General features: G+C 43.0%; 1 protein-coding gene across 2 annotated transcripts; it reads right to left on the bottom strand.

Moving 5' to 3' along the window:
* Positions 1-41,172: 41,172 nt before the first annotated feature.
* On the bottom strand, positions 41,173-131,644 carry TBX15 (T-box transcription factor 15). 2 transcript variants are annotated; one of them, XM_088052083.1, is made up of 9 exons: positions 131,328-131,644; positions 128,240-128,362; positions 77,687-77,900; positions 69,708-69,809; positions 67,804-67,975; positions 67,287-67,454; positions 63,812-63,876; positions 56,768-56,865; positions 41,173-43,358 (listed from the first exon to the last, which is right to left on the bottom strand). In XM_088052083.1, exons 1-9 carry the CDS (start codon positions 131,527-131,529, stop codon positions 42,574-42,576), a joined length of 1,929 nt encoding a protein of 642 aa, XP_087908209.1. In that variant the 5' UTR covers positions 131,530-131,644; the 3' UTR covers positions 41,173-42,573. The 2 variants fall into 2 exon arrangements, with proteins under 2 accessions (XP_087908209.1, XP_005523922.1); XM_005523865.3 differs by lacking the exon at positions 128,240-128,362 and having other exon boundaries at positions 131,328-131,641.
* Positions 131,645-144,179: the final 12,535 nt, after the last annotated feature.

Raw genomic sequence — 144,179 nt, 5'->3', positions numbered from 1 at the left:
TTTTATATGGAACTTTTACAAAGTTTTTAGCTAGTGAGTGAATTAAGGGCCTGGAACCATCAGCCAGAAGCTGTGAGTGGAAGCTGGGCTTTCATGTACCGAAAAGTTTGTGTGATAAGTTTGATGGTGCACTCCAGACTTCCTTGCACTTATAGTTTCTGATTTCTTCAGGTTTCAAGGAGTAAAGGAGAACCACAAAACGCTGAGAACTGTCTCTTCATGTGAAAGAAGAGGTTTGCTGGTTTTGGCAGGAGGCTTTGGATGGTATAAATTTTGAATGTGAGCAAGTATGATGCACTCTCTCCCTTTAGTCACAGCAGGCGGGATGCAGCTGACCACATGTGGACATCTTCCTTTGAGTTGGATGTCTGGATGTGCAGCCTCCCTTTACACAGTGCTAGTTACCTCATGGTCAGGTAAATGTCTAAAACAATGAAACAGATCAGGTCCTAAAAGTATTTATTTCCCTTTGTGACCTTTGAGAGGACCCAGAGCAACCCACTGAGTCATAAAATGCTTCCTTGCAGACACCTGAAATTAGACATGATGAGTAATACTCTAACAGTTTGGTCCAGCTGCCTTTGAGGTTAGCCTCAGGCAACGTCACTGGGTGTTTTATAGGTCTTTAAAGGGATTTGATGTGGAAGGCAGGGCAGAGGCTGTCAGTCAGATAAGTGCAGGTAAAGGAATGTTGCTGAGTTTGGCTGATGCCATGAAATGTTGAATGCCATGAAATGCTGCAGCGGGTTAGCAGTGCTCTGCACATCTGTGACAGCTGACACAATTAAATGATCTCCCCTAAGCAGGCAGATGGAGACTGAGACCCAAGTCATGACCATGCTGGGAATAACATGGGTGCTGCTGGAGATGGAGCAAAAACACAAACTGTTTTTATCACTCTATCACTCTGTCAGATTTATCCAATGAGCTTCTTTAAAACCACAGTCTCCTTTCAACAATTCAGCTTCCCAGCTGGGAGTTACAAATGCCTGAGCTTTCGTGTCTCTCAGGGGTTCTCTTGTGCTGTACTTGGCCTTTTCTCCACTCTCTTCCCCAAAAGCCATAGCAATGACAGTAGTGGCTACGCATATGACATGTTTTAATTCCATTTGCAACCACTTCATGGTATGGTTAGCAGTAATCATGGTCTGTGCTTGCCGCAACAGAGTGGGTGCTTACAAGTCCAAGTGGCAGCTGGACACCCATCTGCTGTGCATGAGCTTGGGCTGTGTCTCCAAACACTACTAATAGTAGTCTGATAGCAGAAGTCTTCAGCAGTTTGCTTCTGTTTTCCATAAGTGGGTCTCTCCACTGTCCTTCTGTAGGGTCCAAAGAAGCAGACGGATCCACCTCCTGTAGCCTGTCGTCTTCCCACCGCTATGTTGCAGGAAACCCCTAAATGCAGTGTACCTGGCAAAGATCTTCTGAGGGACCAGCTGTGCAAACAGAAATGCCACCTTAGCCACTGATATCAGATGACCTGCTGCATCCCTCCATTCTTCTTCACAAGGCAACCTGGCCCTTCTGTTTGGCAGGCTCGTTAGCAGGAGGAGAAATGGAGTGTCTGAGGTATGGCATTCTTGCATCTCTTTAAAAGTTTTTATGGCTGTGATGATGACCGCTGCTATTCTCTGCTGTTAACCCACCACTGAGCCCAAACTGGAAGTGAAAATGAAGAAGGAGGAGGTAGCAGCTGCAGCAGCAGTTCAATTTCACAAACAGAGACAGCCATGAAACTTGGGAGAGGCTGAGAGTCTCTAGGAGGCAGCATTTGCACAGTACTATAAGGAAATGAAGAGGAGAGGTGCACATATTTTCTTATGCCTGTTTCAATATGTCCTGATCTCTGATGACTTTCTTCTCCCTTCAGTGTTTAAAGCATGAAAGTACATGGCATCAAATTCTCACTGTTGGAAATCTCCAGGAGGAATGACTTTACAGGCTGTAAAATATTACTCTGATAAAAATTTCCAATAAAGCTGAATATTTTTAACAGCTAAAGTCAAATTTTTCTCTAGAATCCTCCCCATCTTAGATATAGGCTTGTATAAATGATTCCCATTGCACAAGAAAACTGTCTTGCTCATTGGGAATGTTGGGTTCTTCAGTACCTTCCTTGGACAGTGAATGCCTGACCATGAATGGCAGCTCTTGAAACACAACACGGTCTGCTGGCCTAGGGGGGACCTTAAAATACAGAAAGGGGACAGATGTACGTGGCTTAGAGCAGTGCTTCATGTGACAGCACAGGACACTGACATTTATATTTCACTTCTATTCAAAACTTCTTGTGGGCTCAGCTGGGTACTGCTGAGCTTTCCTTCATTTTTCTTTCAAGCTGTAGTGGAAACATGGGAGCTGTTATGATGAAAAGTGTTTGGAGCTACTGGAGCTCCAGAAATGGGACCCCCAATGAAGATGTGTCATGCAGGACAGCTTTTCATTGGATTCACTGAAGTGGTTTTGCTGCAGAGTTAGGATCCCAGCCCAGATCTGTGTGGATCAGTACAGGGTGGACATGAGATGGAGCCTCCTGAAGATGTCTTGCTTTTCTTGTCCATACAGCCGGGACACTGGCTGGCTGTACCTGGGACATTTGCTCAACTCTTCCTATGGCTGACAATGATCTGGACCACACCAACACTGGTGGCTCAGAAGTCTTACCCTGGGTAGGAAAAGGACATATCTTCAAATGCTTGGATGTCACAGGCTGGTTTTCCACGGTGTTTTAAGACTGCATCCCCTTGTGCAGGGAGGCAGAGCTAAAGCATCACTGAGGGAAGCCTGGACACATCCTCGGTATCTGTCAGGGCTGCAAACAATGCTGGAGAAGCCTTATGTCAGAAGCGATCACAAGCCTTGACTTGATGCATCTAAAGCTCTCTGAATCCTTCACACCTCCTCAAAGCCTTTTCTCTTTCTCAACTGACATTTTTATAAATTCCCTGCTATTTAATTTCAGATAACCATGTTGCAGTTTAAATCAGTCATCACCAATCTGTTGTGGCCCTTCAGATCAATTACTTCCCTCCCAGCTTAGACCATTCTTGAAACTTATTGCCACCTCCTATAAATATGGCTGTGAGGTTGCAAAGTGTCAGTTCTCCTTAGAAAGATGATTTATTTAAACAAGTAGAGAAAGAAGATTTGGGCTATTTTTAGGTGTCTTTCTTTGATGCCATACAAAGATTTTCTCACCATGTTTCTCTGTTCAGCTGTGCTGTCTCTGACTTTTCACCCAGTGGAACTGGCATCCACAACAGTGGTCCCATGTGGCTCTCAGCAAGTGTCTTTCACTGTTCAGTTTTGTTTTGACTGATTTATTCTTGTGTTGTGCATTAGAAACAAGGGGCATCCCACAAGACTTAGGTTGCCTGAGATAAGTGTAGTACTCAAATGACACTGACAGCAAACCTTTACAGTATGTTTCCCATGCACTTCAACTGAAGCATCATCAAAAAGCCCAGCGACCAGATGAGACTGGCCCAAAGTGAAAGCTTCAAAATGTTGTCTGGAATTGGAAAGACTATTTGAATTTAATATCTTCTTATCAGGAAACTAGTGTTTTTTGCAGGGCTAGAGTTACTTTTAACGAAAAACTCTTTATCTGAAAGAAGAAGAGTCTTTTCCACACTAGAATGAGGCTGGACTGACCTAGAATAGCCAAGAACTTGGCAGCTAAGGTATTAATGTTTATAGGAGAAGACTTGGGCTCACATGTCTGAGAATTTTGATTTTGTTTTGAACCACCCACATGCTGGGGTGAATGACTAGCATGTTGTTACCAGCAATTTCATCTACAATCTCTGTCTTTTTTTGGGCAATTTTAACAGGTTTTAGTGCAAAACCTACAGAATATGTTAAAAGCAAAAAACATGGACAAGGTGGAAAAGCCATCTGTGTCCCAAATGCTCCTATTACTGCCATTTTCCAGAACAGAGGTGAAGTACAAAATGGTTCAAAGGCTTTCTCTATATTACTCAAGGGGTCAGCAGCAAACTGATCTGGAACAACTCATTGTTTGGGTTCTTTTCCAGATGTCAGAATTATTTTAGTTCATTTTAGTTTAGATCCCAGAAATTACGAGCCTGAGTTTTGTCCTTCCTAGAAGTCAGCAAGCATTTTGTATGGACTGGGCGAAGCTAAGTCACAGGAAACTGTGGGTGGCCTTATTCCCTGTCAAGCCTCTCACCTTCTCATGGAGGCAAGTCATCATACTTCTGCACAAGAGGTTATGGACAAGAAGTTCCTGCAGGCTCATTTCATAACTCTAAAAATAAGACTTCTCATATTATATATCAGGACTAATCAAGTTTTTGCTATTCCTCCCACAGAGGGTTATCAACATAGTTTACAAAGTGTCATCTTTTAGCAACTGCTCAAGAGTTGGCTGTTTCCCATCTCATCCCCTCTGACACATTTACATGTTCTTTTTATAAAAACACACAGATAAAAAACCCCTCCCTGTTGTGTCTTGAATATTTTCAACCAAAGAAAAAAAAATCTCTTGCCAAGTTGTTCAGTAGCTGGAAATGATTTGTCACATCCACAGACCTGAAATTCTTTTTATTTTGATATGACTAACCATGCTATGATTAATGGCTCACATAAATAGGCTCAAAATAAGTCTGGCATAAATATAGGGAGGGAGAAGGGTAAATGGGATAAGGACTGGATGGGTCTGTTGCAGGACATCGGTGGCGTGAGTGGCATAGCGGGCACAGAGGAAGGAAAAAATGTTTCATGCTATTTATAGCTCAAAATTACAGCTACAGATGGTGAGGCTGTCATGTAGCAAGGGCTCGGGACATGGAGAAAAGGCAACCTGCATTGCACAGCCTTGTCTCTCCCTGGAAGCTGCTGTCTCTCTGAAAGGTACACAATAGTAGGGCAATACATAACAGCTTGACTGAAGCTTTATCCGTATCTCCTGGAGTGTTTTTGCCCAGTGTTTTACTATACAACATATTCTGCTATCCCTCTTCCACAGGCAAAGTTCTCCAGCTTCTTTTGTCAGCTGTTATTCTGTTTACATTCAGCTCATAATGTACAGTGATAATTTTGAGTGGAAGTTCCAGACACACAGTCATAGCAAATGGGGACAAGCGTGTTTCTCAGTGGGCTCTGAGAAGTACAAACTCACAGCTGGTGAAGCGTAGGGGAGACAAATCTGGAGGTGTGGTGAAGGATGGGGACAGGGGGACACTCATTCAGATTGCTGATTCAAGCTTGATCACCTGAACAGAGCCCTTTGAGCAAAACTCAGCTTGAATAAGTACAAATGCCAGAACATGCATCTAGTAGGACAGAACAGAAAGCTCCCTCCAGGGTGGAGAGGTGGGCACACATCCTGGAAAGCAGAGTCTCTGGAAAGGTCACAAGGATGGATAACTCCAGGCAAATGGCTGAGGCAGGGAAGCAAGTCAGACTCTACAGCTCAGTGAGGACTGGAAAATGAGGAATGGAAAATGAGCAGTACAGATTTTAATCACGAAGCAGGTCACAGTCACAAGCTGTTACAACACAGCCATGTGGCCTCACAGACAGGTGGGATCAGAGAGCAGAGGCGAGTGCTGGACATGGCTCTCCCCGTGTCAGTCTGCACAGCCTCGAAGCACCTTTGCTGCTGCAATCCCCGTGGCTCAGCTGCATCCCAGAAATATCCCCTCCTACAGGATTCCTGCTTACTTCAGGGAGCAGCTGGCTGAGCTGATGTGGCTGTGGGCTCTCCAGATTCATGGGCTAGGTTAGCACAGTGTTTCTTACAGGAACCCCATTGCAGCTGTGAGTGACAAACTGTGCCACTGTGAGAATGCTCACCAGCAATTCCTAAGGTTGCTTTGCCATTATTTTGTATATATATTGAAGCGGTCTAGAATGACTCATGTTTCTGAAATAAGAATAACAGGAGTGTAATTTCATACTTTTTGCCATGGTGAAATCTCATTAAAAACAATGAGGTGTTTGGATTTGATGCTGTTTGCACCTTTCCACCTCTGATGGCACATGTTCCTGGGGATAGGACTCTTTTTGAGGGACTAAACAGAACTTTGGTTTCTGGGAAACAAAAATCCTTTTGAGAAAAAGTATAAAATATTTTTTCTGAGGGTCCAAAGTAAGTGGAATATTTCCCTGTGAACAGTGATAATACAGAATGTGTACATAGGCCTCTGTCAGCAATACATAAATATTACATTTCTGCCACAATGCAGCACTGGAGTTCTGTCTCAGGGAAGCAGATTCCCTCTTTTAAAATGGGAAGACAGAAAACTGTGATATCCAGAAAACTGGATATAATGAGATGTTTCCCAGTTGCTCGAGTATTACAGGATTGTCATGAGGCAATAGAAGGCCTGCCTGAGATCAAGGCTGACATGAAATGTATCACCTTTTCTTCTCAGCTCTCTCTCAAGAAACTAAAAAAAAAGAGCTTCTAGTGAGCTGAGCTTGCAACTTACAGAATTATCCATACAGGCATTAGAAATAAATGCTCTGTGACTTCCTCTGTCCAACTTGTATTGGATATTATACAACTAACTGTAATTTAAATATCACCAAGTGTATATTAAGCATATTAAGCTATATTTAACCATCCTGCCTTATATATCTTTGCTTGTTGCAATATATTTGTCTATATATTTTTATAAACATGGATATGGAGTATGTATTATAGGGGGTCAGATATTTCCCATGAATATATTTTTCTGAATGGAAATTTAGTCTTCAAGAGCTCTGAATCTCCCTATGGCACTTTTGCTGGAGATTTTTACTCCCCACTGGGAAAAATAAAATGCTTTGTTTTGAATTAGCTCAATCTAAATTGAAATACTTTGGTTTGTCAAACCAAATTAAAACATTTCATGAAGGGGCAGTTCAGCTTTAATTTATGTCCACAAGAGTTACTATGTGCCTTGTGGACATCTTAATTTATAGCCATCATACTCCCATAATGCATCATAATCGTCTCTCTCATTAAATTTCTGCAATGTACTCTGAGAGTCAGATGGCCACAAAACATCACAGGACGCTGGCTGGGAACTTCATCGACCGAGCAACATGATGTATCACCCTCATGAGGCACCACAGCAGTTCCAAGGGACCCACTGTTATATCAAACCAGGCTGAAGCTAAACTTTTTCTGAGAAAGGACACATTTGCTTTTAGTGAAAACATTACTGTTTCAACATTTCTTCCAGATGTGCATCCAAAATAAATGTTGATATCAGAACTTTCTGTAGGACAAAACATATAAATTTTGACAACTCCTCTAGCAAATAAGTTCTCCCTTCAAGGCTTTAAGTGCTTTTCCCTCTCTGTTACTCAGGAGCATACACTGTAGTTTTTGATGTAGCAAAGCATCAGTGACCTGCCACCTAGGCAGAATTATTTCACTTGGGTCAGGAGTATGAGTTGAATCTGTTGAATTTCAAATAAAGCTTGAAACTTCCGCATCTCTGCATGTGCATGAGAAAAGGTAGATCAGAGGAACCAGAGGGCAGAAACAGATAAATTGTAAATGATGTTTCTAACACTAAAAAATAATTATGAACCATGAAAGGTAAGACATTAATTGCAAAATATTGGGAAATTCAGGGTCACAATTGCCTTGGTGAGTCTGTGCCTGCTAGTTGTGTTCTGGTAAGGTCTTTAATTACATGAGCACACAACACAGGACATAAAGCTTGGAAAATATTTACATTACAGCTCTGGATTGAATATACTCAGGCACAGAAATGTGACATATCTTGGAGTGATGCTGAAAGAAGGCAGAGATTGTTGTGGGACGGGTGCTCAGGTGATGATGGATCACACAGTTTGTTATGAGCCGAGTGTCAGGAGTGTGCAGCATAAAGCCTGGACACAGCACAAAGGATTTTGACTCTAGTTGACTTTGAATAAAATTACAGGAATCCAGTATGCAATTACATGGCCTTCAGACAGGACACCATAGCTAAGACCTTTTATTTTATTAGAAATGATACAGCAGAGTTAAGGTAAGATTTTCAGGATGGCTTCTGCCAAGGCTGGCACTCCAAGAGAGGAAAGGCAAGAGCAGTCATCACTGCAAGTGCCACTTAGGATATAAGAGGTATGGAGAGTGTTTGCAGGTATTGAATCACAGTGGAAAACCAGAACAGTGATTTTGTCTGGGTTTAGGATTAAGGGACTTTCCATTTACGTGGCCATTTTTCATTAGGCTGTGAAGGGATAGGATAGTTGTGTCACTGAAATATGGAGATCCAGGCTTCAGACAACACCAGGTGTAGGATTATGCACAACACCTGACTGCCCTTTCCAGAGCAAAGTGTTGACATCCCAGTCTGAGAATACCTTGTTCTCTCTGTCCTTGAGGGAACTATCCTAGTTGGATAAGTTACCTACATGTAACTGAGAATTGTGTCAGATCTAATGCCTCTTTAAGGTCTCCCTGAGGACTGCTGTGAGGGAGTAGGCCTATGTTTAGAAGACCTCATAGGAGACTTGTTTTGCCAGCAGAAGTGATGAGGTTTGCTGTATCAAAATTAGTGTGAGCTCTGGGTGCTGCCTTCTGCTGGCCCAGAGACAGAGTCCTAACACTTGTTGCCTCTGACCTTCAAAAAAAGTACCAGCTGTCTTCCCCTTCTTTTTGACTCTTCTAGGTCATGAGAACATGAGATTCAAGAATTTGGTTCCATTCCCTCTTTCTCTGGTGATGTATCCAGAGCACCTCAGATGTGCATGCCACACAGACCCTCTCACCCAATTCTTTGTCTTCCATCTCAAAGCCCTTGCTGGTTTGTGTCTGTGTTTACTTAAAAGGCTTTTCTGGCATTGACATTGATGTCCAAAGCATGGCAGTGGGAAATATTGGAAAACTACCCTGTACATATCCCAAAAATATTGTCACTAAAGAAGAGGATCACAGACCATGACAGCACAGAGACCCAGTAAATCAGGTGTGTATTCCTAGACTAAGGGGACACCAGTTCTTTCTGCTTTTTACCACATAATTACAAAACAAATAGGGAAGATCACCAGTTCTGGAATAAGAAATGAGTACGGGGAAAACTCCATTCTTGTTCTCAGCTTGCTAACAGCCTGTAGCGGTCCCGGAATGAAATAGGTCCAGATTTTGCATTTTAATAATAATCTTGTGTTTTATCTTTTGGGTATGTCAAAAGAAGGACAACTTCTAGAGAGATCCTTTTTTATGTGCCACAGTTTGTTTGTGAACTCGCACCAACTGGCTCCATGTGCTGCTCTGTTTGGCATCTCCTCCTCCTCCTCAGAATCCCCCTCCAGTCCTCTCCCAGGAGGTGACCTCCATTCTTGAGAAAGACAGGGATTAGCTGAGCCAGCAGAGCATGTACATAATGCAGCTGGGGAGCAGGGGAAGTGCTGCATGGCTTCAGCAGAGTCCTGTTACACGGCACTGACCACGGCAGGGAGAAGGGAAGAGGCCTGGAGAGCCCAAGAGGGGCTGGAGAGCACGAGTTAGGGCCGTGCCTGGTGAGCACCACCTTCCTGCTTAAAACAGGTGGTTTAACTTAAAGGAAGGTAATTATCATTATTTTTAGGTGTGCAGAATTGGTATCCTAGGCTTATGAAGAGTGTCTTAGTACTGGAAAAAAGTAAGGAAAAGGTGAAGGAAAATCAGAAAACTGAGTTTGCCATGATGATAATACAGGCATAATATATTGATGTCATATATAGTTTATGTAGATGCACACACACGTGCAGTAGCACATACAGAAGATACACATACACATCCTGGATTTCATGCAAAATAAGAAAGATTTCAGTTGTCCAAGTTGTTCTGATGGATCTAAGCTATCCAATGCAGATTGACTTGCTCAGTATTTGTGCTTGCTAATGCCAAAAGCCCACATGCTGTCACCTGACTGTAAGCAAAACATAAATAAAATTAAAGCACAGAAATTAAAATAAAATTACCTTTGGTTAGATGAGACATAGGTCACACCCTGATGTGCTGCTGAAGCTGTGCCTCTCAGGATGTGGAATTTTCTTGGAGAATGTTTGGGCTGTAGTTTGTGCACAAAACCGACCATCATGAGAAGAATCAAAGTGGTCATAACAATCATACCAGGCACCATAATGTGAAGACATCCAAAAACTAAAAACAATATCTTCCTCTGAAAGGAAGCCAAGAACCTGTGAAGTTCCTAGAGAATGAAACTTGGAAAGTAGCCCAAAAAAAGATCAATTGCATTGGTGTAGTGTACTGGTATATAGGGCGCAGTCTGATGGTAGCTTAGTCAAACATATTTAAACTATGAAAGCTTAAATATCTTAAAATTAAATTATCTGACTACTTTGCAGTCAAAGGTTTGTTTTTTTTTAAGTGAATCAGGAAGCTTTCTGAATACCGGATTTAATTTCTCAAGTTTTGAAGAATTGGAAGGATTCCAATGAAATATTAAGAAGCTAGTCTGCTGACATTTTAAAGAGATAAATGGTATAACAGGGGAAGTTATAGGTCAGTTAGGGTGATATTGATGCTGGGAAAAAATAGCAGTGGGACACAATCAAAAACCAGTTAAAGTACAGGAATTCAATGAGCGTTAGTCAGTGAGGTTGCATGGAAAAAGGGATTCTACTAAAATAAATTAACTTAGTTCATTGAAAAGATTGTGTTCCTGGCTGACAATGCTAATTCTGTTAAGGTAGAGTTCAATTCCTTCCAAATGTGACTTAAAAATATTTTGAATTCTGATTAAAAACTAGTAACCTGCCAATGCACTGTTCCACATATTAAAGAAATCATAAATGAGCAAAGAGAATGAAAACTTCACTATTTACTATTTACTATTTACTATTTATAATATTACTAGTATTTGCTAATGGGGAATCATCAGTAAAGGTGTGTGTCTTTCTAATGTGGTCCAGCAGAGGTTTGAGTTTGGTATATCACTGTTGAGTATTTTCCCTGATAGTCTCAAAGTAAGTATAAAGAGCATTTCTAATTAAGGTAGCAAATTGCACAAGATTTCTGGCCTAGCAAATAAAGATGAAATGTGATGGATGCAAAGAAAAATGGGTTACTTGATAGGCTGAAAACAGTTGAACATATATTGTACATATATTGAACATATATTGGAGTACATCCAACCATGAATAGAGCAACAAAAGAAAAGTGCATATGATGGCAGAGTTTGGGGTAGTGCCACTGTGAATCTCAAGAAGAAAATCCATGGTGGGGGCTGGGACGTGCTCTCAGAGCAGCTGTAGTGGGACTATTTCAGGGAGTGTTTTGGAATTACACCTCTGGGGAAACTGCTAAGCTGGGAAAGTTCCTGTGTTGTACAAGGTCACACAGAAATCTCATGTCTCTGAAATCAGCTGTTCTGTTTGCCTACTGAGAGCGTCCTGGCAGGCAGGCAAAGGCTCTGAACAGGTTAGTTGGAGAGGAAGCTGTGAGAATGCCTTCCTTGAGAGAGCAGCTGCAGTGCGATAACACTGCCAGACAATTTCTACCTTCTTTAGGAGAAAAGAGGCTTTTTGATGTAACTCATGTTTTTAGGAAAAAAGCCTGGAAATTCTGGAGGAAGGAAAGGCCAGTATGAGTTGAGAAGGGATAATGGTCAGGTTGAAAGACTGGAAAGAGTTAATTTGTTCCTCATAGAACATCAGCATGGAAAAATATCTTTGTTGGACCTATACTAAATATATACATATGTGTGTATATATATGTATATATATATATATATATGATGTTCTCTGGAAAACTGTAGAGTAGGGAGGTGAAAATTCATTGTGTCATCTGTAAGCCACCTTGCTCATCCTGGTGATAGCCACTAAAAGGCCAAAAAGAAACAGTCAGGTAGACTATAGGAAAAGAGAGGTGAGCAATTGTTTTTTTGTGTGTGAAGCTGTCTCCTCATCTAGAGCAAAACTGTTGAAGGCCCTTGGACCAGGTGTTTGGTAGATTCATGAAACAGAAAGGTCTTGTGCCAGCAAAGGCAAGGTGATTCCATTTCTGATGGGAGCCTGTGTTGTTACGAGCTCTTAGGAAGAAAAATATTATCTTTGGCTGATAGCCTTACATGAAGGGCCACATTTTGAAAGTGACCTTGACCTGTCCATGAAACTTGCACCTGTTGTTCTGCAAGCACAGGGTTGCTGGGCAGAGGTTTACTCTCTCTCATTTCTATAATTTGATTTTGCAGGCAGAGATACAGCCAGGCCCTTAATGAAAGCCAGTAAAAAGTTCACAAATACATAGTCTATGCTGCCTGTCTGCACATGAGCTTACTGTCTTTGAATTTTATGTCACTTTGGGTTTTGTTTTATTTATTTCAAAATAATTTGTATCCCACACTTGCACATGGCTCCCATGAGCATGTGAAAATTCACAAGCTATTTTTGAAATGTTTTCCAATGTTTGAATTTAATTCTGTCAAATGAACTATATGAGAATTTGCTGGTAAATACAAATCTGGTGGGATGCTTTGATTTGCATACTACTACACTGCTCTGTGACCACATGGGTGGAAATATCCAGGTAAAAACCAATTCCTGTTAACTTCTGGTGAAGGATTTGTGTCAGCTGACAAAAATATTTGAAAGCAAGACAGACTTCCAGATGTGTGAAGAAACTAAATCTGTTCAGTTCAGAAAGGAGAGATGGAATAGGTGAAATGATAACAAGAGCAAAGGGCACCCCTGAATTTGAATGTCAGCTGCCAACTTGAAGATTAGCCTAAGGAGATTTTATTGTCATGTAGTTCTTAATGAATCTGTAGTGGTCACAAAAACATCTGAGGCTGTGTGAGTAGTTAAATGAAATTCAAAAGTGGGTGTGCTGAAGGACAATACTCCGAGGCACGTGGTGTGATTCTTGAGGATGGTTTGATGCAAGGCCAGGAGCTGAACTAGAGGATCCTAGTGGGTCCCTTCCAAAGGAGCATATTCTGTGATTCTGTGAAGTTATAGTGGAAAATAATGTTTTTAAAAGCATTAGTATGAACTCCTTTTCTACTGGTAGAAGCTAGGAAGGAGCTTTTCCCATTATTGCATTTCACAGGCTTGTTTACAGAAAGGATAGCAGGGCACGTGTCATTCCCATTTGGTCAGGCATGAAAATTGTAGTGTGCGCCCAGAAACAACTAGAAAAGCAAGAATTTTAACATTCAATGGCCAAGCATAATTTTATGGGTCCTTGAGATACTTCTGTCTGAAATACCCATTTGCAAACAAGCAGAATTCTTGCTGTTTCTGCTTTAGTTGAATTGTCATATGGTGGTCTTACCCAGAACTTTCAAAAACCAAATGTGATCAAAATATTTTTTTTTTGTCTTTCCACATTAAACCCTACAACCTTCTTCCCTTTCAGAGCATTTTTGTGGTATAGCTGCAGATGTTAATATAGTTGCCTAAATTCTTCAGGCCTTCCCTTAGAATGGAGTTCTTGTTTTTCCAAAACAGACACAGTGCACACAACACCTCATCAAATAGTCAGCCACACCTATGATTTTATAGCAAATAACAAAGCTTTTACTGGAAAGCAATCTCGCCATGTAAACAGTAGCTAAAAACATATGTAACTACCCAAATACTTTGGAATTGCCTATTAAAGTAGACTTCTAGTTGCTGAAGGAGCAATACATAGAAATTCTGAGACCTCTAAACTTCTGGTGTGATTCAAACCCATTGTATGATACACACCAGTGCAATGTCTGCTTAATACTGTGGCCTTATCAAGTCTGTTGACCATTCACATTCTCTGGAGGCCAGGGATGATAGCAAAACATTTGTGGGCACCTTTTCTGAGTAGCCTGCCAGAAATGTTAAAATGTTGCCAGTAGTGATGCACACATGTGCTATACGGAAGTTCAGAAAAGTTCTTTGAGTAAACTATCAGAGACGTCACATCATGCCTGCAATAATGGGTGTCTCCAAAGCAGAAGATCTGATAAGTTATCAAACTCAGACTCACAGACCCTGCAGAGTGACAGGTTTGCAAAGGAAGGAACCTCACCAGGACTGCTAACAGAGAGGTGTAACAAAAAATACAAGAACAGCCCAGCCGTTCATGGGGTGACAGATCAGACTGTTGTACAATAGGTTGTGGCCAGCAAAGTTATTGTCAGAGAGTAGAGCATCTTCATATTTGGAAAGTTAAAATAAAATATGATAAACTGATCTTTATCATTATAAGCACATGAATAATGTTAATGCAAACATGTAACAGTGATACACAGCACAATGTATTTCATGTAGCAGTGTATGACTAGACTTACACTACCTTGATATAAAATGGGGTTTAGAAAATTTCTTGTATGTAGTGCTATTGGATATCAAAAAGAGGAAGAAAATATGGTAAAGAATCTTTTACTGTGAGATGGAGTAAGTCAGAAAGCCACCGGAAAATGCTTAGAATTGAAAGCAACAGGCTGTGGAACAGAGAGGAAAACTAGTGTAAAACTAGGAAGAAAACAGCTCACTGGAAGGTAGAAAAGAAACAATTTATTGTGGGCAACAGCCAAATTTGGAAACCATTTTGAAAGAGTTTCAAATGAGGGGTGAAAGACATTTATGACAAAGGGTTATCTAGAGTGCCTGCTGCTTGTCTCAAATCTGTTTAGATATCATAGATTGGAGGTGACATTCTGTAGATGTTAAAAAATGGAGCGGAAAATAAATGGGAAGAACTAGTACCTTCTGATGACCAAGGAAATAGTCATGTAGAATATGCCCACATGAACCAAAAGACAGGCATGGGCATCTGTTTCTGAGAAGATCTGTACTCTCTGACTGCACAGTTTGTCACACCACACACCACGAGGGACAGAGGAGCTCCTCATGTTCCCTTTCACTCCTGTAAACTTCTGCTCACGATTGTGCGTGTTGACACTTGGGTTTGTGTGCACACCAGTCTCTCTAGGTGTCTTGTGGACCTGGATAGCTTTTGTTGTTGTTGTTCCTAGTGCAGCATCTTGGTGTCACTTGTAGTGTTTGGCCACTTGTACCTGTAGGGTTAGTGAAACATATGACTTCTGGAAGAGATGGGAAGAGTGGTATTCCTTGTCATTAACCTAGAGCAGGAAAGAGATTTCTCCCAAGAACAGAGAAGGAGTTATACAGAACAGCTACAGCAAACCCTGAGCAATCTGATTTGTTCTTATAGATGACTGTTTAATAAGAGGCTTGGACTGAAACTTTCCAATTGTCAGGATTCTGTGATTGCAGGTCATGGTCCCATCTTTACCAATTTACACCTTTCTGGGCTCCAGCTCCTGAGCACACTCTGATTATGACCTGATTGCATGTCTAGATGACAGCTGGTGTTCACCAACCCCTATCCAAGCCTGATTTCTTTAGAACAAGAGAGATGTGATGTGCCTCAGGAGTTCTCCTAGTCTGCATAATGCAGGGGTTTTAGGGACACAGGAGCTTTTTGCAGGGAAAAGCACCCAGAAGCTGTTCAGAAAGGCCTCCCAAACACTGTTAACTTCAACACTGACTCAAGTGAGGATCAGTAACATTTGCTGAGGCTGAATTTGTCACTCTCACACTCACCAGGTCAGCTGGCCCCTATTGGTTCACCAGCAGGCAATTGCTACCTCTGAGTGCTGGTGAAGATTAGGAAGCCAAGTGGGAACAGACATTACCCTGTCTTTGGTTCCAAAGGACCATCTCAAGCATCTGAATCTTATATCTAGCCCGTTTTCTTCTGCCCCTGAGCCCCCCACCCTGACTACCTCCCATCCTCCAGCTGCTGAGCTCCATTGCTCCCGTACAAAGCTGCAGCCCATTTAAATCAATTCTGACACCTAACACCTCTCTGTTTTCTCAGCCTGCCTGCCCCAAATATTTCCCTCCAGCCTTGACAGAACGGGTATTCACTGGGCAGCTCCAGAATAACAAGTTTCCATTTTTTGAGACGGTTGTATGGGGAGCTTTGTGGTGTGGCATCTGGCCAACTGGTGATCATTTAGCTGGGGTAGCTCACTACTGGGTAGTTAATTTGACATGCTGAACAGAGTGGTTAGGTTCTCTCTGAAGCCCAGTCAGACACTTCTGGGTTCCCAGTATTAAATTATGCCTGATGTGCAATGCCAAAATATCGGCACTTGCGTGCAAACCTTGACTTCAGGGATGTTCATCATCCCGGCAGTGGCTCATATGCTCCGACACAATCAATTTTCTCTAAAGCAGTGGCTGGGACCACTACCTGCTTTAGAGAGAGATGTGAATTGTGTTAGGCTGTCCACAACCTCTGCATCAGTAAGCTGGGAAAAATAAAAAGGTGAAGACATAGTGGCGACAAATAGTGGTGATGAACCCATAAATATAAGGCTGGGAAGAGCAGGTCCTTTCTCAGTGGTAACAGCCCAGGGCTCTGGATTGACTCCTTTCCCAGGAAATATATCAAGTGTAGAAATGAGAGCGTGGTTGCAGAGATGGATTCGCACTTTACACACGCTCCATCTCGTTTAGGGCTTGGACCGAATGATCGTTATCACCACATGGTAGCTATCAGGGACTAGCTGACACATTATAAAAACCTAATGTAGCCAATGCACATTGGAGTCTTTGCCAGCACCTGAATTGTTTGCCAGAACACTTTTGAGATTGTCTGTTCTTGTGGTATTTGTATCACTGGCAAGAACCAGAAACAGAGGAAATCTGGAAAACATTTCTCAGGCAAAGAAAAAAAAAATCTGTGAAGTGCTGTGGAGTCCAAGGTAGTACTGAAATTCTGGTTCCTTATACAAATGGCTGTAGAGCTTGGGAGTCTTTTGGGCCCTCAGAACAGTATTTTTCTCTTTCTGATTGTATTAGAAATTACAGTTAATTGGTCTTGGTCATTTATTTTCCCTGCAATTTTTGGACCACTCCTCTCCCAAAGCCTGTGCCTCAGCGTTGCTGTCTTTCTAACTGAGGAAACAGGAGAATTGTGCCTACTGAACTCAGCTGCTTGAAATCCAGGGGAAAAAGACTATTAATAAAAAATGTATTCTTCTATGTCATGTGGCACTGGCCTATCCTGTCTCAGTGCTGTCCCCAAACTGTATGCAACATCCTCCAGGGAGCATTTGCTATCTGATTAGGCAGTTGCATATTAGGATGACAACTGGAACATAAACCAAAATAGCCATAAAGGAAACAGAACTGTCCCTCTGGAATAGATTTCCACTGCCATTCATATGCATCTCTCACACAGAGTTAGCTGTGCAAAGTGCTCTAACAGGACTACTAGAGCCCTGTGTTGGCAAATGGAGAAAAAACTTCCTCTTAATAAACACAGCTGGGATCTTTAGCACCCATTCACCAGAAAAGTCTGATATTTCGAAGTATTTTTCATGCTATTGAATGGATGACAAAATACAGTTTGCCACTGCACTAGAAGTATTGAGACATCCTGATTGACTTCTGCCTGACATTTCTTACTGAGATTAATGTTTTTCCAGAGATCAAAACTGTAGCTGTTTTATAAAAAAGAAGGGGAACTGGAATGTTTCCACAACAAGGGCCAGTTCATCTTCTTTTGCAAGGCCACAGGAGTTGTGGCAGACCTCTTGGGACCCTCTGTGTCCCCTGCATCTTTTGTGGGCAAGGATCTGAGTTGAATTTCCTCTTGCCATTGCTCCACTGTGATTCTCCCAGGCACTTTCATTTTGGTGAATAATTACTTGGTTGATTTGAATTGCTTCTCTTACTTTTGGGAATATTTATATTTTCTCCCCTGTCTGGGTGAAGAGAAACTTGCCAAACATCTCAAGCAAATTTTGTGGGAATACTAATGTAAAATCCCTTCAGTCAGTTGTGTAGAAATGACTGGATCTACCCTGTAAAACCCCGCAATCAGATAACTTTCAATGAGAATTTTGAGCCTGGCATTCCTTTGAGTTGTGCTTGATAGAGTTAAATACGTAATTTTTGTTTCTTTAGCTTTTACTCACTTCATTCAAAATTTACATAGAAAATGGCATCTTTCATAATAATCCAATGGACCACTGGAAAGTTAGTAAGACTCTGCCTTCAAAAACATGCAAAGAACTGGAAATGGAAGGAATGTCTAATTGGACTGCTAATAATGCCATGTGGCAGAATGTAAGGAGGAAAGAGGGAGGAAAACGTGCAGGACTCAAGAGCAGGAGGATTCCAAGCAAGAATGGTGGTGCATCCAAGTAGAAAATACATCTATTTTGCTAGAAGACTGTCAGATTCCACGCTGAGAATTCCTGCCTCTTGATCCCATGGAGCACATGCATTTTGGCTACAGGGTATCCAGTGCTTTAGAATGATTTGCTGTCATCTCCACAAAAAGCAATCCCTGAAGTTTCCATCCTCTGTCCCAGGGCTATGCAGCCACATTTATAGCAGAGTTCATGAGAATTACTGGAGCAGACTATCATTCATTTATGTGGGGATGTACCCTTGCCTCCTTGTACCCATTTTAGGACTTTAAAATAATTCTGTGATCACAGCTGCGTTAGCATGAGGCCAGTGTTTCTCACCCTTGCAGGGAGGCTGCTTCACAGCCAGTCCTTCCTTCTTGTTTCAGATATTTGAATGGTCTCTTTCAGCTTCCTCTGCTCACTTCCACAAAGAATATCCCACCCTTTTGGATCTTCCAGCTGCTAGGAAGCCTCAATGGAACTGGCTTTTCCAGCAGGAAGAAGTCAATGCCTCTGGCTGACACCGAGCTGTACCTGTAAGGTAAGCAGAGTGAGAAAGGGATGTTTGGAGGAAGCAGCCTCCCTTTGGGAGGGAGCTGAGAGAGTCATCAGAGTAGACCTGCCTTGTTCTCCTTTTTCACTAGCATCTTCCTTTAAGATGTGAATGAAATGGTGGTGGAGGTAGGAGTTGGCCTCTTGGCTTGCAGGAGAGCTGTTTGTGCTACTGGGTCTTACCAGGCCTGGGGAAAAAGAGAAAAAAAAAAATTAAAAATTTAGTGTTCAGAAAACCCATGAGGAAAACAGAAACTACCTGTGTCCTTAATGACTGACTTCAATTGCCACGTGGGTCCCCTGCTGGGTGCTAAGTGACCATGAAAATGCACACCATGGTCACAGCGAGTGGGAGCTGAGAAGCTGAGGAGTGCTGTGCTGACATGGCCCTTCCCCTGTGTGGCTGGAGGCATTTGACACCTAATCGTTTTTGATCCAAGCAGATCACCTTTCTGGGAAGCTGCTGTGTCACTGGCAAATACAAGGCAATATGGTACCAAGGTGTCTGGCAGGCTGTGGAATGTGGAGCTGAATGGAATGGAATGGAATGGTGCTCAGATGGAGGTGGAAGAGCTGCCTGTTTTCAGATGATGTGCTCTTAATGCCAGATTTTTGGAGCTGGCTTTTCAGTGTCTCCTGTCACTCATGACCTACCACTTCCTTTTTCCTCAGGATTAATTTAATTTGAACATCAGGGTTTGCACCTTAACCTCCCAGTCTGTGGGGAGTGGGGAGAGGACCTGCATCTCAGCAAAATGCTAGCAGTGGCTGATACCATAAATCACAGGGATTTTAGAATCTGATGACAAACTGAATTCTTGTCAGAAAAGAGCAGAGCTGACCCCTCCCAAACTGTCATCGAAGCCGGGTCATAAAAATCACAGCTGTCACCAAAGCATGCCGGGCCTCTGGGGGACATGCCATCCTGGGGACTCATCTGCTGCTTCCATGGCCAAATTCCAAGCCCTCAGGCACATTCCAGTTGACATTTTGTCACATCTCTTGCTGGTGCATCTGTTCGGGGGTATTAACTCTTCCTAAATCACTTTATCCTTTTTTTTTCTTCTCAGAAAAAAACAAGACTGTGGGAGATGAGGAGGTCTGAGCAGTGGTCTATGGCACTAAACAGAGTCCAAATGTTTAAAACTTGGCAGCATCTGGACTAACTAATCCTGTAGGTAATGTTACTACAGCAACAACATCAGAACTATAACTTGTATTCACAAAAACTTCAAAAAACAACTTTAGCTCACATTTTTACCTACAAAGATACAAGAAATCTTCCCTTTGAGCTTTGTCCACAGACAGATCTCTGTCTTCAAAAGAGATGGGTGAGCATCAAGTCAGACCATGGTGACTGTGGATGACCAGAGGTCACTGTACATTCTACTGTAGCAAAGTGCAAGAGCAGAGACATTGAGGCACCTTTCCCAAACCATTTGATGGGGTCCAAGCTCTGAGATGCCTCTGTGTGTATGAACCAAAGTTTCTCTATCCCACCTGCTCATGATAACCAAGAAGAGTCACTGAAATTCGCAGCCACAACTTATCCAGCAGGGATGGCAGCAGAGAGGGGCTGTGATGTGCTCTAGAGTCACTGTTCCAGAGTCACAAAATTTGAATGCGTGTGGGATAAAGGTCAGCTGGTTTCACTAAGGATGGGGAATGACAGCCATCTGGCCTAGGAGAACGTGGAGAGTATTTGCTGGACTTCTCATGTTACCAATGACAAAACTTCTAAGAGTGTCTAAAAATAATATGTGCTAATTTCTTTACATGCAGTGCCCTGCATCCGGGATGAGATAGTTCAGTACCAATTCTTGTGCTGGACAAGAGTTAATAAGTAACCTAAAGGACAATGTTAATAAATAAATACAGTAATAGTATTAACAGTAATAACAGTAATAACTATAATAACAATAATAACAACAGAAATGACAATAACAACAACAACTGAATAGTAAAAGCTAATTAAGAAACCAATACCTAATAGTCCCTCGACAAAGCCTTGCTTTAATGTGGGTCTCTTTAACAGAAAAACTGTAAAGTCTGAAGTGTTCAGTGCACATTTTATTCCTGCTATACAGACAAAATAAAGTATGATATTATGGATGGAGTAAAAAGTTTGCAGTCTGTAGCAAAGGAAGGTGTGAGACAGAAGCTACCTAAATTAAATAACAAAGTTTTTTGAACTTCCTGAATCATACTCTTCACAAATCTTGTGAATCTGGGAAAATCTGAAAGTTTTGGAGGATTCATTTGCTTGGGGGGTTAGGAAAGGATAGAGCCATGGGAAAATTTTGAAACTTGCAAAATGCTCATTTAGTTTCCAGGATGAGAGCCCACTGTTTGTAAATCAAGGTTTCAGAGAAAGTCACTTGCATTGAACTTCTCAGTAAAAAACTTACCTTCCTTTGCCCTCAGTAGCTGCAAATACCCTCAGTTCTGTATAACTCTGTAAATGAGCAAGAGCTGAAAGCAAATTCAGTTCATCTGGATTTTTCCTAGTTCCCTGCAGGTATCAGAATGGTGTTTCTCTCTGGTGTTCTGCTGACCAGACATGTTCTAGTGTGCTTTCAAGATTTTGGTGTAAGAAGTAACGTTTGCCTTCTTGCTCTGCTTTTTCCTGAGGGCTGTGAAACCACAGAAAATAAAAGGCAGCTCTTTGAGTAGGAGCTGGCCTGTACTCTGAAGCACTTCTGCTGCAGGTGCCTGGGGGTGAGCCCTGTGCCCCCTTTGTCCAGGGTCACAGTCCCTGGCTTACTCGAGGTGCAAATGGGGCTCCCCCAAGCTCACACTGGCACAGTCTGGGAGGTGGTTTCACCCTCTGCAGCACAGGGCACACTTTGTTTGCAGGGCTGTCGCTTGTGTTCAGAGACACAAGCTGTTGTCTCTGCTCCTGTTGGGGTGTGGGCACAGGGCTTGTCAGAAGGTTCTGCCATGCCCTGTCCTTGGCTTTGTTCAGGCTTTGGCCTTGGAACTGAATGTGAAATGATGTATACAACATGTGCACCACAGGTCAGTGATTCACAAGAGGTCTCAGCAGACAGCCTGGTGGGCCCTTCTTCCCTGTCAATCTGTGAAAATACTCCCAAGAGTAACTTGAGAAGGTTCTGAACAATTACTAAAATTAAACATTTTCAGGTCCACAGACCAGGTACATTTTATCAAAGAGCTTAAAAAATACTTGCTGAAGAATGTTCTGAGCTATTCCTCTTGTTATTTCATGGGTCCTGGAAGAGTGAGACAGCTCCAGATAACTGGGAAAAAAGCTTGTTCTTGTTCCTATGTTCAAGGGGATAAATGGGATTGCTCAAGCAAACACAGGCACATTAACCTGGCATCAATCCCAGGGAAAATTATACAAAGACACATAGGAGACATGGCTGGTAAGGAATTAAAGGATACTGATGCAATTAAATACCACTGGTATCATAATATGGAGAGCAAATCCCGCTGGAAAAAATTAACATCTCTTTTTAGAGAGTGATTATGAAGTGACTGATATAAGTATGTTTTCTGGCCTAAGCACTTGATTTTGTGTGATATTTTTCTGATGTAAGCTTTAACTTGTACAAATGTCTACAATCATTGGTAAGGAACTTTCCTCTGAAACTGTGGGGGTTTCTCTCTCTCTCTTTTTCTCTCTCTCTTTTTTGGGAGCTTGTTTTGTACAGGATTTTCCCCATTTGGAGAATTAAAACCATATGTTTCAGTTTTGGTGTATATTGAAATATTTCAGTTTGCTAAATGGTGGCAAAGCCTGACCATAGCTGTGTCTGAAATTCTATTCTTTGTGAGGAAATCATGAGGACTCTCAGTGCTTACTTGAACAATTCTGGGTTTATCATTCTGCAACCAAATCATTCAGACAGCGGATTTACTCAGCAGGCCTCTGGAGTTAGAACAGCAAACCTAAAGAAGGAATCAATAGCTTTGAAAGCTCCAGGCCTCTGAAGCTGGGGCCTAAACCAATCTGTACCAAATGGAAAGACAGAGTTTGCCAGGCACTTTCCCCAGTAGCACCTTATCTGCTAAGCCTTCTACTTCAAAACTCTCCCTTGAAGACAGCTGTTTCAGGCCACCAATGCAAACACAAGAATAGTTGCAGCAGTACTCTGGCTTCTGACAGCAGTGAGCAATGCTTTTGAGAATAAATAACACCCTCTTTGCTGGCACCACAGGCTGCCACAGGCAGCCTCCACCCTGCATTGTCAATGAGGTCTCACCCCTGGCAGCACATGCTGTGTGGTGGGTGGGTTGGAGTACTACAGCCCAACACAGCACCATGGAGGGACAACAGTGCTCTTACCCATCCACATTAGCTTCAAGTTTGGTCTTTAGGTTCCATAGGTTTTGTTGCTTTCAAAGGGGAAAATGAGAGTTTGAGGGTCCTTGTTCCTCTTCATCCCCGTTTACCTCTGTGGCTTTCTCAGTCTTCTCCCTATCCTCAGAATCCCTGAGCGGTTCTTCCCTCCCATTCCCTCCTTCCAGAACTGTCTTAACCCTTTTTTTCCTCTTCCTTTGGTCTCTTTCATTTTTCTTCCAGGCCACCCATTATCCCCATCCATTTTACCTCTGAGATTCCCAACTGAGGCAGGTTTCCACATTCCTCATCCTTGCTCCTGCTGAGTTTTAACCTCTTGAAAACAACCTCTCCCATATCCTTTAACCTGTTGCATCTGGAAGCTGGTGGTAACACAGCTGCAGTGGCAGAAGGGACCTCCAGCAAACTGCCCACTCCCAGGGCTGCCACTGCAGCCCCACAAGCTCTCACTCTGCTCCTCAGCTGCCAGGTCAAAGGGTGGGATTTCTTTTCTTTTTTTCCGGATAGCCGTGAGGGTATTTTGAATATTGCATCAATTGCCATTCATTGGTTGTTCCTGAACTTCTCTGATCCAAAAGGAAAGGAAATCAAATGCAACTGTGTTGATCCCACGTTTGCTGCTTTTATCCTTCAAAAGGCATTTAAGAAGTCACGCGCATATGGCAGTGAAGAACCATCACAGAACAGGATCGCATGTTGCACAGTAAATATTGACAGATATGCAGCAGATTTCTGTCCCACTCCTTTCTTTTGCTCTCTCTCTCTCTTCCTCTCCTCATTCTTCTATCTCAACAGCCAGCCCTGTTTCTGCTTTCTTCCATCTGGCAGCTCTCACAATAATCTCACCCACCTGTTAAATGAGAGAACGTCAAGTTAAATTTACAGCAGGGCCTGGAAACAGGATGCTACAGAAAAGTATTTTAATTAAAATCCTCTAATTGAATGCATGCTTCCTTGTGAAAAGGGAGCTGCCAAGAGGGGCTTGATGTCACCACCTCTACCCCCATTTGCCACAAAAGGAGAGCAATTGAAACCAGCTCTCAAGGTGGAAAGAGGAAAGGGCATTTCCAGGGAGTTTTCCAGGGTCACCCTTGCAAAACTGTTGGATGGTTCATGAGAGGCTTTTGCCCCTTTGCCAGAATCAGAGGTGAAGATGGTACAATAGCTGCACTGCTTCTGCCGGGCACTTTGCAGAGTAAGAAGCTGCCACGTGTGTGTAAGGATGGGGCAATATCTGTGTGAAACTTGAACTCTGGATAGAAATATGACAAATATAAATCATGTCTGATGTAGAGATCACCACTGCACAAACTCTCCTGGGAACACTGTGCTCTGCTTTGCTAGACAGTCAGGTGGGATTTTAAGACCTGGTTTGCTGCAGTTGCTGAGATAGATGCGAGAATGGAGAGCAAAGGGATATGGATATGGAAAGGAAAATGGAAAGATGTGTCAAAAGACGAATGTCTGGGGTTCCCACCCAGAGAATCTGGATGACCATACCTGATGCAGCTGTTTGGTAACTCCAGACACAGCCCAGAGAGAGAGACATAACAGGGTGGGTAGGTCCAAAGGGCCAAAGGTGGGAGGCAGGAGGAAGTATTTAGTGAGAAGAGGGAATTAGCAAGTGCTGTAGAACTGCGTCACTGCCATGTAACTCTAGCTCCTCTAAATACTATGCAAATCCATCAACACCATATACTTCCCGTAAGCATGAAACCTCTGACTTTTCTTTCCTTGTCTGACAGTGGTTAACTGTTACGAAAAGCAAGTTATGGAGGATAAAATGCACAGCACATGCCTCTACCTAAAGGCACAGTGATACTAGTAACACTTAGCGACATTCTGCAATATTTACAGGGTTTTCCATTAAGCTGCCCACAACACGTGGAGGGGAAGTTTGGCTCCACCTCATTCCTGTGCCTCCAGGCTGGTAAAGGTCATTTCCCGCAGGCCTCGGGTCACAGAGCAGAGAAGTTCCCGGCACCCTCAGGTGTTAGCCAGCCCTCCTTCCTTGACAACAGAGAATCCTTTCATAAAACACATTTATTTTACATTTTGATATTTTAATGCTTCATTGGCCTATTTAGAAATTGGAAAATCTTACATCCCCTCTTGAGAAATCTGGCAGGCACGTTTGGCTCATGCTGGGAAAGCAAAACCACTGGCAAACCCTCCAGCCTTTGCTAAAATTTGAAAAGGACAGTCCAAGTGTTAAAGCCATTTTGAAAAGGCATTCCCTTTGGGAGTGCTGGGGACTCAAAGAATGAAGACCTAGAGAAGAGTAAATTATTTTTTTTTACCCCAGAAACTCTGGGTTGCTAGGATGATTTCCAAGACAAAAAATACAGCTCCCAAAAATGATGCACAGGTGAGTGGTCTAGGGTAATGGAGACTAGCGAAGCCAAGGCTTTTGCCCTAAGTTTTTTGAGTCTCAGCTACACACTTAGCAGCAGCTCTGAGAAAGTGTTGTTGAGTGCAGTAGCAGTTTGCACACCAGGAGCAGCATTTGCCATTCTTCAGCAACTCACGTCACCAAATGTGCTCTGGAACGTGCCTGAGCATTGCTTTGGTGAAGAGGAGCAGAGCTGGTGGAGCAGGAGGGAAGGACCAGTACTGCTGATGCGGGTAGGGTAAGAGTAGGGACAGTGGCTGGGGAGAAGCTCTTCAGATGGATTGGAAAAGAACTACCGGCAAAAGAGAGAACTCTGCTAAGCAGAGCTCAAAATCTATATTTTTGTACACATAACATCTTCTGCAACTCAAGATAATGGCAATGTCTTAGATGCTTAGCATGTGTTTTAAAGGAACACCTAGTGAAAAATGTTCACTGGCTGAAGAACAATTCTAGCCTTAAACTAGCACATGAAAATGGAGAAATGCCTTTGAGAACTGAACAATGTTTTTGTAAAAACATTGCTTTATATCTGTATGGACCACAGTGTGCTACAAAAGATATTAAATGAATTTGGAAGTAGGGTTTGGAGCCTCAGCTGATGAAACATTTCTGTAGTTTGCAAAACTTGCGTTTTGTTTCCTAAGAAATCTCAGGAGTTTGCAGGGATACATTGTAATATTAAAATTCTGCCTAAAATCCTTTAAGTAACCCACAGCACCATGAGTGTTCGGCCATTCACCTAATTTGGACCATATGAACCTCGTAAGTAATTTTCAAGCAGTCAGAAGGCAACAGCTCAGGAGCCAGAGACAGCAAAATAGAGCTGGTGCCACACTACAAGCTTTGCACAGTATGCTCAGAGTGCCAGGAATATCCTCTCCTGCCCAGTGGTTATCAGGTTGTTAAGCTGATATATAAAAGAGTGAGAAGTGTTGTCACTTGCAGCTGGGATCAACAAGGCTGATTGAGCTCCAGAGCAGTGGCTATAAGTAGGAGAGTCAGTGTCATTTTCAAGGAAGTTTTAAAAGTGGAATAAAGATAGAAATTAAAGAAATTAACAGGGATTCAGAGGGAGCAAGACTGAAAGGAAATTCCCAGCAAACATTTAGACATTCCCTGATGCTTCTGATAGAGAAAGGGTAAATGTGAGTTGTTCCAGAGACTGTGTAAGACACTGTTGCTGTTCCAATGAAGGAAACACTCACCTGGGTTCAGGTAGTGCCCAGCTGAGGAACTGTCTGCAAGGGGAGGTGAGACAGATCAATGGGCGGCTATTTTGGTTCTCCTGGTAAAGCTCGGCCCTGTGCTGCAGCTGACCTAGAGAAGCAGGGGCTTCTCTAGGTGCTCATAGGAGACAGCCCTGCCAGCATGCAGGGAGGGCATCTGGCTGCCTTCTTGTGGCTTTTGGCAGCCTCAGTAATCACAGGCAGAATCCGAGGAAGAAATGGCAACTGAGCTCGCCGTTCACTTCTCGAAGCTGTCACTCCAAGTTGGATGTGACGCCAAGCTGTGTGGCCAGAGTCCTGTGTGGGTGTGAGAAGCTGGCCCTGTCCTTGTCAGCCTACATCTGCTCTCTGGGGACCCAGCTCCAGTTTCTAATGCTGCCAGGCTGCTGTTCCTCGCTGCCCCACTGACAGCTTCTAAGGAAAATGTTAATCACAGGGATTAGTTACAAAGAAAAGACTGTGAAGCCCAAACCACTCAGGTTTGTAGCGTTGCTACTGGCACGCTCCCGAGCTTGAAGCACGTCTGAGTCACTACCATCAGATAAATGAGTGTAATGTTTCTGTTGAGGCAGCACTGAATTTTGCAACAATTAAGGTTTTAATGGAAGAACTCATCTAGTATGAGTGCATCTCTGGGGATACCACATTGTAAAATACGGAGGGGAAGCCAGAGATAAGGGTGTTCTAGAAGACCCTGGAAGTCACCCACATTGTGACACCATCAAAGAGCTCATTTGAAGATACAAATCTCTGGGTTGTACACAGCTGCAGATGGATCTGTGCCCACTGCTAGAATCTATAAAAGTGCTTGAACACATCAGGATGCTTGAGATCTGGAGAGGGCACAAGTACTTCCCATTCCTTAGCTGTTGCTTATCCTTCTCCCAGGAAGTGGGTGCAAGCTCCAGAGGAGGGGGCTGGATCAGTTGTTCCTAACCTGCAGCTGTAACCACCCATCCCTCTGCCTGCCAAGGATCATACACTGCAGGGATTAGTTTTGGAAACCTGATAATGTTAGGAAGAACCCCAGGTGTTGTTCGGAGGATAGGTTTGACTCTTTCCCTAGCAAAAGAGAGGTAGAGGGTATTGGAATTTTTGTCACATAGTTAGTAAGTTCCCAGGTTATTTTGGTGACCAGCTGTCTAGAGCCAAGCTGTGTTGCTGGGTTCTGGGAACATCTTCAATTTTCCTTGTGCTTTTGAAAGGTGAGGAAGAACTGGATGCCCCCAACCCCATCAATGCCCTCAGTGACTCTTTTTCCGTGTTGATTGTGTGCTCTGTCAAGTTCCTTGCTCCTTGACAATGGTGATCACGAGCAGGGAAGCAGCCCCAACCCCTCCAAGTCTCTTCCCTCACCTTTCTCACAATTTTCCTCAATTATGTGCACACCTCATCTCCTCTGCAGCTCTTTGCCATTCACATCCTCATTCTGGACAAGTCTCTTCTTGCATCATGCTTCTCTATGCTCCATCAAACTCACCCATGTCACTGAGCTGGTTTTAGCCTCTTCCCTCCTGCACTCTGGACCCTGTTGTGTGCCTCCAAGCTGTGACCTTAGCTAAATACAGCTCCCCATGTTGCCCTCTCTCCCTGCTCCTACTCTTCAGGCTCCCCCTAATTCCCTGTCTGGATTTTTAAGAAGCTTCCCCTTCCCTCTGCCTTTCAAGGCTTATTCTCTTCTAGTTCCAAGTGACCTGCTGCCTCTTAGAGGCTTTCATTTCCATGAGCATCCAGGTAGAAGACTATTGGCATCTTGGCTGAGGATTGTCTCAATCCAAAGTTACTGGGAAAATCTGCTCTGTTGGTCAATAGTCTGATAGCAAATGCTGGAAGATGGAGCTGTTTTAGTTACTGTCAATTTATGTCAACCAATCCTGAGGGAAAAACATCAATATTGGGTAATTCAAGACTCATTAGACATGGTCTCTTGTTCTTTGCTTGGGCTCCCTGCTTTCTCCTGATGGTTGCTCAGCCTTTCCTCTCTCCTCAATGACTTTTGCTTTTCTTTTTCCTTACCTCTATTTTCTCCCTGGTGTTCAGATTATAATGAGGGGTAAATTATCTAAATTGAAAACAAAGAAAAATAACAAGTCTCAAAAAACACCTTCAAGAAAATGCCCATTTACAATTATAGAAAAAGCTGACCTTGAGCTGTACGAATCTTGGAGAATGACTCAAAAACAAACTGCATATGAAACTGCAAACAGGGTGGAGGGGGAAGAAAAAGGAAAATGCATGACAAATCCACATGAAGTGTCCCAGACAGCTTTTGTCTACACAGAAATGGTTTTATGGGATTCTCTGCAGAAAAAGGAACAAAAAAATTAAGGAGTTGGGTTCAAAAGATCAAGTTGCATTTTCATTGATCTCAGACTTGTAAGAGCTGCCTCATCAATCACAGTTGCTTAAAAATTCCTATTAATGGCCTCAAGTGCTGGGGCTGCCCATATGGTTCATCTTTGTAGCATTTGAGCAACTCCCAGGGAGCAGTATGAGATCTGTCAGTGTCAGAGCCAGACACTCTGCGCTCATCCCTGCATTCCCACAAGTGGTGTAAGGAGAATAACCATCACTACAAGCCTGAGGAGCTCCACCTGATCCAAGACACAAGTAGCAACAGAGGATGAGAAAAGAATAAAACCCAAATTATTTGGCTTTCAGAGAAACTGGAGAACTGCAGACCTGGATGGAAGTCCCAGTGTATGGTCCAGGGGGTGTACAGGACAGCTTCAAGCCAAGGTGCTGCATGGCATTGCACAGGAGTGAACACTCAAGGAGTCAGAAGAAAATGGTTGGTGGAGGCTTTCAGACTGGACAGGAAAATTCAGTTGAGTTTCCCCCAACATTATTCTGAATTATTATTCTGAATTATTCTTATTATTCTGAATGATATGGATTAACTCTAGGGTAGGCTGGAAGTCTTGTCAGGTACAGCTGGAGCTTGTCTTGTCCTGTGCAGCAAAGTGAGTGTGGTGTTCAGACAGAGTTCTGCAGGTGCCCAGGCAGGAGCTTTGCCCCTCTCTGCTGCCTCATGCCCTTGGGCACCTCGTGTGCTTTGACACTGGCTGCTGCCTTTGGCATTGGACATCCATAATAGTACGGGTAGAATACTAGGAATGTTCTTGATGAGCACATTTCCCCTATTCCAGAGGACTATCCCATCTTGCCAAACTGGCTTCATGCCCTTAACACTGTCAGTTTTCCTTGGAGACAATTCAGATCCAAAATTTAACAAATCTGTCTCTCTAATGGGCAGAATTTTTTCTTTGTATTAAGTTCTTCTCCTTTCTTGCATTGGAGAATTGTCATGAGGACACATTTTTGTACAGGGTTGTCAACTCAAGTCCACACTGGATTTAAGTAACAAGAGAATAACTCAGAAATTTACACTGAAAATTTCTGTGCCTGACTTTGGTAAGAGTTAAATTCACTTTGCCACTGTTGTCCCAGAAGCTGAGTTGTGTTTTCAGAGTCATGGAAAAAACTCTCCTGTGAGGAAAGGTTGAGAGAGTTGGAGCTGTTGATCGTAGAGAAGTGAAGGCACTAGGGAGACCTTATAGCAGCCTTCCAGTGCCTAAAGGGGTCCACAAGAAAGGTGGGGACAGACATTTTAGTAGGGTCTGTTGTGATATGAAAAGGGTAATGGTTTTAAAGGAAAAGAGGGTAGATACGGACTAGATATATGGCAGATCTGTTGTTCGGGTTTTTTTACAGTGAGGGTGATGAAACACTAGAAGAGGTTGCTGAGAGAAGTGGTGGATGCCTCATGCCTGGAAATACTCAAGGTCAGGTCTGACAGGTTTCTGAGCACCCTGGTCTAGCTGAAGATGTCCCTGCTTATTACAGGGGGTTGGACTAGATGAATTTTAAAGGTGCCTTCCAACTCAAACCACTCTATGATTCTATGATAGGTAAAGTTGGACAGTTTTTGGAATCTGAAATAAACACCAGGGACCAGCAGCATGATGTTTTCATGGAGAAGTTTTAATGTGAGCCATGACTCTTACTGGAATGGGATAAAGCTGCATGGGGAGAAATGCAGGTTGGACAGCAGTAAAAAGTTCTTCATGGAAGAGGTGGTCAGTCACTGTAAGAGGCTCCCCAGGGAAGTGATCACAGCATCAAGCCTCTAGAAAGAGCATTTGGATTATGCTCTCAGTAGTATCATTTAGTTTTAGGTGTTCCTGAGAGATGGCAGGTTTTGGAATTGATGATCTTTATGGGTCTCTTCCAAGCTGAGATATTCTAAAGTTCTGAGTTGTGGCAGAGCAAGTAGGAGCCATCAATACTGCCAGGAGGTCCATTGAGTTTGCAGGGTCTTGCTGCAGAGAAATCTGTAAGGGGAGAAGAACATTCACAATCCCAACTCCCCTCGTGCTCCAGGTTTACTCCCAAAGGCATCACATTTTATTAAAAAAGGTAAACACCTGTAGTTGAATGAGGCCAGTAGAGTGTCAGAGAGTGATCACTTCTTCATGAGGCTGAGGGTTACATGGGATGCAGAGCTCAGCTCCTGCTCATGCCATGCCAGGGCTGAGTGAAGGAGCACCTCCTCAGGTCTGAGCACAGACAGAACGAATCATGCCGTGAGAAAAGTCATTCACCCCGGAAGCAGCAGAGCTGGCATGTCAGCAGCATCAATCCCTGCCCTTCAGAGGCCCAGCCTGCCACAGGGAAGTGCTTCCAAGCAGGATTAAAGTTAAACTTTTTGGACTGAGGTCTGCCATGTCTCAGGGACATGCACCCTCATTCTTTAAATGCCCCCTGCACACATGGACACAACCAGTTCCTTTATAATCAAGCTGTTTTTGTTTGCAACACCAAATTTCAGTGCACATCCACTATTTCACACACTTTCAGCTAATCTCAAATGCTTAGGCAACAGATTTTTGGGGGACGAAAGAGGTTGCCTGCCTTTTCTGGATGTCTTTTTCTTTCTAGTTTTACAAAGTTTCTCTTTGTGACTTCAAATAAGCCATTCTGAGTATTTTCACTTGGCCAGCTTGATCCTGTGTTGTGCTCACAGGAGCAAGAATATTTTTTCTGGTAGCTGCCTCAGGATCCCGGCAAGATGCCATAGTCTGTGAGATGAGAAATAGTGACCTCATGGATAGGGGAAGGGAAAAGAAGAGGCAAGCTGAATTTTTGGTTTTCTACATTTAAATCCCATCAGGCTTTGTGTTTTCATTTCAAATTCTTTCCAAAATGCTGTATCTATTTTCTTCCAAGGTACTATGACTGAAATGACCTTATGCTTTGCCTCCAATGACTATTTTTTTAAACCAAAAAAATTTATTTGTTTTCTGAAGGATTTAAAACTTATCCAATAAAAAAGTACCCAGAAATAAAGAAAAAAAAAAAGGCTAATAATCAAGTGCTGTAGAAATCAGTAAGTCACAAAAGAGTTAAAGTTCCTTACATGTGGCCAAGTTAAATAAGACCTGGAGGGACACGTGGTTCTCCCCCCAGCAGCCCCTGAACTCCGGGGTGTGGGCTTGTGAAATGCCTGGGAGGCAAAGTTGGCCCCCATTGTGTCTTGTTTAATTTGGCTGCTTGAAGTACTCACTTTTTTTTTTGTAATTTGGCTCTTCCTGCAGCTCTCACACCTTCCTTTAACATAAATGTCCTTTACATTTTCAACATGCTTTTCCCCAGCCCTCCATTCCATACTGTTTGAGCAACTCCCTCTTTTTCTCTGTGCACCTACACGTGGCTGCTGGCACACAGAGGGAGAGCAAACCCAAACTGCAGAGCACAAGTGCTGGGTTTCCAGGCTACACTTCTCAGCTCCACAGTCTCGTAAGGAGCCAGGAGCTGTGTCCAGGGGATTTCTGCTGGCCAGCAGCAAGACTGCTCTGGTGAAGGTTTCCTGACTGTGCACTGCAGCCTCAGCTGGAAACTCTTCCACCACCACCACCTTGCATGGGTCAGTGATAAAACAGTAAGCTTGGTCCCAGTAAGCCTGCATGTTTGGGTTGTGTTGCAGCAGTGATGGGAGAAATGCAGCTCAGACTTGACACCTGTGCTGGGTGGTGTCAGCCATCACACAGCACGCTCTCCCCCTCATCTGACTTAAATATTAAAGTACAAATCCAGCTACATTACCTTTATACAGTGCCAAATTGGCAAAGATGGGGGGACTTTGTCATCGTTTCTGCCAGTGATAGCACTTTTGCAATAAAGCAGCAGAGGTTGGGACACATGGTCAAGGGCAAGTCCTTTTTTCAGTTTATTATCTGTAAAATGGGGATACAATGCCTTGACCAGCAAGTGAGCAACAGGGATTTCACGGTTATTCTCTAACTGCTTTGGCCATGGAAAGCTGAAGATAATTTTGAAATACTGTCACAAAGAGGAGGTTACAGGGATTTTTCTTCCTGACTATATAGAGAAAAAAAATAATGTGTTTAAAAATTAGTCAACATAAAATAGAATTTAATAAAAATTTTGAGGATTTGTTGCAATATGCAAGTCTATATTTAGACATAAATGCCCAACAAATTTGCTGAAAAGCAGCCAACTCATTCTCACACTGAAGGAGATGAGTTTCTACTTGCTGCATTAGAAATGTGTTCACACTAAGGTATGTACATATCTGAGAAGGTAAAGCCCCAAGTGAGTGAAGGAAATGCAGGAATAGAAGACATTCCAGCTGCTGAGACCTGACACCTTTGGGAGCACATCCACTCATGTCACTGCAGACTCTCTCTCAGGAGCTGCTGGGTCAAGGACACCTTGTCCATGTCTCAGGACAATGTCGAGGACAGAATTCCCATTTTACTTTGCACACTACCAAAATATTCTTGGGAAAAAGGCTCCATCTGCAATGACTCTTTAGGACTGAACACCAGCAGCCAATTACATTTTTCTTTCTCTTATTGCTGTGAAAATAAAAATAAAAATAAGTCCAGAAGGAAATCTGAAAAAGTCCAGTGAGAAACCAGTGAAACCAGGAAATGGAAATGGATAGCTGGACACTTTGGGATTGCTACAGGCAGCTCTGGTTCAGTGAGATTTGCTGGGTTGTTTCTTTGCTGGCCTGGGAGATACATTAGAAGATGATATTTAGAAATCATAAATAATCTCATTATATTCCAGCTGCCAGCATTCTGGGTAAAAGTAGATGAGAACTGAGTTAAGGAACCCCCCAGGGGCACAATTGTGGCAACAGATGAAGGGAGAAAAAAACATAGATATTATGGATGGATGAACACAGAGAATTTTTCAGGTTTGGATTCAAGCTCAATTGAAATTGAGCTTGCCTGCTTGCCTTGTAAGGGCAACTCATGGATGCTGTCACTCCTTCTGTTGTAGAACTGTTGGGCTTAGAAATGGAAAATAGCCTTAGCACTGGGCATCGAGTCCACCCAGGCCTACAGCACACCCAGGACTGACTGACCCCATAGACTTCCCCAAGGTTTACAGCTGCAATTCTGTTCCACAGCTAAATTCAGCCTGAAAAGCCACTTCATTTATTATTCCCCTTGCATTTCCCTTCTATTGTTCTATCTTCTCTTCACAACTTGTATAAGATGAAAAGTAAATCACTGCTGAAACAGAGTGTTGAGGGATGCCCTGAGCATGGGTCACATGGATTTGTATGAGGCTGTGACTGTGTTTCTTATTAATATCTCATTGGTGTCAATACAGTGAATGCAGAATAGTTCCAGCTTAGACCTGAAAGAGATGGACATCCAAGGATCCCTGCACATCAGATATCATGGCACACTCAGACACTCACAGGGTGAATATGGCTTGGATATTAGAAAGGAGAAGCCAAAGAACTAAGGCCACATGACAGCCACGCCTTGTACCACCTCTCTGCCTCTTTCACTTTTTACTATTTATAAGCCTGAGTTGACAGCTTGGACATGTTAGGCAGATATTTCCAGCCTTACATTTCTCTTATGGCATTACAGGACCTCCCCACCATGCCCAGTGTGTTGGAAAACACAGGACCCAGAATTATTTACTTCCCCAGTTTGGATTTTTGCATGAGTAGACATGCAACAGGAGTCAGGGTCTCAATTTTTTGACAGAAACCAAGCATGATAAATCAAGAATTACTATGAAATAGATTTTTTTCTTCACAAGTTCTTTGGATCAGATTGTTTCCTCCCCAGATCATGGCAGTGATGGAAAAATCTTTCCAAGTTACAGGGGCAGACAGCTGAGATAACTCCTAATATTTCATGGTGGTTTTGTCACCCTAAATAAAGAAAGAACAATTAGGTTTCACCTAAAACCATTTCTCTTGGTGTATAGGCAGAATAACCAGTTTTATGTGCTTTTAATTGTGTTTAATGATAAATAGTACCTGAAACAGTGTATACAGTGTAAACAACAAATTTAATACAGCACATTTCACATTGAAGAAGTGAATGTGTTTCTTTTCAAAAGTTCATTTTTCTGTTGATATGATTTTTTATCTGTGTGGTCAGAAGCTAGAGCATCTCAAGCACCTTTGGATAAGTTCAAATTGTCCATTCAAGAAGGAAAGCAGCTTATTATACATTATCTAAAAGTAGCTGACCTATTCACAGAATATCTCTTCAGACTATGGTGTTCCTTTGTTATCTGACCATAGCCAATTCTCTCTTGTTTTGGATGCATAAACTTTATATTTATCTTTTTTTTTAATACAGGTTTCTTCAGTTAGAGCAACCTTCTGTTACATAATCTTTAGCATTTTTTTATTTTACCATTTCCACAGTTCACCAAATTTTTGTGTTGGTTTCCTCTGGTCTTCTGTAAAACTCGACTTTGTAGTGTTTACAGAATTAGGAGTTTGGGTATTTTATGGATAATACTGCACTTGTAGGAACTCACATAAAAAAAAGTGTAATACTGTATAGAAGTGGAAGTGATTTTTATTTAGTTTTCAAAAAAAATATGACACTATCAACTCACACATGGAACTCACAAGCTCCAAAATTTATGTCTCTAAGTATTCTGGAGTGATTGCTATTGAAGCTTCATCTTCTGGCTTTCTTTTCACTGGTAATAATGTATTGGCATTTGGACAGTACAGGCCATTCTTTGCACCCTTGCACTCTTGTTCCTCTAGTGCTTTTAAACACCCCTCTGCATTCATGCTTTTTTCTAACTAATCTTCATATTCCTGTAAACAGATTTTTAGTTATAGAAACGATGGAGTACAGTGCAGGCCCTGGCTTGGATGGCTGGTAGGATAAATCCATTTTATGCAGGGTTAATTGTACTGCAATTTGCTCCAGCTTTACTGAGAGAGACAGATGCAGGTGATCACATCATGTCTCCAACCACTAAACCACATCACCTATTTAATATAGCTCAGCCACTGCAGTTTTCCTTTGTGCCTGTTCCTGGGTTGGTCACACCAACTAAATTCAACTGTATTCACATGCAATTACCTGACTGCACATTATGGGAAATGTTATAAACCAGCTCAATATGAAGAAGAACCCAAGGCCATGTCAACCTCCCTGCAAGTGTCTGAGTACCCCTAATTTTTACAAAGGGAACACTGGGAAGAATGTGGGTGCTGCAGAATGTCCCCAGGGCTGCCATCAGTGCAGTTGGGAGGGAAAAGTCCCAGCCACAGGCCCCTTCACTGAGAATAATTATGTGAGTAAAGCTCCAGGTTTTTTAACAGCTGAACCAACTTCTTGGCTAAAGCATCACCACCCTCTCCATCATCCTAACAAGGGCAATGGTCTCTGCTGGCAGTGCCACCTGGGCCAGCTCTGTGTCTCTGCAGTACAGCTTCACCCAGTCAGCTGGAAAACAGTGCCCTGAGCTGTGCACAGTGCTGGATGCTCAAGGGCAGACCCAGCTAAACAGAACCTGGAACTGCTCCTGGAAGCATCTGAGGTTAGCCCACAGAAGTCACTCTATCTCAGCAGAGGAGGGCATTATCCAGCTCAGTGTCAGAGCTTCCAAAATGCTCAACAAATTCAGAACATTACTGGAATAAGAACAGCATCTGTAGGAACTTCAAACAGTGTAAAATTACAGGCTGCTAATCCTTCTCCCCCCACAGCACGCAATGAGTTCCACATTGAGGCAGAAAAGGAGCGAGCTCAGTGCTCCAGAGATGGGCTATTGCACAACTATCCCCACTGTGGAGGTTTATCACTCCCCCCAAAATCAGCTGGTGCCCACCACTATCCAGCACGGAAGCCACGCTCACCAATGTGCTGTCAGAACACAACAGCGTGCAGGCATGGGAACTGCTCTTTTCCAGCCTCATCCTCTGTTCAGGCAAGCTAGAATTGCTGGAGGTCTTTATTTTAGTAGAAAGAAGCTGATATTTAAAGAGCTGTACACTGCTCCCGTAATTTGTGGCCATGTTACGCCTCTGGGGTGATAACCAACAGTGACCGACATGGAGAAGTAACCCTTGAAAGGAGTTAAAATTTAAAATCCTTGAAAGGATTTTAGCTGTATTCTATACAAATCTCTAGATAGCAATTACACACAAACTACAAGAAGCGGTCAGAAAACTGAGTGAGCCACTTCTCCAGCAGAAGTTTTGTGGGTCAGCATCAAGCAACAGAAGCCCCTCCCAGCTGATCCACAGAGAAGCTCTCAGAAATGATCCCATCTGTGGATTCAAAATGCTAGGCTACAGACTTGGCCAAAAAGCCTGCTCCTGCAGTGTGGCTCTCTATAGAAGAAAAATTGCTGAAGGAGTCAGATGTTCCCAGGACAGGAACTGACTTATTTATAGCAAACTGTCCCTTGGCCACACCAGCTCCCTCCTCGTGAAGTCCTGTCATTGCCTTTATAGCTGCATTTCAATTGCATCTGCAGCATGCAATGGGCATGCTCAGGCATTCCTCTGCCCAGCCCTTGGCTGCATTTTCATGTTGTTGTTTCATTTAGAATGATGCCCAACAAGCAACACCCAGCAAAACTGATCTGCTAGTGAGGATCTCACATGGAATGTGTGCTCTAGGTCAATGCAGCTATTCAAGTTGGGGGAAAAAATAATCTGAAGACTTTTTAACTTTTTAATGGCAGATGATATCTGTCAGCCCTCACCCACCTCAGTAAAATTCACCCAGTATGCAATAAATGAGGCACTCTAGCAGATCATCTGCATTTTTTGCTGTAGTGTATAGTAAAGCCCCAAAAATACAAAACACTTCCCAAAGCATTAACTTGGCCCATTCAACTCAGCAAACTCTAAGCCCATTCAATTTGAAGTTTATCAAAATTCCTATAAGAGGGAATTGGAAGAAGAAAGAGAGAAAGACAGAAAAGGCATAGAAAAAGACAAATATAGCCACCTCTCCTGATTCCTGCAGTGGTCAGCTAATAGAAATTACAAGAGGATGTAGGGTCAAGATACATCCTTGCTGCATGTCCTCTTTGGCTTTCCTGGGCCCTTCCCCCATGTGGGACTTCTGGTCATTTTAGGGGCTGGATTAGGGGCTCCAGAGATGAATTTATTGCTCTGGTGTGCCAGGGATTGGCAGCCACTGCCAGACTGGGATACAGGCTCTAGGAATAGGGTCTGCAGGGCAGGGCATCCCCACCCTGGGGCAAGGCCCGACCTGCCCTTACCCCTCACACACACACGGAATGTTTCAAGCCAGAAATGCTTCCAGCCTCTCATGTATTGCAGAGAATGTCACAGCCTGTGCAACTTAATTTGTATTTATGCTTGTGCCCTGAATATTTTGCTTTAGCACACAGTGATTACATTACTTCTGGGAGCACTATGTTGCGCTGGGTTGCAGTGTCACAGTATTGCTGAGCTGCACTAACTGTGGTAATATTTATGTCCTGTGCCTGTCAGTGTGCTAAGGAATGAAGCTAAATAAATTCTGTAGAGCTTGCAAATGTACCCTGATTATTTTTGTGCCATTCTTTTCATTTCTGTAACAAGTTGTCAGGTTTGCACTTGGAACAGTCTGTAGTGTAAGATGAGGGATCTCCTATCATTGAGATTTCCACTGCTCTTTCTGTGACTTGGATTAGGCTTTTAAAAAGGGATACTTCTTCAAAGAGATACCTGATACCTGACCTTTTAAGTCTGCAGCATGGAACTGGGAGTTACAGAGCCTTCTTTTCTCCTGGACTGGAAACCAGAAGCCTGCATGGGCTAAGGACAGATGGGCCAGCCCAGGAGAGGTGGAGCTGAGACCCCTGGCTTCTGCAGCTCTGAGTAGATCCTCTGGTGTTAAATAACATCCATATGCCAGATGAAACTTGTGGATGGGGACTTGTGTGCAGGACACCTGTTCCTAGCGTGGCTTCTTTGAATGAGATGTTACCCTCTGGCCTTCCCTGCACTGGGAAAATTAATAAGGTCCCTGCCCTCCTCCACTGTCTCTTCTAAAGAAATGTGTACAAACTTCCCGAAGCTGCTTAAAGCTGGCCAAAGCATTCAAATGTTGGTGGCAAAGCAGGGAAGGAAGGAAGGAAGGAAGGGAGGGGACAGGAACCACAGCACTGCTCCCTCTGCCACCCACACACACATGCTCTGCAAATGAGCAATCGGAGGGCTCCTGGATCAGAGCAGGACTGTGCCAGGAGGGCTCTCAAGCCCTGTTCTTGGGGCAGTCACCCAAGTAAGGGACTCTGCTGGGGGTGGCTGCTCTGGGTTCTGCAACCCAGGCTGCCCACCAGGTCAGCTGGACCCTGGTTGATCTCCTGCTGGTCCCAGCATGTCCTTGGCATTCTTCATTGCTATCACCTCTCTCTGGGGAGCCCCAGTAAAAAGTGGCAAATGGCAGGAGGAGAAGAGTCACTGCTGTACAGGAGATTCCTGTCATGCCTGGGTCCACTTCAAATGCAGTGCTCACCTTGTCTTTCTGGGGTGGTGTCAAGGCCTTAGGCAGGTTATCTGCTCAGGGGACTGCCAAGGAAAAAGTGTAATATTTTGTGCCCATTTCAGTATTAGCTTGTTTTTAATCCTCATAAACTGTCGGTGTAACTTTCACACCAAATACTATTTGTGTACTTACAACTTTACATCTTGGAACAGGGAAGCTTCTCTCAGATTTTTTTCCTTATTTTTTTTTTATGCTGACTATTCTAACCCTGCAGCAGCAAAACACTAAGGAATAACTACTATCTAGCTAAGTAGGCTCTTTCATTTTATATGTGTGCCCCGCATGAATTTAATAAATACATCTATAAATGTGATCCATGAATGCTCACCCTGGGGTCAATATGCTTCATACCAAAAGCAACTTCAATTCATACTGATGCAGTAAGATTTTCTGAAGAATATGGTTGGATCAAGGAAAAAGTACTTAATAACATGCAGGATCACACTGCTGAAGAGTCTGGGTGACCATTCCAAAGCTCTTACCCAAGGATTCCTACTAAAATGCATGGAAACAGATATCAGTTCTTCACACTAATATTGAAGTTGTACCCTGCATATGTGTTTTGCTTTTTTGAGCTATTGTTTCCAGTGATAATTTTTATTCTTTTTTTTTTTTGTTTAATCCAGGTTAAACACGTATTTTGATACAGACAATGATTTTGATTTTGTTGAGTCTCTTCTTCTAGCTGAAATACAGATAACTCACAAAGAATTAAATTGGTTAAATAAGAAGCAGCAATCTAATGCAAAAAGCCAGCAGAAGGGAATACTGGTTCACACAACATACTATTAACCTGTAGAAATTGTTGCCATAAAATGGAATTAAACCCAAAACCAAACATCAAAGCACAGGTTGAAGGGCATTTCTGAAAGATTCTGAAAGGGTTTTAGAAAGTCTCTAAAACTCCCTGGTCAAGATTAAACCAATAATTCATTATTAGGGGTAAACAAAAGACAACAAGGTGAAGGACAGATTGTCCCCATCCATAATCCCCCCTACCCTTCTCAGCAGCACCCAAGGCTAGACACAGTAAAAGCCAGAATACAGTCAGACAGACTAGGCACAGAACTGGGAATGGCACTGGTATATTTATCTTCCCTTGTAAAAGCAAAAATAAAGAAATGCTTGCAGAATTGCTCTTTAAAAGTCTTTCTATCTTTCTGGTGCTTTTTCAGTTCAGGGGAAAAAAAAAGTTTGTTGACACAAGGAAAGCTGTAAACTCTGCAGCCATAATTTACAGACAGTTTCGAGGGGGCTTCAGCTTCCCCACAGCTTTTGGTGTTAATGTCTCAATCTCATATTAGAAATATAGTGCAAATAAAAAACTGACACATACTCCCAAACTACATTTTAAAGTTATTTTTAAATGATAAATAAAATATATTGCTATTTTAACTGTACTTTTGATGATTTTATTGTAATTTTGACTGAAATGAAAGTGAAGTGAAAAATTGTTCTGAAGAGATTCTTCAATAACCAAAATAACAACTCCAGCTGTTTTCAAGATACACTTCCTGTGAGGAAGGCAACTAACAAATTCCAAGGACTCAACTTTTTAAATTTCTTGAGAAGACAGAATTTTTATTTTTATTGTAATATTGCCTGGACAATCTAGCACCATAACTTCACCCCCTCTGTTGTGCAAACACACGTGACAGTATTTTAAAAATGTCTGTCTCTAGAAAACCACTGAGGAAGCCTCACAAACAAAGAACACAGAGGGAACAATTGCAAAGATTTATTTAGCGCTTTCTGTGCTTGGCACTTAGAAACAGAGTTCCGTGCATAGGGCAAATCTTTATACAGCTTTTTCTTCATACATATTTTACATACCATTTTTATTGCCCTCTTTTATATTCATAATATTGAATACCCCACTAGGCATATAAATACATTTATCTACAACACCTCACAACAACTCTCAATAATATCTGTATTCTGTTACTTGGTATTTGCATTTTCACACAACTTAAATGCATAGCTTGCACCAAGCTACAATTGTTTTCTTATTTTTAAAGGATTTGAAGAGAAAAAAAAAAGAAAAAAAAAACAAGAAAAAAAACAGAAAAGAAAGATGTTAAAAGGCAATGATCTATTTGGTTAAACAGAGACCATGTGGCAGGTGGAAGCTGGCAAATACTCAACCTCACTGTTTCTGAAATGTTAATGGTTTTCTATTGCAACTCTTGCATGCAAAGGCCGCTGCACTCCTGTAGAGCTGTCTTTTCTCACTTGCTCTTCCCCATGAGCTCAGTCTGGACAGTTTCTTCCCACTGGGATGAGTGCTGTGGGAGACACATTCCCCACAAAGACTGTCATCCATTCGGTTTTGCTGCATTACTTCCAGTCAAGTCAACGGGAGCTGAGCCCACTCCCACCATTCATCTTTCCAAAGTTCCATCCCCACTTCTGTCTGAGGCTCATTTGTGAGCTGAAAATTTTCTTTCTCCTCTCTCTCCCATCTCCATCTGCAGGCTGGGTGCTGGTGAGCTCAGCCTTCGTAAAGAAACAGCCGGTTGGGCAGAGCCATGGTGAAAATTAGAAACTTCTTTCTCTTCAGAAGCTCCAGCCCAGCAGTGCCATTGCTGTGCTACAGTGGAATAAGGACCCACAGGCCTTGCTGGTTTCAGAAAAGGGCTGAGGCACTCTGGCAGTGAGAAACTGTCTGGGAAGGAGGAGGTCTTTAGAGCTATGGGCAGTGCAGCTTCAGAAGATGAAGCCCTGGGAGATTGCTCTTCTTCGACACTCGGAGAAGACAATACAGGGAATGGGTCCCTCCATGCTGAAAGCTCACACTGCTTAAAGTTAACACATGAACAGTAAAATCAGCTGCATCTCTCCAGCTTCTCGTTGAAATCATGCCCTCCTCTCTGCAATGTCCAGAAAAAGCAGATGTTCCATACCAATCTGGAGGCGGCCCTGGGCTACAAGCTGCGATGGCTGTCAGTCGAGGCTCTCCAGAAGGTTCTGGGGCACACACCTAGATGGCTTATGTTCTTGCTTATCATTAAAATACTAGTTCCGCTATAAGTTTGAAGGCAAAAGAGTACTGGGATGGGTTCACCCATCCACTGGGAACGATGAAGGTCCAGCTGCCTTCAATGCCAAGGAGAGGCATGGCTTGTTAGACCATGTGCACAGACATCTGTGAGGAGGAGCCCTGAACAGCTCCGTACTGCCTGTTGTCACAGGCGGCGGCCGTCTGCTGGTTGCTGGAGGGAGGGCTGATCATGTGCATCCCGTGATCCATCCCTGTGGAAAGGTATTGCCTCTCTCCAAAGGCCCCGCTGGACGGGGAAGAGCAGAGTAAAGTGCTTTGGGAGGTGGTGAGTTTCTCTGGGCTCGCCGCCAGCCTGGGGGAAGCAGGGAAATTGTATCCATAGAGGTTGTAGGGATTGTGCAGGGAGAAGGCATTGTAGGAGCTCTGCTGCATGTGGCCACCCCCAAACATGTGTGAAGAGGAGGAGGTGGAGGCAGGGCTGCCTGCTTGCATGACATACTGAAACTGGGAGCTGGGGAAAGATCCCAGCTGGCCACTGTACGCCTCCATCTTGCTGTTGCTGGGCAGGGAGGAAGGAGCCGGCATTCCTGAGATCAAGGAGGGAGTCCTCTGAGGCATGAAGGTTTCGGAGGGCTGCGAGGCAGAAGCGGTGCTGCTCTGCAGCCGGTTGTAGCCCCCGTCGCTGAGCCCTGGGTAGCTCTGCAGTGCTGCCATGTTGCTTCTGGCACAAGGAGGATAATCAGACAGGTTGAGGTTGCAAAGCTGACTCTCCCGGCAACCAACATTGAAAGTGTTGGGGGCCAGATGGAAGGCTGGAGGAGAGCAGGATGGAGAGAGAAGGTGAGAAGAAGCGGATGGTGATGGGGTCCCCGTGCTGGAGGTGGTCGGGGATGTTCCTGTGCTGCCTCCTGCAAAACAAAACACATGGGAGGATGTTCAGCACCCAGAATCACATCTGCAACATGAGATGACCTCACTGAAAGCCGGCTTAGTTCAATAAAGAAGCAAGGCTGGTAAAATGGCCATTGGAAAACTCAGCCTTTCTTGGCAAGAGTCCTCACTTTGTTAGTAGCATCCCTTGTTCTTTCCTTCTGCTTTTTTGTTAGGACTTTGTTTTTCAACAGTTTCATTCCCTTTTAAAATGGAAGAGGGAGGCAAGCCTGCCACAGAGTAACCAAAGGCATTGGGAAAAGCTGCGAGGAAGGATGGCTACATCAGTCAAGAGATCTGACATTTCCAGGCAAGTTTGTCTATGGGAAAAAAAAAAAAAAAAGAGAAAGTAATTTCTCCTCTCTCCTGGTCTGCAGGAAGACCACCAGTCAGTGAACTGTATGGTCCCACTGCAAACTTCATCACCTTTATCTCTTTATCATCTGCTCAGGAGCTTGCAGTGGGACGTGGCTGAAAAGTGTGTTCTGCACCACTCAGCATTTTTGTCAGCTGGCTCATGGTGCAGTGGTGCTGATTCAAGCCAGAAGCAATACTAAAATGAAGGGACAGTTTCAAGCTGTATCCTGCTCCATAGAGGGCAGAAAGGGAATGTGAATTTTCAGTTGTGTGCTTAAAATTTAAAAGGGATTCCATATGTTGTACCACTGACGTTAACAAAATATTGATATATGTGCATGTCAGTAGTATCAGCACATTATACAATATTTATGCTATGAATGATGGAACTGACCATTCTGCACAGCAGGGATGTTCACATGTTCTGACCTGGGAAAATAATACTGTGTAATACTATCAAGAATGGTAGCAAACCAAAAGTAAGTGTTATGAAAAAGATGATAGCACAGTTTTGAGTTTAAGAAGTGATTATTTATAGTCAACATTCTGAATTGGAGGACACGTCCTTGAACAACTGGGAAAATCAGTTCTGTGCTTAAAAGAATTCCATTTTCAGATGTGAAACCTTTTATTTTCATTTTATTATTCTCTTTATGTGAAATGCCCTTTCTGGATTAGGGCAACCAGCACTGGAGACTTGTAAAAGGACCAAAGAAGCTCTGGTGAAAATATTTGACCAGGGAATACACAGACCCAGAGGAACTGGGAGGCAGCATTTCCAGCAAGGTAGAAGATTACAGATGAGAGGCAAAGGGACTTGAAAAGAGGCAAAGGGACTTAGTGTTTGAATGAGCAGATGAAATTTCAACAAGGCAGAGATTGCACACTGAGGATCAAAAATAAGGGACAGTTTTTTCTTGTATCACCTTATGGAAAAAAATCCAGCAGGATTTTGAGACCAGTCTAGGTCTGCTGAAAAAATATAAAAAAGAATAAAAAAAAAAGGCAGTGTTGCTTGATGAAAAGAGAATAGGTGATGCTAGTGGTTAAAAGATGCACTAGAAAGATGTGTTCTGTGTCAGTACATGATGTGAGAATGAAAGTGAAATTATATCTGACTCTTTCTGGCACATCTAGTGTGAAACAGAATGGGGAGTAAAAATGTAATGTTAAGACAATAATAATTGTGATTTTCTTAATTTAACTTTCTTTTGGACACAGATTCAGAAAAATGAAGGAAAACTGCACTGGGTAAGCACAGCCTGGAGTGATTGCTGCTGACCCAGGAAACACTAACAAAAGGCAAATTTCTGTGTTGCTAAGTCAAAGCAGGCATTCCCATTACCAGCAATGGGGAGGAATGCTTACCAGTTACTGCTGAGCCACTGACTCCTTTTGTCATTCATCCAGAAGCATAAAAGAGAAGCATTGCATCAAATTTCCATTAAAGTAGCTGAGAGAAATTGAATTTTCAAATGCCACCATGGACTCTGCATTCACTTCTTGACAATACTGAAATGCTCAAACTTGCTCACATATTTTAGCTCCAGAGTTCAAAGGCTTGTTGTGTAAGTTTCTAATTTAGCATTTATTTTAAAGGCTACACTTCACTGGTTTGTTTAATGTCTCTGTCAGACAACCTTGAGCTATTTTGGCTGTGGTAGGTAAAGACGGTACCTCCTCCAGCCTTTCTCCCTGTCTCTCTGTTAAGGTTGTCAATACTGCAGCAGGGCCAGCAGAAGGGAAGGTTGGTTTCTGTACAAGTAGTTCCATTGCAGACTGTTTTAGTTCAAATTGCTGATGAAGGTGAGATTGAACACAACCACAGATATTATTTTTTGTTATCCCTGCTGTAAAGAGCACAACCTCTAACAGGGAGAACAGGCAGACAGCTGAACTCATGTATCATCTTGCAGTTATCCAAGCCTAAAATATGGAGGTCAAATAATCACAAAACAAATACAGCACAAAGTGAGATGTATTTAACCCACAGTAATCCTGCTTTTTACTCTTTGTACCATTTATTTCATGAACAAACTGCAGCGAGTCCGTTGCTGACAGTGCCTGGAGAATAAGTAAAAATGCTTATGCATATATGTATGAGTATTTAATTATCTGATTGAAATAGAATACATAGAATAAGTTATTAAATACAATGTCTTAATTTCAGTCTTCCTTTGCCCCAGAGTTAAACTCCATCAACTCAGTTGGAGAAAATTGTACACACCAGTTACCTCAGGAATTAGATTTTATTCCGCTGAGAAGCAACGATACAGTTGTACCCATAACTGATGCTTTGGCTACATAAAGAGTAAGTTTTGCTTGTTAGCAGTTTCAAGGATTGCTTAATGGTTCTAAAACTGAGAACTGCACATTTTAGGTCACCTACATAGAGGGATTGAGTGATTCAGCTTTGAATATTCCCCTTTTTCAGGCCAACAGGAAAACCCTGAAGTGACAACACAACAGTTAGGAAACAGAGTGAAAAAAACTTCTCTTTTTCTCTGTAACTTCAAAATGATGAGGGGGTAGAGCATCTATCAACGGGAGCAAATACCAAACCTGACAACTCTCTTTCAAGAATGCTTTGCTACCAATGCCAACCACAAGCACAGGACACACCAAGGACACACCACACTTCTACTGCAACGGAGCATAATGCAGAAGCAGAAAGTTCTTGGTAATTTGGAGAGTAATCTTCACACCTTTAAGTGGAGCAGGAAATAATTCAAATCAAGGCCTGTCTCAGCTCATTCTCTTTGGACCAGCTCCGCTCTGCTCTGAAGGACATTTCTTAGCTATCTTTGCTGGCAGTATGGGCCAAACACAACCTGGACTTTTGTGCAGTTATAACTTGGTCTGTAGTTGTTACAAAGTCAGCCAAATCTCCCTAGAGATGGCAGCAAGCCCAGGAAATATATCCACAGCATACTACAGTCTTGGATACACAGATGTGTGTGTCATTTTAATGGAAGGCATGGATACAAACCAATCTAGTTAAACTGATACACAAAACTACCTTAGGTCTGGCTTAAGTCAACTGAAACCACATTTAAGCAAGAATAAAATTAGTCCCTCAATAATTGTCCTCTGTTCCTTTTCTCTACCAACCATTTCCCCTGGAAATAGTTGCCAACACCACAATAATTTACCAGCAATGTCACAGTACCTCTCACCTCCACACTTACCATGATTACAGAGTGATTAATTACTATTTTGAGCAGCTCCCAGAAGATAATTTTTTGGCTCTGCAGACATTGGTCCCACATATGTGCAGTTATCGAGTCACATTTGTATAAAATAGAAGGTCCAGAATTTCAAAGGCCCCTCCTTTGTATCTGAACCCTGCCTCACATAGCAGGTGAAAGTGTCTGTCCTCACAGTGTCCTGCTGCTCTGTCCAGGGCTTAGCCAAAGAAATGCTGTCATCCTGAAAGGAGCTTGTTCTCTGGACATACAAGTAATAACCAAGTTCACCTTATCAAAAGGACAGAAGCATTTTTCAATGAGGGGAACTGGAGAACAATCAAGTGCAAGGGAAGTCAAAATTTGCAAACTGGGACAGAGAAGTAGGAAAAAAGAAGAATGAAATCATGGTGGAAGACGGGGAGACCATGAAAAAAGGGTGGGATGTAAAGGCAAACCTTCCTCTTCTTGTCAGTGTTTCCTCTTGTGACACCAAATAGAAATGCTGTCTGTGCACCAGTGTCAGATACATGCCCAAAAGGCTTAGAGAAGAAATTACAGCTTTTCCTCTGGGTATCAACAAGAAGCCCATTAAATTGTCATCTTAAGTAGCTTATGACTGGTATTTCCTTCCTGCCACATGTGTCCGTCTAAGCCTCAGTAATGGCACTGACTTCCTGTATGTTCCAAATAAACCCTTGCTTTTGCTTTTACCTAGAGCTTGTGCTAAGGACAATTTCAGGGCAAACTGCAGCCCAAACATACACAGTCCATAGGTATGATGTGCCTTAAAATGAGGGATTGGAATATTCTGGAATCATTCAGCATGCCAAGGCAACCAAAATGCTACAGGGACCTCTTCCACAGAAGGCAGGTCACGTAGAGTGTAGATGGAAAGCACATCTGCCAGCAGCCAGCATTAGCCAAAGGAGCGTTCTGGCAGCAGCAAAATAGTGGGGAGAGCATCAGTGCCAAGGGAGTCTGAGGCAATTGTGCATGGAAAATTTTCTGGGATCTCTCTTACAAATGACACCATACTATTCACTTGACCCACAACTTATCCAACCTCCTTTATCTGAAAGGTGCACATAAATCAAACTTTGGACTCCACTGCAGTATATTTTCCAGGCTAATGTTTCCAGGCATTGGATGCTACCATCACCTGCAGTGCCTCCGTACAAACCTCTTGGTCCTTGAAGTCCTTGCTCAGTGCAGAGCTGCCGTCAGCACAACATACCTGAGCGTGAATGCCATATCCTGTACAATGGCAGTCTCACCAGACAGACAAGGGCTTTAGAGAAGTTTGGGAAACTTGGTCACAGCCTGCAGTTCTCAGCATGGCTGGTGTCACACATGGGTGACCTGGTATTCACTGTCACATTGCAACAGATGTGGCTGCATGTTCTCGAGTTGGTGCCTTACTTTCTAACAAGGACAGGAAAGCAAGATGGTTTGTCTTAATATTTTACGTTTTGATGGGTCAGGCAGCACAAAGTTATTCTTTGAGTGCAAGTGCTTCTCAGAGGGCTTAGCCCACTCCCACTTACAAGCTAGTTTAGCTGTTGGCCAGACACAAACCACGGGGTCAGCATGGCCAGCCCTGGAAGCTGTGCGGAGCCCATAGGACAGAGTCCAGCCCACAGCCTCAGCCAGGCCATCTCCTTCCACCTCCACATGTGAACAGGACCTGATTGAGAGGTACACAACCTCACCTATGCATCTCCTGGTGGAGCAACAGCCCTTCTTCTGACACCTGCCCAAGATGTTGGCATCTTCATCATGCGATAGGCATGTGTCCTAGCACCTGGGGGTGCAGGAAAAAGGGGCCGTGGCCACTAGTCATTCTCCTGGCTCACAACTCTCCTCCTGGCACTTAACCTGAGGAAATAAGCCCTCCTGAGAGATAGTTTATATTCACATGGGCACAGAGCCATGATAATGTAACTCTCCAGCTTTCCAAATGGAGCTGGCCAGGAGCTGGCATGTGTCTGGCCAGCAAGGAGCACAGAGGAGCCTGTCCATGCAGATGTACTCCAGGTCATTTCTGAAAGGTCTGGGTTTTGTGAGGACTCTACAGTCTTGGACATATATGTACAGGGTCTTCTAAAGCACGGGAAAGAGCAGCTCTTACCAGTATTTTGCAGTGTTCTATCCTCGGACACAACAGTAAATAAATGTAATGGCATGTAAGCAGGAAAACAAAATTGAACAAAAAGGTAAATCCCATTTCCATTCAGTGCAAGTGTACACACATGCACACTAAGTATGGCATATGAAATGTACTCTCTGCCTTCCAAGTTACTTCACCTTTAGTCACAGAATAAAATTTAAATTTGTTAATTGCCCAAGGATGGGAATCCAAGGGAGTAATGAGGCCAGGAGGGAGGGTTTGTGCAGATTGCCAGGTGGTCTGACTGATAGATTATGAGGCCAGAGTGTGCCACTGTAACTATGCGATCTCATGTCCTTTTGGAGCCAGGCGTAGCACAAACCTGGATCCATTTCTGCTTCAAGCAGCACATGCCTCAGTCCTGCTTGATGTCTTCAGACATCTGAATGCCACAATATCAGGTGTCACTTCTGCTCTCACCTACCATGGCAACTTTTTCCTTGCAAGTACAACTGGCAGCCCAAGGTCTCTGCTCTCATTCCTAGCTTTCCAAAATTCAAACCTAAAACCTTCAGAAGGACTGAAAGATTCACCATTACTACCCCTCTGAGTTCCCTCTTCACCACCTTGGAAAACTAAATGGCTTTGACGCCTGTTCCTTGTCTTCTCACTAAGAAAGTGCAGGGCCACCTGGTCTGTGACATGCTGGACTCTCTCTTCCCTCCTTCCCTATTTTTAGGAATGAAAACTTCCCACTTCCATGGGAATGAGAGCCATTTCTCTCTTCACAGAGTGTAGCTGCCTTTTTTCTCTCTAGAGCCCTTGGCCAATTATCAAATTATGAATCCGCTGGTAAAATCTTTAAAAGGCCCAAATGAGACTCGAAACCTATTGCGTGCCAAGTTGCTGGGTTGTAAAGGAAACATAAAGAGTGCTTTGTAGTTCTTTGGGATACAGCTCACAGAGTACATTAAAAAAAAAGATAATTACAGCAATAGATTTAAGGGGGAAAGTATGTACTGTATGGCACAAAAGTGAGGAATAACAGGAAATTTTGTTTAAGGTTAGCAAATTATAGAGAAGGACTTTTTTAATAAATTTGCCTCAGACTACAAGAATCATTGGAATTAATGGTAGATCTAGAACAACTCAGAATAACACTTTACTTCCCTTTACATCTTACAAATTTCTGCAAGGCAAACTGAGCAGTCAGAAAGTTAGAGATAAAACTTGCTTCCGTCATCCTCCAAGAATGTTTTCAAGATCTAATGGTAAAAAACAACCTTTTTTTTCTAATGTGGACAAAAAATATGATTCAGGATATGTGATTTCCATTCCCATCCATATCCAGAGCACCAGCTGAGGAAAAACATCAAAGTACTGTGGCAAGTTCAAGGAAAAGGTAATTTTCTAGTAATAAGAAAATTATGTACTACTCTTAGGAGACTGCAGATCTCAAAAGTATCATTCCCCACCTCTAGTCATTCATGTGAAATCTGATCACCACTCATAAGGTAACAGAGACTTAGGCTTCAGTCACTGGAACTCAGGGTAAACACCTCTGGAGTAACAGAGCACTTCAGGCTTCTTTCAGGTCATCAGGAAGCAGCACAGACTTTGACTTCCACTTTTCTGTGTCACATCTGGGAGGGCTTTTTAATTTCCAGTGAAGAAACTTTTGTTGCCCTTTCTCTAAAGGAAAACTGCAGCTCAACCTAGAAGAAGCTGGAACAGTTTGTTCCCTGGTGCTTTGTTTAAATGAGGCAATCTATGAGCCATTTGAAGCATGTAGCAGAAACCAGCACTCGATCCCAATAGCTGTGGCAACAGCCTCTCTGTTTCCAATCTTCTCTTCAAGGTCAAAAGAATCAAGCAGATAATTGAGTCCACACCCAGCTATCTGACCTCTGCCAGTAGCCTAGACTGTTTACAATTGTTTTCGAAAGGGAAGCAGCATCCAGATTATCCTGGTGCCATTGCTGACAGAACTGATGGCTACCTTTGGGAGGCAAGGGGCCAGTCAGATGATGAATTTGTAGGTGGTTCAACCTCCCTGGGCAAAAGCAGCTCCACTCTTTTGGGAGACGCTGATTTTGGGATCTAGGATATCAGATAAAGCTGAAAGGATCTTAGCAGTTATTTACTTCTTCCTGCCTCCAGGCACCTGTGCTGCCTTCAGATGAAGTTCTGGAGGGCTCAGTCTTCCTTCCACTTGACACCACTACACATTTGTGTATTCAGGATTTTGTTCTCATATGGGTGCATCAGAGCAGCTCTTCCATGGGGGAAGAGTATTATACTGAATAAGTTACAGGCAGAACAGACAAACTTTGGCAAGACAGAAGTGATGCCTGCCCAGAAAGGGTAATGTTTACAGACAGAAAAGCTGGAAAAGCAGCAACACCTCAGCTCTGGGTATCTGTCTGGCATCTGCTGATAGCCCCTGCAGACTTAGGGTCTGTCTGGAAACATCGTTACTGCAAGAAAACATTGTTCCTTTCCAGCCATAAATGAGAAGTTGGAATCTCTTCCACACCGAGGAGAGGGAGCTTTTTGTGCCTGTCCTTTCGATACAAGACTGCAGGGTTAGGATAAACCCCTCTCAGAAGGAGAGAATAGGACCTGTACTCAATCAGTTCGTACATGCATGCTGCTCTAGAGATAGCACCAGCTGTCTTACGGAGAGGAACACACCCCTATTCCCTCCAGAACCCTTGCTAATCTCAAGAACCATTAATGCCAATTTTTCAGACCCTCTGAGAGGTGGACTCTCTAGTCTCTGCCTCCAGTCCAAGATCAATGCAGATGCTCAAGCTGATAAAGAAGGGGTTAAGTCTACTGTGTCTAACCTTTGGTGGAGTTCCTGGCAAAAGCTCTTATTCAAGGAAAGAGCCCATTTGAAAGGAAAGCTGCCTTGAGAGCTGACCAGACAAATTCAAGATGTTTGACTCTTGTGGATTTGGTATGCGTGTGTCAAAACAGCAATTTAATGATGAAGGGAATTTTTATGTGCTGCAAACCTAGTGATAGATCATAGCATGTGACTCAACTTGGTCCTGAAATTCTGCTTCAGAGGTGCTTCTTCCTACCAGCTGCAAGGGTACCTTTGATTTCACTCCTTGATAAGTCATCAGCTTTTGTAGGAGGGATTAGATACTGATCACTCTTCTAATATTGCCCCAGTGCCTTTTTAGTCTCTATGTTCTCGCAAAATTTACAGTCACTGATAGTGATCTGCTCATCACAAGATCCTGTGGGAAACTGGATATCACAAATGAGCCAGCAATAGCTCTTTTTACTCTTAGTGACATAATGCAGAGTTACTGGAACTCTGATTTTCTTTTTTCCTCTCCCTCTTTTTTCTTTTTATGTTCCCTTTTAAAATCAAGAAACTGAGCCACAAATTTTTAATAATGAGAATCTGGATGAGGTTCAATCTAAATTTTGAAAATATATTCCAATTAAAGACTTTTAATAGAGTCTTGGCTTTCCGCACGTCTCACTGCCATATGCATTCAATAACCCCAAGCCTCCTTTCTCACTAGCAGCATAGACTGCAGTGTGGGTAATACCGCTCCCCAGAAGGTCCCCTGCTCCTGGATTCCCATTTTTGGAGCATTTCGTGCAAAGGTTTTTCTCGGGGGAGAGTTCTTTCTTTCAAAACTGGCTGCAGATCTGCTGTGATTGCTGTCCAGCATGGTGTTCACTCTTGCAAAGCTGTGGATACTTTTGGATTATGCACTCCAAAAGAGAGGTTTTGTTCTCAAGCCAGGGGATTTCACTAACAGAAGCAGCATGTTCTTTCCCTTGATAGGACAACATGGTGACCACTCAGGTCACAGACCTGCAGGGACTTGTTGATGTGCTGCCCTTCAATGGGAACATGTGCAACTCAAGTTCATGGACCATGAGATTCAGCTGCACCAGGCATCTGCAGCTGGGTGCGACATCAAGCTCTCCAGTTTGCGTGCCAGCTGAAACCTATCATTGTGCAGATTAGAAAGTTATTCAATCCCTGCATGAAACAGCTGCATCCAGCACACCACGTATCGATTTTGGTGTGTCGGTGTAGCCCTTGCTCCACATAAAGCTTGGGCCAAACAAATGAGCAAATCACTAGGATGCAGGTCGAATGGCACAAAGGATAATGTGGAAAAAATTGTAATGTCTTTAGATAATTGTATCACATGGATTTGTCTGGAATACTCTGTGCAGACTTGTGTTTAAAGAAATTATTAAGAACCTGGAAAAGTTCCCACTAAAAGAGAAATTAAACAATTGGTGCTATTCACTTTGAGAGGCACAGAAGGGGAGATAAAAACCTGTAAAACAATTGAATGTATGAAGAAGGTAGGTGAGGAGAAATTTGTCCTTAGCTCTTAACACCCCACAAAATGGGATAAACATTTAGTTAGAGCAGAAAACTTAAAGTCTCTTGACTGAAGCCTGTTTGCATGCTTGCAGGTTGCCAAGCAATCTCTATTGCCCTTGCTACCTTTGTCCCCATCACTATTGACAGTATATATACTTTGCAATATTTTCAGGATTTGTACCACTTAGGAACTGCATTAATTCATTTAGCTCTGGATAAATTAGTGCTGGAACCAGACTCTGCAGAGTAATACTGGGATTGTCCTTACTGGTGCTATCAGCTTTGAGATCAGCCAGCTCCTCATTTTAGAATACACACTAACTTTTCCAAACTGGCACATATGGCAGTAAATTAAACACTCTCCAAAAAAATCATCACATCTATACTGTTATTTTTAGCAGTCGAATCTCTAATCTGGCCAAATAATTCAGTTGGATTTGATAGACAAAAGTATCTTGGAAAAGTCAGGTAGCACTTTTATTAAATTAAAAATATTACCAAGTGACAAAAGAAAAGCTAAAAATCTATAGAAATCCATAGCACAGAAAAATTTAGCTTGAAAGCAAGGAAGATACCATATTTATGCTGCTGATGCTGTTTCTGATAACAGAAAATGTTATTTTTCCTATTACAGTAGGATGGATCTGTCTCTAGCAAATCAAAACTGAATTCCACATTTCCTACAGGGAAACAGTTATAGCACATCCTTAAACTTCCTGTAACTAGAACCTACTGTATTTTTTCCTATCACCACAGAAAGAATCTTATTTTAGTACTATTTTCTCTCTCCTCACGGTCTGGACAACCATGGCCTGCTCCTCATCAGTCCTAGGCACGTGGCCGCTCTTGCTGCCCTCATCTTGTCTCTTTGCAGTAAGAATTCACTCCTCCTCTTTAGCTGCAGTGGACACATCTACTCCTAAAAGTCTCCTGTAGCACCCCATGCAATTTCCCAACAAACATTTCAGGAGATAAAAGGAAAGCTTGCATTTCCTCAAATGTTTATTCAGAAATGTCACATATTCACCCAGCTTTGATGAAACCAGCAGGATCTAGAATTAAAGTATCGGTTTATCAAAAAAAACCCAAAAAACAAAAAATCTGAAAGATTCTAATTCATAAATACGCAAGGATATGAGATGACACCATGCAGCTCAGAGCACTGAAGCTCCAGATGGGGGAGAAGAGGAAACTCTGGGGCAAGTCACATCCATGTAAAGTCTCAGAGGATCTGAGGTTCAATAGCTTATGCTGATTTCAGCTCTTAAACAGCAGTGATTTACTCACTTGTCACCCAGTTCATGTGCTTGAAAGCAAGGAGACAAAGAGGTGTGAGCATGATATATCCTCATAGTCTTACATTTGGAGGGAAGAATGACATGTGGCTTAAAGCTACCTCAGCACTTTTTGCTCTTTGTGCCAGCAGTTCCAAGGACCCCATACCAGCATGTTTGTCCTTGCCTTTGGGGGCTGTCCCAGCAGCCAGAAATTAAAATAGAGCATGTTTGTACCTTAGCTTTGCACCTATTTCTGAGTCCAGGGGTCAGCTTGTTACAGCAATTACTGGAGAGATGAACAGTATTATTATTATTTCACATGGCTCAATGCAGAGCTCAAAAACCCTTTTGTAATGAATTGTTAGGTTTTGAGATCAACCTGTGAGCACAGCTACAGTTAAGGGATGCCCTAGGCTTTATTGTCTCTGGTTCAGTGGTGGTGGTCTGCACAGGTCCTGTGGGTTACAGGGTATGCTTCCTGGCTTGCTTCCTGGTTTTTCAGCTGCCAAACTATACTATAACAAGCTAAAAATACATTAAATATTTTCCTTTCCTAATATTACCTTACCACGTAAGCAATAGTTGGACTTGCCACTAGGATGTTATCTGATAACTGAGGGGAGGGAGGCAGGCGAGCCTGAACAGGGGGTGAGACATTGGAGAGAGGCTGCTTCAGTGACTGTGACCAGGAGGAGAGGCTGTTATGTTTCTATTTAGGTGGGTGATGAAAACATTTCTAAATCCCTGCTTTAACCCATCTCTGACCACGTTCCCCAGCGCGAGTGCTCCTCAACACAAGACCCTGAGCTTGTGCAAAATCTCTCCTGCCCCATGCTGTGGTATTCAAGAAGAGTTGGGTGGTCAGGTGAAGACCATGCATGGGGAGTCTAACAGAGCTGGCTGGAGTGTGCTCTGTCCTACTCCTGTGCTGTGCCATCAGAAAAATTCTGTAGCAGGTGACCTGGGCCCTGGGGTGTTGCATGTGGAGCTGGCATGGGGGAGAGTCAACAAAGAAGAAGAGATTCCTCTGCTGGACACCCTTCTGATTCTGTTTTGATGATGGGCCCCAACGGCCAACCCAACCACTGTTTCCCTGCATCTGGAGGAGAACACACCATCCCCAGGCAAATTCAAGATCTGGAAGGAAGTTTTGGGGCTGATATCAAGCTTGAATGTGAGAGGTTTGAATGTGAGAATCTGCTACACAGGGCAGACATTTGGTTTTGATTGTTTAACTTTGCTGGTGTCACATCTGAACACCATTTTGAATTATTTATTTTCTTGCATGTACATTGGAATAAATAAAAAAAAAAAGTATCAGGCTGCTGCCTTGATATCTCTTTCTCAGTGATCACTGTTTTTAACTAGAAATAGCTGCACTAAAGTGAATGGGAAAGACCTACCACTGCAAAAAGCAAAATAGCAACATGGCCTGAAACTAGAGATGAAAGCCCTACTTAACAAACAAGATATGCAAAGGGCAGAAGCTATGAAAAGACACAGCATGAATACTTGGCCTATCCAATAATTCCTCCCAGATTCTTACCAGCAGAAAGTGTCTCCAGTGAGGCCACTGGGTTTTGAAATCAAGGTAGCATGACCCCAAAGGGAGACACATTCTTAGTCTCCTAAAGCTTCCAGAGGGCAAACCCCCCCCTTCCCCTTGTGTTTGCATACAAATGGCAAATGTAAACTGTAAATGGAGAACAGTGTGTCTGACATGGTTGAGCATTTCCTCAGCCTTTCTGTGCTCTCTTCACATTTAACTCATGCTGTGTACTTGGGCTGGTTTGCCCAACCCTACAATCCTTCCTTCTCCTCCTTCTAGCTCTTAGGACTCCAGTTCTAGGGAGACCAGGGAACCCAAGCAGTTCCATTGCACCTCATAAGGCATGGCCTGCCCACTGTTCCCATCCCCCTCTCTGCTCTGTGTCCTCTCACTTCAGCCAAGAGCTCAACAATGTGTGTGACATCCCCATTCCAGTCACTGGACACACAGCAAAGTGCATATGCATTTCTTTTGCTGCTTTTATGCCCTCTTCTCCTGCTCTTTCTACAGGTCTTTGCAATCTCTTTGTTTGCTCACCTTGCTGCTTCTGCATGGTGGTGAAATCTTCAAAGGTGAGAGTGCGCACGGGGGGCCTCCAGAAGGCGTAGGTCTCCATGATGGCCTCCAGCCCCGTCCTGTGGAAAGGAAAGGAAACAAGGAGTGAATAAGAACATCAGTCAGCTGGGGAATACAGGCACTGAGGAAAGAAGGCTCTGACCAGCTTGGCAGGCTGCCAGTGGCCACTGAAAGGTCACCTTGGCATCTGTGAATTCCTCAAGTGAGCCTTCCTGCACAGGTGCTGACCACAAGAGTAAAATGAAATTTCCCCAGCCCAGGATTTCAAAAGCTCCTAACTGTCTCTCAGTGCCTTTTTCCTTTCTAGCAAGAATCTCAAGCCTTCTGTCTGCTTTTCAGGGGACACACAACTGTCAGCTCCTCAAGGCATACTCAATTTGTCATTGAGTGGCCCTCCACACTTTTTGGATGTAAGCTGTCATGCAAATAAAGGAGGCCTGGGATTCAGTCTATGGAATCAGAGAGATTTTGAGAATAGCCTTTTCCTGTCACTTCACAGTTCTGGACACTGTTCCAAAGTGCTCCAAGAAGCCATCAAAAAGGGAATCTTCTTGGTTTTGGACTTTGACTAGAAATGCATAAGATGCTCTTTCTAAAAGATCAGTGTTATATCTGCTTTGGGTCCCTAACTCACCACAAAGACAAATCAAAGAGAAAAAGCCAGAAAGTGAGTGAGAATTTTTCTTTCTGAAGGGCTGGGGTCTCAGATTTGTTCTTGTCACCACAAACTCCTACCTCTGCTGGAAGTCTCTTAGCACCACGGGCTCAGTGAGGACATAGGAGTATTATCAAACCCACTGGAGTTCCTTTCCAGGAAAAGTTCTCCTCAGTGGAAGCTGCACACCACTCTGTTCCCCCATTCCTCACCTTCCCCTGCCTGTTTTCCCACAGTAGGTTACAGCCCTTGCACTGACTGAATACCAGTAGAGATTCTTCATCAAATGCGAGAACATATCCCCTTTCAATGCAAAAGGCACAACATCCCCAGAGCCTCTCATCAGATGTTGAGCTGACACTGGAGCTGCCTTTTGCTTCTGAAAATGTCTTTCTGCACGTGCCTCCACTCACTCAGTTAACTTTCCAAAGTCTCCCCGGAAGCTTGGATGCTTTAAATACATTGGAGTTGGCAAACCAAACTCTGTATTTTAAGAGGAGGTTTAGAAGAGAGGTTGTTGCATGGTGTTTATTAGCTGCTAAGCTGTTAGAAGTAGAAACAGAAGACATCTCTGCATAGCAGTCTCACACTAGTGCTGAGCACATTACAACAAAACTATTTGGTTAATACAGTGGCCTCTGCCAGCTCATGGAGCTCAGAGGCAACAAGGCAGAGCAGAATTTGAACCCATCAGCTAAGCTGGGCTCTGTCTGCAAAATCTGCCCTTTGAGTACCAGTACCACCCCTGGGATTTCCTCTGCTCCCTGTGTGTGAAAGTCACACATGTTCAGACTCCATCTGCTTCTCGACACACACAGCCAGGAAGAGAATGGTACCTTTTTTGCAGCCTCCTGAAACCATCCCCAGCCCCAAACACTGAGGGAAGACTTTCTGGTTCTGTATATCCAGGGGGCACAAAATGCCCTGAGCGAGTTGCAATGCAACCAGACCTGCTGTTGAAAGGACCTGCCTTGGTGATTAGGACCACGTCATATATCAGAAATGCAGACTGAAAGTTCCAGCTGTGCTACTCCAGCTGCTCTGTGTCTGCCACAGGATCGTATGGGGAAGCAGGGAGGCCAACTTACTGAAATCAGTGGGCACACAGGCTGACTCAGTCATCAGATCCCCAGGTACACAACCCCAATCTGCACCAGCACTGGGCTTCTAACTCTGGTCTCACTACTCCCTTCCAGTAAAATCCAGTCCCTAATGGGAGGTGGCTCATGGAGACACTAAAAGCAGACTAAAGCTATTACTCCAGCCCCTCCCTGGAGCCTACATCATTATCAGCTCAGCAATTGATTCACGATTCAAAGTTTCTGGTTCTCCATCCAACAGTTTCCCCTGTAACAATACAGTTCTCACAGGCACCATGTAATTTCTACTAATAAAAGAAAAGGAAAAAAAAAAAAAAAAGAGAATAGCCAGGCCATAATAAAAAGAATAAAAAATTAATCAGTTAATCAGGAATAATATACTGCTTTCAAGGACTGGACCTGACTGTGTCCCTGAGCTGATAGAGGGTAAATGGCAGCACTGAGAGTGCCAGAGCAGCTTGTAAAGCTGCTCTATTCCTGCCCTGTGTGTCAGGGAAAGGAAAGATGCCAACACCAACCGGGACCTACCTCCTCCTGCTCCAGGGGAGAAGTTCTACAACAGCCCCCTTGCTGTGGACACAGCTCCTGTCACCCTTCCCTTTCCACACTGTGAGTGCTGGCAGCAGCACTGTGGCCTTGCCCTGCCCTGCCGAGGACAGCGTGGTGTCACAGGCACCTGAAGAATAAATGTCAAACTCCACAGCTGGCTCTTCCTGCCCCAAATGTGAGTCCTTTACTCCCCACAACTTTGCATATGTTGAACATGTGTATAAAACATCCTTTCTGAGCATGTGGGTGACAGAGCTCAAACTTACGTCCACTTCTCCTACGCACAAATTTAAGCCTCTGGATACTAGACCAACCTTTTTTCCTATTCATTTGTGGGTTTCTTTTTTTTATTTCTTTTTTTATCTTTGGTTTCTGGTTTTGGGGGCCCTTTTTCTCTGTGCAGAGAAAATGTTGTAGGTGTTTTTGAAATAGCTTCTAAGCAGAACACATCCTTACTGAATTTTCACATCCTTCCAGGCATCAGAGAAGATCCATGAGACAGCAGCTTTGCGTGCTAACCTGTGAGACACCTACCACACTACATGTGGAGTCTTGCATTGGAAAAATATGCAGTCATGCTAAAAACAGCTCTTGGTGAGAAAGCACACCACCTTTGTGTACTGATTTTACAACCCTATCCCCAGCCTTTCTTCTGTCTGTGATGCATTCCTATTTTTGAAAGAAAATGTTTAGGTGATGAGGTGGGAATCAAGAAATTTAATCCCTCTCAATCAAATAATAATATGTCTCTCCCATAGCAGTTTATGACATTGCTGTGCTCTCCTAGTCAGCAGAAAAACTGAAGTGCCGTTGTGTATGTGTTCCACACACTAACAGGGAAAATAATCCCCACCTGGCCAATGAAGAGACATTTTGGGACAATAATAAATTCTGACAAAAAAAAAAAATTGTTTTCAGCATTTCTGAAATGTCAGGAAATTTGGAGAGCCTTTCCTGAGGGTTGCTGATACCAAGTGTGCTGAACAGTATCCATGTGGCATCTACTTTCTCTTCCAAAGAACTGCACTGAAAAATTAACTTCAAACTATCTATCAGGTCATAAACCCTTCCCTCTCACACCATCTTTATGAAGGAAGTAAAAAAAAAAAAGTATCAGAAGAGGTCTCACTGCCAGCATTTTTTTTAATAAGGTCAGTCCTTTAAAAGGTATCCAAAATTTGCCCTCTCTTTTTCATTCATTCTTTTATTTTTAGTGCTATAAAATTTTAATAATAGGCAATAAATGAAACAGTTCCATTGTCTGAAAAATGAAACGAGCTATCTGTGCACCTCCATAATCCATCCCATATGGCTGGTCTTGCCATTCCCACTGCATGTAGGATTCAGGACGTCATTTCATTGTTTGCTGGGGAAGCCTAACAATTGGCTCCAAGTGCTCTCCTGGCTCTCTTACCCTAGACAAAAGCTCAAAGAGCATTTCCAACACAAACAACTTTTATTCACCTCAGCTGCCCACATCTGAAAGGAAAGTGCTGTTTTTCCTTCAGCCTAGGGGTTTTTTCTTCCATCTCCCTGTTGAGTTTCCTGACTGTTGTCCCTTCTGGCTTCCTCCTGGATAAGGAGCTCCTGCAAGCATCCCACTGTCAGATGAACTTTACCCAGTCTCTAAAAATAATCTCTGTGGCATTAAACCTGCACCCTCACCACCCAAACATTTGGCTAGCTGAGTTCCGTATGTCAAAAACTGGTTTCTCAATCTCTTGAAGTTCAGGAAAGCAACCAAGTAATAACCTGCTTTATTCATACATTATGTGAGTATCCCCTCACCACCAGGAAACTTTCAACATCAGGAACTTCTCTTGTTGCATTTCTACAAATACTTTATGTGCTTTTGCAAAAAGTGAAGAAGGCCCAAAAATCAGGTAGTGGGAATCTCTAATAAGCAGGATCTAAGACTTGGCCTTCAAACACATGCTACCTCTGCAATCCAGCAAGGCTGATGGTGAGATTCCTGAACACCATTACTTAACATTGAGTGCTCCAAGACTGCAAAACATCAGCAAGCTTCTGGGCTGTTCCCATCTTTCCCCCTGAAACACCTCAGTGCTCCTCCTCCTAGCTCAAAGACTGAGGCAGTAAGGTCTGGAGAGAGACACTCATGAAAATAACTGAAGGAGATCCAAGAGAGGATCTGGGTAAAGATTTATCCCCCATATGGATACAGTCAGTCACATCATGATGGGTGTCCCCAGAGTAGCAGGGTTTTAGCAGTCTCTTGCAGATGAAGGGAGACCACAGTCATAAGGAAATAAACAGGGGGCTGCAAGCTGATGGAAGTGAAAGGGTTGAAATGGAAGCTAGTTTAAAAAACAACAGTCACCTCCATAATTTCTGCATCAGGAGACAAGAGTGAAACACTAACAATAAATAAATGGAGGAAAAATATCCATCTCCATTTAATGGAAGAGCCTCAACATAAAGCAGAAAGTAAATGTCCTAGGAAAGAAGCGGCTTAAGAATTCCTTTTTTTTCACCATGATCTGCTTTTTCCCTGGGAGTTCTTTCCTCCATCATTTGCTGGCAAACTCTAACCATGGCTCCGAGTCAGTATCCAATGTCACTGGAATAGGATGTCCTAGTGCTGCCTCAGAATTCTGTGTCTCTTGCTACTTCCACACCTTTGTTTTTAATTTTTTTCTTTTAAGAACTTTTACCTAAAACCTCTTGAACATATACTACGCACTTGCCTGATTCACAAATGGCCTTTCTTCAAATTACCCATTTCTGTTGCAAAGGAGACCTACATTTCCAGTGGGACCTTCTCCAGCCACAGTCTGATATGCTGCAGTTGACTGAAGCCGTGTGGGAAGGACGTGGGAAGTTGCAGAGTATCACAATTGTTTTTTGATCCTAATGAGATTACAAATTCACAAGGGAGAGAAAAGCCATCCAACACAGTTTAGAAAAGTCCCATTTGGAGAGTCCTTTCCACACACAGCTTGGACTTCCCTCCTATGTGCTTTCCTCCCTCCTGTGTGAATATCTGTGTATGTGTCCTGTGGGAAGGAGGCAGCTGAGCATTCGTGTCCTCCCCTAGCTGACAACAGCAGTGCAACTGCAGCCAGAGCCCTGCTTGTGAGGCAGGCGCCTGACTGCTATATATGCCTGCAAATACCTTTGCCTGTTTTTTTCTTCCTAAAGCCTCAGGCTGCTCCCTTTGAAGTGTAATACCTTAAAGATTTTAATTCCTCTTTACATCAGCAGAGAGCCTTACTGAGCCCTCCCCACAGCTGCAGCCGTGTAGCAATTTCCTGCCCTTTCTTAAATCAATGAGCTACAAAGATCAGTAATTCCCAACCTTTTCAGGAAACTGTCCAAATTCACTGAGCTAGGACCTTATTAATGCCTTCCACATTAATATAGCCCACCATGTACCTGGAACTGCATCAATCCCTCTCCCAAGCCCAGCCCCCAGTGCAGCTGTATCTGTGCACACAGGGAAGGTCTCGTACCCAGGACACACACTGCTTTCCCCACACAGCAGAGGGGGAGCAGGATAACAGTCACATATGCCTCAAGGAGAGCTGATGATCACAGCAGGGATTAAATGAGAGTGGCAACATCTTTACGCCGAACTTCAGTAAGATGAGAGCAGAGGGGCTGAGCTCGGAAGTCTCTAGGTCAGTTAAATGTATTCTTTGTGATCATAGAGAGTGAAGCACTAAAGAGAGTGGTGGAGAACACAGGGCAGTTGCCCATTCATGAGCACTGACCTTACCAAACCTCCTCACGAAGGAGACAGCAGTCCTGGTAAACACACACAACAGGAGCATGCAAGTAAAACTGAATTACAGTGCCCATGGGGACAGCAAATGAGGGCTATGCACACAACTTTTGCTCTGGTCTGCACACTCAGAGATTTGCTTTACAACCCCAGGCTTCTCGTAACGTAGTCATATATGTCGAATTGTATAATTAAGGTTTAAAGCCTTTGTTACACTGATTTAAAGGATACCTACATCATTTAGATCTGAAATATTTAGATCTGCACATCCTGATGCAGGATTCATGATGACAGAAAAAGCTGAAATGTTTTTTGAATTTTCTTACTCTTTTTTGATAACTCTAATGTCTTTTTCTAATACAATGGGAGGATTGATTAAAGTTCCATTTTAACTACTGTGCTGTTAAAATATAATTTCTTCTAAACAATATTTAAGGTGTTCTACTTAATTTTTCTATAAAAATCATGACAAAATTAAGCAACACAGTCAAAGTGAAACGGACATTGCTGGAGAGAAATTGAAATTATCTGAAACTAGAATATTTTTGCACTTTTATCCTGCACACCTATGGGAAACTAATTTTTTCTTCTAACATAAGCATTTGCACTCCAAGTTTTGGCACTTCCTGTGAAAATTAAAGTTTAAAAATGCCCTTCAGCCAACCTACCTGTAGTAAAGAATAATTATTCTTTATTTGCAAATTTTATAAATATAAATTATTTATAAATTTATATTTATAAAGAATACATAATAATTATTTATTACTTTACATAAAAGTGCTAGACTGTGACCTATTTGTCAGTTCTACAACCTGCAATCCCCCATTCTTCTATCTCTGTTCTTTGTTTTAATAAAAAAAGATACTGCCTTTCTCAACCTCAGACATATGCCCTGTGAACTCATCAGGGAAAGAAGGAAAGAGATCAGCGAGGAAACACAAACAAGCTTCTGTTACCTGTTTCTCCCAGAATCTCTGAAACCTTTGGCAAAGGGGTTTCTGTCAATTTTTAATCTGGTGATCTAAAAAGGAAGAAAAAGAGAATTAGTTGATATCTTCAACTTTTTTTCTTTCAACAAATGAAAAATATGGATTATTACCATTCTTCCCCAAACCACCTTTACAATGATCTTTCATACTTATTTCCCCAGACCTCTGTTAAATTTCCATTATCCATGAATAGATAACCTGCTTATAAAAAATGGCACTGGAGACAGAAATTGTGGCAGCATTAGGAAACCTGGCACAGTGCTGGGGCTGAGAATCTGCTCCTGAAGGAGAAGCACGCCAGGAGCTGAAAGTTTTCAGTGGCCATGTGATTTGGGAAGCAGGCGCACTGCTCAAGTTTGGCTGCTATCTGAGTTATCTCAGCCTCAACACAGCAGATACCCAGCAGCTGGATGCAACTCGTGAACCTTCAAACAATGCTGAAGAGAGAAGGCCAAGCAAAACACAGGCTACAGCCCCCAAAGATGTCAGGTGGCCACCCAGTCACACAGACAAGTTGTTCTAGTCAGCATCTGAGTAATCCTCAAGAGTTTTCTGGTCTGGAAATTATATTTGTTTTCATTTTTGTTTTTTTTTTTTTTTCCTCCTCTAAATAAAGGAGGTAGCAGCCAGACTGAGTGCTTTGGAGGAATCTCCCTCCCTGCTTTATTTTAAAGCAGGAATTCCATGTTGGTAAATACGGAGTATAACACTGGGATTTTGACCTTGCAGCCTGTGGTATTATACTCCCTGTTGGCTATTCCACAACCTGGTGTAGCACAACAGCTTCCCTCTGCCAGCCTCAGCTTGTCCTAGAGATTCTATGTTGGAATGAAAGGAGAGTGAGATCTCCAGATCCTACCAAATTTGAGGTGGTTTTGCTGAAACTGCTCAAAAGGGACTAGTTTAATACGGTCTGATCTGAAGGGGATTTGCAGGTGTTTTGCTTCTGTCAGAACCAAGCCCTTACTCTGGATATTAACCTCAGATCTGGAATGCAGCTCCTATTTTTGCAGAAGCTTAATTTGTGAACTTAATTTCCGCTAGCCTGACTTTGCAGCTGTCCTGGGACTTGTGTGTACAGAGACAGATATGTTCTGTGGAGGATGGAATTACAGCAGAGGGAATCCCTGTGGTGGATTTGCTAACATTTTACAATTGTTTCCAGAGACGCTTCCCCCAGTAAGGCAAAGCTCTGCAGCCACTGGAGGGCATGCAAGCAGATTCAGGGGATTTAAATTTGGTTTTAATGAAAAGGTTTCTCCAGCCCACCAGAATCTCCTTACTGGTATTATAAAAATGTGATTGTGTCCCCCATATTTTTTTTAACAAAATCCCCAAACATTTGGAATTCAGAGAAACAGAAATGTCAGCATTTCTTTACAGTGAGGTGGCTTATCGTGCTAAGGGATCCCTCCCTTAGCATCTCCCTCCCTGTGTAATTATAAGTTTGGTCATTAAGGAAGAATGACAGGCTTATTTCCTGACATTTCTTCTTTCCCTATCCTCTCTCCTTGTCTGATCCCCAGTCAAGGTTTGTGGAGTATCTGCATTCAGGCATGGGGGATAGGAAATTTCCCATACTGCAATGATAGCAAACCCACCAGTGTGTTGCAATATTTTTGATCCATTTTGGATAGTTATTTAAGTCAGCTTGAGGGGAGCAGACTGAGAAAAAAAGTTGGGAGTCATGGGAAGAAAAAGAAGCAGTCTTGGGAACACTGTTTGCACATGTGCTCTCTTACATGTTGCAAAATAAAAAACTCTATAACATTTCAGTAAATTGTTAGAACTCACAATTGTTGAAAATGGTTTAATATTGCAATCTGCCTTAAGTTGATTTAATATGGGTCTTTCCTTCAGTCCATAAATGCTAAATAAAGTCTAGCTTAAGAAAAGGGTAGATTGCAAACAAAGTCAAGGTTCCTAGAGAAAGAATCCTGCCTTATACACCTAATCAGGTTTATAACATCTTTCCCTTATGGTATCTAAAGTCAATACTAAGTCTCATCACTGGGAACTATGCAAGACACAAATCAAACACAAATTATCATAAAATCAGAGAATGGTTTGGTTTGGAAGGAACCACAACAAAGATCATCTTGTTCAAACCCACCTTCCATGAACAGGGACACCTTCCACTAGGCCAGGTTGCTCAAAGTCCCATCCAACCTGGCCTTGAACACTTCCAGGGATGGGACACCCACAGCTTCTCTAGGCAACATGTACCAGTGCCTCACCATCATCACAGTAAAGAATTTTTTCTTAATATCTAAACCTACTTTCTTCCAGTTTGAAACCATTCCTCCTTATCCTGTCACTACATGCCCTTGTAAAAGGTCTCTCCATCTTTCTTGTAGGCTCCCTTCTGGTACTGGAAAGCTTCAGTTTGGTCACCCCAAAGCCTTCTCTACTGATCCTTACTTACAGTGGGAAGCATTTGCTTACCCAGTCATCCTGCTGTCCATCCTCTGAAGAGGTATGAGAAGAGATGACTCTTTCACTTGAAGACTAAGGCAAAAAAGTTGTTAAGCACCTCGGCCTTCTCATCAGTTGTTACCAGTTTTCCAGCATTGTTTATCAGGGGGAGGTACATCTTCTCCAACCTTCCTTTTCTGTTTAACTTGCAGAAGCTCTCCTTGTTGTTCTTTGCAACTTTGCCATGGCCTTCCTCACCCAAACCCTACACAGGGTACCTGTCTTTGTTTCCACTGCCTGTCCATTTGTTCCTTTCCTTTTGGTTTGCCCAGCAGGCCCCTACTCTTTTGACTTCCTTGTCTGATTTCTGGCTCCTGGGGGTTGCTAGCTGTTGGCCTGTATGGTCGACTTCCTTAAAGATCTGCCATCTCTGTTCCTAAGGGCAGGCTCCCAGGAGATCCTATTGACCATCTCCTTGCAGAGCTGGAAGTTTACTTTCCTGAATTTCAGGTGTATAACTTGACTCCTTAACTGACCCCTATCCCTCAGGACATTCATGCACGAGAATTTTGCTTTATGGGCAATACATGTATTCAAAGGCTTATTTTGTCAACAAACTGATGAGATTTGGCTTCTTCAAAACTTTTTCCTTCACTGCTATAAAAAACCCAACTGCTTTGTCTCTAAGATAACTGATCCAGAATATCTGTACTGCCTTAAAATTGCAGTGAGGACAGGATGCTCTAGTTTTGTACCATGAGGTAGCAAGGAAATCTGAACACAATGCACCTCTTTACAGTTGATCCTAGTTACTTATTTTATAGTAAAAACTACAACTTTTACATCTTCAGGGTGGTTTCCTGGCTAGATACCTCATGTCTACACAATACCCCAGAGCATGCATTTTCTTTTCTAGCTTGTAAAGTGTAACTTTTCTATGTTTCTCAGAGAAGTTAGTGTCTCAGTCACAAAGAGCACACTGATATTTTTATGAATGCACAGCATAAAAGGAGCACAGAGGATTTACCTGTTGATTTTGGTAGGCTGTCACTGTGGTGAAAACTGTCTCAGGGAAATTGAAGGTTTTCACCCCATCTCCTGAAGGAACTGGCTTTGTAGGAGAAAGGTCACTGCTGAAATCCTTGCGGATGACATGAACACGAGGCTGATATTTATGCATTGAATGTAAGATTATCTGAAAAGAAAACAAAAGGAAAAGGAAATTTTTCCCAAAAAATATTCTATGCAACATCCAGGTGTACGAGAAAGCAGGGATGGAATAAGAGCTAATATGGAGAAAATGATCCTTTTCTTACAAGCATGTATGAGACAAAGTTTGTGCTGTGAGCAAAGAGAAAGGTGCTTTATAGGGTCAGGCAACATTTTGAGGAAAAGCACTGAAACAGCCAAAAAAACCTCCATAAATCTGGAAGCAGCCACAGACATGTGTGCCCAACAGGACACAGGAGCATCAAAGCAGTAGCAGCACCCTTTCAAGTCTGAGTGGAGCAAGGCTGGGACAGCAGGATTAACTTCTAACTTACATGGCCTTGATCATCGAGCTCGTTGTTGGTCAGCTTGAGCTTGTCAAAACTGACCACCTGCCTCATCCAGGTGTCTCCAGAAGCCAGGGAGTCAGGGTGGATGTAAACCCTTGGGGGCACTGGGGAGTCAGCGTTGCCAGCCACCATCCACTTGGAGCTGTGATACACGTACCTGAAAGAGGAAGGGTAGGTGGCTAAAGGAGATTGTTACTCACTCACTGCAGGAACACATCCAGGGCTCCCCCTCCCCTGCCACCCTCATGCACCCCAAGCTCTCATTTGCAGTCAGGGGAGAATGTGCTTTATTGCAACCTCCTACCTTCTAAATGAAAGCCAGATTACCCCTGAGCCACTTGTTCAGACTTGAATCCTTATTAAAACCACCTTGCAGTTATTTTCCCTGTAAAATTCTGCCACATGTGCCTTCTCAGTTCCTTAACCCTCTCTGAGCCACAGTAAGAGGCTGTAAAACATGGGTAAACAAAGTCGTCTCTGAAAATATTCATAAATATCCTGCAATTTCTGGAAATCTGCATTGTATCTCATATCAGACTTTGGAAAACACATTTGGCTTCACCCAGAAAGGGCAATATCCAAGGGATACTGCTAAAACAATCAATAAAAGAGAATTGCTGGTTTGAAATGTTGCAAAACAGGAAATTCCATATAGTGTTACATACATTGGGATTAGAGGGAAAAATCATTTTTTTGTTCCTGATCTAGCCATCCTATATATGCCATAAATTTCTCTACCACAGCTTTGCCTAGACACTTTTTTTTTCCTGCCCAGCAGCTCCTTCCCTCTAAAGCATATCACAAACAGTTCCACTGACACCTCTGAGTTCTGCCCTGTGCTACCCCTCTTTAGGTCTCTGCTAAGATGTCTCAGTCTTTACCTACAAACAGTGACTCATTTTTTGCATTTTCACAGGAAATGGGGGGAAAAAAAGAAAAAAAGAGGAGTCTTTTCCTTTCCTGCTAGTTTGTTCTATGTGGCTGTGCAACTTAACAAGGACAGAAATGAAGGGTAAGAAAATAAATGTATTTTCAATGTCAATGTTGTTAGAACCACACTCTTAGAAATAAGAGGAAAAACATCCATCTGAGTATCAAACACTATCTTGCTGCTTCCCAGGAAAAGCATTTTCCTGATTAAAATTCTGTACAATTTGGGTGCAAAAATGTAGTATTTAGCATTTGAAGCAGAGGTTCAAGTTTGAATCCTTGAAAAGTGGTTCAAACAAGACTATCTGGTGAAAAGACTTGCTCTCAGGGGTCTTTAAATATGAATACATAAATCATGTCAGTCTGGAGAGTTTTCTGAGATGCAGAGGTTCATGAGTTTTCCAGAGTATTCTTTAAGATCAGAAGCCCATTAATATCAGAGAAATCTCTTCAGCAGTGGAAAGTTTCTCAGTGACTCTATACTGTAGGTCAGGGATCAATATTCACTGAGGCCGCTGTGCTGGACAGTGAGCACTTTTAAAACAGAAATCACCAGTCCAGTTCAGGCCAGACCTGAGGGACCTGGCTTAGTTCAGCTGCTCCTTGTCCACTCCTTTCTCGCTGAGGTAATTTTAGGGGCTGCAGACCCCCATTGGTAACTCCAGTTATTGGTTCCCTCAGAGAGTCGTTGCTGATCGTGTCAATCAGGAAATGCATGATAGAGATCTCCTCAATTGAAAACTGCTACTTGAAAAGAGAAAGATTTCATTCAAAAAGTACAAGAGACTGTATTAAAACTCTGGTTTTGTGTCTAAAGATTCTGGTCAAGTCAACTATGTTGGTGTAAATCATCAGGGTCTCCTCCAGCACACCTTTGCAATGGTGGGTGTCATTAAATGGCAGGTGTCATTGACAATAAGCTGCTACAAGATTCCCACCTCTGCCCCTGAAAAGCTTACCTGTATCTCTTGTTATCCACAGGGACAATGTCCATGGCAATATAATACTGCTGGTGGGGATCCAAGCCTGTAATTTTCACCCTCATGGCTGGAAACATTCTCCTAGGAAATTAAGAGTAGAAACAAGGAAGAAAATGGTGAATAAGGAAGCTGAAGAGGTTTCTTGCCCCTCTCTCTCTGGCACCATAAGCATGCTACTTTACACAGCCCAGTCCTTGGCATGATTCCTCTGGGCATGGTGTGGGTAGAAAAGACTGTGCTGGCAGTGGTTTGAATATTCAATATTTTTCTCATTTAGAAAAAGTGGTAACACACTAACAACCTGTAAGTAATGATAGAATACTGACAGTCAAGCACTCTGTTCCCAGTTCCTAGCAGACAGTTCTGCTACGCTTCACACAAATCATCCTCTCTAAGGCTTTTCTAGGATGGGCAGTGTGCCTTTTACTTTGTGTTTTTCCCACTTGTAACCCTTCTCTCATATCCCATTAAATGCTGGATCATTTTAGTTCTCTTTTTTTTGAGAATACCACATTTCAGTATAGAGTTTGAAAGCATTCAGGTAACATTTAAAGCAAATCCTGAAAGATCCTCTCACTCTCATTTTTATAGTTACTTAAGAAAAAACATTCCCCAAATTAATCTGCTTATTAGGAATGTATTTCATATTCAATACAAACACTGGCATTATTGTCATGGTTTCCTCAAAGTCATGGTAGTGTTTTGTGCAATCTTTTTAATAGATGTTGTCTTTTGTAAGCCATATGATCCAGATCTATCTTAAGCATTTTCTCCTGATAGACAAGGTATGGAACTCTACACTAACGAGAAGTAATTCCCAGCCTTTTTCTTCTTGTCTGAGCACAAGTTAAGCTCTGCTAAGCACAGTCACTGTTGTGGAAGTGTTTGTAGCTAGGCAATTATTTCAGAAGAGAATAGACCAGAACAATTTCAACCTTAAAGTATGTTAGTGTTAGTATGCCTATGGCCTAATTTCTCTTTCTTAAAAATTTTATGGTGGCCAGTAGACCAATTTCTATTCTACACCTCCCTCAAAGAGCATGCTGAGGGAATTACTTATGCCATATTATATTTGCAACTAATGTGGTATTTTTACACCTTCATAAAATCCGAGGAGCTGAACTGAATGAGGTGCAGAAGGAATCTAGCAACACCGAAATCAGGGCAGAGTGCTGAAAAAACCCTGCATTGTTTCACTGACTGTTAACTCAGACCTGAGCTCTAGCTGAGTGGCTTCTCAGCCTTTATCTGAGAAAAACTTAAGCTGAGGTCCTATAGGATGGCATTAACTGAATGACTTCTGCCTAGAAAATACAGAGCTTTGGTAGGAGAAACCCCAAAAAGTACCGGATGCTTATGCAAAATCATATTCTACTTTTCTGAAAAGTAGACATATCCTTCCAGGAGGGAAGCATGTGGATGGAGGGAGGATATTAAAGGGCAATTTAAAATCACAATGCCAAAATAGTAGGAAAGTGTACAAGAAATGTTTCTAGAAGCCATCCCTACAAACCATCATGACACTTTCCCTTCTATTTAGTGAGAAGCAGTGAAATGGCAGAGAAAAAGATTTAGTTCTCCTTTCAACATTTCTGTTTCTCAAAGTATTGCTAGTGAATGCAGCCTGGAGGAGGAAGAAAGCAGGAAAGATTGTGTCAACATCTCCAGAAGTATCTCTCATACTTGGCACGACAGGGATGTGATCATGAGAATCTATTTCATTCTTTCCCAGCCAAGGCACACATAGGCACTTGCAGAAGAGGGTGGGAAGGAGTGGGAAGTTGATACTCAGCCTTTGCCCCTACCCACAGCTCTTTTATTTCAGCCCACACTGAGAAGATAAGATCTGACTGACCTATTAGTAACTGCATCTGCTTTGGAAAAGGGCATTTATCGTGGGGGGGTGGGGAGACCTCCACCCCACAGCTGCCACAGCACAGCTAACCCAAGTTATGAGAGACATAAAACTGCCAGAAAAATCATCTGCAGAAACCCTTCAAGGAGAGAGCCATTTGTGCAACTGATGGTGTGAGTTTGCTAGTAGAATGACTGGGGGGGAGGTGAGGAAGGAATAATGGATTAGTCTTCAATGGCTTGAGGGCATTACCTTGTTTCTGCCACAATGGCTCATTAAATCTGCCAAGCCAAATGGGTACAGGATGTGGCATTTTACAGTCCAGCTCTCTTTAATTAGAGAGAGGTGGCTTGGGAGCAGCTAAAGAGGCAGGTCATGTTTCAGAGGTTGATGAAAAACCCAGGATTAAATCAGAGTCTCTTTGGGTCTAAGTCTGCACACTGTGTTGGGAAAATTGAATGCACTGTGTGTCCCAAGAAGCTCTCTCCAAATCTTCAGCCCCGTGTAAAGTTGCAGTATAGCCTGTGGGGTTGTTTGCTTATGAAATACCTTGTAAAAGATTACCACAGACCGTTCAGTAGGCTTAGAGGCTAATCTCTAAAATGATCGGAGAGAGCTCAGCTGATCCCAGTACTTTCTCTAAGGTTTAAGTGTACCTTTAAAGTTTTGTAAATTATTACTATTTTTCTTTTTTCTGTGGGTATAAAACTAACTGAGGTTCCTTTTCCATAAAGATGTGGCTGGAACTGTCACAGCAGGTCTCCAGCAGCACTGCTGTGTGGAAAAAGGGAAATGGAAAAGGCAAACAGTGGAGACTTAGGGATGTGCTCGTGTATAATCCTGGTAAAGTCCCTGTTTTCTGCATTTCCTCTTGGCTGGCTCTTGGTTGCCCAGAGGCACCAGCCTTATAGAAAACAAGAGGCTCATAGGTTTGGAAGGAATTCAGGCCATTTGGATATGGTTGTGTTAATAAACAGTCAAGAATCTTTCATCTAGATAGGTGTCAGCTTCATAGTCAACAGCTACGGGCACAAAGGCTGTCTGTTTTCATAGGGAACATGTGATGACATCTGATATATTTTAGTAGGAGGTTTTATATCAGCATCAGTTTGGGATGATCAAGTTATTTATATGTTAGCTTTACCACTCAGCAGGAAAACAGTCTTCCTAAACCTAGACTGTGAACTTAAACACAGTACCCTTTTAGGGGAAATATGATGTGATATGAAATAAGTTACTACTATTGCTTTAGGACCACTTAGAAGTGTTTTTAAAAGCATTTTAGTAACAGCTATGTGCCTCAGTCACCTCAATTTCTGTTTTCTTCCATAATAAGACTGAAGTTTATTAACATCAAATGTGAAGAAAGCTAATGATAGATAAATAACTCTAGAACTTGGTTAAAAAGTATTTGCCAGTGCAGGAGTGTACTAATATTAAGAATCATGTTGGGGAACTTTCAGCAAAAAAATTGGTTGGGTTGTGGCAGCTAGCAGTATATCTTTTGGTGATGGTATTTAAGATTTCCTTTTAAAATATGGTTTAATTTTACTTTGAGAAAACTGGTCATAGGCGGAGGATCACAGGTATATCCCCAAAATTGATTTTTTTTCACATTAGAATAAAGCTTCAGATTCTTACCCTTAAGTTAAGAACATAGATAAGAGTAGACTTGTATAAGGGTGACATCTAGTAAATTCAAAGCCTAAAATGAAGGGATGTGCTCTTCAATTGTAGCAAAAGAAAATGTGTCTATTTCAGTGATAAGCAGAGCAGTCATTTCCCAGACAAAAAAAAAAAATCCAGTTGAGAAACTTTGCAAAATAATCTGATTTAGGTCTGCAGATTAAGTATGCAGTGTTTACAATGTGTGTGAGTTTACAGGGCAACCTGAAGTTAACCTTGTTATTTCATATCTCATATTTCCCTAAATTTAAGACTGATGCCAAATGTACATTTCTGTAGAGAAACAAATGTGGTAAGGAGTGAAGGAAAGGAAGGCAAGGCAAGGAAATGAAAGGTAGTGGAGAAATGCCCTTCTGTTTCCCTCTGCAGTATGAGATCATGTAGAGATGTGTGTTTTGAGAGGAAAAGCTGAGGTCAGGGCTTGGTAGCAAATGGATTTATTTTTTATGAAGGAGAGGGAGACCAACAGATCTTCTCAGTTGCTCTCAAAGGGGACATTCTTCTGGAAGCTGGAGCAAGCTTATCTGGCCCATGAGGCCAGGAACTCTAAAAAGCAGTTTGGTAGCTGTAGCCTGCCAGGCCTTGCTCTGAGAAGTCCTCTCCATGGGCCCCTTCAGCATCAACAGAGCTTGATTACAAAATCTCTGCTGCTCTCTCTAACTGAGGAGCATTTTTGGACCCACCCTTCTTTCCACTGAAAAGGAAAAATAACACCTGGTAATGTGTACAGCCCCAAGTACATGCTACAAACAACTCAGACTCATGATTTCAGTGATGCAAAGACTGCAGGCTAAGTACCATTTAACCTCTCAGGAGGCACAGAGAAGTCAGGAGAGGACAAGGTCACCTGTTTCACTCACTGATGGCTTTTTCCAGTCTTACTCTCGATCCTGGCCATTTTGGTTTGAGCCATCCTGCAGCACACAACTGTGGTATGACAGATGAGATCATTTCCCCCGTTGCTGAGATGAGATCCAGGCTCTGTTAAGGCAGAGCCTGTGTTGCCAGAATGATACCTCTTGGACGTGCTGGTATTCATGGTAGCACCCATAAAACCACCTCCATAAACAGTAGGCAGCCATTCCCTTCCAGAGGACTCCAAGCACTCCCTATATCTATATCTATATCTATATCTATATCTATATCTATATCTATATCTATATCTATATCTATATCTATATCTATATCTATATCTATATCTATATCTATATCTATATCTATATCTATATCATCTATATCATCTATATCTATATCTATATCTATATCTATATCTATATCTATATCTATATCTAGAGAGAGAGTATTCCCCCAGGAGTAAGTGCACTTTTTTTCCCACTTTGGGCAGCACTTCTATGCATCTGTTAACAAACAGATTTACCCCTGCAGCTCAGATGACCATGGACATTAGATAGGGATTGTAGGGATGTGGAAAAGGTTTTAAATTCCTCCACTGATGCTGCCAATATGATCACTTTTAGTAAAGGAGAGTAGACAAAAAGAGTTAAAAATTATTTTAGGACTGGTTGTTGAAATCAGTATGACCTGGGGCTTAAGATGAATTAATTTATTTTGTACAGAGTCCAAGGTTGCCTTTCAAACAAAAAGGAGATAAAGGTAAATTGCAGATTTGAATGACTGCAGCTGACAGCCATTTGCATCTTTTACACAAGGAACAAAGGAGGCTTGTTATAAGCATCTGATCAAAATCTAAATAAAAGTGTTTCAGTGGAAAGAAAAAAAGGAAGAGTTGTAAGAGGACTGGAGTAAGTTAAAGAGAAAAAAAAAAGACATCTATAAACACAGCATCAAGGAAAGAAAAACAGCAAAGAACTGAGAGTGAGTAAAAGTGAGTGAGAGTAGGAGTCTGAAAGTCAAAAAGTACAGTGTGTCTGACATAAGCAGAAATATGTTTGAAATGAGAATGTAGTTTAGAAATTAGCATTACACAGCGAGAGCAGAGAGACATTGTGGGGACAGGCAGGAACCAGGCAGTGCTTTACAAGTCATAGAAAATTAAGGAGCAGCTGTAGCTATAGGCAACTGAGTCTGTAATTATAATGGCTTTCAAAACAAGAGGGCCTTATGGGACTCAGGGTTTCCAAAGAGAAAGCAACAAGAGCAAAATCTTCTGTGAGGAAGGAAGCAGATGCAAATTACACTTTGTGTCTCTTACAATTCGAATAAGTAGTAGGAAATCTTCAGGGAATAACACTAGTGCTGTTATTTATGCCAGAAATAATAAAATCTAATCTCTAATCATGTATCATGCATCCCATATGGAGAAACAGGATTGCTAGACTCAGTTCTCACCCGTCATAGACACATCTTCTCTGAGAGAAAACTGTTTACCCTGTTGAACTGTTCAACCATTTAATTTGCAAATTCTATCACACCTGTAAGGACCATCCTCAATAAATAGGTGTTATTACTGAAAGAAACTGCCCAGCTCTTCATTATGCTCATTATGATTAACCTACAAATGTAGTCAACAGAAAAAGAAAAAAACAGCAGCCCTCCGATACTGTTAACATCACATCTGGAGAAGAACATCATCAAGCAGAAAAAAAATACATCTATTTAGTAATTACATAGATTTTCTGTGGACAGTGATGTGACAGTTGGCCATCAGTACTCAAATAATTCCAAGCATTTCAAGGAGAAAGAATATTATTTCAGATTATAATGAATATATTATTTGCACGGGAAGTTATGATTCTATTGTGATACATGGTCTTCTATAAGTGAAAGAATTATTCACACTGGAGCTTGTAAGATGTCAGAAAGGTCGCATACTTCATTCAGAAAAGTGTGAGCTGCCAAGATCCTCTTCATACCACTAAGTTCCAGACATTTTTGTTTGAACTGATGGGCATAGAGATTTTTATTCTGCTATCTACTCCATGTATAATCAGAGAATTAATTATACTTAATCTAACAGGTAATAATGTATTATTTTAAGTTTCTGAAGCAGCGTGGTCCAGGCACCAGGACGATAAACTCAGAAAGAAGGAAGTTGGTTCTTCCAGTGCCATATTTAATGATGTTGGAGAGATCACTTGATCTGCTCAGGTCTCAATGAATCACCTATGAAAATAAGATAGTAATGATTTTCTCTGTTTCTCTGCTTTAACATTTCCAGAGAAGAGGTGTTGCACAATAGCAAGTGATGTCATTCCTGTTACTTCGCCTCTTCCATTTGAGGCAAAAGGTCAAAACCAGCAGCCCACTCTGTACTGATGAAAAATTCTTCCTTTGCCACTGAAATCTAAAACCGGGAGCTAATCTAGCTCTGGTAATCTTTTTCAGGGATCATCTGGGTTCTTTGTCCAGCATACCTTTCCTTGAATTATCTGGACTTTCTGGGCCTAGAGAGCAATAACACTCACTTCACAAGCATATAAAACAACAAGTCGAACTGTTCTGGCAAATTCTGAGAGCACAGATAAGAAATAACGCTGTAAACAATAGAGCACCGTGGGTTTTCCCCAAAACTTGGGTGAAATTTCCCTGCTGCATCTCTGCGGCACAGTCGGGACAGCTCCCGGGTCACTCCCGGTGTTTGCCGCCTTGGCGGGCTCTGTCCGTGGTGCTGACGCCCTCCTTCTCCGCGTCAATCGGAATTAAAACCTCATTAGGTGGAGGAAAGAAACGGCCTGCTAATGCAAACGTGCCTAAAAGTCCTAGTTAGGATTGTAGAAATGTACAACTACCTCTAGGTTGTGATTTGGGAAACAGACCCCTTGCCATTTTTAAATAGTAGTCAGCAGTGAAGATCTTCCCCTTGGCTAACCTGTCATGGTGAGGTTTGCCTTTTAAAAAAATCTGGCTAATCAGTGGCTCTTTCTAACCTCAGCTGTCGTGGTACCACTGCAATTGCACAGGAAAACATTAGGCTTGCACATCTTTTATACAGGAAGTCATTTACACTGCATCTATTTAGAGCTGCAGGAAGACATTCATTCGATGCAAAGGTGACTTTGAATTTCACTGTATTTGAGATTAAATCAGTAAGTTCATGAAGTGCTATGGAAACTTGAAAGGAAACTCAAATGGCTGGCCCCCAAGTTCCTAGCTTATCTTAAATTCAGTTCAGCCAACAGTACAATGATTTTTTCCTGATTTGTTTGCTCAGAGGAACAGCTATCCCAAATGGTTTCCTGCAGCTGCCAGTTCTCCTTTGGAGCCACTTATTCAAACAGTCATATGAAACAACTTTACTTGTCTTTAGAAAGCTAATGGGAGACACAGCTGAGAAACTCAGACAGCTATTTAATTTTTCATGCATGTTTATCCATTTGGATTATCAAGAAGGAGAAAAAAAAATCTTTCTTAAAAAAAAAAAAAACAGTGAAATAAAAATTTGTTTGTTTGGTTATGATTTCTTTTGTAACTAGACAGAAAGCCAGAGATGTCTTACCTGCCTGCTTTCGTGATGATCATCTCTGTCCCAATGTCATGAAATCTTTTCCAGAGGTCTGCACACTGCAGCTCTACCTGGATCTCTTCCATGGATGAAGGCGGAGGAGGCTGAGGGCCTGAGCCACCAGATGTTAGGTCAGAATGGGAGCCAAATGAGCAGGATGTCCTTTCTGCCAGCACCTCTGTGTCTGAGCCAGTGCTCTGTTCTGAGTCTGCAAAGTAAAAAAGCCAGGTAAGACCCTTCAATTCTACTTACTGTGAGGGCTAAGAGGAAAGTCAACACAGGAAGTGCTAAAGAATAGTACAGTGGCCTTTTATATGGCATATATGTGTAAGGGGTTTTGTGATTTACAGCCTGATTTGGGGCTTTGAGTTTCTAACATGATATCTGGCTGCTTTTGTAAAATTTTTTAAAACAGCTGAAAAAAAAGACTCTCAACATAAAATATAAATAGTAGCAGCAATGGCAGGAGTACAAAATATAGATGAAAAACAGAAATGAAAAATATTAATTCAACCTGTTGTTTCAAGCTAAGATAAGATGGGCTTACTGGAAAACTACATTCCATTTAATTGAATATTCTCCTACAGTACTATTAAAGAGTTGGTTATTTTTAAACACCACAGTATTTTATTCCCTTTAATATTTTCATCATCAAAAACAAGGAACATTTTTTTTAATTTTGCTATTTGGCAGCACTGTTCTGGAAATGTGTTTTATTTGCTCCTATAAAACTTTTTTTGAGCAATGATATTTCCTGGAAGGATAACCATGAAGCTTTTGGTGAAGAAAATGCTCTAGGCTACTAAAGGCCAAGAAAAAAGGTGATAGTAAACATATGGAATATGCTTCAAAGGAAACGACTGAAGCAAACTGCAGAAAAGATCACATGACACAACCACCAGTATTGGGGAGAAGAAGGAGGTTTGCTCAAAAAATGAACAAACCAACCAAAAAGTGATATTTAACTAGTTGAAAAGTCTGGGCTGGCATGTTGAGTCAGGTGGTCATTTCTTTAAAAAATATTTCATGTATTTATTAGGTAGATATGCTGTATATATTCAGTCCTCATTTTCAGACAGAGGGCTAAGATGAAATTTTGCAAATAGCAGTGTTGCACACCCACATTGTATCAAAATAATGCACAATACATCCTACAAAGCAATGTGTTTATGTTTTGAACCTTATTTTTAATAAAATAGTATTATAAAAATTATATATTATATAAATGATTAAGGAAAGAATAAAATTATGTGAAACGCTCTGTCAAATGGCTCAGGAAGAGCTCTGTGGATTTCAGAGAACATACAGAAAAAATATTTTACAGTGTCCTCACTGATCACACTAGTAAAAGCATCCCAGTGAATGAACAAAACAGCTATTTACATGGGCTCTCTGCACTTGGAGAAAGAAAGAGGTATCTCTGTCTGAAAACGAAACCTAAGGAGACAGAAAGTAACAATCTGTTCTAAAAATGTGATGAAATCATGGCATGTAAAATTCCTTCCATGCCAAGAAAATGCCAGAAACTCTTTAACAACCCTGAGGTCGTGGCAGCTGGGTCTGGGGTTTAAAGTCTCAGAGAGTGTCTCCTGGAGCAACTTGCACATCAGTGCAGAGAGCTGTGGTTGAGAAGGAGGCAGTGAAGATACCACCCACAGAACCACCATCCTCACCTCCTGCCACATGGAAACATTTCTGGAAAATCCATTTTGCTGTGGTACGGACAAAAACTGTTTGACTGATGGTTTATAGGTAACTTCCAGTCCCAGGTGTCATCAGGAAGCTTTTATCTTTCATGAGAGTCTTAGGTGATGTCACTGGACAGAGGACATTTTGCCTGAGGGGTGTTTTCTGTGAGCTTTGTCAGTCATTTAGACCATCGTCAGTACAATGTAGAAATTCTGCAGGACACGAGAAGGGTTCAGTACTTATTGCTCCCAGTCCATTTTGAAGAGGGAGTTCTTTATGTCTCCCATGGACTTCTAAGTTGGGCTGAGGCAATAAGAGGTCCAGCCATGTAAAGGAGTTGCACAAACTTATGCATAGAGAATTGCTACATGGAGACCAGCCCGACATCCAAAACTAATATCCTACACACAAGATGATTCAAGATAATATGAGGTAATCTTCTGGGGTTCTGTGGCCACAGGACAGATAATCAATCTGAGAGTACAGAGGGGCTAAGATATTTGCTCCCTGCTCCACTACCCCAGTGACACAGGAGCAAATCTTATCTTCTCCCTCTAGCCCAAATTATTCTACTGCAAAGCATTGGAGAAGTAAGCATGAGTGGGGGTCACTATGCTTAGGTCTCCCTAGGAATGGTTAATCAATTTGGCCTTCAACAAAAAGAGACAGAGTGCTTCACAAATCACAGTAACATCTGTTTGTATACTTGCTCACGTCCTAAACCATTAACCAGAAGTCTTACATCTTCTCTGAGATCACAGAATCACAGAATTGATAACACTGGAAAAGACCTCTGAGATTGTCCCATCCAATCTATCACTGAACACCACCATGGCAACCAGACCATGACACTAAGTGCCACATCCAGCTTTTCCTTAAACAGGGACAGTGACTCCATCACCTTCCTGGGCAGCCCATTCCAGTGTCTAATCATCTTGTCTGTGAAGAAATTCTTCCTAATGTCCAACTTAAAGATAAGCTAGGAGTCTGAAGTGACTGCATCTAGGAGCCCTTCTTCTGAAATGAGGTACTAAACTGTAGGTCTGAATCTAGAGATGGGTTTAGACCACATCATCTGTGCTTGGTTCAGGCACTCAGAAACTGTCCTCTGAGGCACTATGGTAAACGGCTCTTGGCTAGGTGCTGTCCCCACTTCAGTCCAGCATTTCCTGGACAGCCTTTCAAACTGGGCATGTAGCTGGAGCTTCGGGAATCCCTGGGAATTCACCTGAATAGCATGCTGCAAAAAATTAAATATAAGAGGCTTAAGCCCCCTCTCACTGATTTATACTGGTATCATCCCACTAACTTTACAGACTTCTGGAGAGGCCTTTTTTTAATTATGGAAGTCAAAGGAGAGCCACAACCTTGGATATAATTTTCTATGCTGGTATAGATCAAAATCTGCAAAAGGAGTTCACTAATTACTGATAAGCCAGTATTTGCCTACATATGTGGTATCACAGAAAGGAGAATAGAACTCTTTTCCCCTCAAGAATACTAATTTGTGCCCTGAGTTGTGAACTATTATTACCCCCAAGTTAGTGCACAGAATAGTTAACTACCTCTCCTTCTAACTCAGGAAATGGAGAGTCACTCTCCATTGTGTTGTTGCTCTTATTTCAGATTCAATAGGCAGTGAGACATGTTTTGTGTTTTCTTCAGCCTTTCCTGAGCTAAGCTCTCCTGAATGTTGTCATCCAGTTGGAGACACTTAGTCCATGCCCAGGGAATTCAGAGGAGGTTAAGTGCACCTGACATACGAAATTCAACCCTAGTGACAGCCAGGTCTATAAGACTCTGTGACTTTTAACTGGAGTTCTCTCCATGTGCTAAGATTTTGAATTAATCAAGAGACAGGTGTGAACATCTGTAAGTGAGCAATCCTTAAAGGGATGCAGGGTGAACCAGTCTCCATGTATAGTAGTTAATTGTGCCAGCTGGCAGCTAGCACAGCTCAAGACACTCCGTGCACATACTTGCTCGCTATGAAACAATCAGGAACATATGAATATTCTTCTGGTGTTCAAACTGGGAGCTTGATTTCTTCACACACCAGCATCAGTGGGGTGCAACTTTGCTAAACTCAAATAGCTTTTACTTTATATTGGTGTGAGCAGAGGGAAAGCAGGCAATAGCTCCTGAAGCACCAACAGGATATGTAAAACTATGAGCACCCAGAGATGCAAACTGGGGCTGGTACTACATATTGTGTATGACTGAACAACAAACAGAAGGATTTCTGAGGAAGGTATGCAACCTCTAGTTTATTCTAGCTCCAAAGTGGCAAGATTATTCGTCTCTCCTTTAAGAGGTGTCTTATACAAAAGCCCACAATCTGAACTCAGGGTCCTGGCAGAGGGGAAGGCAGATCACCCATGACATGGCTTCCCTTCAGAGTTAGGAGACCTTCTCAGGCTCCTCAGCCCCAGGAATGCTGACTCTCTTGCATTATGTTGGGCTGCAATCCTACTGTGTCTGGATGTGGCACTTAGGGATATGGTTCAGGGGTGACTACAGTGGTGCTAGTTTGACTGCTGTAGATGATTTTGAAGGTCTCTTTCAACCCTGATGAATCTGTAATTTGTGCCACTTTAGCCATAAGTTAAACAAGCAGCAGTTAAAGTAGTTTTATGATTTTCTCTTGCTAGGTTACAGTCCTTGAGAAATAATACTTCAAAACCAACTCATCCATCACTGACCCCTAACAAAAGTGGGAGTAATTCTACTGAGATTTCTAAACCTATGGTATTTCACTGGACTTTCTGTTGGAATTGTCTCAGGTCAAAATGTTCCTTATTGCTTTTACAGGAACCCATGAACTTGCACTTTCTGATCTTAACTGCTTTTCTTTACAAGGTTGTTCCTCTCACCTGTCTGCTTGAAGCAGGGCCCTTCCTGCTGTGCCATAGCTATGGAGGTGAACATCTTCAAAGCTACTGCTGACTGCACAGTTAGTATCAATCTGCTTCCTTCATTTCTCCATTATTTCAAATCTCTTCTAAAACTATCCATTTCCACTCTTGCTCATTCTTTATGTTCTTTTTTTCTGACGTTTCCACCAATTATTTCTGCTGCTCTATGGAGTTATGTGTAGCCAGAAGAAAACACAAATATTTTGGTCTTTGTGGAGACAGACATGGTGACCACAGGGAAATGCCAATGCTTAAGGCTTCCAGACAAATAGGTTTTTCCCTATAGATAATACAGAGTAAATACTAAAGCACCACCCCTTCTTATAGGCAACTTGCTGGACAAACAGACTGACCAAGTGTTTTTGACTGTGGGACCTGGACTGATCTGTCAAAGCCAGATAGGCTATTGCAAGAACTGCATTTCAAGGAGGTTGAAACTATCTAATGGGAAAAAACTGTAAAGACCCCTGTGTTTAATGTGCAAAAAAACTCTCTAAGGCCTGAAGCATAACTCTCTTTCACTGTCACTGTGCAAAAACACAGTTCCTTTTTCTACTGCCCCGTTGGATGGCTTCCAGCCCTCCCTTCTTACCACACTGACCATGCCTCCAGCTACTTACTGCAGCTTAACAGAATTGGAGGAGAGGAAATTTCTCAGAACTTTTAGCAACCTTAGAGTCTAACCAGACCAGAGTGTCACTTTCAAAGCTTCTAGGGATACCTTTGGCCATTTCTAAGCTTATAGAAGAAAATTAAAGTAGTTCAGATTTTTTCTTTCTCAATCCCTTTCTCACATTTCTATTATCTCCATATCACCCTGGAAATCCTCAACTTATAATTTTTTCTGATCCACAAATCCCCAGGCTTCTTGTTGGCAGATAGGAAGGAAAACACTGTTCTGACGAAGATGGTGGCTCTGAGGTCAGCATCTGCACTGAGTGCCCCAAGATGATAGACAATAACCCCAACCAGTTCCCAGCACCAGTGTCCTGGGATCAGAGCCCTCCCACGCAAATCAGCAAGCTGCTACTGCCTGACTTCCTTCTACAACTCAGCTGGCAAGTATTCTTCATGTAAATTTCCTGGGTTTTCATCAATTTGGTACAAGAGGCAAACTGGTATGTGAGATATTAAAAGACTATTTTCTATGCATCTTCATAGAAGAATCTTCATCAGAATTTTTTCTGCAGCTGGAGCACAGCAGGGATAATGTTCCCCTAACTGAACCAATAAAAGAAACAGAGCTGAATTTAGTCCATGGCCATGCAGTTCATGCACTCAACAAATGTTTTACTTCAAACTATCAAAAATGTAAATTACAGGAGTGGGAACAATGACAGAAGATTTACATACTTAAAACCTCACCTACTTAGAGAGGCCCAACAGACTTGTTCTCTTTCTCTCATGATTTTGTTGGGTTGTTTGTTATTTTCTTGTTGTTTTGGTTTGTTGTTTTGATTATTTTTAATATTTTTTCCCCCATATGTGTAGATATCTAATGTAGATCCTGTCAGATTCCATTAGCATAAAGATTTCTCTTGGGTGGAATGTGGCAGCTGCTACAAGCTGTTAAGGGTTTGGTCTTTTACTGTTTATTTTTGTTTGCAGGGTTTGTGAATATTTAGTGCAACAGGTGGTCTTTCCCTCTCCCCTGCAGTTGATTTGCTGGCCATTAGAACCTGCAGATTACAAAGAAGGTACAAAATCTGGGACATGTATGGACACAGAAAATTTGGTGAACTTCATTTTTTTGTTATTTTTATTTTTTTCCTATGAACCCAGATGAAATTAGTGGAGTAGACACCTTGCTTTTGCTGCTGCTTGCAGACAGATCTTATGGTTCTTTTTAGATTTATGATTTTCAAACTGTCTACTACCACCCCACAAAATCAGCAGCCTAAGAACCATGCATAAAGCAGTGTGACATTACTGGAATTTAGAAACAAAATGTCACAACCCCATGAAAGTGAAAGAAAAGAAACTCACTAAGTCCGAACAGTTTGTAAGAGTGAAAATTTATCTGGCTGTGGTGCGGCGGCTGCTGGTGCAACTACTTCAGGTACACAACTGTTTTCCCTGATAACAAATACTTGGGGAGAAGCAAAACCAAAGATCTCAGTAACTTCAAAAACACACAAGAAGTCTGGCTGTGACAAAGGCAGCAGGAGCAGCAGAGGTAAAGCAGTCTGGAGTTCAACAGAGCTGTTCAAATTAGCACGGTGTATTTTGCACAGCTGATCCAGCAATTGCTCTTGCTGTAGGCAAAGGTTTCTAAACACTTGGTGATTGTAACCATATGGACATACTGCACACAACAAATAACACAAAGATAGTTCTGCAGGTGTTCTTATAGAATATCTTATCCCCCTAAACTTTTCCATTCACTCACAGGCCCTACTACATCAATCATCCCTTCTTCCAGCATTAGCCCATTATTGACTACATAGAGCTAGAATTTATAACCTGTTTATTACTGATAATAGAGTCATAGAAAGTTTGTTTGCTCAAAGGAACTTTTTAAAGTTCAACTAGTGTATCCCTCAGTAATATTTATTATCATTCCATTTATGACTGCAAGTTGCAACCAACATCAAGATTTACTGATTTGGGGACAGTACAAATCTGTCCAAACCAAGAAATTCATCTATATTCATGCTGCATTGCAATCTCAGGCAGCCAAAACAGGCATTCAAGTAATTAATTTCTAGCCTACGACCATGAAATCATGGCAGGACAAAATGGCATTCATATCAGCAAGACTCAAAAAGACAAAACTGGAAGATGTCGTAGAGATGGAGAAATGTGGCATGGACAAATGGAATGACCTGATACCATCACAAGCGGTACCAATAGAGACAAGCTGATTCTGAAGTGAAGAATTCCTCTGGCACTTTAACCTCAAAATCTTCTTCATCCTCCTCATATATAGTGCTATAAGGTACTTTTGTAAGATGACTTGAGCCAAGAAAACATGCAAAACCCACTCAAAAAATGCTGCACTTACCAAAACTGAGTTTAAGGCCAGTACAGTTATCACACATCTATATCCCCATGGCAAACACAACTAGTAGGAGAATATAAAAACAAACAGAAAGACACAAAAAACCCCACGGTGGCTTTGGCTCTAAATGCAGGTCTTGCATCAATTTAACTGTGCACTGCCAAGAGCTGACTGCCTCTGCCTTGTCTTATTCCATGTAAGACTGAACAAAGAGACACAAGACTCAGCAGAGAAAAAATCACCCTGATTCACGGGTATGCTCCAGCTGCTCTGCTCCACTCCAGCAATGCAAAACAGCTGTAAGCCTGGTTTAACCAGAAAGTTAAATTGGGTTTATGACTTCTCAGTATTGGCAAAGAAGTACAAAGCAGCTGGAGTTTACTAGTCAGCCCTGGGGGTTTGCCCTTAAAAGTTAACTTTTGCTCCAGCCAGAAGAAAGAATATCAGCCACAGTTAAACTTTAAAGTGGGGTTTTATCTCACAATCTATTGTAATTTTTCAAAAAATGCTGAGAAAAAGGAAACCTATATGCTACACCTATATGCTACAACATTTAGTTTAGGACCAGACTTCCAATTCACCAGCTCTAGTTTTGAACTGCATCAGCTGAAGTTGGAGATGCTGATTGCTGGGCTCTGAACTCATCCTTGGCAAGCACAAATTCTCATTACAGAAGCGTAAGCCAGGTGACCAAGATTGTTCTGAGTAGTATCACAGCGTAGGCTTTCTATGTTGACTTCATACCAAATCCCATTGTATTCTTTGAGTAAATCTGCCTGCAATTCATCAATCCATGTTTTAGACTATCTATCACAACTAAAACTATCTAATCAAATAGATGATGACCAGAAACCTGTTCTATAAACTCTCCCATCTGTGAATGGTGGTATCTTGTTTGTTTAAAAGAATTTTTTAAGCATAATTTTTCCCAGCAGAGGCTTCTGGCAACTGAATTTCAGGAGAACAAAATCGTCTGAAGCAGCAAAAGTTGGACTTAGGGTTTGATGTTGCATTATTGTCTTCTGGAAAACAAGAACAGCTTGGGCCTTCAGTATGTCAGACTAGCTTTGAGGAAAATGCAATTTGAAATTTCATTATAGAAGAAATGAAGATATTTCTAAAATTCCCTGAGGTGATTCTCTGCAGCTGTCATTCATATTGGACTTAGGACAAGAAATCACCAGTACAGCCTCAAAAATGCTGAGTAGTGAATATTTATAAAGATCATTTTTAAAATAATACAGGGCTTAAAAAGAGCATACAGAAAAGTAAGATTCTGTTAAATCAGAACAAAAAATAAAAGAATATAATACTGAAGAAAATACAGCACAATGCAGAGAATGGCAACCTCTAAAAACATGAGAGGTACAAGGGAGAAAAGTGGGATGCTATTAAAAGAGGGAGGTGAAATTGATGACAACTTTAATCTGGCCAAGATCCTGAATTGTACAGACTACAAAGAATTTGTCTGGCCAATGTCCAGGAGTCTCTGTAAAATTAAAGAGTGGAAATGCACTTGAAAGTTAGAGCAAGCTAAAAAAAATAAGAGACTAGGCATTAGATACATTATATGCTGTAGCCTGTAAACATGGAGTCATTATTCTTATAAATAAAACCATACAACAAATATTTAGAGACCAACTCAAACCAAAATGTTGGCTCTAAATAACCACAAATTGTGCAGGATTTTGAAACTAAATCCCAGCTCTGTGGCAGGCCCTTCCCTGGTGGAAAGGGGCACCAACCCTGGGACCGTCTGTTTCTGGATTCTGCGGCTTGGACAGCTCTCTGCCAGACAGGAAAAGAAAAATTCATCATAAAAAACAGAAAACATGACAGAAGATTAAGGCTGCAGAGGTATCCATTCTCCCTGAGACCAATGTGAAATCGCTGGGAAATTTAAAATGACTACGAAGTCCAGAAAATATTAACGTTTTTTGTAGGCACAAGCACAGCTCAAACAGAAGCAGCTTAATATTTGAAATATTTGCAAGCTGATATTTGGTGGCCTACAAACCACGGGGAGAGAGACATTACATTTGTTTCCCTATACCATGGTGGTTATCATGACAGTAGTATCAGGGAGCCAGATGGTATCTTAATAACAAGAAAGGTCCTATATTTCCCTTAGTCCTTTTGAATTCTTGACGCTGCTGTCACACAGCAGTGAGTCCCACCATGTAACTGCGCACACAAGAAGAGAAAAAGTACTTTTTATTTTCCTTTACAGTATGACTGTCCATTTTCTGCAGTGCTGTAACAAGATATATGCCACTCTATGTATTTCCTTTCTCAGTGCAACTATTTTGAAAGGAAATCATTAGGAAATTTCCATGGGAATGGTTTCACAAGAAAAATGCAGCTCCATTAGGCTGAAGTTTCAAGTTTGAGTTGTTTCATTCACAATCTACAATTTTCTTTTGGGAAAACAGTAATTATCAGGCTAGTCCTGTTGAACTGATGTTTGGGTTTGTAATAGTTCAACAAATCATTAAAGTGCACTTTTTTCATCTACATGCCACATTAGCCAAGCTGTCTTTCAGACCTCCCACATCCCTTTCTGAGCCAGACTTTGGAAAACTATCTGCCCTTGTACAATTTAGATTGCCCTCTATCTAAACTTCTTGGCTGTAATCCAAATCCTTTCAGATTTCATTCATGACAAAGCTTCTCCTTGACTCTAAACACTCCAATTGTTCTCTTGCCCAATCTGTCCTGTTTTTATTACTTACATGGGTGCACACACACACACACACACACACAAAGACACATAAATATATGTATGGGATTGAGTTCCTAAAAATGTATTTGGGGCTTAAATCAGTGATCTGCTGCTGGCTCACACAGCAGAGATTACAGTATTTTCAATGGTACTTTCCATTGGGAAGTTTCTTGCAATCAAATGTTCTGTTTGCTGTTTTGATCACCTCTGCAGAGTGACCAGATTTTTTTCCTAAGCAGTGATTCTGGGGAAATTTCACAAATGATAAACATATTCTTCCTTTTATTTCCTTCATGTACAACTGACTTGCATCCAAACCAGCCAATTTTCCACCTCTGACTATGGAGCCATGCAGGCAGGATTGAGACAAAAGATTCTCCAGAAGAACCTGAGCACAGTTCTGGTTTTATTAGCTTCTAGTGTTTCAAGACCAAGCTAGGAACAAAACAAATTATTTTTAAAGTAACAAGGTGGGGGATGGAGTTGGTATGAGTTTATGGGAGACAGAATCACGAGTGACTGAATAGGTTACAGGGCTGTATTACAACAGTATGGTGCATGGTCCTGGAAAAGATGTGTTAGGAACTTCAATCAAGCCTGCGCTATGAAAAGCAACTGTGTCATATAAACACAATCTAATTTGAAATCTGAAATATCACATACACATGCCAAGGCATAAATTGAATTTCCCCTCAGAATTTTTCTAAAATCCCACAGCTCCCATGTACTTCTACGGAGGAAAAGCAGCACAAAACTGGTCACTTATCCTGGGGGAACAGCCTCATTGAATTCATTCTCTCCTTTTCCCTTAACATTCGTGCTCCTTAGATGTTTATTTGTGGCTTGGCTTTTTCTCTTTTCTTTTAGCAACTGTCTTCAGCTGAAGCTCCCCAAGTCACATCCTGACACACTCTGCCAACCGCAATCCCACATGTCCAAGTCCCTACATGCCATCACACACGCTGATTCCAGGAAGCGCGCGCTGCTGGACTTGGTTCCTTCCACTGAGCCACCCTGGTTTACGCCTGCTGAAGCCGTGGTCCCAAGTGTCATAACACCTACACTGCACAGTTGTCCCACACGTGTATATCCTATTATCCAAACAACAGATGCACCGGCGTGCGTTCACACACACTCCAACATCTGGCCATCACAAGCTCACTGTGAAAACTGCATGGACTTCATTCATCTTTGCAGAACTCGCCAGCACTTCATCTGTACAACTGAAGAGGTGCATAACCTTTTTCTCTTCACTGAGAGAAGTATGGGCTTTTAACGTGGCATTTACAGGCACACACAGGGAATACAACAAATCACTTGCACTTACTCTAAAAGTACTTACTTAGTCCTTCTGAAAACAGGCCACAAATGGCTCTGGCATAAACACTTCACAGGTGTTGCACACAACAACTTTATATATAAAGTATATATAAAAAAGAAATATTTCTGTTTCTCAGTCATACCTGTACCTGTGCCTACATGCCTTACCTACTGTGAGGCTCATTTTTCCACTTTCTGGTTAGAACCTGTGTCAGAATAAAACTGATAAAAGGAAATGGAGAAACATATCCAGATAGCTATTAAATTAAAAACATCCTGCTGCTTAAGACTAAAACTGATGATTGCATAATTCAGCATTTTTGAACACTGGAAATTTCCAGTCTGTTTTCCTTTGTTTCTCTCATCCGCATCTAATATAAAAGATATATTCAAGGAGAATGTTGGCAAAACCTTCTGGTAGTTTGGTATTTTATGAAAAATACTTTAATTCAGAATGCTCATGCCTGCTTGACTCTCAGTTCAGCACACTAAAAACAATAGAATGCCACACTGTGATGTCCTTTGGAATGTCCACGGTCTGGAAACACTGAAGTCTCAAAGGTCTCAGGTTTGCCTGGTTACCCCACCAGTGATGTCAAAGCATCAGTGGTGACCTCAGATAGCAGCTGGTTTCTGTGACCTCAGATAGCACCCTTTAGGGATGTCAAAAACAGGGCTAGTAATTTTCTGTGTATGAATACCCACACATTTTCAACCATTCAGAACTAAACTATTTCATAACCCATTCTTTTAAAACCTTTAAAAGCATGTACTACACTTGGAAAATTATATGCATATTTTGAGCCTGCTGAAGGTTCTTTCCAACCATCTTTTCTCTAAAAAAGTTGGCCTTTTGATAGTGGAAATAATGGCTTGCTGTATCTTACTGCAGATGAGAAAAAGAAATATGAAACATTCTAATTAATTACTTCATTTAGAAAACAAGGATGAACTTTTTCATGTGGAAAGGAAATCTACCAAATTCTCAAAATTTCAATCTCCACTACAACTAAAAATGCAAATATCCCACATATTTTTGAAGTAGAAAATGAGAATTCACATCACCATTAACTTCTACTTTAGCCTTCACAAGTTTAAAATAGCATTGACAGATATACAGATAGCGCATTGAATTTGCAGTTTCCACCCATCTGCCGAAAAACCCTGTTCAAGCTCACTCTGCCATCCAGCTTCAGAGCTTGCACACTGAGACACTCCTCTCCCACTCAGGGGTTTCTATCACAAACAACTGTGGCACAGAGGAAGCTGAAGGTATGCTAACTGCAGAAGATGCACAGAATGGAAAGTCAAAATCACTCAAACTAAAGCTCAGAGATGGAAAGACACCCATGGACACCAACACACCAAGAATTCTGTGCCTGTCAGTCCTACCAGTACCATTTAGCATATTCCTCACAAAACATCTTAATGAAAAAGTGTGTGACTTTTCTGACATACAGGTGATTTGTTGCATCCTTCCCAGACACTGCTGCAGATTTATCTTTCTGCTCAGTTCAAGAAGAACACAGAGGAAAAAGAGTTTCATTTGCCATTGGGGTTTCATTGGGAGTGGGGCATAATTGCACAACAGCCAGACAGCACATGCCTTATAGGGTTTCTAAACATATTATTTCATCACTTAATTTATTATCTGTGGTGCTCTCGTGCATCCTCCCATGCCCTCCTTATTGCTGAAATGCTGCCATCTGTGGCTCAAAACTTCCTTTCAGCGCTTTCCATACTACAGCATAAAGTGGTTGGAGAGAAGTGCTGAACTAGTAAGGGATCCACCAGTTCTCTTGGGGAAAAAGAGGAGAAGAAAAAGAAAGTCTCAGAAGAACATACTTTCCTCCCCCTCTCTCCACCTTCTTTTCAGTCATACTTCTGTCACCTTCTTCTTGTGTGGTAAAATTTGATGTGAAAAGCAGCCCGGGCTTGTCTCTGATGCTGCTGAGTTTGACCATGTGGCTACAGGTGGAGGCAGCAATTTCCTCTCCCAGTACAGTTTGGAAGCCCCACAGTGATGCTTCAAAGTGAAACTCTGACCCACCCCTTCCAGCCTGGAGCCCAGAAGGGTCTGAGATGCAGCTGGGCTGCTCTTCAGTGAGATGCACCATGGAAGGCAGAGAGGGAGAGGGAGGGAAAGGACAAGGCTGAAACAGAAGTACAACAAATGTACAGGGTAAGAAAGGAGAGGGAAGAGGCTGGGGATTAGGACAGTTTATTGGGTGGAATTGGCTCCTTGGCATCAGATGTTGTAAAGAGAGGACAGTCCAGGAGGCATTACAGCCTTCTCACCAAAAACCCCAGCAGAAGGAATGACAGTGAGCCTATGTTCTCGATACCCCACCATTCTTTCCCTCCCTTTCCACAGCTCATGTGGCTTTGTACTTTGTACTTCAGGACTTTCAGTCTGGCTTTGTACTGCTGGCTGCAGGTCTGATCTGCTTGAGCAGATCAGCTTATTTCCTCCTGTGTGCATCAGCTAAGGAGGGACCTCTTAACCCATCTCAGCAGCTTTCTTGCCCACATCCATTTCACGATGGAGAAAAACATTAACGCAGTAGGGAAATGTGGGGTTGCTTAAACAGAGCACTCTTTGTTGCATAAAGCACCCAGAATCCTGACTGGCATTCTGTTTTTGACTCCTGAGAGTCTGGGTTTTACACAAATTTTATGGCCTTTAGGGGTAAAGAAACTAGTACTAAAATGCTTTCACACATTTGCACAGAGCAGTTGCAGGCAAGTTTCACTGAGGAATAGATTAAAAAAAAACAAAAAACAAACAAAAAAAACCCAAAACAAATAAAGTAAAATAAAAGAAAATAGAAGTGGCTAGATGAAATTAAATTTCTATGTATTTCCATGGCTGAGTTTCAAGATGTCTTTGCAAAATGCCAGTTTTGCAGCCACAGTTACCTTTCTGCTGCTAAAACAAGTCAGGATATTTACAGGAAGGTAAACAAATTAAATTTGTTGGCTTCACTTGAAAATAGGAGCAATGGGTTTTCCCCAGAAGGCAGCAAAGCAAATCTAACATTGGATCTATTACATCCCCTGCCTCTCTGTATTTTTCTCTGCAACCAGAGCAAGACCCTCACTCATTATATTGAATATTTCACAGAAAAACAGCTATTTTATGTGAATTTTACTCTAAACAGTGTGCCTTTCTTGAAAAGGAAGACACAGCTAGAGAACAACCAATTTCTCTGTTTACTGAGTGGGAGGAACTGAGAAGGTCACATCCATGGGACATGCTCTGTGTAATAACTGTGGTGTTTCTAAATCCAGGAAGGCCATCTCAGTGTCAGCTTATAGGATTACTCAGAAAGCACAACTTTGTGTTTTTTCTTGAATAAAGAATTCCTTACACCGATTGCTAATCATAAAGCTATTCAGTAAGAGCCTCCTGTGCAGAGAAGCCCTCAGAGCACAGGGCAAGTGTCCTGTGCCAGATATTGCTGGGGTAACCTACATTATCCCACTGCCTTCACCACACTCACCCAGGCTCACAGCTCCAGGACTTGTTCTTCTCGGGTCCCTTGTGTTCCAAGCAGCAAGAGGCCATGCAGCCCTCTCTGGGGGGACAGGTGGCAGAGCGTGTCCCTTCCACAGCACAGCCGGGAGGCACGGGCTGTCCTCCACACTGAAACCTGAGCCACAACCATCCCCTCCTCCTGGACAGGCTGTGACAAAGAGCTTCCCTCGTCTCAGGAAAGACCAAGGTTCCCTCCTGCATGTAGCACAGGGTACACGCACCAGTGCATGCCTCCTGCAACCAGCTGGTTTTGCTGCATCATTGCTGTTGTCCTGCTCCCCTGCAGGCAGCCCCTCATACATCAGCAGCAGCTCCCTGCTACACAGAGGCACGGGGAGATGGGAGTGGGGGCTGCGGTCAGTTCATCACATGTCGCTTCTGCTTCCTGCTCAGGGATGAGGCCCTTTCCCTGCTCTAACGTGAAGTCTCTCCCACCGGAGACAGTTCCCCACAAACTTCTCCAACATGAGTCCTTCCCACAGGCTGCAGTTCCTCACGAATTGCTCCAGCGCTCGTCCCTTTCCGCAGGCTTTCGGGTACAGACTGCTCCTGCATGGCTCATGCAGGGTCACAAGTCCTGCCAGTAAATTTGCTCCAGCGTAGGCTCCACTCTCCATGGAGCCACAGGTCGTGCCAGGACCCTACAGGGTCACATCCTTCTTCCAGTATCCACTTGCTCTGACATGGGGCTCTCCATTTGCAATAAGTGGGTCCCTGCTCCCCAGTGTACCTTCAAATCTCAGCTCCGGTGCCTGTAGCACCTCTTCCCATTCTTCTTCACCTCTTCCCATTCTTCACCAACCCTGGTGTCTGCATAATTGTTTCATGTATCCTCACTCCTCTCTTCTCTGGCCACAATGACTTCTGCACAATAATTTTTTCCCCCCCTCTTAAATATGTCACACGCAGTACTAATGGCTATTAGACCAGAAGATAATCAAACATTTCTTGCAACATGAACAAATCCTGTGATTCTTTTATGATAGAGCTGTAAAATTCATCACCCACCAGTAATTATAAGATTTGTCAATATTGCTATGCTGCTCACTGCAAAATCTCCTTTTTCTGGAATCTATCACAGTCTCGCCACAGTTACATTTGTGAACATTTGCAAGGATTAACTTGGGGTTCCCCCACTTGTGCTGTAAGCAGGACTGGGCAGAGCAGCTGGGGAGCTGGCAGGGAACTAAGCAGGAACTCCAACCACAAAAATCTCCTTGCAGTGAGTACAGCTTCTGTCCCCACACACTGACCCACTGAGTGAGTTCTGCAGACTCTTGGTGCAAGCACTGTGTGCTGCTCTTTCACCCTCAGAGTGAGAGGGGCACAGGACCCAGCTTGAGGAACTAGAGTGTGTTACTTCCAGCTATAAAATATTTGCTTAACTGCTATACTGAGCTGCTGGAGCAGAGCAAAACAGCCTTCATGCTGCTTAGCACCTGACCCACTGTTTTCTCTGATTTTATTGTATCTCTTTTACAGTATCATTACTATTTCACACTTTATTTCTTTCACAATCCTGAGACAGTCTATGCACTCCTGGTGATTTACTGCATGTGATTTCCTCCCATTTATTTAGTCCTCAGCTTTTTATTTCAAAGGTCTGAAAAGCACTCAAAAGAATCTGCCAGAAATGTCCAGCTTTTGAGTAAAAAGTGTATTACAGTTCATACAAATCACTCACACAGGCCAGCACAGTCTGTCTAAGAATGCAGAGCTTTTAAACTTTATAAGGCAGCATGGTTGCCTTGACAGTACAAAACATCAGAAAGCAAAAACTTCTGTGGTAGCACAGACTGTTTTAGCACAGATCCCAATATCCCAATAAATGCTTTGTTTTCCACATACAATTTAAAGCAATTTTATGCAGAATTTCTGACAGAAAACTATTATACTCCAAGTTCTTCAATGAGCTCAAACAATTTCTTACTTATTTAAGACCGAGGTTGTTTTAAGGGGGTTTACATAAGGGTTGCACATGTGCAAGGGCAAAGACACACAGATCTACTTACATACAATGTCCTCAACCTCCTGTCAGGAATATTTCCCTGTGCCCGAGCTCATCTGTGCTGAAAGCATCCTGGGGAGGACCAAGCTGAATCACACTTATGACAATTGCTCAAACCTGAGCCATTCCCTCATAGAGGCCATGATTAATTCATGGTTGCTATCTCAAAGCAGCAGCAATGTATTAGCATTAACCACTGGGCAGGTCTGTGCCTCCCTGCCCAGACACAAAACTCTCACCCAGAAGCTGGGCTCACTGACAGTGTCTGAGGACTGGCAGCTACAGACAAGCTCTGCAAATCCTTTCTCCCAACCTGTATCCCTTCACAGTCTTCCATCTTTCCTTGCCATAGGCAATGGCAAGTGGCAGCCACTGGTTGGCTGCACCCTTCCTGAGTGCTTAGCAAAGACACCTCAGGCAGTTTCCTTTCTCTGCTCCCAAAGTCAGGGCATCCAGCTGAGGACATTACAGCAGAAACGCTGGTGAATTTTGGGTTCAATTCAGTTACTGTCTCAGGAAAGGTAATCTTCTGACCTCCTAAGCCAAACACTCCAAGTTTTAATCATTAATATCATAAAAGCCTTAGAGGCATAGTGCTCTCTGCTCTCAGCAGATTTAGATGGAGCAGATAAAATCTATTAGGGACAATGGGAGAAAGAAGAATGCAAGGAGAAAAAGACTACAGGTAGCAAGATCAAAAGGACTTGGAAGGACGTGGAGATGGAAAGAGATGATGTGGTGAGGTTATGGGGAGAGAAATAATTCATGGAAGAGGAAAATAAAATAAAACCAATAGGCAAAAGGCTTAACAAAATAAAGGAATAGTGGAAAAATAAAGCAAAAATAAAATCTGCCCACACATACTCAAAATAATTCAGTGTCTGCAGACTTAGTAACCAAGAAATTAAATCACTGAAAACATTCTCAAGAATTTCCTATGTGGCTTGGTGGCTAATGCAAACATTCAGGAGCCACCTCTCCAGTCACAGAGAAGGATACAATACTTTTTATTTACTAAAATTAAGGCTTTGACTCGAAATTTCCCTAAAAGACCTGTTGACTCATATCCACCCATGAAACTCCTCAGGCCATCCTGAGTTCAAATGTCTTCAGAGGAAGCAGGTAGAAACTCTGTAGATTGCAATAGTAAGACGGGAGAAGGAGCGGGAGAAGGTGAATGGGAAAAAGCTAAAGAAATCAGTGGGAGAAAATATTAGGAGACGAAAAGACAGCAAATATGTATAACAGCACAGCTCTAAAAAGCACAGTGCAAGTAATAAAGCAAATAAAGGCATTAAAAGGACATTGGAAAGGCATAAAACCTTGAAAGAAAAATATAAAGAGGAAAGGGATTATGGAAAATGTAAGTCAGGCTGAAGTTCAGAAATTATTCTGACATGCTAAAGAGTTTGAACACCTCACCAGTGTTCCCCAGGTATAACTTTTATTCCTCTGGGAGATGCCCACATTGCACAAAACAGACAACCACATGCAGGTGGGCACAAAGCCACATAAACAGGATTACAGAGGAAATCCATGAAACTCCTCTACTACTGATTCTTAACCCACTACAGTATTTCTCTGTGCACTTTCAACTCAGTACAAACAAATTGCAGCTCCCACCTCAATCACAACAGTTACATTATCTATCTCAATGGCGTTTTTCCTCATTTCCAGTGATACTGGAGATCTTTAATTATTCTCTGTTGGGCTCTTTTTCTACACAGATATAGCTCAGACAGCAAAATGAGGGAGAACAAGCCCTGCAGTGTGATATACTAGAGGAAGCACTCCCGCATCTCCATCTCAAATTAGAGTGCTCTTGCCAAGGACCTTGGAATGGACTTACAGGCAGCTGAAGTCAGGACTTTCCGCACCACCCTGTGGAAGCTCAGATAGAAGCAATTATGGATTGATTGGGAAAACATGTAAATATTATGTGCAAGACAACAGATGACATCCCATAACCACTATTATATAATTTGGCCCCATACTGAGGTATGACTTTTCTCTACCAACAGAGGCCTCTGAAATCAGAATGTACAGACAGGATCCCAGGGATTAAAACTGCTGAGCTGGTCCAGTTTTTGCAGCTGTTAATCCAGCAGAGGAACAGGAGAAAACATTTTGCACAACCTTCAAAATTCCCCTGACAGTAGTGAGAGGGCAGGTCCAGATGCCTCACACAAAATGAGTATTAACAACTGAATTTGCTGCGTTTACATCTGTGTTGTTTTTCCCATTTCCTCATCCACCAATATGTCTTGATCAAAGAGATCAAAGGAGGTTGAATGGCCAGGAGCAGAAGGCTTGGCTGGGTCCCATGGTCCTATAACATCAGTTTCTTGAGGAGAAGCTTTAAAATCATGGTGTCTTACCAGGATACAGGGCAACGATGACCCCCCCAAAAATGTTCTCTTCCTTCACCATATGGGCACTCTCAGCAGCAGAAATATTTGGGAGCCTTTGTAAAACACAGGTTGTGACTGAAACATCCAGGATGCCTAAAATGATCGGCACAGTGCTGAACCATGGACCACAACGACCCTGTTCACCCTGCATGGCCACCATAACCCACAGTATCAAAGTAACCTTGGAAGTCCTGCTCTGGCCCCAAAGGGAAAATGTTGGATGAATACCTGACATGCAATTTCTTCTTTGGCTTTTAGCTCAGCCTGGGGAAGAAGTCTGCAGGGGCCAAGCAGGGTTCCTCCTTGCAGTGCTCCTCCGCCTGCCTGGGAGCACACGGAGTGGAAGGTGGACATGAGAGCACATGGATCAAGCTCTTGTCATCAAGCAAGACCTAAAGCAGACTGGCTTTAGCCTCAGGGTTGAGTGTGTAGGTATATGTGCATTTGTACCTGCAGCTAAGGATCCACCAAGAGGAGGAGGGTAGCAAGGGGGCTGCACATTCATAAACACTGATTAAGTAACACAAGATACCAGCATTTTTTTGACTCTGTTGTTCTACTCTACCTTAGGAAATGATGGAAAAATGAAATTATGAAGCTGGTCAAAACCTGCTGATGGAGTAGTTTTTCTTTAGAAAATGCTATTTTTTGAAAGTAGAAGTGTATCCAAGAGGTATTAATATTGTTTCATATTTGAAACTATGTCTAATTCTCTGTTTTATTTTGATTAGAATCCTTTTTATACATTTCCAAAAACCGACATTTGCAAAAATGTCAATATTAAAATGTCCATGTATAATTTTCCGAAATGTTTTGCATATTCCCACTTAGTAAAATATTTTACCCTCTACTATGTGCAGTAATGCAGGAAACAGAAAAATAATGCAGATACCGAGCATCTGTAAGAACAGATGGTGGAATGATCCAGCTGATGGAAGGAAAGGTGAGCAGCTCTTGTTCCCTTTCCACAAGTCAGTTCTGCAGGTGCTCTGCTCTGCTGGAGGCCCCATGTGGTGTGGGAAGACTGTACAACCCCACACCTGTTACAGTGCAAAATGTCCAGACAAGGCACAACTGCTCTGAAAAACTAAAAGGTCAGCGAGGACACCTTGCATTGCCCACTCTTCAATCATCTCCAGGTCAAATCCATTCAATTTCTCAAATGTTTTTGGGAGAAGTCTAACCTTTCAAGCTGGCCTGGGATGTGAAACTTAAGCCGAGTACTTCCAAGGCATTCCCTTCATCTGAAAAAGACATTATTCTTTCAATTCCAGCAACACCTTTCTTAATGGAAAGTAATCTCACTTCCCTCTAAGGGCAGCCCTCCATAAAATAGCGGTATTTGCACACAGGGCTCCAAAGATTACAAGAGATTTTTAATTTTAGCACAGGTTTTTGTTTGTTTGTTTGTTTGTTTGTGGAGGTGGATTTTATAATAGTAGTTTTGCTCTCCGACTAAGATTCAGTCTTAAATGTCAGGACATAACCACAGAAGAAAACAATGCTTTAGAAAGTACTAACTCAATTCCTCTAAAAACCTGTGCAGTATTATCTTAAGACAGAGCGTCAGTGTAACCTAATGTAATCCAAAGTCTAAAAAAACCACTTTCTTTGCCATTAAGGGTGAAAAACAACATTTCGGTGTCATTCACGGTTGGTTCACAAAAGATTCACAATCTTTTTCAAGATTCCTTAAGTGTTGAATCCAGCTCCTTGAAACTCCTCCTATGGAGCAGGCAGGCATGAGCCAGCTGAAAGTCATCTGCAGCAATCTTCTGTCCCGCTGCCTTATTTTTGTTCGAGTTTCGTGAGGCTGGTTTTTTTTAGCATGAGATTTCAACGGAACTGAAAATATCTCGTAGCACAAACTCCGCAGCATGCTGTGAGTAATTTACAGCTGCCAAAACCATCTAAATCAAATCCCATGAGGGATTCTTCTTTCTTCAACCCATGCACGTTAGAAAACAAAAATGGCCAGCAGCCATTCTCCTTCTTCTCTTTCACTGAGCAGATTCCTGCAGCTGGAGCAGTGTCATTAGAATCTCACTAATGGACTCCAGGACAGAACAGTAACATGGTGCAGTTTACAACAAGCAGTTCAATTAATAGCAACAGCTTCTTTTTCTTTTTCTTTTTTTTTCTTTTTCTTTTTCTTTTTCTTTTTCTTTTTCTTTTTCTTTTTCTTTTTCTTTTTCTTTTTCTTTTTCTTTTTCTTTTTCTTTTTCTTTTTCTTTTTCTTTTTCTTTTTCTTTTTCTTTTTCTTTTTCTTTTTCTTTTTCTTTTTTTCTTTTTCTTTTCTTTTTTTCCTTTGTGAAGTGAGAGAATTTCAGAGGCAAACACTGTGGTCTGGATCCTGAGCATTGCACAGTGTGCTGGCCATACAATTATTTGTAATTGCAGCTCATCTGACTGCATCCAAAGGCAGTCAGACATAAATTAGGATTTAATATATAACCAGTGTTCTGCCTGTACAGCATTTGAGACTGCATTTTTTACAGCAGACACTGGGAATTCTATAAAACACCACGCAAAGCAAATACACATACAGAGCAATTCAGGTTTTCCTCCAAAAACACCACAGGCAGTTTTGAAAAATGTATGCCTTGATTTATTCATTGAGGAAGTTGGTTTTGAAGAGGGTTTTTTTCCCTAATTTTTAGATTTTCAGCCTCTGAAGAGAAGCTTCAGGGCTAGACATGAAGGCTAGAGAGTACAAGGTAGGGAGTTCATCTTTCATAGAATGCTGGAGAACACCTGGATGAAAACCAGCAAAAGACACAAAGTATTGGATTGAGTCCTTGGACATACAGAAGACAGGGAAAGCAACTGTTAGGCAGGCTGACAAAACACTTCTTGAGGTATGTTACCAAATGGAAAGAGCAAATCAGAGTGGAAAACAAGCAAAAAGAAACAATACCATGAGAGGTATTCAGAAAGAAAAATCTGATTGCAAAGGGACTTGGTGAGTTGTAAATGTCATGTTTCATTACTGGTGGCCAAAGATCCCCACCCAGTATCATCACTGGCCTTGCTCAGTGCAAAGGAGCCAAAGGGAGACATGCAGGACCCAGAACTGCACGGGGTCCTGTGAAAATGCAGATGGAGGTGGCAAGGAGGATAAACAGAGACACTGCTGCCTTCAGGGCCTGCTCAGATGCTGTTTGGTACAAAAGAGACTGTGGGGAGGAGGTTCAAAGTAGTTCACAGGGTTTCCTTCCCTCCTATCCTCCCAGCCCACTTCCCTGCTTGACCTGACTGCTCAGACCAGGGACTGAAGTCTGGGTTTAGCTGCACATTTAGTTACTACTAAATGTTAGTTACAGTAGTTATTCCAGATAGCTTTTGCTCCTGTTAAATGCCAGCTATAGCTCTTCTGTGAACACTGGCAAAAAGTGCTGTGTTCTGAAAATCTACATGGGCACGTTCTGCACAGCCTGGCTACAAACTCCTAGGTTCCTATTTTTTCCAGCGTCACAGTGTTTTCCCTAGCTCTTAATGCCACAGGCATGATTTTTTCCTCTTCTAGAGGACAGAATGATTCTAGTGTTTTACTTTGTCTTGGAAAGCTGAAGGAGAGAAGCTGTCCTCTTGTCCTGTAGAGCAGTATGTGATAGCCACTTAACACTTGTCCTTCACCAAAGCCTCAGAAAATACGGGCTCATTTTTCGCTGCACATTGCAAATCTGTTAGCATGAGGTGCTGGCTGGGTTTCTGTGTGGGATGATTCCCATAACCAGGTCCTATGGTCTGCTCCACAACAAAATGCAAACTAGATTGGTTTGGGTTTTTTTTTAAGAAACTTCTCATTGTCTTCTGTGTCCCGCAGGCCAAAAGCAATTTTCTCCAACATTCTTTGTACCACCGCCTTCACAGTTTGTGGTAGAAGTTCATATATTTGTAAGGTCCTATTCAGAGATATTTTCAGCACACCAGAAAATGAAAAACATTGTAACAGATGAGGAAAAAATTAGCAACATATTAGTTAAAACTGACTTCCAATTTAGAGCCATCAGAATCCACCACTATAGTTAGCACAGAAAATGTTTCCAGTTCGGGTTTGGGTTTGCTCAGTAATTCATTTCTACAAAGTCACAGTGACCTGAACTATGCCTTCCTGATGCTTCCTTATGCAGAAGTAGTTTTGCTCTTCAATCTTCCCAACCCCCAGGTTTCCACTATTTTTATGATGACATCATTTTTCTCTCCCTGATGACCTTTTTTTCGTTGTGAAAACTTCTGTACAGTGGTTTTCATGTCTCCTTTATCAGGACAGTTAATTGCCAAGTGTATTCTACAGAATGTCTCACTTAACCTCCTCCCTCCAGCTCCATGCAGTCTGAGTAGATTCCCGTCTTGCTTAAATTAGCCCCTTTTTTACCACCAGAAGCTTGCCTGGGTGTTGTCTGTGTTTGAAGAACTTCTTTGACTTTAAAAAGATTCTATTAGAAAGAATTAGTTAAGCAATGTTACTAAGCAAGCGAACTCTAAACCTTACTGTGACCTCTTCAAGCTACATAAAGAGTAAATTATTTCACTTTACCTTAAGTAATCTTACTTTTTAAGACAATCTTAAGAAAACTGAAAAAAAATCCATGCTGCTTTAAAGTTGCTGCCTTTACAGGAATTCTTCAAGGCACTATCTACACAGCTATTCAGGAAAACCATACTAAACCAACAAAGCTGGTAATTTAAAGTGGATTTTCTAAAATGCTATAAGGCACTTAAGAGGAATTTCCTACTGAGAATTAAGATGATGCTGACCAGATTTCATTTAATTAATTTCTAAAAAAATGATACCCAGAATTTTCCTAAAAAATCAAATTAGCTAATGCTTTTTCAGGAAACAATCTCAGAAAATCCACTTGTTTCCCTATATTTCACTGTTCTGTGCAAATGCATATGTATGTATATTCATATACCATATCCAGCTCAAATCAAAGAACGCAAGAGCAGCTCTGGTACCACCCATTTTCTCCTTCTCCAGTTCTTGCCTTCCCCTAGAAAAAGGGAAATATTGCTGCATCTTCCCGAGTACCTTCCCATGCCACAGTAAAATAACTGTAAGGCTGGAATCTGCCCACCAAAGCAGTGAGTTCATGGGACAAGCCTAGAGAAATCTTAAATGAATATGACTTGGTGTTAATTTGTACCAAATCTGAGTGGAATGGAAATACCTCTCTGCAAAATGTCCAGTTCTTGTTCTAACCTAGAGGCCTGCAGGAAAATAAGGATATTTCTGTTTTGGGATTAGAGATAATGGTGCTATCTACTTATTTATATAAAACAATATTTCACACAGCCACATGCCAATATTTTGAACCATAACTCATTCTGTGTCTTATGCATGTTTTGATCTTTTTACAGCAGACATACCTGGAACTCTCACATCACTCTTGAGCTCTGCTACATGCACCAGGCATTTTGCTCTCTAATTTGTCTCCCTGGTATCGTACTGCTAAAACTAAAAATTCACCTTCAGTCTCCTATTCATTTGTTGGTATTTATCTTTTCTCTCTACACTGAGTAGTTGTAATTTTTTAGTCTCCCAGACTCTGGAACCCTGTATGTCAAAAATAATTTAGGATGACCAATGTTCTTTTTTTTTTTTGGGGGGGGGGGGGCGGGTGGGGTGGGGGGTGGGACAGATTGAGCAGAAGTTGCAGCAGTCCCCTGAATCCCTGTTGTGAGTGGGAAGAGCAGGCTGAGGAAGAATTCAAACATACGGAAATTATGTTTTGTTCTGTGAACTGCGCAAACGTCAGGATCTCCTCCAGAGACTGAAGATGGAGGCAGCACCCTAAAATATGACAGCAGTGGCCTGGTAGCCACCAACACAGGTCCCAGGAGCAAATAGTGAAAGCCCTGTGTCTGCATGAATGACAGCAGGGCCGAGAATGCCCTGGCCTGAAGCAGCTGCAATTCTAATATTACAGCAAACTATTAGCACGCACCAAGGCTTCCTGAGAGCAGGTGGGAGTGCTTCCATCGAGATAATCGCTTTCATAAAAATAGTTTGCTTGGTGGGGGAAGAAGATTAACACTTTTTGTGGTTAAGAGTTTAAGGGTCAAACTGTGTTCTCAAGCCTGACCTGAAAGCTGATTAAAAGTCTACGGGTATTTGTATTTCGAAATGACTCATTTCAATGTCCCAACACAATTTTGGAGTAAGGGTCCATAGGAATACAAAATATGCAGGAAGCAATAGACAAAGGAGACCATTTGACAGAGTTTTAAATCATCTGAATGAGTCAAGCCAAAACCAGCAAGAAAGTCTACATTAGTAAGTGCTAAAATTATCAGGGATTTACAAGCATTACACTCTTCATCAGAAAACAGCAATAAATATTTGCTTGTAGCCTATAAAACTAAGAATGCTGAATTATTAAGATCAATGCACTCAGATACATTAATATAAATACAAAATAACAGTTACTCATGTCTAGGTCTCAGAAGTAAGACAGCAACATGTAAGAAAGCTGAAGAACATTTATATTTATTAGTAACAGAGGAGGATGCTACATAAATTCGGATCAGCCCCCTAGGAGTAAGCATATTCAACTTGGCAGGCTGAGGCCACTTGTGCATAACAATTCTGAGAGACTTGGCTGAAGAGATCTCTGACCTGCTGTGATGGTCTTGAATGTTTGCTGGAAGTGCAGGGGAACACTGACAGACCAGAACTGTGTCAGTGTTAAGTGAATGGGACGAACAGAGGAGCTCTGCTGACAAGTCCTGATATTTCTTCTGGGCAAGGAAAACGTAAAAGTCGGGAAGGGATCCCATTCATAAAAAAGCCAAAGAATAAAGATATAAATAAAGCCATATCATATATTTCAATGGAACATAAATCTTGTTAAACAGAGCAGGCTAAAGCAGGCAAATGAAAAGTTGTGTATTTAGGAACAAAGACTCAGAGCCAAACCAACAAACTGAGGCTTGTGTTTTGAGCAGTGGTGTGCCTAAAAAGGGATAAGGTGTCACAGTGACAAGAACACTATGTGAACTTCCAGTGTAATGCTCTGGAAAAAACAAGTAACTGAGCTTAAACTGGGGAGCATTGAGTAGGACTTGAAGTAGTTTAGATCTAGACTTTTAAAGCTTTTAAAGAAGGGGTACTACTACTGGACTATTGTATATAGTCCTGCACATGTATTTTCTAAAGGATGGTTAAAAGTTCAGTGGGATAGAGAAAAGAAACAGCAAAATTACTTCTGATTTTGGGAAAAATGTGTTTCAGAGGAAGATGCAAGGAACTGTGCCTGGTTCATATACCAAAGGAAGATAGAGTGAGTTTATTACAATGCAGGAATATGCTTACAGTATAAAACATTAAATATAAGACAATTCTCTAATTTCCTGGAGGAAGGCTTGACAAGAACCAACACAGGAAGCTGAAGCTCTTTTCTGAGGGATAGAAGACACATGTTCCTAGCAGTGGGATATCTCCTGCTGCAGGTGGTGCTGAATTCTGCTTCTGAACCTTTCAGAGGAAGCCTATGTGGTTTTCTAGAAGATATTCTTTAGCCAAATAATAAGTTGACTGAATAAGATGCTGCCATATCTGGTAGATGGAAAGGTAATGAGGCAATCTAAGAGTCTCTTTGGTCCTTAAACTCCATATATCTAAACTGCTATTCCTTATCACAATTAGAAGATTGGCAGGTCTTCTTGGATTTTCATCAAGTTAAGCAAAAACGTTGTTATGCCAAAGAGCATTCCTTATCCCACACCAGGATACATAAATCTACAGACATCTCAGGTGATCTCATCAAGTATAACTCTTTTAGTCCTTGTATTGATTGAACTTTGAGGCTTTTGTGTTAAAGCATTGAACAAGGAAAAAGCTTTGTCTTTGGATGATGATGATGATGATGATGATGATGACGACGACTTCAAGGGGGTTTCACAGCTCCTCTTCTGTGTGACCCACTTAATATTTAAATAAAGAAATAGAAGCTCAATATGTGTCTTTTCCCTATCATATGATAGCAAATATAAGAACAGTGAATACCACTTTACATTGAAAAGCAAAATACAAGCTGCTAATGTTATTTATTGGTAGAAAACTGTGAAACACTATAACTAATCAGTGTAACATGAAGAAAATCCTCCAAAGGCCATTATGACCCATATCCATTAATATCAATAAAGGATATTCAGTCTATGCTCCTTGTGGTTTACAGCATATCCCTACTGCTAGTAGGGAAAAGGTAATCTGCAGCCTTAAAGTATAAATACTTACATTTGTATTTATAAAAATAAATCACTGCTGGGAAAAAATGTTATCAAAGTTAGAAAGCCAAAAGCACTCACTAAGCTTCACTACAAAGAGGATGCAGACATCACAGGATGTTTAACCTGCTCAGCTTCTCTGAGCTTTAAAAGCAGAGGCAATTTAAATCAGAAGTAAAGCTGAAAAAAAGAAAAAAAAAGGAGAGAAGTAAATCAACTTCCCTTTTCTCCAGTGCAGATGGGCTGGATTCCATAGTGCCAAATTCCATAATTCCCTTCACTTTCCCTGCCAGTGGCAGGAATCCAGAGGATCTCTGCTGACAGGAGAAGTATTATCAGGAGTACCATCTGCACCCACTTCCACACTAAACAGCTCTCAAATAGATGGAAATTACAGTAAATTTGCAGCAAAGTCTTGTGAGAGTAATCTAATGTTTGCATTAGGTCCTGAATTAGGTTTCTTTGCTATTTCCTTTGGTATCCTGGATTGTTAACTGTTCTAGCCTATCCTATATTCTCCTCTGTGGGCTCAAAAGGAAAGAACAGGGAGAGGTATTTCTGTTTGCACTTTTGTCATGCTTTACATCTTGCAATGTTTATGGCTTTGATGTGACTTTTTAAGGAAAAGCTTATACTGGGCTTTGTGGGGCAAATGTGCCACATTCTCCCACTTCATGATTTCAACCAAACTTACTCCAGAAGTTCTGGTTTTAATATCCTAATGCATTTTTTAAGTTCAGAATCACAGAAAAATCAATACACAGGAAAGCAACACCCCCAGACTATACAGAGTTCCCCTGTTAAATTACCTTCTTCAAGCTCTCTTGATCAGGTCTGATTTCCTCTTTAAAGCTCTTTAAGATCTCTTATGAGCCCTGGATATCACTGTAGAGCATATCCTGCTTTCAAACATGCTTTCACAACTGCTCCCAGTTTCAAGAGACTTAATAACAAGCAGCACTTCCCCCGTCTGGGCAGCAGAAATCTCTCCAGCAAGGCAGGGTGCCTTCCTTGCTTTGACTTTCAAAGAGAGCAAAAGCTTTGGGGACACCCAAAGACTTCAGTGCTGCCAAGTTACCCTGGATGGTGAGGCCCTATCCATATGTAAGAAATAAAACTCCTGGTGGACACCATTGTCTTGGCAGTGGGTGCACGACATGCATGACACCGTCTTGAACAGAACCAACTTGAACACTGCTGCTTGGGTCCAGGCAGTGTTTTAAACCTTATCCTTCATTTGATTTGAGTGACTTGCACAGATTGGCAGGCAAACAGCTGCTTTTTGTGTAGGCTCTCAGGGATGATAGTAATTAACACCCCTGACCAGGCCAGCAGAGTTTTTCAAATAATGATGTTCTCCCTTCCCTGCTCTCCCAGCACCTCTCTGATGCAAATGCCTCCCACTGTAGTGGTCAGTACCTTCTGTTAATGAGGAATTTCTGGTCACTTGAAGTTGCATTTGTGTTCCAAAGGGCACAGGACACAGCAGACTTTGGAGACCCAGAAGGCTAGCAGTAAGTTATTTAGGACAGGAGAAATTCAGAACGGCTAAAGTTAATGAATGTTAGGGCAGTGGTATAGCATAAAGCACATAGCAAGAAAGTAAAGTGAGGGTACCATGAAGCCTGAAATGCTATCTGAAATTCTGTCATCTCCTCTATTAATAAAAGGGGATAGTGGCTATTGCAATAGGCAGTACTGAACTGTTTATGAAAGTATCAGCTAAGAGGACTAGAATAAAATGTTGTAAGTTTTACTGTTGGAAAAGAAACAGCTGGAAAGCCAACAGAACAGAAGAACCAATTTAAATTATGTCTATAACTGTTAAATGATTGACCAGCTTAGGTCAACAAGTTTTATAAGCAATTTAAAAAAAGTAAAAATTAATAATGCAACTTGAAATTACAAGAAGCTCTTTTACAGACCAACAATGGAAGCTTCTTGATCTGCAGTTTGAGAATATACACCATAGTGCTTGTCAGACCACCAGAAGAAGGGGTGGCAGTTTTATTAGTCAAATACCTCCTTTTCATCCTAAAAGCTTGGCGTTTGAAGATTGCAGATATAATCTGATCAAAGGCTTCTAAAATGGTAACTTGAAAGAGTACATACTGTTCCATACAGGAACAAGCTTCTTTCATATCAGTCACCTTTTTTTTAAGCATTTTTAATAAAATTTAGGACAGAAGAGAAAATTGTAGTCAGTCCATGGATCCAGCCCTTGGTAGAGGAAAGTGATCAGAATTTGCAGATCAGTAGGTAATTTAAAGCTAATCACCTTGTTAGATGCTGGTAATGCTCAAGAGATGGTAAGGTCTTAACTTGGGGGATGCTTTTACTGTTGTCAGTCATGTGATGCAAATTCAGGCACTGAACTCCTATCAGAGTTATCTAAAAAATCCCCAATAAACTCATTGGGATAAGAAACATTGAAAGTGAGGATAAATGGCAAAGGTACTAGTAAAGCTTTCCATCTTAAAAAATCAAGAATCAGTGAAGAAAAGGCCAGCTGAATCCCTTTCAGTCTGAGATAAACAGAAAGTTACCTAAAGGTTTTGTTAAAATATGCATAAATCCACAGGGATTGGAGAAATGGATTTCCTGTAAGTCTGTTAAGCAGAACCAACCCAAAAACGCATAACCCAAAGCATTATATAAGGGAAGGATGGTGGGCAGGCTTTTGAAAAAGAGGATAATACGGCAGTTTCTTCAAAAGGGACAGCAAAGGACATATGGCAACATGCTGAGAAGAGATGTTGGGTGATTTGAGACCAAAAGCTCAAATCTCCAAAAGCCAACAAAAAAGCCTCCTTTAGAGGCTTCTTTCCCACAGAACACCAAAATAAAAATAAATAAATATATATGTATACACTGAGAATTCTTGGATAATACACTTCAAAGGAGGAAGTGAGTACTATCACAGAAAGTCTGAATGTAAATAAGGCAGCAGGAACAGATGGGTTTATGACCAAATATGGTGTAATATGGTGTAATATGATGTAAATAGACTTATTTATCAAGATCATGCTCAATAAAATGGTATTTTCCCTTTGAGAAGTAAAACAAGCAAAATTTTAAAGCCCAGGAGATTTCAAATCTTGAAAATTGTATGGGTTGGATTTCTTGTCTCTGGATGTAGAAATAATTAAGCAACAGAACTTCATAGTCACTGCATAAACAGTATGATTTTGAAGGAATATCAAAGACTGTCACTTATGCTCGATAAAGGTCCTACAGCTTGTCTGTTTGTGGACTGTTGGATTGAATATCTTCAAGGGGAAGACAGTGGATGAGGCCCTGCTGACAGCTGTTTGTTTTGGCCATGAGAAATGACAGAGAACTCTCAAAATTGAGCAAGTGAGGAATAGATCAGAGTCTATTGCAATAAGTCTCTGGGAAACACTGAGCACAGGATGCCTCATACTGCTCAGCTTCCACACTAGAGATTGTTAGGTAAGAGAAAAGAAGGGTGTTAGATTTCTGCGTTTTCAAAAAAAAAAAACCAGCTCAGAAACTACTGTGGATTAAAGATTCAATTAAATACTTGTGCATCTCAAGCTCTCAGAAATCTTTAGAAATGAAGTAAGAACAGAGATTTCTCAAATGGGCTAAAAAAAATTTGTGAAAAAGAATATACTCACTCACTTTTTTTTTCTGTTTCACCATATACTTGTGTGTGTACCAGACAGCACTTTAGAGACTGGAAAAGCTGTTGTCATTAATTTCATCTGGCAATAGACAGAGCCAAAAACAAACAGTTCCATAATATTAAGGCCTCCCACAATGGGAAATCTTACAGGGCTGAAAGGGTAGCACATTGTTACAGAGCTCAGCTGAAATAAGAAACTCAGCTGAAGGATGCTTTATGCTTGAGGACAAAGCCATATTTGTAGACTAATACAGAATGAGAATGGTGTGAGAAAACCTCTGAGATGAGTAAGTGCTGCATAAGAAAAGGATTAAGAAAGAAAAAAAAATAAAATTAAAGACATTTCTTTACTTGGCCTTCCCTGACTAAATAGAAAAATACCCTTTTCCCTTCATCTTTCTCTCTTTACCATCTGGATTAAAAAAAAAGAATTCTTCAATCAAGCTAATGAATATTTCTCTTCGTATTATGACAGCTGTCATCCATTTAGATGAGCCCTTTTGGAGGTGGATATCAAATGCTATTTAAAAATTTGCGATAATAAATCAAGAAGTCCTCTCTTCTATCAGCAATAGCAATCAATACAAGCTCTCATCTGACCTCTTTGCACTTTGGAGCAACTGATGTGGATGAACTTAAGGAAAATTATTCTAGAACATGTGTAATTTTAAAGAGAAATAGATACCTCAGCAAAGGGAATGAGAGAGAGAACACATATGCTACTCATCTTCTGGGTGTGATTTGGTCAAAACCAACTTTAATAAAAATAATATCTCTACCTACATATCTGCCTCTGTAGCAATTCAGTGCATATTCTGTGTGGTGACTTTTCCTCCTGGAGAAACTCCTGAGATGCAAGCTGCTTTCCTGTCATCCTGGTTGCACCAGGGACCTGGGATGACAGAAATGCTCTGAATGGACTTGACCATAGCCCTGGTCCTTGTAGCATCCATCCCCTTGGATCTGCTGGGCTGCCCACTTCCTGCCCCTCTCGTGGAGTTCACCTGGGGCAGAAGGAAGAGAGGATGTCCCTCTTGCTGTGAGTCCCTATGGGTGGAACGATCAAACCTGGAAGATACCAAGTCTCATCCTTGAACCACCCTCTCCTTTCCTCCTTAAAGCTTGCTGATTTTGGGACACCAGATGGACAAGCCCATCAGTCCACATTTCTAGAAATTAGTCACAAGTGTCTTTAAATCCAACTTATATTCTTTACTCACACAGAAGGCAGAAATTTAGCAGGGACTAAGCCCAAATTCCTAGTCATTATATTTTTTATCAGTAATATTGATTATTTACGTATTACACATACACTATTCACACAATATTTTCTTTAAATTTGTTAACAGGCATAATACTTCCATTAAGTGAAATATATCATGTTAATGCTCTTGTGAATCTTGAATATCTTGTTTTTCAATTTCTGCATGTTCTAATTTTGTTTGGACTGGGTTTTTTTAGTTATCTAAACAGAAAATCATATTTTGTTTTGGTTTGGGGTTTTGTTTTGGTTTGGGTTTTTTTTGGGGTTTTTTTATTTAATGTAAGATAAGCTTAGGAAGTGCCTGGACTCATGATCATGTGCCAGACAACATCTGGGGAGAATTATCAGCAGTAATATTCCTGTAGACAAGATAGTCTAAGAAAATGAGCATGGTGAGTTTTCTATGGAAAAGCAAGAAACAGGATTCTGGAACAAAAGGGAGAAGCTGGATACTTGGAGAAAAGATAGTAGAAAATCAACAGAATGGATAGTAGCTGGAAGCAGCCAGGAATAAGCAAGAAGGAGCAGGGTTGATGTACCCAAATAAACTGTTATTTCTTCCTACTCAGGCAGATACATCCCTGACAGAAGAGGTGTCTCTAGCCAGAGACTTTCCTCTATGCTTTTCATCTCAGTTTGCTTCTCTGCAAAACCCAGAGTGACCAGGAGAAATCTTACAGTGTCTTAAAAGACCAAGGAAGTAAAAGGCTATAGGTGTGTGAGATCAAATTCAAGCCTTGAGCCCATGCCTCAAGCTCTCGTAGATTACTGACAGGTAGTCACTGACACACGGCAAAGGTGCAGACCAGCCTGACCTCTGTATGGTTTGCACTTCACAGTTCTTATCTTTACTGAACAAAAATAAAATTATTTTATCTCAGATTACACAGATAAATCTTATCTCACTGGAATTCTGCCCAACTGGCTACTGTATTCGTACTTCTGTCTTGCTGGGTCAGCCTCACATAGTATCAACAAGGGAAAATTCACTCAGGCCACTGGAACTGATTTATACCCACAAGAATGTGGATTTTGACTTTTTTTTTCCCTTTATGCTACTTCCCCTTTACAGTAATTTTTAAAGGTTTCTTCCTGTAACATTCCAGGGCTTCATGTGCTTGATAGTGCAAAGGCAGATACAACTAACTTCAAAGGCCAGTCCAACTGCAGTCATGGCTTGCATGGTACGGGTTTGGCCTGCTGAGCTCATGAAAGCAAAGCTTCATCTGTTTTGTGGATTGGGCTCCTGACCTGCCATAAAAATAAATGCTATCTTCTCCCGTTATTAAATGGTAAGCTGTTTCTTGTTACTACTGTGGTATACGCGTCTCTTCCATATGCCTGTCATTAAAAATAATAAATTGGGTTCCCTTATCTCGTGGAGATCTCTTATTTTGCCCTCCTGTTTTGGTCTCCTGTTCATTTCCATGCAGTCTTGCCGACAGACTCACACAGTTTAGATTAAAACAAAATGCAGCAGCCTTTTCCCCCCCGAGAGCAGAGACACAGGCAGTTCACACCTCCCTCTGATCCGCTTAACCAGCAGCACTCTCTGAATGCACAAGGGAAGCAAGACAAAAAACCATACATGGTATAAAAGGAAATTAATTTGTGTGCAAAGGTTGTGTTCCCACTGCACTTCAACACTGTTGAATTGAAGCATTAATTGATTGTTTATCGTGCTGCCATTTTGTGTTAGTCTTTGTTAATTAATTCTGCGTGTATTTTTCCTGTGCCATGAAACTGCAAGTGTCTATTTGTACCCTGCAATAGCTGACCAGGATCTTGAGTATTTTAGAGATCAAACACTTTACTTCTAACAATATTGCTGTTCTGATGAGTCATCAATTATCACTAATATATTCAGCACAGTCACCTTATTGAAATCCTGCTGATACTTATTAAGTCACAGTCCTCCAGACTGCATCCTCATTCTTCCACCAGTGAGTGATACACTTCTCAGTGGTTGCACCACAAAACACAGAACTATTTTTCTGCCTAGCTGTTCAGCAGGTAATTGCATCAAAATCAGCTAACTTATTTCTATATGTTAATTAACTACAGTAATTTTGTTTAGTGAAGGATGAGAATTCACAGGTTTTGTTGCACTGTTTGAGATGCACTTTTTGTCCTATCCTGCTCCAGGCACCTAAAGCACCCCACTGATCTTACACTGTTAATATCCATTTCAAATGGTACTCATATAGTTTTTTCTGGATAAGAAATCATCCAAAGGTACTTTCTGTCTTGAGGATTTGTCCTTTTTTTATGTTTTTGTTATGGTTAGCTTTATTTGTTAGTCCTAAATTATTCTTCTCTTGAAAAAGGTAATTTTTAAAGCCCTTAGTTTCCCTCTGTTAGAAAAAGCTCATTATGTTACATTTCAGACTACTTTTTTATCAAAGCAGCACCAAAATATGAAAAATGAAGCCTCTCAAGAGGTACTACTGATCACTGTGGTCATCTTTTTCTTTTATACTAGCCACCACAATGTTATTTTCTTGTCAGAAAATGCATTGTGTCTGAAGTTTGCTAGTATAACACATGAAGATGGGCTGAGAAGTTGTGCTGATGAACATGATGTGAATTCATTTAACGTGTGTGTCTTCTGAGATGCTCTCCAGGAATATGTCTCAACCATACCACGGCCTCTTAGACTCCTTGAAAAAAAGAACAACAAATGGACCAAACCAGATGACGCTGCTCAGAGCTTTTCCCTTACAATCAACTAAAAATTTGCCAGACAGCAAAGCCAATGTTTATTCACTACTTTCACTTTCACATACTGCTTTCCTGCTCACAGCTCTACTTGTGTGTGCTTTCAGAGTTTCATACATGACCCATGATTTCAGTCCCACTACTATCCAGTGTGAGTACTGCTCCTATTAATTGTAACCCTGCTGCCATTAACTGTAATATGCATAGAAGCTGGCCTAGTCACAATTACATGGAGAGTCATTTGGAAAATGTATAAATTAACTTTATCAGTGGTTTTAGCTCTGTTTCTATTGAATTCATCTGCTGAGCATTTCTTTACGTTCCCTCCATGGCATTTCCATGCATTGTTCCAATCTCTCCCCAGTGTTCAGCTAGAAGGACAATGGGAGAAAGTAGTTCCACATTTCCATCTATCTGTACCCAAACGGGCTCAGCCTGTGCATTCTTTCTTTTCTTATTTTTATCCCCCAAAAGAGCTCCCAGGGCAGGAAAGAAATGCTGGATCAGGCCTGTCCATAGTTGTGTGTTCCCTAGCATCCCACAGAGGGATGTTGTTGCTATTATTTTAACAGCAGATCTCTGCTGTTGTTTCTATTTTAATGGCAGATTTTAAAGCTTCCGCTGACATTGGTACAGACCCTGAAGCTCAGCTAGAGAATCAGAGGTGGTGAGCAGATGGTGATACAAAGGAGGAATGTTGTATCTATAAATATTCTGATGAAATTCATATCCAGTGTTCCACGCGAGAGCCAACTAACGATACTGAGCTCTTAATATGGGTTTTAATTAGTCTTATGTGGTAAATGGGTTATTAATCTGGGTTCCCTGACAGGAAAATCTTTATTCAGAGAGTGTAACTATTTATGTCAAACCACTGAAAAAAAATATTCAAAGGTTAATTGTGTATTAATTTTCATTTTAAAATGTTACCAAATAAGGGGTAACATTTCATTCCGAGTCATCAGGCCTTCTGAAAGAGCCCAAGAAAAGGGGCAGTAGCTAAGGCACAGCAATGAAGTGCTCATGGGTAGTTTGCCATAGTCAAAATAAAAAATATGTGAGTTGAATGTACAGCAACTCAAATCTCCTGGAAAAATGAAGTGCAACATCCTTTAAACCAAGGTGCCAAACACTGCAAACCACCCTATGGATGTCTCTGTGATTCTGCAGTCTCTAAACCAGCAGTTTTGAGGTTTGATGTTCTGTTTATACTACAATTTATATATATATATATATATATATATATAGATATAGATATAGATATAGATATATATATATATTGCTATACAATATATATACTGCTAATAGCGATATAAAAATTTTTGTTAGCTATCTCCTTATATGTATTTTGGGAAAGGAGAAAATGTTGTTTAAAAGACCTATGTCAGGAACAAAGGGGCACAGAGAATCAGCATCTCTTAACAGCATGTGCATAAGCTTTATGCAGTTTGTTTTTTATGGGTTTGTTTCCTGAAGTGGCACTCAGCTCTGAAAGTTGAAGAATGAAGCTATACAAATGACAAAAAATGTGTGAAAGCATGGAAAATTATTTTTTCATCATCTTTTCATAAGCAAATAAAATAACTCTAGCCTAAAGCATCTCTTTTGAACATTGGGTTGTAAAATAAGTGGACAGATTGCCTGTCTACATATCAAATATTGTAGCTGTATTTCTTAGGAATTTATGCTCACAGAAGGCCATCAGTGGGTAAATTTTCCTTTCCCCTTAATATTCTTTCCCACTGATCCAAACTGACTCACTGGTCAGCTTCTAACAACTTTTACAGAAGGACAGTGGTGTCAAACGAATTACAATTCTACACATTTTGTGAAAATCAAAAACAAATTAGCACCTTCACTGAAGAGGCTCTCTTGACTGCTTGCTCTGAGTGCTGAGCCAAGGAGAACATCCTCAGACAGGAGCCAGATGGAGAAAACATCCACCTGCACCTGGGATGCTGTGAGATATCCAGGGAAATGTATGGGGAGCTGAAAATGTTGGTAAACAACAGGCTACAGTCATTGGGGTAGGGGCAGGAAGAACTAACATTTCTGGTGACATCAGAACATCATGCAAATCATCTGCCCAGCTGCTTGCAAGAGGCTTGTTTCTTTCACAGAAATGTCCTTTAAAAGTCTTCAGGAGTTCAGGGCCCAGAGGAAGAGCAAAACTAGACTTTTGGGGTGGAAAATGGTTATAAAATCTTCCTAAGGTGCTGGTATGTGCTTGTTTATTTTACGAGATCTAAATAATGCCATCTCACCTGTGCTCTGCAAACAACTTTCAGTAAAATAGCTGCACCAGTGTGCAAGAAGACAGAGGAGAAATAAAGATTACCTCTCTTCTGCATATCTTTCCTGCAACTCAAGTCGAAAAACTGAGTAAAACATCTTTGCCCAACTTCTACCACAGGTTGTTAGCCAGAAAAAAAAGGAAAAAAAGAAACATAATTCCTCATCTAACAGCTCAGTGCTCTATCATTCCCATTCTTCTGCTGGGTCTAGCAGAAGTCTGTACGGTGACTTTACCAAGCTCTGTAAGACGACAGCAGGTTTGCAGTCTATCTCAGCCACCTCTAGCACAGGGTAGAGGTAGCCTGTGAGATCTGTGAGCCTGTGGCTAGGTTAGATGTTTCAATGACGGTCATGCATGCCAATACCATACTTTAAAACTTGATGTACCTTTGAAGGCAAGTAAATAATTTAAGTGTGATTTTTTTTTTTCCTCCTTCATGCATTTTCAAATGCAGTTCAGGCTCTTAGGTTTAAGTAAATGCCTAAATTGCATCTGATGTATTTTGCAGCTCCCTCTGACTTCAGTGAGATTATTTTTCTGAATAAGGGCATATAAGGGGTCACAATTTAATTTTGTTCAACATTCTGTATTCTGTTGACACCATACAAGGTCGTTTAATAAATATTGCAATTTCTGAATGGACTTACCTAAAGTTCCAACATCAGAACTGCTAAATGTGCAAAACAAGATCATGCAAGAGGGAAATAAAATCAAAGTCCCACTGGAGTTCCATGGCAAGCAACAAAAGGACTTGACAGTTATACGTGAATTGAAAATACAGGATGAAAATAAAGAACCTGATTCTTCACCTCACAACTGAAATAATTTCAATATATACTATTTTAATAGATATTTCTGCTTAAAACTATACACTTATAAGATGAAATATTACATTCCTCCCTGAAGGGACTGTCCCTTACTAAAGTTACACATCACATCTAGCACGTCTATAATTGAAGTATTAAAGAAATATACTTTATTCCATAGTCTCTATTGTTTATTTTGTGCCACAGACAAAACTGTGTGCAGTTTCCATTTCCCCTACAATTAGGCACTGCTCCTACAAACACATAAATGTGAGCTCACCTTTCCTGCTGGGAGGGATTTGGATGGGAGACCCACTGCAGTAAAGGACATGAATACATTTTGGCAGGATCAGGGCCTCAGATAGCAAGGAGGAAATGGGCTAACAGAAACCACCTTTACAAACATAAAAAAGGGAAAAATCCCGTGAACAGAAATTAAAGTTTTATACACTTTTAAGTGCCAGACAGAGTATTTAAAATGAGAAGAAACAGCGGAGGACATCAGAACTGATCTTTTTTTTTTTACATCTAAGTAGAGGGTGTCCCTTTAAGAATTCATGGCATGGCACAGACCAGGGCTTGCTTCGTTTGGCATTGACTACACTAATGTTTTCTTCTGCCAAGAGGTTCAGTGACTGAAAGTGCAGTCTTTTCTTCCTCACAGCTGTTTGCTTCCACGTTATCAGATATTTTCCCTCCAGCTTTTGCCCTTGCCTCGCTCACGGGATGTAAATGATGCAGGAATTTCGGCTGCTCTGCTTCAGTTTAGCAGAATGATAATCTTAGGCAAACGCTTGCAATCTGTCTCTCATTAAAAGATTTTTTTGCACTTCTGGTTAACACAGGGAATTTTTTGAATTGCCCTTTAAAAGAAGATTTCACATCCACTTTTGCCTGGAGGGAAACCCATGCTGCCACAAATATATCTGCTGAAAAAAGGGGAATGCTCCTGTTGAGTGATTCGCACCAAGACAGCAGGCAGCTCTGCCTTCAAGTCCCAAATGTTACCTACTTGCTGCAAACCTAATTGGACAAATCTATATGTAAAACAATGTTTCTCCCATTAAAAAGAGAGCCCCTTTTTTGCTGCTCTATACAAAAACCTGTGAAAATTCCATTGTAAAATGAAAGTAGCTTTCACAACTAAATGCATGAAACCTCTCTTGCAAAGCATAATTCTGTTATTTTTAGCCATCAAATGTAACACTAACAAAAGTATCTAACACTCGCTGCCATAAATAAAAAAAAAAAGTAAGTGCAAAATGGGAATGGAGAAGAATGGTATTTCTAAAGTACCTATGATAAGTTAAATGCTTAAATACAGTGGTTTTGTGTCCCTAGAAAAAGATTATACTACATTCCTATACAAAAAACATATCAAAAATATTAGTATTATATGGAATATATATGTATAAAACAATAATTTTAATTATATATAACATATACATGCACATATTATAGATCTGTCTAGAGAGGGAGAGACTTATACATGCACATGATGTGGAGAAAGTGTATAGCAAGTAAAATGGGATTCAAACTCTGTCCAGTATTAAACAGTCACTTTTTCTGAGTTGGTAAGAGTAGCAGAAATATCTTCACTGAAAAAAAAATCCTCAGTTGTTAAAAAAATTCTTAGAACAGAAACACAAAAGAGAGGGAGAACTACATTTGCTAAAAACAGGGAATATAGAAGTATAAGTCATCGTCACTGTTATGCTTCTGTTCAAATGCAGGAAATGGATGGGCTAGAGTTCTGAGTTGCTTGCTGAATTTGGCCCCAAATAAGTATCTAAAGATTCTTCTGAAGAAAAACAAAGAAACAAATATTTTATAATAACTTTTGAAAGTCATGTCCTCATTTAAAAAATAACCGTTTTTATCTGTTTCAGGGTAGTCAAAATGCAATTGATGAAAATGAAAATGCTAGATCTCCAGTTTGGAAAATCCCTTGTCCAAGGAACTCAATCACTGACTTATTCCTGTTCTTTCCTTATTAAATCAGGATGCTTTTTGAGCCAACAACTTGAATTGGGAATCCTGCTACATTTAATTGCTCTACAAACTCTGCAAACTAGGCCTCCAGCTTCAGATTCCTCTGCCCTCACAAATGAGAAATTATTGCTTTCTATTCACTTGTTTATTGTTAAGACATACAAGAATAAAGGGGGTTTTTCACAATATCTTGGACAAAGAGGAAACATAGTTCAGGAAATTTTTTCAGGTTTTTTTTTCCCAAAATATTCCTTTATAAATGATATCTCATCTGTAATTCATTGTGCACTAAAAAAAACCACAAATCCTCAAGACCTCTGTTCTACTCCACAAAACTCTACTTTTATTATTTCTTCATTTTTAATTTAAGATTTCCCCTGTACTGAGATTTGATTTCCTACTCAAATACCATTGACGGTTCTTTCAAATTTATTATTAAATTATATCAAACTCAGACCACAAGTGAAATAATGACAAATCCTGGTTGAAGTCCCCTTACGACAGAGATATCAGGGAAGAGTTAGGAGCATTTGTGCTCAAAGAGGCAAGGAAGATCACATCTTAGTGTGTACCTGGGAAAAAATTTAACCAACCACAGTGTAAAGAGTTGGTGTGGATGTTGTCTCATTAAAGGAGGGTGACTGACCACCAACACCTTCAAAATATTACTCTTTGTACAGCTGCAATGGCCTGGGGCCCTGGGTGTGAGCTGATGCTCTGCTGTGCTGTTAAAGATGAGCAAGGGACAGCTCGGGGCTGTCACCAGGAGTCACCAGACAAAGTACGTGCAGCGGCCCGAGCGCTGACAATGAATCACATCCCGCTTTAGAAACAGAGCTGGACAAACACCCTGACCTACAGGAGAAAAGTCACGGCTCAGACAGGTCAGAAATAATACAACTGTGAAGGTGGAATAAAGGAAAAAAGGAAGCAGAAATGGTGGGGGGGGTGAAGAAGACTAAAAATTAAATGCTTAATTTTCAGGAAAAAATGAAAAATAAATATTATATGCTTCATTAGATGGCCATAATAATAAGATTTTCTTACCATTTGTCTGCACAGCAAACATCATTGTAAATGGTACAGCAAAAAGCAACTATCTGAGATGTAATTATTTATGTTTTAATTAATGACTGTCAAGCATCCTCATGAATACTCAGTAGTTCTTTGAATATTCACAAATAAAATGATTGAGAGTCAGTTCACAAACACATATTCTCATTCAACTGCAAATAACTGCAACAAAAAAACAATTCTACTATTCATAATTTTTCATTTTAGTTTGGGAGCCCTAGCCAGAATGGCATTTTAAAAAACTTTTGTTGCTGTGCAGAAAAGCTGGTCCCTCTTCCTTCCAGTCATGCCCCCAAGAAAAACACACACATAAACAATTCAACCAGTACAATTTTTGAGTAGAGGAGGAAGACTAAATTATCTGAAGTACATGATTATTATAAATTGAGTTCAATTATTACAAACCTTAACAATCAGAAATGTGCTACGCATAATTTAATTAGCAATTAGAAATTGCCTCTAGGTATACCTATAGAATAAATAACTACAGTCACTGCAATTATCTCTAACACAGTTTCTCTGATACATCAAAGACTTCTGTATAATGATAATTTAAATATTAATACTATAAAGCACTGAAATATATGTTTATGTTCAATGAAAATACATAATATTCAGCCAATGCAACTGCACAATATAATAGACTTAACTCCATGTGTAGCATCTATTGATTATAAAAAGGCCAAAGACCTGCACAAAGTAGCAAAAGTTGCAAACAGGATTTTAAATATTGTTCTAAAAATCTTGTGGAACTGACTATAAGAGAAAATATTTTCTCTAGAAGAGTATTTTTAATTTTTACTGAAATTCCTAACTTTTTTGCACATAAGCCATGGAGAACAAAGACCATGGGAAGAAACCCTGCTCTTTTCCATGAAAGCTTCTTCTTAACTGACAGGTCCTCCTTTTCCTCTCTTACATATCTAAACTACACCAAATTATTACAGTTACTGGTATAATGTCCTAAGTTGTCTGTGGAAACCATTTTGAATAGTGTATTTCATGTATAGGAACCATGCTATTCATTATTCTGGAAAAAAAATAAAAACAACACAGGAAGGTACCCAGATGCAGGGAAAAACTCTGAAAATAGTTTCTAATTTCTTCTCATGCTGAGAGCAGCTGGTGGGTAGGAAATGAAGCTCCGAACCGCTCCCTTTCCCACCTCATTCTCCTCTTCCTTCCCAACAGTGATCCCTCTCTCTGGTTTTCTATCAGTTTTCTGGTTTTCTACTCCTTTTCCACTGTTGACTCATCTCTTCCTGATTTCCCCATCATTTCATTCCCAGGAGGACAATGTACACCTGTGGCTCAACATCAACATAGTGGTGACTTGGTTTGTTCCCTGGAATATTGCATCCCTTGTCCCAGCCAATTGAGCCCCTGATAAGTGTTCAGGATACCCAGTCCTCATCCAGCTAAGCTACAGCACAATTATTATTGATTTGGTATTTTTCTATCATTTCTCAGCCCAAGGATAAGACAGCACCTACAGAAGCCTATGGATATTCCAGTCCTGCAGGTGTCTGAGAGCACAACCAGGAGCAGGGCATCTGACACTGCAACAGAACAGGGCTAAAACTGCCCCAGAAATTTTCCATTCCCCTTTGGGGCTGAACTGCCTTTCTGTGGAAGGCTGTAAACATACTGGATTGGTTTCTTATGTTCCCTGTGTGTATTCAATCCAACAACCTCTTTTCATTTTTTTCTAAATCAATTATTCCAGCATTGACCCGGATAAATGATGCTCAGCACCTTAATGTAACTTGAGCAAACAGTCTTGAAACTCTCTTAATAACCAGCCAATTCACAATCCAATCTTTCATTCTGAGAAGCAGACTGAGGTGGCTTTTTTTATTCCTGAAGCCACATTATACTGCTATGTTTTCACAAAAGCGATTAATTATTGTCCATTTCTGTAACAGCATGCTGCTAGGCACTTCCACAGCTGCCCTCCCTTTCCCCAGCTCAGGCACAATTTCCTGAGCTATGGAGCAAACAGAATTACACTGTACAGAATAATCCAAGGAGTCTCTAATGGGGCAGTGTGGGCTTTCTGCCGCTCCGTCAGCGTTGCAGGGACCTGCGTAACAGCGCTGTGATGTTACAGTTTATGTGGTTAACACTCCTGAAGTGAAGTGAATAATGTGACTGCCTTGCCACTAGGCACATGGAGACTTTGCTAGGCTTGTTTGATGGTAAATGAAGACTTTTTTTTATTTTCTCCAAAGAGCTTGGCACAGGAAACCCCCAAATCCTACGATAATAAATCTTCTATTTATCTTTAAAATTCCAGAGCAAAATAAAAACCATTAAGCACTCACAGTCATGGGCTGAATTCTGTATTTTCATAGCTTGCTACAATCTTCTGGCACAAAAAGATTAAGCTCTATGAAGCAAAAAAATAACTTTTCAGTGTAAAAATAACTGCCTCATTGCCTTGTATGGAGCACTTATTATTGTATTACACAATTAAATGGCAGGAGCACTTAGAAATTGCAAAGACATGCACAATCCAGAAACCTGCATCTGATCCAACCTGATTGTTTTCACACTATTGGGCATTTGCACTAAATCTGAAGAGCAAACATGAACCAGCTATAGCATAAAATGATCACCCAGGTATTAACCTCACTGTCATGATTAACTCCTACAGGCTGACACGGTATTGAAGCAGAAGAGAAAGGAATCCCCTCAAAATTATTCCAGTCCTCCCTGTTGCGCTGAGGAGGAGCCTCCTTTCTGGCTACCACAGACCCTTTAGGGTATCTCAGAGCAGAAATCAAGGGAGAGGTTAAGATCTCCATGGCGATTACACATTCTTAACACCACTGAAAATAAGGTCACAGAAGTTGCACCCTTGAAAATCAGCACCATATAGTCCCATTTGAAGTGCAGATGCTTGGCATGTCAAAAAATCAGGCCCTCCTTTAGCAGTGCTTCCAAATAGCCTTCATGCTAGGATACGTCAACTAAAAATTCAGTATTGCCAATTCCAGTTCTTGCCTGGTATTTCATTACAAGTTAAGGCAGCAGCAGAGTCCAGCACTACCTGAAGGCTGAAGTTTGCTTTTAAAGAAACCAGTGGGAGTGTTTCCATTAAGTCTGAGAGGGTATAAGGTAATACTCAACAGATTTTCCACTATTTTTTTCACCTTGGTAAGCAAGGCTGCTTAAAGCACAATTAAAACTCATTTGCATTTTTTCTGTGCTAAGTGCAAAGCTGAAAAAGGGTGCTGACAGGCAGAACCGGGATAATTTCTTCATCAAAGAAAGTGATTCTTGTAGAAGTCATTAAATGTGTTTACAATAACACCTATGAACATTTAATAATTGACCTTTCAATAGGATCCTCAGGGCAGAATTGAGAACAATTCAGTGTGGTGATTAGGTGAAAAGTAAAAAATCTACTTGTGAATCTCCATCTATTCCCAAGCTTCCTTCTTCCTCACTAAACTCAGACTTACAGAACTGATCTACAGGCATTTCAGGGTAAACCAAGAAGAGCCTATTTTTAAAGCCTCCCTAACCTACACATCATACACACCATGCATTTCTAAATGTTGTAACATGTTCTCATTGGAATTATTTTCTCTGCATAGGCATCCACACAAATGCTGGTATCAGATGAAAGCAGCACTTCTGATATCCCATTTAGGAATATTGCTATTACTAGTGCAGCTTCTTAAGAAGTCTATAATGCACAGTTCTTCACTCTTATTAAAAACAAAGACACTTCAAGGTCCTCAATTTTCTCCTTGGTTTTGGGGGAGATTTCTGATCAGCGAGTTCTCTGTTTCCTGAAGCTCCTACAAGCTGAAGCTCAGGTTTGTTAATTCATTGGTGATGGAAAAAATGTCAGTGTTAGCCAAGAGTGCATCCAGCCCCTGAGTGAAGTCAAAGAACTGTAAGTCATTCATAACTATTCTGCGTGCCCTGGCCCACTGATTTTAAAACAATTTTTGCTGTGGCTGCATTCATATAAATGTGCTGAATATTCATATGATTTGTGTCAGCTTTTAACCAGTTGGTTAAGTACTCTTTAGAAACACTAAATTGGTTCTTTCAAAGGTGGTTTGCAGTAATTCCTTCCCAAGCTCCTTTCCAAGAGCTACACATGTGGACATAGTTGGAAATGTCCTTTTAACAATACTGGAAGATTTCTTTCCCAAAAAGCAAAAGTCTTGAGAAAGTCTTGAAAAGAATGAACAGGTGCAGTGGCAGTGAAGTGAAGCCATCAACTATGACAGGGACTAAGTTCTATCATGCAAGACTTCAGCTGAACTTCTTTTTTAATTATATATATATGTATGTATGTATGTATATATATATATATATATATATATGTATGTATGTATATATGTATATATATATATATATTAGAAGAAACAAAACATCCATTAAATCATTAAATCCTTCAGAATTTGACAAAGAGCTTTGACTTATAGAAAAATGAAAAATGGGAAGCAGTTTTGAGTGTTCAAATGCTTGATTTGATTATTAGATAAATAAAAATGCTTTATTCTTTATTTGCTAATTCATTCTATGATCTATTTTAAAAGTACTTCTTAATTAATTGAAACAAGGAGGCTTGGGATCTATTTCTAAAATGGTTGCACAACTTAAAAACATTAAGTAGTTTGATTATACAAAAATAAATACTGAAAGACTGGCCAAACCCTAAGTTTTCCTGATTCTCCATAAAATAAAAAACTTTTAAAAATCTTTTACTAATCTAAATCTAAGTGAATCCTCACCTCCTTCATTTTTTTTTTTTTTCTGCTGAGTCCCAGAATTAAAATCCTCCATTGCTGTGAATCAGTGTGTGCTGGCCTAAGCCACTCACTGGGTGAATCCTCCCCTGTAACAGCTGCGAGGCTGCATTTGCAAACACACAGCCAACAGTGGACAGCCCACTGTCACAGGGCTCTGACTCAGACAATCCTTTCACCATCTTCACAATGCTCTCAGATCAATAGCTCAATTAGGCAAAGGGTATATGAAAATATTATTGTAAATATTATTGTAACAAGTGCTTTTATCACTTCTGGGATTGATTTACTGATTCATTGTTTTCTGACCTTGAAGAATATGCAATTAAAAGATGCCCCCAGGACGCGAATTGCTACTAGAATTTCAGTTGGCACACATTTCTTCTCAGTTTCAAAAATTCTCAATCTGTTTTCAAAGATATCTCAATTTAATTTTACCATACCATTGTGTTATCTCTCCCTAGCACTTCTCACCAGAGCACACTACAGTTTTTAACACAGGAAATGCAGTGGGGTTGTATTTTGAGACAGCAGATGTTTCACAGGTGTAAAGGTTGCAATCATAACTTATTTTCAACAATATTGGAAATAAGCAGCAGAAAGCTACACCTTTGGGGTTTTCCCCCCCTCTGGAAAAAAAAAAGTCTCAGCATTGCTGCACGGTTCAGTGTATCTGAGGAAACTGTAGTTCGAATAAAAAGCTATAGAAGCAAAATCTTTCAATGCCCTGCTATGCAGAGCTGCTCTGGACAGGATTAGGAACTGGAGAACTGGGAGGACCCCACTTGCCTGCATTTTCCTTACACCCAGGTGTCCACTTCTGCTCTTCCCAAAGGAGCCACACAGCTCCTTTGACAGACACTGCCCATATGTGTGTATACCCACGATGCCTTTTCTGTCAGGACTTAAACAGAAGGTCCCAGCCCATTACTGCCAATTAATTGCACTATTTAAGAGGATGTCAGAGAACTAAGAGCTGTAACTCCATCAGCGGGCACTAGCATGCTCAGCCCCTCTGGGAAACTCTGTCGACCTCTGAAATGTTGTCAGGTCTAGAAAATTCAAGTTTCTTTCACTGAATTTGATTTTACGTCACCAGTGTAAACTACAGATCTCAATATGGACACTTGGATTGATTTAAATCACACCTGAATTGATTTTACTAATTTTACAAAAAGGGCAATGTAAATGCCATCTGATCCTATCTCAATACATTCAGAATTTTTTTCAATATTTTCAGACTGGTTTTAGTGCATTATTTAAACTATTGTAATCTAGATCAGAAGGCAGGAAAAAGAAACGTTGGAAAAAAGAAAAAATTTTGGTCTTTGAAGACCTAAGACTGCAAGCAAAGATTCATTCAGGAATCCAGCGGATTACAATGGGAACAGAGATCTGTGTGAGTAGAAGTGACTCAAATGGCACCAACTGTGTTGTAAAACAATGTAAATGCTCTTTCCTGAATGCAGAGCTCTTGGAAGGCATCTTTCAACTTTTCCATCTGAAAAAAGCATCAGTTTTCCTTAAAGACAGATACGGGTAAGGCAGGACACTTCTGCCTGAGGAGAGGCTAGCTGGGCTGATATTTGATATAAGCGCTCAGTCCCAGGTGGGAGGAGGGAGAAGTGATTGATGGTTCGTAAGGAATTACTTGACTTTTGCTTGTAACAGAAGCTTTCTGGATTCTCCCAAAGTTCTTGTTGAAGACAAGAAACATCTTTTGAAACAGCAGCTTTCCCCTTACCAGCAGATGGAATAAACCTGTGTAAAAAATGCTGCAATTGTAATATACATATGAAAGAAAGAAAGAAATTGTTTGACACACTGCCCTTTAACTAATGCTCTGCTGCTCTTTAAGGTTTGCTTCTATTATTCTATTACCTGCCCTCTTAATGCAGTGTGTGTAATTTGTCTCTCTGCAGGAGGAGTTTCACAAACCCAGCAGCCCCAGTTCCCCAATTCAGTAAGACACATATTATCACAGGAACAAATCCTTGCTCTCTGTCTTCTCGGGCTCCAAGGTCAGAGCAGTATGAACTTGACTAAGACAGTCCTTTCCCAAGCCCCCACAGGGCTCAGCTCTCCTGGCTCTCATCTGGACAACTCCATCTGCCTCCTGCAATTGTCTCCTCTGGGAAAGACGAGAGCATTAGCTCTGCTGCTGGGGTACGGGGAGAACAGAGATATTAGGAGGGGCAGATTTTCACATTTCCTTCCATCGTGTACACAAGGGAGCAATGGATCTGAGCTCTGTATCCCGTCTCAAAGAAGCAAACTGATGATCCAACGGGTGGAATGAATTCATACAATCCCAGTCACACACAAATTCGTTAGAAAGACTTCTCATCAATAACGCTCAGTCCCAAGGCAAAGGCAAAGCTGACACTCTCTGTCTTACATCTCGTTGTCACAGAGCATTGCTCATCTACGAGCCTCAAGGAACATGCAGAGGACGATGTACACCAGTGTGCTCTACCTCGGGAAAGAGATGAAAAAAAAATTGCTCTGCCAGCTCTTGAAATCCTAGCCCCATCCACTCAAACAAAAGCTGAAGTGAGAAACCGAATTAAGTCACTCCCTCTTCACGGGTTTAACAGGCATTGCTCAAAGTATGGACTTCATCAATATAAGCATTCAGAAGCAAGGGTATTAAAACAAACAAACAACTAACTAAATAACTAAATAAATAAACAAATAAGTAGAAGGGTCAATCTCATTTTCTCTTGCTCTTAAAATCTCTTCACCTCTCAGGAGGGTGAGGTAAAGACCCGCACCCCCGCCGGTGGAGGGGGTTTGCCCATGGGCAAGGAGGAGCAGGAACCCCTCGGCGGAGCGGGGTTGGGGTGGACATCGACGCAACCTCTCGGGAGACACAGGAGAACAACACTCCAGGCTAAAAGAGCTGAAGGTTTTGCTCTTGTCAGCCACTGAAGGCTTTGTCAAACTCCCGGATCTTAATCATACGGATAAGCATAAGTAATAGATACATTGAGAGTCTTAAAATGTGTGCCGTGTTTTTTCTCTCTTTGCAGGGGCTCGCAATAGTTCGCCAGATTAGATTCAGGTAAACACAAGGAACGAATAATTAAATTCTCAAAAATGTCTTGTTTTCTTTTGTTTAATTTGTTGTTTGGGGGTTGGTTGTTTGTTTTCTGGTGGTTTGGGTGGGTTTTTTTATCCGGTAGGTGCACTTTTAATATATGCAACCAAAAATAGCGATGGGATGGACGTGTGATACAAAGACTACACCGGCAGTAAAATTCGTTTACAAAATCGCTTGTGTGTTTCGTCGCGAGGGAAAGGACGGACCCAAAGCCGAAAAAGTCTATTTATCCGCCGCACCGTTTTGTTCTGCCTCTGAAGCGCCTGTGCTCGTCTCACCGTGAAGAGACCCTGACCGCCCGAAGGAGCAGCCGTGTTTTTGTGAAGGCAAACGCGTCCACGGAGACGCATTCCACCCACTCGCTCCAAAAAATAAAAAAAAAAAAAGTCTTAAACTCTCGACGGGGAAAGGAACGAGTTCGGCTCTGCCTCGGTCTGTCCCAGCGCCCACGGGGTGGCGAAGGGACGGGCCGACGAACGCCACCGCCGTCGAGGACGGTAAACAATATATACATCAGGGGAGGCAACCCCTGGGGCCCCCGTGACCTTTCCGCTGCTCAGGTTAAATCTATAAATACCCAGAAGACATCCGAGCCCATTGTTTTGCTGTCCTCTGAAACCGAACCTGCCAAGGGGACGGAGGGGCGTCCCACCACCCTCCTCCTCCTCCTCCTCCTCCTCCTTTGGCCTGTCGGCGGCGAGAACTGAGTGCCGGGGAGGATGCGGGGGCAGCAGGGGAAGCTCCCCGGAGCCCCTGGGCCAGCTCTGCCTCCCCCGACCCGGCCGCGGCCCCACTCCCGAGTGCACGGGATGGTGGGGAGAGAAGGTGAGAGCCGCTGTAATCCCGAATTCCTTCTCACAAGTTAGTGGTTGAACCCGCACATGATTAAAATCCACATTTATCCCCCTTTTGAATGAGTCTCGTAAAAAAAGCACATTAACTCTGGCGACAAAACTCGTGGCTGAGACATAAATAAGTCGGATGCTCGGGAGATGTTTTTTACAAACCTGGGGGATTTATCCGCTTGCTTTTCTCACCTTTGCCCACTCCACAGCCCGACCCGGCACCTCCCAGCCTGCTACCTCTCTTCTCCCAGGAAGATGCGGCCCCGGAGGGAGGGGAGGTCTCGCCAATATCGTCACCGAAGAGTTTGGGCACGGCTGTAAGATGGCACGTAAGGGGTCAGGGATTCCGCCAAAACGGGGAAAAACGAGTAGCGCTGCCTCCCAGGCGCTCCCGAAGGCTGCAGTTTGTACGCGTTCCGCACAGATCCGCAGCGATGCGGGGAGTGAAGCGGGGCCGCCCCGCCGCCTCCTGCCCTCAGCCCTGCCGGAGGATGTGTCCCGCTCTTGGGAGAGAAACCCTCACACCCGCCTGCACTCAAAAGATCAGGGAAAAGGAGAGAGAAGCCTTACTCTATCCGTGGCCGCGTTTAGCTCCCCACACTGAATGGTTTTCAGACCCTCCCGCGCTGAAATGGAGGCAATTTAGGCGAAAAGGTCGATAAATGGGACTAGACCGATGTAGGTTATCCCACGAAAACCAAGACTTAATTTCCCCGCGCGAACTGTACTACTTGCGGCCTCTCCACAAGCACCCCCGTACCAGCAATACCGCCAGCAGAAGGAGCAGCCCGTCACTACTCGAGGGCAGCGGCTTTGAGTGTTGAACCTTTGGGACGCTATAAAAATTCCCTTTTCTAATTTCTTTTTTTCTTCTTTTTTTTTTTTTTTTTTTTTTGTTATATCACTGGAGATTTGGCAAGTTTAAAATACGTTAGGTGTAAAGTTTGTTCTTAATTAGGTCTTGTAAAGATGGAATTTGGTGGTCATTATAGAGCCGCTAATCAATTTTCACCCAGCAGCAAAAGTACACCGCGGAGGAATTAGGTTTAATGAAGTGACTGTGCAAATTACAGTCGAGGACTTTATTTAAAGTCTATCAACCTCCTAAAAATGATTTCTCAAACTGTTCTTGATTTCCTTTGCTTTATGAAAAACATCACGTTTGCTTTCTGAGGTTTCAGGCACTAACAGACATTCCCGCTCTCCAACCTGGCGCACGGAGAGTTTTCCAATTTCAGAATTTGAATTCACGGAGAAATAGGCAAATTAAACTTTTAGACCATAGAAAAATATACCCCATTGCGACTAAAAACTTATGAGAAACGGTTCTAAAATAAAAAGAAAAACTGTTAAGGAGAAAAAAAATAGAAGACTGATGCGCAGAATACACTGTGTTATTAGAAAGCAGATTTTTGTCTCTGGTCGCGTATTTATTCTTTTGAACGGGGAAGCCTCTGAAACCGTAGGCTATTTTTTGACTGGTTGATCGGTGCTGTTCCCTCTCTTTTATGCCCGTCCCTTCGCTGAGAGAGACGACCCTGGCAGCAGATTTTACCTATTTCTCCCTAGGATCCGCACCGGAAAAGGCTGCCGCTGTTGAAAGCAAATTGAAATGCGGTTCCTTGAGGGCGTAGAGGGGCGAGATCTTCATGGTCTTTAACTCCCTTCAAAACACTTTAAATATACGTTTTTACAATAAATTTTTTTTGATACTTCGATCTAAAATTCTCTTCTTTTCCCCCTCTGTTTGTTTTTGTTTTGTTTTGTTGATTTGGGTTTTTTAATCTGAATTTTGGGTAGCTTATGCTAATTGATAGCTCAGGGAACGTCACGCAAAATAAATAAAATAAATTTTAAAAAGTGTTTGCAGCAAAATGGACTTGGCAGGAGTGGAGGATATTTCTGCCCTTTTTCTTAGGGTTTGCGCAAAGAAATCATTTGACCTTTTTGCCCAATCCGAGCATTAAAAGCAAAGAGAAATCACCTAAAATTCGCCTTCTGCCCAGGCTATAACTGTGAGAGCGGGGCCGCTCCCTCCGTCCCCTGTAAAGGCCCTGGGGAGCGGGGCGAGGGGACGGCGAGAAGGACGCGGGGACAGCTCGGGGAGCGAGGCCCAGCGCGTTTTCACCCTCGGGATGGTCGCGGATCCGCGGCTGCGTTTGCGGAAGGTCGTTTTAGGCCGGAGAGAATCGGCCTGGGGAGGGAGGGGACAAGAGGAGACCGAGGGTTTGCCTTGAGCCAAATGATAGCTGCGAGCTACTGGATCTCTTTTAAATAAAAATAAACAAACGAGAGTTTAGAATTAAAAGTGCAGACACCAGGAGTGGAGTGGTGTGCTCCCTCTACCCTAACCCCGTCCCGCCGGCCTTGGGGCCGCGGGCCCGGCGCTGCTCCACTGGCTGCTGCTCCCGGGAGGATCCAGGCTCGGCGGCGGGGCTGGACTCCTCGCAGTGCCCCTTACCCGCTGAGGTTGTTTTCCCTGCCGGGAGGGTTTTCCCTCCGGAGAGGGAAGGTCCCCCCTCCCCGTCCCCCCGCGGCCGGTGCGCTCCGTACCGGGAGCGGAGCGAGGCCGCGCCGGCCGGAACCCAGCGGGTCCGGTCCCGGGAGAAGGGTCCCGAGCTGCGGGGGTGTACAGCGGGTCCCCATCGCTCCGGGGCCCCGGGGCAGCGCTGATCCTGGACGCCCATATCCTCCTCCTACACCGAAAGCTCCGCTTACGGCGGCAGTGTCTCCGCGGGGAGGACACGGGGGGTGGCCGGTGACTCGGAAAAGATGAGAGGCGTGCATCCTGCACCCCACTCCTTTGCCCTCGACCCAGCCGGCAACTCCACGATCGGGGCTCGGGAAACTCTGGGGCAAAATGAAACGCGTGTCCCGAGACAGCCGGGAAGGACTATCGAGATCGACAGGACGAAGGGAGTGGAAAGAGAGAGGGATAAAAAGGAAGCAGAGGGGACACGCCGCCCCTCGCGGGAGATCATGGAGCTATGTGGGGGGGAAAAGAGACACAGCGAGTAAGATAAAGTCCCCGTAAACTGCAAGGGGAAAAAAAATAAAATAAATGAAAAAAAAAAAAAAATGAAAAAAGAGCCCCACACAAAACCAGCAGCATAAAAAAGAAATCTCCGCAAAATTCCCGCTTCTTTTTTCCTGTGCTCCCAGTCTCGGATGTTTTCCGGGACGCGCTGCCCCGCGGGCAGCTCCCGGCGGGACTCAGGGCGAGAGGCTGGGAGGGAGCGGGGCAGGAGGGGGGTCCCGAAAAGAAAGGAGTCGCACTAACCGGGGTTGAGGTCCAGGCACTGAGTTGGGTCTTCATTGTCCCCCAGCTGGCCGTTGGGGCTGAGGCTTTCCATGGACAAATCCAGCCCCTTGTCCTCCCAGTCTCGCAGTTTCCTCTTTTTATTTGTCCCGATCAAGGCTTCTACCGAGAAAGCGTGCGCTCGGGAGCTGAGGGCCACCGCCGATCTTCGCCTCTCACTCATCTTATCCCCCAGCCCAGACCCTTGGGCAGAGGAGCGACCAGTGGCTGCGAGCACACAGCTCGGGGACCAGAGGCAGAGCCTCTTGCCTCTTTCTCCCCCCCCCACCCCTCCCCAGCTGCACCCCCAGAAGAACCAGCCCTCAGTCTCCTGAAGGCACTACATGAGGCTGCAGATACTCCGCAGGCAGAGCCAGGAGGGTGTGCTCAGCCCAGGTCCCAGCACTTGCTCAGAGGGGCTGCAGGCTGGATTTCTTTTTTTTTTTTTTTTTTTTTTTTCTTCTCCCCTTTCCTTCTGTCTCTCTCTGATTGATCCAAACTTCTGGGATTTTTTTTTTTTTTTTCTCCAAGAGTTAGGCAGGCTGCGTGCGCCTGTCAAGGAAAAAAAAAAAGGGAAAAAAAAATGTCCCCGGCCAATAGGAGGGAGAGCTCGGGAGAGACCCAAAAGCTGCGACCCAATAGGGAGGGGAGGGAGACTCGGGCTTGAGGGAGAGGAATTTTGGCCATCTGAGTCCTGGAGCACCGGCAGGGAGAATTAACTGTTTGAAGAACCGGGAGCCAGTAGGAAACCCATAATTCTAAACACAGAGAGGTAACAACTCCCGCGCTTCTCTCCGCCGCACCCAGCTTTCCCAAACGCTGCTGCTGGCTAATCCCCACGCAAAGTACCCGAGAGGTGCTTTACCACCCAGCGGCGCCGGATGACGGGGCGTTTTTAAAACTTCATTTATGCCATATGTTACTTGCCCTTGCCGGCGGAATCGGTGTTTGGCAGAAGCAGAAGCAACGTCTCGAGGGGGTTGAAATTTCACTTCAAAACGAAGCGCGTCCGTGGAGCGGCGGGGCTGAGCGAGCGACGTGGGCTGGCTGGGAGACCCAAATACCCCCGGGCACGGGGAGCGCCTTCTCTTTGGGAAGGGTTTCTTATCTAAATAAAAACATTTTTTTCTCTGTCCCGCTTCTTTTTGTCACTCTAGCTACAGCGAAAACAAAGCCGCTAGGTGCATATCCCGGCTGGTTGCCTGGATAATATTCAGCATTTTATTTCTGCTCTCTTGTTCACTCTGCCCTGACATCCTCCCGGGTGAGGCGGGTCCGCAGCTGCTCCCACGCCCCTCGGTCACGCGTGGCGCGGGGGGGCTCGCTGTGAAAAGCAGCAAGGACTGCTTTGGAGAAGGTGACAGAAGCGTGTGTTTTCATCAGCTGCTGGGACCCCGGAAAAAGAGGCGAAGTCAAGTGAAACAGTGTACACGGAAAATACAGCGGGGAAAGCCGTGAGGGGGGGTTAAATCGATGCAAGTTCAAAATAAAATATAAATAACTATGAAGTACGAGGGGGGATTAGCGTGTACCGAGCCACAGTGGAAAAGCAGGCAAGGAGACACACAAATTTTCAGGAAGGGATTATTTTTTGTCCGCTGTTTCTCATCTGTTCCCCGAACGTGTAGAGCTGCTTACGGCAGGATTTTCATAGACGATGTTTTTTGGTTTGGTTTTTTTTTCTGTGGGGCTGGAAACAAGTGAAAGGGGCACGTGTGGGAGTGTAGGGGGCAAAGACACTTCCTTTTGCTCCCAGAGTGAATCCATGGTGCCCACGTCAGCGTGGTACGGCGGAGCCCTTCAGCCGCCTCTCCCCGGCCTAAAGCGCAGACTGACAACAGCCCGGCGGGGTTCACATGGAAACGGATTTCAGACGAAAAACGCGAAAGAAGCCGCTTCTTCGGCAAATCCCGGAGTAGCTAAACCCTGTTATCTAGGTGGAGGAGAAGGTTTTGTACGTCTCATCACCCTCCCTACACCCCTTATCCCCCCTCCCTGTCGCGCCTTTCCCCTCCCCTCCAGTACACCTCCTTGGCAGGTCACTCTCCGCGGGCTCAGCCACGGGCACAGCCGCACTGCCGTGATGTCGGGATGTCGTGTATTCCCCATCCTGGCACCGCCGGCTCCGCGGGGAGCAGTGCCGGGCAGGAGATACAACAAGATGGGAGCGACCGAGGCAAGGGCTTGGAGAAAGCCGACAGCGGGAGCGGGGACTCGGAGGAGGGCACATGTGTTTCCAGCGGGTCCCCCGGCTCTGTGTCTTTTCCCAGACGAAGGAATGTCAAAAAAAACAAAACAAAACAAAAACCCAAAAAAATAAAACAAACCACCCCAAAAAACAACAACAAAAAAGCCCACAAAAAAAAAAAAAAAAAACGAACAAACTAAAAAACAACAACAAAAAACCCCATAAAAAACCTAAACCCAAAAAAAATCCCAAAAAACCCCACAGAAACAATTTTATCCTTCTTTCCGAAAGCCTCGGAAACACTTGTCTGGGAGGCAGACACCGAGGAAGGATATTAAAGAAGCTGGAAGGAGATTTTAGCAAAAGAGCCCAAGAAAACAGTGGATTATTTATAGCGTTTTAGTGAAAAGAAATGGTGCTGGAAAGGCAGGAAGATTAAAGCGAATTTTGGGAACTGATGTAAGAACTCAAAAATACGTTTTCCAGGGCACTGAGTGTGGTTTTACTGGTGGACAGTTTAAAGCAGCCCCGACCTTTTTTGGGTCTCTTACCTTGGGGCTCTCTCCTGTGCCACCCGAGGTCTGCGAGCTGTGTCCGAGCGCTCCGCGCCCGGCTCTGGCAGCGGAGCGCAGCCTCGGCAGCAGCGACAAGAAACACAGCGCAGTTTCCAAGCCAATGCGGCCTCTAATTGTCAAACCCCAGGGAGCAGACCCTTTTGCCAGGGGCGGGAGAGCAGCACCTCACGGACACCGCTCCCGGGACCGAGGGAATTCACGGCCCCTACAACTGCTCCTCTCCCTCCTCTCTGGCCCTATCCTGGTGCCCGGGAGGTTTAGGACAGCTCGGCCCCCCTGTGCCAGTCCGCGCCGGGCGGTGCAAAAGCGGTAAACACAAAGGCATTGCTGCTCCTCCGTGCGAGCGGAGAGAGAGGGCAGACCCTGCAGCGACCTTGCGGCCCCACTGGATTTGCGGGGGAAAGGGGAGGGATGAGAGGGGCGGGGGGGACAGAGAGCCAGCGCTGCCCCCTCGCAGGGTTCGCTGCCCCCTGCTCTGAGAAAGCTCGGCCGGAGAAAACCCCCTCTCCCCGGGCCGGGGGATGGGATTTCGGTTGAGCCTTTGCACCAAAATCTGAGCAAAAGGCATCCGCGCTGCACCGCCGGCAGCCGGAGCCCGGGGCTCCTCAGCGGCAGCAGCACCGAGGCCAGGGTCCCCTCTCCCCACGGCGAGCGGTGTAAACCTCGAGTCTACCAGAGGCCTGGCCTTAATCTGGATTCAGATCCGACTCCGACCCCCGGCAGCCAGAGATGAATGCCTCCCTTTGCCTGGTCTTTATTCCAGACTCTTACTCGCAGGGGTAGCTCCCATTAAATCCAGGAAACTGCTCCCTGGAATAAAGTGGCAGGAGCAAGGGTCGCAGGGCCAGGCCTCGGAGTTTATAAAGAAATCATTCACTTCTGCTTTCCAGTTGTCGCAGAGCGAGCCTGAAAAATATTTGTTTATATATGGAAATATTTGGGGGAAAAAGGAGAAATAAGGGGAGCCGGCTGCTGGGCGGGAGTGCTGTCCAGATGTGCTGTTTGCAGGGGCTGGGCCATTTTTAAACCCTGCTCCACCGCAAGAAAAACCTTTCCGAAGGTCCTTCATCCAGATCTAGCCCGTGGATTTACTATTATTTCTCTCTCTTCTTACAGTTAGCAATTGAAAACAACGTTAAAGCCAGTCAGCGGGTGCGGGCTGAAGGCTGTCTGATAAGGTGAGCGAGTGGTTTACTGGGCTTTAATACAGCGCCGATTATCTTTTAACGGGTCCGAGGATTTCGAGGCTGGCTCTCTAGTAAGAGGCAAGTTGAAAGCAAGCACAAGTCGCCGCTCGGAAACACGAGCGAGGTGATGTTCCCGTGCTGCGCGGGGTCAGTTATTGTGACTGGGGAAAAAAATACGCCTGCAATTTATTTTTATGGTCTGCACAAACGGTATTGTTGCGTATATTAACTAATTCATAATTATACCCCTATTATGTTCTCGATTCGCTCCCCCTCCCCTTCCCCCGGTTTTCTCAGGCTTTGAGAATTGAACCGCCGCAAAATATTTACAGTCTCAAGTGTTTTTAAATGGGCTTTGTTTGTGTTTTACAGAATAAAAATCTCTATTAGTGTTTAAACAAACACCATGCCAGTCTCTTAAGCCTTCCAGATGTTTGCAATAAAATGTCAGGTTTTGCCTTTGGGACTCGAAATAAAATTTAACTACCTTCACCCTGTAATTATTCTCTTAGCTCTCCCTTCCTAAATTTATCTGCTTTCTATCAGGACAGAAAAAAAAATCCGATTATACACTTGAACTATAAAAAACAGCCACTGCTTTCCCTCCATTTTGCCAGGACTTCTCCCCTGTTTGTTTCGGCCCGTATATTATTTTTGTCTCTCCTGTTTTCGGGGCGGCAGAAGGAGAGCGGGCAGAGCAGGAACGCATCGGCACGTTTCTTGAGCTTAAGGCAACAAAATGCCCCTTGTCCCCGGGCCTCTCCCCCCATTCAGCTCTATCCCGGCCCCAGTGTTCCCGGTGGGGAGGAGAATCGGGAACTTAAAATTGTCCCTGAACTTCCACCAGCTCCGGGCGACACTTTTCTCCAGGCACCAGTCAGACCTGACTGAATTTCGGAGCCTCCCCGCGGAGCTGTTTGGAAATAGGCAATTATGGTGAATAATTCACACAAAGCAGGTTCCCCTCGCAAACAAAGACCAAAGTCACGGCTAGAGACCCTTCTGCCTTCTCAGCTACTGACTTGGAACAACACAGGCAGGATTAAAAGCCATGCATTTTGTATTTACCACGCCAAACTTCAGAACAACCCGGAACGATAAGCGGGGGACTAGATGATCTCTCTCTTCATTTGCAGACTACAGACCCGCTTTGCCTGCCTTCTCAGCAGGCTCGCGGAGTTTCTGCAGCTTTCAGCTCTCTCTGCTTGCGTGAAACCCGCAGATACCCACGGGAGGGCTGGTCCGCTCCACGCTCCCCGTGCGCTGCAGTCCCCGGGCACAGCCTGGGGGCGCGCCCGCACGGGACACTCGGCTTCACACCCACGGGAGCCCCGGACCCAATCCCGGCTGCTCCTACAGCCCGCTTTTTTATAAGATATTTATTTTTCCTCCCTCTTCTGCAGATTTTCTCCCTGCTCTGTGCTGAGGTCTTTGCTGACAGGTGAATCCTCGTGGCTGCAGCTCTCGGCTGGCGAGAGGCAGGAGGCAGCTCCAAGGAGGGCAGAGGCTGGCAAGACCACCGGAAAGCAGGGCTGAGGCCCCCCCCCCCCCCCCCAAAACACTGCGCGCCTCTCGGCTCCGAGAATGAGGGACAGAGGTGTCCAATCAGCCATGCCACACGCCACATTACCTTTCTGACAACCTTATTTGCACACACACGCTGACACCCCCGAGGAGAGGTGGCAAAACCAGCCAAAGTCGCTCACACAAGGTGGTGGTGCCAAGGAGAAGGCGCAGCTGACCCTGGGCTCCGCTGCCCCCCTGTGCACTCCCCCGGCCTCATCTGCACCGGGGCTCTGAGGTTTCCTCAGGGCCTCCTTCTTCCTGCCCCTGTTTGCAGGTGGACTCTGGAGTGGTGTTAGCCGGCGAGACGAGACCGAGAGAGATTTCAAAGGGGTTCATAGATCTGGGTTGGGTTTTTTGTTTGTGTGTTTGCTGGTTTTGGGGGTTTCCCTCCAATACATAAACCACCCTTAAGGAATTTCGGAGTTCTAGAGGGTTAGGAAACCTCGAATGGAGCAAGCAAAAGCTGCCAGCGAGGCCATATCTAGACAAACTCTAGGACAAGAACTTTGACCAACTCACTGTCAGACTCAGGGCACAAGAACTGGTCTCAAGAAGGTCGCTGGCCAAGCATCTCCTGGAGGCCGAGGAGCTCAGCTCTGCCGTGGCTCAGCACTCCTATGGCTCCGACCCCAGATCGGGATGCTTATGCCTCCCTTTTCACCCACCGGGGAAAGCCGGGCCAGGATCAGGCGTGGAACAGCCCACAAGCGAGTCCCGGCAGGGAAATTTTCGTGTGAAAGGTGACTGTTCTCTGCAGCGGCCTGACTGCTTTTCCATCGGGAAAGAAAAAGAAATCAGTTTAAAGCTGGTAGTAAACAGCATTTACACAGCGGCACGTTGAAGAGCTGCTTCTTCTCAGATAATTGCTGCTATTATAATTTGGGATAGTTTGAGGGAGTTGACGTTTGGGGATTTGTTTCTTTTTTTGTTGGATGATTTTTCCAGCCCAAATGCAACCCTCGGCTCCCACATCCTGAGGACTGAGTGAACAGTGGAGAGATCTGGAGACACGGGGCCTATGGTACCTTGCAGCCGTCTCAGTCCGAGCTGCTGCCGGGGAGGAGGAGAGGGAGAAGCCAAGCGTGCTTTAACCTCCCCCGCGGCCGGGCAGGACCCACACGGCAGCCACGCTGCCCCTTGTCCCAGTCTTGTCCCCAAGCGTCATACATGCCGAAAAAGTGGCGTTCCCCAGAAAACGCTGTGGGTCTTGTGCACAATAGTTCTCATATGGAGCGCTGCAGACGGACAACCGGCCCCTTGTTACCGAGACGGGATCCAAAGCCCGCTTTTCCAGGGAGGAAAGCAGGAATGCGCACAGCATTTCAATGTGTGTTCGGTCAAAAAAATAAATATAAGGGGAATATTTTTTTCTCTTCAAGGCACGGCTCTTTGAACCAAGAGACGTCTCTGCACTCCCCTACCTCATACATGATGTGTTATACTGTAAACAATCCTGTTTAGGGCCGAACCTAAAACGAAGCAGACTTTAATGGGACTATTCAAAAGATCTGCGGCCACTGGATGTAATCCTCGCACTATGGAAAACAGAAGTTTATCCCCCCGTGCTATCAACGCTAGGCACCACTACAGAAGCAGGAGAGTGGTCCCCCGCCTCCTCACGAGATATGTTCGGGACACAACCCGGGAACTTCAAACACGGCTTATTTTGACCCACATGAAACACGACTGCTGTTTAAGGCAGGCACGCCAGACACGCGGCTCTAAGCCCCTCAAAAATGGTCATGAGCCACCGGACCCCGACCCGGGCTCTCTTTCTGCATCTCAAACCTCTTCCACTCTTGCTCCGTGCCCGGAATTCACCCAGATTTATTATTAAACAAGATTTTATTAGCTTCTAATACTGTTTTTATTAGTTTCTAGTAACCAGAAAGCTGCTGGGGACTGGGCTCTCTCAGGAAGAAATTTTGGGCTGGAGGGAGGAGTTTCTCCTGGTATCTGTGGTCCCTTTTTCTGCCATGCGACCTGCACGCCTCTCAGAAATTTCTTCCTACCTGGAAGATAAAAAATTTAGAATCGGTCGGAGGGCCACGAGCCGTGGGATACCTCCTGATCCAGTTGAGTCTTTATCCCTCCCTCAGCGCAGCTTTCTCGGCTCTCCACAGCCCATCCCGTTAATTCCTCGCAAAGCCGCAGAAACCTACAGATATCCCCCCGCTCCCGTCTCGGTGCCGGCCGCATTCCTGTCGGGGTCACGTTCTATCATGATTCTATAAGTGAAATAATCTTCTCTCCCCATTCCCTGGGGAGACACGGGCACGCAGCAGCGAGGCCGGCAGCGTGTGCGGAGCTTCCCCCGCCTCAAGGCCTCTCGCCCTGCCCTGCGCTCGGCCCCGGCGCGCCCCTGTCGCAGTGGGCACGGAGTCGCCCCGGGTCAAGGAGCGGTGTGTGGCATACTGGGAGGAGGAGCCCGAGGGCCGCAATGCCGCCCTTCAGGCTCCCGCAGAACAATACTTTGAGGCGGGCGGTGAGCAGCAGCCAGCTCCTGTCCGCAGGGGCCGAACCGCAGGGACACATCCGCAGCAGGGAAGAGCGGAGCCCCCCGGCCAGCCGGACCTAGGGCAGGCAGCCCCGGCAGCACTTCCCGAGGCTGCCCGGCGTGGGCGCAGCAGCCGGGAGGTTCCGTGTGAAAACACCACGGGAAGCTCAGCCGCGACGGGCTCCGGCTTAGGGAAAGACAGTGCCGGCAGCAGGCGCGGCCGGCCAGCGGGTGAGGTGGGAGAGCCAGATTCAGAGGGGACAGCAGCTCGCCCACGGGGGAAGGCAAGGGAGCAAACTGAGAGCGGGATCTGACATTTCAGCACAGATCGGGGCTTCATCTCCTCGGGAATGAGCAGCCAGCGAGGGAAGGAGTCTCGCTGCAGGGCAGAGGGGTGTTCAGCCGCCTGCATCCAGCCGTTCTCTCGTGCGTGGGTGGCAGGAGGCTAAATAGGTGCTCCTGGCTTTGGGCTGCAGTCAGGCGGGGCCAGCGTGACGAGAGCGGCAGCACAGCAACCAGACAAAGCCAGCCTGTGCCACACTGCAGCCGCGCTCGGGGAATAGGAGTTCTGCCTTTGGAAAACAAAAACACAATAGCAATTAAGCGCTCATCTGAGTGTGACTGCTTGTTTGGCAGAGACTGACCGGAACCCGGAGGTTTTCCCCTTGGCAGCACACACATTCGCCCCCGTTTTCCTTCTTCACCATCCGTGCGAGAGGCGTCCCGCCCAGAAAAGCTCTCCAGCTATCGGGACAAAACTCAGGTTGTGTGTGCCCCTGTGTCTCCCGGGGAATGGGGGCGCAAGGGGGACAAGTATGGCCTCTTCTAAAATAGGAGGGCCGAGCAATAGCCTCTGAGTCAAAATTGCCTCCGTAGCAATCCTGACTGGAAGTTTTCTTCTTTACACATGTTTTGTGGCATATTGGTCTATTTTTAAGATCCCCCTGTGCCTTGGTAATCATGCCCTGCCGCATTTCACTCACTTTGCGTTGATGTGGTTTCTCTTCTTGCCTTTCAGGATTATAAAAACCTCTCCCTCTCCCTTCCTCTCTTTTCCTTCTGTAGTCGGGTTTCAGAGAAATGTTAGTTAAACCTCATCTGCTGCTTTCTTTCTCTTGTGATGGCAAATTCGGCGTCATCTGTGGACTTGTCCAATGCAAACATTGCATTAAGAAGTATTTCAAGGCATTTTATTGTTGCTCTGCAGTGCTTTGATGTGGTCTATAGGCACCGATTGTTGATGTCTCCCTGCGACTCCTCAGTGTCAGCATCTCATTTCTGTCGCTTCTTCCTCCTCCCCCCGCATCTCTTCCCTTTTAAAAATAAGGATTTGGAGCGGTCGCGGCAGATCCCAACACCTCACCCTTGAGTCACTTCGATCCCATTTCACAGGGGAGAGCAGTACAGGGCTTCCCCCTACCCTGGAGACCACATATTTCCCTGCCCGCAGGATGCAGTGGGTGTGGGGGGTCGTGTGCCTGGCCGCCAGCCGGCGGGTCTCCTGTCCCCCACGGGCACCTCGCCTTCCCGCTGGCTGCTCTCCCCGCACCCCTCCCCGCAGCTGGGGAGGCAGCGAGCAGCGGGCAGGGAGCGGGGACTGCGGCAGCACCCGAGCCTCCTCTCCCGGGGCAGCCCGGGCGGTGACACAGCCACCCTGCGGGACGCGTCTCTCCCGCTGCCTGGGCCCTCCCGGCCGCCACCGGCGGCTGGAGCCGTCTCGCCCCTTGGCAGCAGCGGGATCAGAGCCAGTGCTGGTGCCAGATCTTCTGGTGCCAGCGGCTCGCGTGGGTCCAGGCGGCCTTACAACAAAATCCTGCTGGCTGCGGCTGCTGCGGAGCCTTTTCCACCGGCGCGGAGGGAGAAGGGCTCAGCCTCCGCGCAATCCGACCGGGGCGCCGCCGGGCACGGCACAAGCACAGCCCGGGTCGAGCTCTCTCCAGCGCGGGCACCCGAGGAGCTTTGCAAACATCCCCACTGGGTACGACGGGCCCCCAAGAGAGCCACTTCACGTTCTGCGTGGTCGGTAGGGTCAGCAGCCTGAGCCGGGTGTGTGTCTTTGGACTGGAGAGGTCAGGCAGCAGCGGCAGTGATTGCCCAGCAAGACAGTCACCATCGGTCAACGCCGCTGATTCAACATGGGACTGTGTTTTCAGTGGGATAGCGATGGGGTCATCGTCTCTCGGGTCCACTGCACAAACACACTCCCCTTACCCTTCCTCCCATTTGATTTTCCTTAGCAAAATAAACTCCTGACCTCCGCACGGGTGGGTCTCTCCCTGGAGTCAAGCCATTAGGCAGGTGGCTGTGGCTCGGGCAGGGAGGGGGAGGCCCGAGGGAGGCAGCTGTCAGCCTGCTGCTTCCGTCTGGCCGATCTTAGCGCTGTCCCTGCCATCACCGCGGGCCCGCCGGCGGCCGTGACCCTGGGGACAGGCATGCCAGTCCGGGCTTCTCCGGGCAAGGAGGGAGCAGACGAGAGAGAGCCGCCCCGGTGGGCTCAGGCAACGGGTCGGGTTGGCTTTGCTAAGTCCAGCCCATGCATCACATCCCTGAGCTGGGAGCGCTGCAACAGACGCGAGGCTCCTGGTTTTATAGGGGGCAACTAATTTTTGAGGAGCGCTCAAAGAGGGTTTGCCATGCACCAGTGAAAGCAGAGGGCTCTCATACATCAGAGAGGCAGACACTGATCTCTTCTCTGTGGTGACCAGTGACAGGACCCGAGGGAATGGCCTGACGCTGTGTCAGGTTTTGTTTAGGCTGGATATCAGGAAAACGTTCTTCACCCAGAGGGTGGTTGAGAGCTGACTGGAAATGTCTACCCACGGAAATGGTCACAGCACCAAGCCTGAGAGAGTTCAAGATGCGTTTGGACAAGGTTCTCAGGCACATGGTGTGATTCATGGGGCTGCCGTGTGCAGGGCCAGGAATTGGACTGTGAGGAGCCTTGCGGGTCCCTTCCAACTCAACATATATATACATATATAATATACTTCAACAGAATATTATATGCGTCTATGATCTCCCTCCTGCTTTGATGAAATTGGGCCGGGACAATTTGCCAAGCCGTGTCCTGGCCCTGGCCGCGGCTCCAGCCGCGGTTTTTAATAGCTCCTGCGCTCCTTGCAACTCGATGTGTGCGCGCCTCTCTCCGTGGCATCGCGCCCCTCCGCCAGCCCCCGGAAAGCGCATAAAAGGGAGGGTCCCACCGCACGCTCAGTCAGCCCCTTGTGCACTGGCAGACTTCTCCCTCGTGAACGAGCGGGGATGTAAGATTAGCCCTGAGCAGATGTTCCGGCAACCAGGCTCATCCGGAGAGAAAGCCCCGTCCTTCCCCGCTGCCTCATTCCTGAGCTCTCGGCGCTCGCTCGCTCCCGCCTCCCGGGCCTCCCCGCGCGGCCCGATGACCTCATCCCCGGCATGTTTGCCATTACGCTTTGAGTTACCCAACCATTTTTTTTAAAAAAATTAAAAAATATAAATTGCTGCTTTGTGAGATCAAAGTAACCATTTCTGGTGCATCTGGAAACTGGAGGAAAAAAATTGGAGCAGCAACAGTTGCACAACTTCAAAGTGTTTTTTAACAATGATTTTTCTTCTTCCTCTCCTCCCCAATCTTTCAAGCATCAGATAAAGACAATAGGCCCCATGGCTGTTTTCCAAAGAAATAACCTGCCTAAAGTGCCGCACAAAATCTTAAGTAGACAGGAAACACCTTACACGGCTTTATTCTTTCGATCAAATAGAAATAGTGGGAGACTCGTCTTTCCACAAGCCCAAATCCCGTCGCTTCTAAACAGCGTCTGCGGACTGTGTTATAACGTGTAGGTAAACGAGTTTCAGGCGCGGGCTGCCACTAAGTCTTTATTCTTTTATAGAGGTTTCTAACAACCCAGCACATGCCCCGTATAACACAGCAGCCGAGTGTAACCCAATAATTTTCAGGGAAGGAGTAAAGGGCAGCAGAGGGGGAAGATTTCACCAGCAGACACCCTCGGCCTGACAGGGGATGTAGTGGACGGAGAGAAGCAGGTACCGGGAGCGGCAGAGAAATTATTATTTTTTATTAGTTGGATATGCCTGCCCCGGTACGCCAGTGACCGTGGATCCCAAGAAGGTAGCAGAGAGGGTGGGGAAAACCGTGCTCTCCTCAAGCTCCGCTCTCTGCCGGGGTCACTTCTTTGGCCTCGGTGCCCCTCAGTGCCAGCTCTTTAGTGTTTCCAGAGAAGCACCAGGATATTTCCCTTCCCTACCCGGTGTCCCCGAAGCCCTTCGGTCCTATGCGCGGGGAAGGTGCCCGCAGCGAAATGCTGAGGCCGTAAAGGGCAAGCCCGCAGAGGCGGAGGCTCTAATGGCTTCGACCCTGCACTCCTGACCCGGTGCCTCCCCCACACTTGTCCCTTTTGCCCCCTTAACTACTTCGGGACTGTGCCTTTGAACTTGGAGCAGAGAAGAAACCCTCTTTGGCAGGGCGTTTTCCTGCGAAATGGAAAAAGTCTTGCGTGTCAGGAGATGTATCTGGAGCCCCGGGAACAGAAACCTTCGCCAAGATCTTAAAGTTGATGGACAAGAGTAAGAAAGCAAAGAGGGAGAAGAAATCACCCAAAGAACCGCGGAAGAGAAATCACAGCTCTTTGTTGTCTGCTGGGGAAAGCAAGAGAAGCCAGGCGTCTCCCGTCCACCAGCTAAAAAAGCCGAGCTGGGTCAGCAGAAGCCAAAAAGCAGAGCACAGCTGGGACAGGGGCTCTGGGCCCTTAGCTGCAGGTCTGCAGGCGATCCTTCCCCTCGCAGTGCCTGCTGCACCCGCGGTGGAGCTGAGGAGTCTCC

Source organism: Pseudopodoces humilis, chromosome 2, assembly GCF_049639895.1.
Source record: "Pseudopodoces humilis isolate 2021_Gansu_Grassland_sample_001 chromosome 2, ASM4963989v1, whole genome shotgun sequence".
NCBI classification, from domain to species: Eukaryota; Metazoa; Chordata; class Aves; order Passeriformes; family Paridae; genus Pseudopodoces; species Pseudopodoces humilis.
The sequence above is the reverse complement of the archived record's forward strand: the minus strand, read 5'-3'. Positions and strand labels throughout refer to the sequence as shown.

Bases quoted from the DNA above. Each gene is read 5' to 3' on its own strand.
- TBX15 (XM_088052083.1), bottom strand. From the start codon at position 131,529: ATGAGTGAGAGGCGAAGATCGGCGGTGGCCCTCAGCTCCCGAGCGCAC. The intron at 128,363-131,327 runs GTTAGTGCGACT...GCCATCTTACAG, and splicing joins GTGCCTGGACCTCAACCCCG to CCGTGCCCAAACTCTTCGGT. The intron at 56,866-63,811 runs GTAACAGAAGCT...TCCTTTCCACAG, and splicing joins AGAGATTCTGGGAGAAACAG to GACGGGGCTGGAGGCCATCA.